The sequence below is a fragment of the Mustela putorius genome, unplaced genomic scaffold (genome assembly GCF_011764305.1).
Source record: "Mustela putorius furo isolate JIRA1106 unplaced genomic scaffold, ASM1176430v1.1 tig00003983_pilon_pilon_pilon, whole genome shotgun sequence".
Classification (NCBI taxonomy): Eukaryota; Metazoa; Chordata; class Mammalia; order Carnivora; family Mustelidae; genus Mustela; species Mustela putorius.
In genome coordinates, this window is record NW_025422123.1 from 16,913,526 (window position 1) to 17,052,546 (window position 139,021).

Consider the following 139,021-nt stretch of genomic DNA (forward strand, 5'->3'; position numbering starts at 1 on the left):
TGGGGAAACTGAAACTCAGGTAGATTGTCATTGTTAAGTACACACAATGGCAGAGAAAAATGAGGCTTTTTTGAACTCAGGTCTCATCACTACTGCCATAAAGATTTTCCTATTTTACTGGTGTACCAGGAAGCTAATTGGGTGAGATTCTAATTAACTGAGATATAGCACATCTTATTAATTTTAAAACACTAGCAATTGGAATTCATTTTATGGTAGATCTTATAATTTATCTTACAATTCCTGTTGCAAAGTTAGTGATCATGATGCAGCTATGGTTGCTTTTGCTGGTACAATGTCTTTCTAAAAGATAAAAAGAGCACTGCTGTCAAAATTTGAAGAATGGGTATCTCTACCTTGAAAGAAAATCCTAACAATAATAGTAGGATATAATTTTAAGAAATACTAAATCACCAAAACTCTTAATGACACAGAACACAATGTTATGTAGAAAAGCAGAAACATTGACAATGCTAAGTTTAAAAGCAATTCCAAGTAGGAAAGACTCAGTGTGAAAAAAGTTTGAGTATCTTGAACAATTTTACATTTATTGTTGTGTGTGTTCTTTTTTTTTTTTTAAGATTTTACTTATTTATTTGACAGAGAGATAGAGAGAGCCAGAGAGTACAAGTTGGGTGAATGGCAGAAAGAAAGGGAGGAGCAGGCTTTCCGCTGAGCAGGGAACCCAATGTGGGGCTCAACCCTGGAACCTTGGCATCATGACCTGAGCTGAAGGCAGATGCTTAATGGACTGAGCCACCCAGGTGCCCCCTTTCTGTTCTTTTAAAGAAATCTTTGGATATGTAGAGGTTAAGGATATATTCTCTTACATTTTCTTCTAGAAGTTTATATTTTTAACTTTCACATTTAGGTTTATGAGCCTTTTCAAACTAAGTTTTGTGTATGATATGAATTAGAGATAAGAATTCACTCTTTTCCCATATAGATTCCTTCATCCCAGAGTCATATATTGAATGGTCATCCTGTCCCTTACAGAACTGAAACAATCTTCAACTGGTCTTCTTGTCTCCAGTTTTGCCTTCTAAAGAGTCTTTTCCTCCTGTAGCAACGAGATGAATTTTTAAAAATTGTGCATTGTATGATATTTTTCATGCTTAAACCTTTTAATTAGCTTCTCATCACACTATAAATAAAAGTAAAGAATCCCATGACACACAAGAACCCACATTACCTGGTTTATATGTAACCTGCCTCCATATTTGACCTCATGTTCTGTCACTCTTTCCATCACTTCTACTGCTGTAGACACACACACACACACACACACACACACACACACACAGGTCCCTGGCCCGTGAACTCTCTATGACCTTTAAACTAGTGTTTCCTGTTACTCAAAATGCTCATTTCCAGGTATAAGCATGACCTACTAGACCCTAGTTCCTCCAATGCCATTTCCCCAGAAAGACCCCCTGTGACAATTGTCCTAAATGATCTGTATTAGGACTGAATCTCTATTCCTCTGCTACTTTATTTTTTTTTCATGGCACATTTCACTACCTACGCTATACTTGTTTGTTTATTGTTTGACTCTCACAATAGAATGTAAGTGCCATAAAAGCAAGGACCATGCCTCCCCAAAACAGAACAGTAGTGATATATAGTAGGAACTCAACTGGTATTTGTTAAATGAATTATTGAATGCATGGAAAAATGAAAGTCGATGCCAGTGATGTAGAAAGACATAAAAGGATGCAGAGAGAAGAGGAGAACTGAAAATGTGCTTCTCTCTCTCTCTCTCCTTTGAACGCTTCATTATTTTGTGTTGTGATACTGTGCTTCTGACATGTAGCTTTGCTGTTGTTTATACAACAAAATGCATATATATATGTATATATACATATATTTAATATGTATATATATATATTAATATCATTAAGATTTGAACCCATATATATATATGTATATGTACCAGTCCTGTGATCTTTGAGACTCTCTGAGCTGCAATTTCCTGTGAAATAGGAATTAAAATACCTGCCTCACTGTGTTATTATTGTCGGTATTATAAACTACCCATGTAAAATGCCTACCCAGGCATGCCTGAGTCGCTCAGTGGGTTAAGCTGCTGCCTCTGGCTCAAGTCATGATTTCAGAATCCTGGGATCGAGCCCCACATCGGGCTCTCTGCTCAGCGGGGAGCCTGCTTCCTCCTCTCTCTCTGTCTGCCTCTCTGCCTACTTGTGATCTCTGTCTGTCAAATAAATAAATAAAATCTTAAAAAAAATAAATAAAAATAAATAAAATAAAATGCCTACCCAAAGGTACATATGTAGGATTCCAAAAATGGTAACTTTTTATTATTATATAATTTCCTATTTATAAATTAAATGAAGGTACTACAAATTTTAAAAAATCTCTTGGTATACTTCAGTCACAAGTAGAATTTTTTGTGTATGTGAAGAGCACAATAAATATTTTTAGAATAAATGAATAGATACAGACAGGCTATCTTAACTAAAATTCCAACAAGAGTCTGTTTTCTTCTTTCTGTCTGTATTTCCCATTGATTTATTGATTAATAGTGGAATTAAACTGTCCTTGGACTATTTTGTTAGAAAGATCTCTGGAGGGAAAAAAAAAAACAGTTTACATAGTCTCTTAGTCTCTATAAAATATTTTTGACTTTTTATTTCTTCTCTAACTTTAGAGTGAGACCTTTTTGATTCCTCGATATGCACAATTGTATATTTCAATGATTTTTTTCAATAGGCGAAATACTTCTCCCCCTTCCCTTTTCACTTCTAAAACCTCACAAGCTGTTAAAATGTCCATCCCTTCTGCTCCATTTCCTCACCAAAATCCTATCACATACCATATGAATTTTTAACCCTAACACCTGTCTACCCACATGGTTCCAGAGGGGTAAGTTAAAAACAACAACAACAACAACAATAAAGCTCACACATATCTTTATGCAACTAACCCACAAAATATATGAAACATAGTTTGTCTACACTGATTACCTACTGTGTGCAAAACTCCAGGGACCAAAAGAATGTAAATTGTGTGTATTAATATCACCGCTTTTCCACTCTCCTTGGTTCCTGACCAATGATTGTGTTACTCTTCAGTTTGTACGGCTTCCAAACCCTTGAATTTAAAGCTTTTGTCTCATCATCCAGGTGCCAAGCCATCTTCCAGGCTGCAGAAAAAGCTGTTCTGTGAGATCTGCTTCCGCCTTAGGGTGTGGTGTATGACAGGAAAGAACAAGAAGAAAGTGTGTTAGTGCCAATTTTAATTTAATTCATTAATTACACAAATGCTTGGTATTAATTATTATTCTTGTATTGGGTGTGGATAGAGAAACCTTTAAAGAAAGCTTCTGCATGAAACTGTAGCTCTGTGAATATTTGAATTTCTATATACCGGAAATCAGTTAATGCTTTTGTAGGGTACCTGGGATGATTGACAAGCTTCTCCCCTAAGCATCCTCTTTTATCCCATACTTCATCATGTTAACATTTATGTATGTACGTATTTATGTATTTATTTATTTGTTTATTTATTTATCTGATGATCCAGTTTGGGGAACCAAGGGGAAATGATGTGTAAAAGTAGTTTTCCTAGGGCAGGAAGCAGTATTACTCACATTGTTCAGAAATGCTGGTACATGGTGATAAAGAAAAGGAGACTCCAACTTTGAGTTGGTTTTTCATTGTTTTGTTTTAGGTAAAAAACCTAACCATTGAAGAAAAGATTAAAAATTGGACTTCTTTAAAATTAAAAACACCCATTCACTAAAAAGAATAAAATTAAGAGAATAAGAAGTGTATGTAGGTATAATCCAGAAAATACAAAGAATCCCAACATAATAAAAATATGGCAAAGAAAAATAAAATAACTATAGAAATGAGAAGCCATCATCCTTGTCATATTCTTGTTGCAAACAAGTCATGGTTCCCACCAACATTCAAGACACGAGGACACGAGAACCAGGAGGCAAGGATGACTGAGGGTCATAGTAGAGCTGTGCATCCCATATCCCACCTTTTTCTGACACAAGAGGAAGCCTTCTATATACACTATTGTCACCTGGCATTTTTTTTTATGACACTCTATATTCTGTCACTCACTCCATAACAGGATATAGAAATCTTTCCCATTCCTTTTTAAAGTTTCAGAGTATTCTTTTGTGTGAATGTGCCATTTTTTTTTAATCAGTCTCTTATTAATGGATATTTTGGCTGTTCCTAGTCTTTTGCTATACAAATACTGTGGCAATGAATAGCCTTGCACGTATATGATTTGTTTTTCCTTTTTTGTTTTGTTTTGTTTGTTTGTTTTGTTTTGCCAGTTTAATCTATCAGATATATTTTTAGAAATAATTTCTTGGTCACCAGGTTAATTCGTATATAATTTTGTAATCCCTTCAGTAATATATGAAAGTGCCCATTTCCTCACATGTTTGCCAACAGAGTGTGTTTTCAAACTTTTGGATATCATACCTCATTGTAGTTTTCTTTTTTTATTAAAAGATTTTTATTTATTTGTCAGAGAGAGCACAAGCAGGAGGAGTGACAGGCAGAGGGAGAAGCAGGCTCCCCACTGAGCAAAGAGCTCGATGGGGAGCTCCATCCCAGGACCCTGAGATCAAGACCCAAGGGAAGACCAGCATGCCTTCACTGTACTTTTCATTTGCATTCTCTTGTGAGCAACATTAAGCATCTTTTCATACATTTTTTAAAGATTTATTTATTTATTTAAGAGATAGAGCAGGAGAGAGAAAGCGAGATACTTATCTTGAAAAATAATTATGTTCATATGTAGAAAAAAAAAGTTTAATTTCTTCCTTTCACATTTTAATGCTTCTATTTGTTCTCTCTTATCTAAGTTTATTGAGTAACATTGTATCAAATAGTACATAATGGGCATCCTTGTCTTTTTTCTAACTTCAGCCAAGAAGAAAAGCCTCTGGTGTTTTCCCATTACAAAAAATGTTGACTCTCTAGGGCTAACATCTGTGTGTGTATACAAGTGAATGTAAATGTAAGTATATAATCTGGGTAAAGTAGTAACTACCAATTGACGACTGTTTATTTTTAATATTAACAATTCTTGAATTTTGCCAAATGCTTTTTTTTTCTTGACAATTGATAAAATGTTTTTCTCCTTATCTCTATTAATAATTTGTTGAATTATATTAATGGCATTCTTATTATTGAACTGCCCTTATATTCCTGAAGTAAATGCCACTTGATCATTATGCATTTTTTAAGGTTTTTACTTTTTATGTCAGAGATTGAGAGTTAATGAGCATGAGGGAGGAGCAGAGGGAAGGGGACAAGAAGACTCCATGCTGAGCACAGAGTCCACTGTGGGGCTTGATCCCAAGACCCTGAGATCATGACTTGATCTAAGATCAAGAGTCAGACTCTTGACTGACTGAGCCAACCAGGTGCCCCAATCATTACGCATTTTTGAGTGCTCTTGAAATCTGTTTGTTAATTCCTGATTTGTAAATTTGCCATTGATAATTTGTAGTTTTCTTTTTGGTACAATTTTTGTTGGGCTTTTATATCTATTTATAGTTGTTTCATTAAAAGAATTAGGAAGTTTTCCTTCTTTTACTAAGCCCAGGAAAAATATGGTTAGCTTTGGGATAGTCTTATGTAAAGATGTATTTTATAATACTTTGTGTCTTGCACCTCATACTCATACCTAGAAGTTTGACCAATAGGTGGGAAAAAAGCATGAATTGTGCAGGCTACTTCAATAAGGTGTTGCTATGAAGAGAGATTCTTCAGACTGATACAGTATCCTTTGAAAAGAAAAAAAGTTAACAGCAAGAATATTTGTTACAAAAGATCTTTTTTTACCCAGACCAAGAAATTCAAGGCTACTATAGGTCATATTAATCATGCATTCTTTAGAATTTGCAAAAGCCTAATAGGCAATCTTAAGACAGGGTGAAAGAAAAAAATGAGGTGTAGAAGGGAAGGACATGAGGGAGACTAAGCTGTGATATGGGAAGGGTCAGAGCAATGTGGGAGAATGATCTGATTGGTCTCTCCAAAACCCTTCCTGAAATGTGCTCTAGACTAAGTACTATCTACATTATGAAAGTCATCTGTAAAAAAGAAGCTTAGGGGCAGGCACTATACCCTGTTCTTTCCTGTTGATCTAAGGATCAGACACAGACTAAAACCCAATGTTAGGAGGCTTAGGGAAATGGACAGAGTTCTCAAGCCAGTTGCTAAACAATAGAAGCTACAAAGGGAGGCCAAAGTGCAGATTATGATGATAGTCTGCATTCAAGGACCATGACTGGTTAAGAACACCAAGACTGATAAATAGCTAACTAGTGTGGAAAAGAAATTCCATAAAGTGGCAAGGCGATTAATTCTTTACCTGCTGCCCCCAACAAACCACGTCCCCAGAGGGTGAGAGGCTCAAGGGCTGCAGTTTCTAGAATAGAAATCCCTCTGTGTCTACTGCAATTGTGGCCATGGAAAACAATGAACAAGGCAGAGACTTCTCTTGGGCTCACCAAGAAACTATCTCCCCTGCCGCAGCAGAGAGATTCCTTGTTCTTCCTGCCCAGGAGAGGGTTAGAGACAGTGAAATTCGTAATCAATTCATTGTCAAATCCTGTGGAGCCAAATATGGACCCATCCTCAAGGAAAACCTATCATCTGGAATTGGGACTAGATGCAGTAGCAAGAAGTGACACGATGTGTCTCCCACTAGGAAGGAGTGAGATATTTCTAGTTGCAATCTGAGATGGCTCTTAAAATCATAAATGGCAAAAAGCACACAGATGCAACTGTATGTGTTGCAATATGTATGTCTTAGCTTGAGGGTGTAAGAAAGCAATAAGTCAAAGAGAGTAGACTGTTACTTTATCTGTCTAGCAGCTCTCACCTCCTGGAAAAGAATTTCTCCTTTCTAATGGAGAATATTTTTGCATCGTTTAGATAGGGCTGACCTCACCTTTTCCCTAACCTAAGTTCTGGGTAGTGGGGCTATAGTAGTGAATGAAATAGACCTTTTGGAGCTTTCACTCTAATCATTAGAGAAAAGCAGTAAACATAAAAATTAATACATTTCAAGTAGGTCTGAAAATGTTATGTATAAAGAGAAAGAGAGGAAGGAAGGAAGGAAGGAAGGAAGGAAGGAAGGAAGGAAGGAAAGGGAGATGGAATTGAATTATTTAATGACTAATAAGTCAGAACTGAAAGTAACATTTATTGGATTTTTATGCACAGTATACTCAATCTTGAAATGTAGGGAAACAGAAAACAAAAATCGCCATGAGTAACTTTTGGAAAATGTCTCCTCTAGTGGTGCCTCAGTGGCTCAGCCAGTTAAGTATCCAACTCTTGGTTTCAGCTCAGGTCATCCTCTCATGTGTCCTGGGATCAAGTCCCACACTGGGCTCCTCGCTCAGCAGGGAGTCTGCTTGAAGTTTCTCTCCTTTCTTTCTCAATGTCCTCCCTCTCCCAAAAAAATAATTAATAATTAATAAATTAAAAAAGTATCCTCCCCCATCAAAAAATATATTAAATATTAAATTTTTTTCCTTTCCTACATCTACAGCTTATTTGGTCAATACTGAAAATATTTTGAAGCTAATGTATTATTACCACCAAAATAGGTTTTTTATCTTATTTATGAGATGTTGGAGAGATCGGCAGATATTCCGAAACTTACTTTTCTTTTGTGTAGAACTGTCAAAGTAGGGTCTGTGACTTTAAAGTATCTTAAATTCATCTCTGCAGACTTTTTCTACTTTTTCAGAAATACACCATTCGTGCGTAATCATTTTGCTTCAACCCATGTGCAGAAGACACAATAGAAGGAAAGTTTTGCCATGTAATCATTTTTAAAGAATACGTTTTAAACCATATTCACAGAAATTCATGAAGCTTTAAGAAGAAAAAAAAGATTGTATGTCATCAGCTTAGCCATACCAAACAAGAAAACTCATGCATTAAACATCTCAAAAGGAAGTAATACAGCTTTAGTTCAATCTGTAATTTGTGACCTATCACAGAGATTCTGGCTTGGCACCACTCAAAAATGCTCACTGAATGTCACTGCAAAGGTTTGAGAGGACTCTCCAAGGACCAATTAAAGGAAGGGAGAACTAGGGAAGATTGTTCACTAGTAGGAAAAAGCAAGAATAATGGTGCAAGATGGATGTGGTTTTCCAATTTTCTTGTTTTGACTGTAACGATGGAAACCCAAGCCAAAAATAAATAATAATAATAAACATCTCATCCTGTTATGTTTATAATCATTAAAAAGGGATTTTTGTCCAGTCCATTCTGTTCTCATCCTCTCTAACTCCCAGTGGCCTTCACCTGCAAACACCAGACTAAGTTATCGACTACATTGTCACTGCTTCTTTACCATGCATCACACACACACACACACACACTTTGAGTTTATGTTCATTTTATTAGCAAGCAGTATATGATGCAAAAAAATAGAAACCAATATACCTATTTAAGTATATGGACAGAAAATTTTTTTTAAGAAATATGCACTATCAACTTAAACTCATGACTAACCACCAATTTTTTTATTTTATGTATTATATGCATGGGTCATTGATACATATATGTTAGCTTCTCAAACAATCCATGGCATATTATAGACACACAAATGTTGATTTAATAATTAGTCAACTAGTTGAATAACTAGACTGGTTGGACTATGATTTTTACTAAGTCATTTTAAAAAGAAAGTCTTTCCTCTTTTTTATATGTCTTGTTTACTCAAACTCAGTTGATATTTTCAGAAATTTAAGGAGAAATTTGCTGACTAGGTTCATGACAGAGAATGCCTTCTCTCACTTATAAGTTTTTGTAAGTCCGGAATACGAACACAGGAGACCACAAAAGGAAGACAGACAGAATGGACAGAAAAGCAGGTGCTCTTGGTCCAACGATATTAATTTTCTCAAAGGTATATAATTTTCTATATGCCTGGTAATAAATAATAGATCTTCACCAATTACATGTTATATTAAGGAAAGGCAGAAATTTAGAGAAAATTTAAATCCCCCAAAGTAATTCTTCCAAAGGTTTTTCGCTTTCATTTTTCTTTTGTCTCCTTTTTACTTTCAGGTTGCTTTAGTTCTTTTGGAGTTGAGCCTCTGAAATATACTAGAGCAATTTCTGTTCTCAAACCACAGAAGGGCGGAAAGTCTGACAAAGTGGGAAAGCCCAGTGCCACTTCCAATTAGAATAATAAGTAAGAATGACCACACAGCCTTGTGTTGAGCAAAGTCCGGGTCTGGACATAGCAAGTGGTGAAGTGGAAAGAGCCCTAGGCTGAGTAACCAGGCATGTCCTCTTATACCATTTACCTTCTCAGTCTGAGATCCAGTTTCTTCATTTCTAAAATTAAGGGATGAGTCATGTTTCATTCCAGCTCTAATTTTCTATAATTCTAACAATTTCCCTAAAGTGCATACTTATCAATCATTTACAAATACCACAGATACATCTTACACAGACATGTCAAATATCAAAGTGAATAAATATTCCCTAAAGATCTTTTTTATTAACTTTGCTATGGCCAACTGGTATGTAAAAGATGAGTTCCATTCAGTGTAAATTAAAGTGTGAACGTACTTGTACAACTAATACAGAAATTGTAACAATACTTTTTTATCATCAGTTTACAAATCCTTTAAACTCTGTAGACTATGAGCTCCTCTGGGACAGTACTATTTTTTTCATCATTTTTATATCCCCAGTACATGACTTTGGTATGAAAAAAATTAAATGTTTTTAATAATTAATCTGAACAACTAATCCAGGCTGGAGAGAAGCATGTGGAAGAAAAACATGCTGAGTGATCTCACTTCCAAGGCATGACCAAGAGCCTTGGTGGTCCTCAGCCCTGCATGGAAATCATACTGCATTTCCCTAGATCATCCATGCTACACTCATGGATGTCTGTTACAGACTTCATTTTCTATCCTCTAATCCTCCAACACTTCCCACCTCGTACTTGCTTCAAAAGAGACCATTCACGATCTCCCATATACATCCCTCTAGCATCTGTATCATATGGTAAGTCTTCCTGTTGCTATTAAGAATGAACTTTTTATGCTCTTGGGCAAGTCAATGACTTCACCTGTACAACAGAACCATCCTCTTACATCAATACAAGAATAATCATTCCTTCCTGAATTCTCCTCCCTCTCTATTGAATCACATGGATTCTCTCTCTCCACTGGATCTTTTTCCATCAGTGCACAAACATTTTATTTTTTCTCTCACCCTAAAAAAAAAAAAAAAAAAAATGAAAACAATAACAGAGACTCTCTCTTAACCCCACCTCTGCCTCTAACCACTGTCCTATTTAATTTTTAATTTATAATTAAAGTATAATTGACATATGATATTTTATCAGTTTCAAGTGCACAACACAGTGATTTGACAATTCTATATACTATGTTTACCACAGTAAGTGGAATTATCATTTCTCACCATATGACACTAGTACAGTATTATTGACTCTTCCCTCTGCTTTACTTTTCATCCCCACTACTTACTTATTTTATAGCCGGAAATTTGTACTTCTTTATCCCCTTCATTTATTTCATGTCTCCTTCCTACCCTCTTTCTTTCTGGCAATCACCAGTTTGTTCTCTATATCTACGAGTCTGTTTCTGTTTTATTGGTTTGTTACTTCACTTGTCTTGCTTTTTAGATTGTACATACAAATGAAATGACATGGTGTTTGTCTTTATCTGTCTGGCTTGTCGCATTTAGTATAATACCCACTAAGCTCATCCGTGTTGTTGCAAATGGTGACACTAAGTGTGCTTCTATATCCGTACCTACCTCACTATATTCATTCTCAACCTCCTTTATGGATCCTTCCTCTTCTTCCCAGACACTAAATAAACAATGATTAACATCAGAACTGAGGGTTTGGGTTTCTCTTTTTCCATTACTCTGTTATCTGAGCCAGATCCACGGATTTCTAATTCATAAAAATGCTCATAATTCAAAAATTTATACCCAATTTATAAGGCACAGGTCAACCAAACTCCCCATATCCAAACTTGTATATCCAGTTGCCTTCTTACCATCACCACTTTGAAGTCTGATAGACCTCTGAAACTCAGTACATCCTCAAGTCAAAGTCATAAATTTCTGCTTCAATCTGCTCTTCCCTTAAGCTTTTCCATCCTAAATAATTATAACTCAATAATTCCAATGGCTCAAGCCAAAAACTCTGGAGCCGTTCTTGAATTCATTCTTTCTCTCATATCTGTAATCACGTCCTATCAAGATAGAGCTGTAAGCTGTATCAAGAGTGCAAGTGTCTTTCACATCTTCACCTTCACCAGTCTGTCCTAAGCCACCATCATCTCGCATCTGAATTATTGCAATTGCTAATTCTTTTACCTGTGTTTGTCTCAAAAAAATTCTCAGCAGAGCAGCCAGGATGATCCCAGTAGGTCAAATTAGGTCAGAATTCTGTAATCTTGTCTCATCTCACTCAAAGTAAAAGCAAAAGAAAAAAATAAATAAAAGGTTTGTCGAAATTGTCGGGCCCTTTAGAACTCCCCTTTGTCCATCCTTCCCTGCTTTGTCCCACTCAGCCACAATGGTCCCTTTGCTGTCCTCTGAACACTCCTGGTACATTCCTATTCAGGCCTCAGCACCCGCTGTGTTGCACAGCCTATCACATTCCCCTCTCAGGTAGCTGGCTCCCTCCCTTCCCTCAGGTCTTTACTCAGATGTCAACTCAATAAGATCTTCCCTGTCCTACTTACCTAAATTTCAACCCTTCCCCACCAACCTCCAGCAGTCTATCCTCCCCTTTCCTGCTCTATTCTGAAACATAGCAGGATCTTACATAGTTAGTGAATGAACTGAAAGAAAGGAAGTCACCATGCCACACAGTCAATATTAGAGATAATTTTTGAGAAATGAAACTTACTTTCAAATGCTTCCAACATTCATGGAGAAGCCTCTGAAAACTTTCTACAATTAATAATTAAGAGTTGTTTGTAGTGAGTACATAAACGTTTTGGCAACAACTGGATGTTACTAACATACTTAAAATAGTTTGAAAAAAATCTCAAGAATAAGATATTGACAGATGATAATTTCACAGAATTAACGATCGTTTGTTTTTGCTAAAGACAAGCAGGAATTTATTCGTTTCTCTGTTGTAGAAAGACATAGGAAGAAGAAGCAGTTTAAATCTAATTTGAATTTTATTTTCATTATCAGTAAGAACATAAAATTCAATAACACACTGAACATAAAGCACTCACCTCATACATGCACAGTAGAGAATTAATAAATGAAATGTCCCTTCCTCTAGTATATTACATTTATTATTATTTAGTAAACTGTTTTTACAATTTACTCTCTAAACTATCTGTCATATCATAATCACAGTGCTTTCTTAAGCAATTGAAAATGTTTTTCCCATACATATAATTTTCTGGAAGAAAAAGATTTGGTCACTAAGTAGAATAAAACTGAAGACTTTCTTTTTTACTCATTCCAGTTTTTTTATGGAAGGGGATTCGCTTCATTGAACCTACCTTCCTGAATTATCTTATTTAATTACTACTGCAGATATTTAACATTTTAAATAATAAAGGATCCAAAAAACAAAAGTTATGAACACTTTAATATTTGAATTAAAATTTTAAACTGCACCTGGTATTAAGGATTGAGAAGGTGGTAACTTGGTTAGTAATGTCTCATCCTATCTTGTAATTAAATGTTCAATAAAAAGAAATGCAATCATTATTTTTTTGAAGGAAGAAGATGTTTGGCCACCTTCTGATGATTTCTTAGCCTGGAGGGAAGCTTCTGAATATAAACTGTTAGAATGACAGTGGAGAACAGAAGTTCAGCAAAGTCTGGAGAGATTTAGGAAAACAAAGAAAGATGATATTTAAAAAAAAAAAGAAGAAGAAGAAGAAGAAAGAGAACTCTGAAATTAGTTCTTAATCCAGAGGGCCAGACTCTCCTGGTTTCAAATGAGCTCTTGAACTGTAGCCAAGCTGTTCAAAATGGGGGTTGCTGATTGAAATTTTTAGGAAGAAGAAAGTGACTTGCTCCTTCTGTTCATTTTCGTGATTTACCCTTCCTCCGGACATTGTATTACCCCCTTTCAAAGATGTGGCTGAATCTATTGTTTAGTAGATGGGAGTTTTTCATTTACCCATCAAAGCACCCTCCCTCCCTCTTTTCACAGTATTGTCCAGGGGTGCGTCCAGGAAGATGAAAGGAAGGATATGAGGTCGATGGTCACCGGCAGAAATTAGCTACAGTTATAAAAATAAGTAGTAGATATCCAGTGGTTTTGACTTTCTGTTCTTTGAAGGTCTCCCTGGAGAGATGAGGAAGGGAGAAGAATGTCCCTTTAGTTCCTACAGAGTTTTCCTCTCTAGTTAGTCATAAACTTGAGTGACAGAGCAAAGATGATCCAAGGCCCCTGCTGCTCCTAGAAAAAGGAATCAGTATAAGAATGTTTTTACATACCCTTGCACGAAAACCATCATTATGTGTGTGTAGCCTCTTGCTGCACCCAAAACCAATCCCAATTAAAGTGAGAACAGGACTAAAAATCACCCAGAGAATCATTTCTCCAACCTCCACAGCACTTCTTTTTCTGAATAGAAGAAATAATTTCTCCTATCTTTTGGTAATATCCCTGTGCATTTCCACTGGTAGATGATGTAAAAACCTTGAACTATCATACTAGCCTCCATTCCATGACAAACTGCCACATAATGGATGTCACATCCCCTGTATTTTCATATGAGGCTCTGAGCCTTCCTTATGAATATAAAATATTAAATGTAGAAGTTACATTTACCATTAAGATGGATGAAAATGGATTTTTCAAGACTTCTTAGTCTCTCTGTTTGCACTTGTGATCAGCCCAGAAAAGGGAAGAAAGTAAAATCTATCTAGAGTCATGATACTATCACATGATTGGTCTTGAGCCCTTGGACCCCACCCAGATCACAAATTTGTGAAAAATTAGTTCTGAGAAATCAATATCTATATCAGTTTTCCAGTTGATAGGGAACACAGGCCAAGTATGTATGGGTACCTGTGAGTGTGTGCACGTGTGAGTGTGTGTGTATCTTGTTACTTTCTGCACTGACACTTTGGAAGGCCTACTTCATCGCTGTGGGAACCATGCAACACGTTCCTACTGAAACAATGAGAAGTCAGATAAATCATAATGAACAGATCCTATCCTGAACCATCCCAGCCCCCAACCCAAACAACAAGGTTAAATGTTGTTCTGCTTTAGATTGTATATAATTGCTTTTGATTGGCCTGAGGAAACATGTATCACCTTGATATTTATGTGTCCTCTCTTGTGTCTGTCATGGCTAAAAGAAAATCATAGCTAAGCACACTGTTCACTTTTACTCCACACCTCGCCACCCATCATCACACCTACACTTTGTCAAGGACATGCTTACAATCCTCCTATCACATGATATTTGTCAGGAATGTTTCAAAAGTAGCTATAACAAACATGGATAATTCTTTAGTATTTGCATTATCAAGCAAACAAAAATCTTGTAATCTAAGCATCCTTACCACAGAAAGAACTGCAGAATTGACTCACCGTAATTTGATGGAGAGCTTATTTTAAGAAAAGTAAAGTACCATTAGTGAAATGTGAGCTAAGTGCGGCTGAATAATTCAGAAGGTGAGTCAAAGTCCCTCTAAAGAGGGTGCATCCCTAAAAATGATAAGGCCAAGGTCTGCAGGTTCAGAATAATCCTGGAGATTTCCAGAAGGGCAACTAGAAACAAAATTGAAAGTATTACTTAAATCTGATGCAAAATAAGAACTTCTCCCTGAAAAAAAAAAAAAAAGCGGGGGGAGAACTTAGGGAAAATTGGGTAGAAGATCGTTAACTAGAGAGATGGAGGAATCTTAAGAAAATGCAATTTCAAAGGGCAATGTTTGTACCTTGTGCTAAAACTATGAGTAAAGTCAATTAAACTTTCACCAAATTTGAAATCTTCACAACCAAGACCCACACCATGAAATTTGAAGGAGATATTTTTAGGATAAACAAATCACCTTTGTGAATAGGAATTTATCATACAGATTACCTCAAATAGTTGCATCAAGAAGAAGTATAGTCATATACATGGAAAGAGATCAAAATAATAAATGTATTAACTAGATAAGGGAAATCCAGTTTCATATCTCAGAGTTTTTTAGGTAAAAGTAAGTAAAGACAGTGATGCTTTCACACAAAATACTATTTTGCCTTCCTGTCAATGTGTCAGGATTGGACACAATGGGCTGTTTGTCTCACCCAAGGAAGTGTTTCTTTGTCATGTCAATGTCAAGAGTGTGGGCTTTGAGTCTACTTGCCTCTTCTATGTTTGAATCCTGGATCCATCACAAGCCATAAAATAACTGCCATTGTTTCCTTAGCTCTAAAGCAGTAATAACACAACTACTTTAGAGCTAAAGAAACAATGGCAGTGTTAGGGTGAAAATTAAATGAGCTACTCTGTGTAAAGCATTTAGCACAATTTAGGATACATAGTAGGGGCTCAATTAGTTTTAAATATCATCCACAGTATTGTAAAATAAGCATTTACTCTCAAAAAAAATAAAGCGATAGCTCCAAGGCCTTCTTAATAATTCAGTTATACCCTGGGAATTCTTTTTCCTTGTCTTGGTCAATGACTTCACCCTCTGTATCATCAGCTAGTGCCACAATAATGCTGCATAACAAATAACCTCCTATTCTAGATAGATTACATCAACAAGTACTTGTTTTTCTTGTTCACAGGAGCTGAAGTTTGGCTGAGCTCAGCCAGGCTCAACCAGACTTGGCTCTAGGACAAGGGCTAGGTCAAGCCTGTTCCGTGAGTCTGATTCCAGGGTCAGGTTGAGGGACAGCAGCTACCAGGACATATCCCTGTGGAAATGGCAGAAGTCCAGGAGTCAAGCAAAACTATGAAAGCTGTTTTAGACTTTTATAACATTCCATGGGCCAAAGCAAGTCACACGGCCAAAGATGACATTAAAGGGGGCAATAAAGTGTACTCTACCCTCAGTAAGAAGGGAAGAGAGCAAATATGTGTTGAACAATAATCTTAACTATCACACCAACTGATACTGAAAGTGAGAAGAATTTTTGTAAAAAGAGTAGAGAGGCCGGGTGGGGGGGGGGGGGGGTGGAATCCAGCTATTAGCAATAACATGGGTGGACCTTGAGGGCATTATGCAAAGTAAAATAAACCAGACAAAAGCACGTACTATATATCACTTAAGGTAGAATCTAAGAACTTGTAAAAACAGACTCAAATCGTGGTTACCAAGGAGTATGGGTGGCAGAACTGGGGAGATGTAGTTTGATGGTACCAACTTTCTAGTAGATAAATAACTTCTGAAGATCTAATGCCCAGCACAGTGATTGCTATCAAGGATACTACATCATGTGCTTCAAAGTTGCTAAGAGGCTGGATCTGAACTTTTCTCACCACAAAGAAGGAATGATAATCATGGGACATTATAGAAGTATTAGATAATGCTAGCATGGCAATCATATTGCAATAGATAAATGTATCAAACCATGACGTCCTATACCTTCAATCAAGACAATGTTAGATCTCAATTAAAAAAAAAAAAAAATAGTGTGGGAAAAGATTCTCATTGTCTCTCACAGCCCAGGAAGCATACTCGAAATCTGCTTTTCACAGAGTCAAATTTGATAAATACAGAAGGAAGATATAATGGGAACATCAGGCTATTCCCAAAGAGATCCCATAAACCCCAGTATCTAGAGTTTCCAAAGGGAGAGTGGCATGATCTCAAAAGGGCATTTCACACTGATATCACCAAAATGGTCATACTGTTACTCACTTAAGGAATATGCTCTGTTCAACATTGTGTTTATGTCTTTAAGTTAATACTCATTATAGGAAGTATATATACTATTCAAGTAAATGTAGTGGAGCCTGAGGAACCATGCCATGGCCTATTTTGTCGTGACTATAAAATACTATTCTAAAGTTTGTACATCAATAATAGCAGCAACACAAAACAATAACACATTACCCCCGGTTATTAAAAAATATTGGAGAGAAGAAAAGTCTTGAAAGATAAAAGGTAGAGGGATCATATGTCCAGAAGCAACTGCATGGGGCCAAGCCCTCTGGTCAATGACATCAGTTACTTTGTAAATGAATTGGAAGTCCTAATTCTGCTTTAGCTTAGAAATCTGATTATCCTAGAGCTTGTAAGAAATCAGCTTTAATCCTCTTTTAAATGTCATTCAACAGGTTCTCTGCTGTACGTGGGATGCAAATGAATTTCCCTTATCAGATCCTTTCTAATTCACTTTTCTTCCACAGGACATCCTCAGAAATAATTTAAGACTGGACTCTGAAAATTGTTCCAATCTTGAATAACATATGTTTGAAGCATATTGTCTCTCCAATCAGCAAATCACTCCTGAATCGTTATTCAAAAACAGAAACCCTTGTTACTCTAAATGAAAATTAAACAAGAAATTTTTCTGACATATTATGTCCACAACTAAGCTGTTCTCTGTGTACTTCTGAGTCAGCTCAAAATGAAATTTAAAAATCCCAGCATTGTCTACTCCCATTCAAAATACATGACGTTTTCTTATTACCACTATGATTATAGCCAAGATTGCAAGGAAATGAGGGATGTAACTCAAGTTTACTTACTCCTCAAACAAATTACAAGGAAAATGAACACTGAAATGGAGTCCAAGTCCTGGTTTCAGTCCCAGTCTGTAAGATAACATGGGAAAAGCTCCATCTTTATAAATTATTTTGAGTTGGAAAAAAAATGAAATTTTGAAGTTGTAGTGATAATTAAGTCCTTTTCAGAGGCATAGCTGCTGAAATGTACCATTAAACAGTGAATTTTATAATGTGTTTGGTCTAAAACTAAATCCATACCGTTGTTGAATCCAATTGGGAGATTTAAAACGAAATTTATAAAGTGTTGTTAACCATGTGTGGACCTTCTAAGAAAGCCTTCGAATGCATGATTTGTGTTTCTCTCTTTGCTTAGATGTAGGCATTCATAAGTGTTAAATGATTTCATTTACTCTACACCAGTGTTACCTTTTTGATCTTTTAAATAAGTTATCTTATCATTGAAGATCAATATTACACTTAGAGTTGGGAGAACATCAGTCAATAATTGTCAGTGTCTTTCCCCCCTAAGACAGAGTTTTGGGTTTTTTTTTTTTTTTTTGTATCATCCAGTCTTTTTATCTCTATATATGTACACATATAATATGTATATAATAAATTTTATTATGCATAAGATATAGATCCAAAATGGATATCCAGGTGAAATTAACATGTACCACTCCCAGTATTTTAATCCTATTTCTAGATTTTAAGAATTCCTTATTTTGTAGGACCTGGTAGGGGAAAGAATCTGTCCTCTGGTGGGAAGTGGAGAACTTCTGTTACAGCTAGGCAGGACTCATGAATTAGGACTGGCCAATCAGACATAGTTCTTCCAGGTCTGATTCCCAGAGCTTCTAGTAGAACAAAACTCCAGAGTGGTGGTGGATGCATGTTGGAGGTGGTAACAATGGTTCAGTGTTCAATAAGCAGAGATAGTCTTTCCCTCAGCAGAATGGTTCTAAGCCATGATTTATGCCTGAGGTTCACACTTCTTGGCTCCTTTACCTTGCCTGTTCTCCAAGTCAATTTATCCAATCTTCTGGCAATTCAGTGAGCCACTCAAAATCTTTTCAATAACTTCCTTTCTACATAATCAGCTAAAATCAGTTTGGGTTGCTTGTTATAAAGAATCTTGACAAGTTGCACCATTCTGTGAATAATGGAAAACTTGGGCTTTGCAGGAAAGATATCAGGGTGTGAAATATGCTAGCTGTGGCGTCTGGCAATCTTTGAGGGAACCGTGGCATACAATCTCCTAGTTGTAACTACCTTAATAAAATCATAATAGTTGGTCATCTAACATTAAACTAGTAAGTAGTGGATAGTTCTCCTTTGACATGCTTCTTCCACCATGACTTACTGAGTTCAATAGGCCACTGGAAACCTGCATATCTGTTCTATTCAGTAAGGAGGGTAGATTTTAGGTGAAGTTAAAGACTTAAAATACATTTCTAGGGATGCCTGGGTGGCTCAGTTGGTTAAGCAGCTGCCTTCGGCTCAGGTCATGATCCCAGCATCCTGGGATCGAGTCCCGCATCGGGCTCCTTGCTCAGCAGGGAGCCTGCTTCTCCCTCTGCTTCTGCCTGCCATTCTGTCTGCCTGTGCTCGCTCTCTCCCCATCTCTCTCTCTGATAAATAAATTAAAAAATCTTAAAAAAAAATACATTTCTAAAATTACATTCTGTCTATCAGCACAGAGGGTCACTGCCCCACTCCCACTTCTTAAAATAGGCTATAAAAACCCTGTGCTAGTTTTTCTCAATTGGCTTCCTCTAGGAAACCTCTTATGGAACCCCACCCTTCTATGTCCTTCTCTGAATCCCAGTAGGCTCACCCTGTAATTTGGACTCTGTGGACATTTATTTTTCCCTTTGGATTGGCCTGTGGGTGGCAACAATGTCTTCAGCAGAAGAAGCTGTGGGTCAGCTCCTGTTGCGAGCCCCTTTCTATCTGATTCAGCTCTCATCAGTCTCTAATACTACTAGTTTTTCTCCTCAGTCTTAGCAGTCTCCTACTATTACATCTACTGATTTATTTTTCTTGGGTAACTCAACATTCTTCGTTCCTTTAACCCCAGCCATATCTCTACAAATGACTATTTGTAGTCATTTCATTTAAGTCTCATTATTTGCATCACCGTAGTTGAATTCCCCTTCCCGCCATAACCTCTACTCACATGACAGTCTAAAGACAGAGGCTGGATCTTACTCACTTTTTAATCCCAATGGTCAGCAAAATGCCTTTCACACACAAAGTTCTTAGAATATGTCGATGCGCCTCAACCAATTATACAAGGAAAGCTCCCAGACAGCCTCCACAATTAGACTATACAAGTCTGATTTTCAGTGAGCTCCCCAAATCTACTCCACTGGAGCTCCTAGGACCCCTCCCCTTGTGTCTGGAACTGATATGCTGGAGTAAAACGAGCATGGAATTTAAAGATAGGTAGCTAGGTCTGTGTGACCTTAGAATAATCATTTAATTTATCTCAATCATTTAATTTCTTAGTAATAAAACTTAAATTAAAATACTGAATTGATTATTTTATAGGCTAAATTGTGGTGTCAAATAAATATAAAAAATGGAACGGCATTGACGGAAGTAGTTTATTTCTCCATACATGAAGAGTGGCTTGCACTAGAGGAGCAGGTTTATTCAGTGTGGTCCTTCAGACCAAGGTTTTTGCTATCTCATTATTCTTTTACACTTGGGACAGTGTTTTTCTCTGCTTAGTAGAGGCTGAGGGATGACTATCATATGAGTACCTAAGCAAGAACATGGAAAATGGACAATTTATTTTTTAAATGTTTTCCTTTTTTCCATTTCTTTTATTCTAAAATACACATTATTAACCATTTTCAAGTTTACAGTTCAGTAATATTAAATGTATTCACATTGTTGTGCTATCATCATCTATCTCCGAAATACTTTTCATCTTGCAACACTAAAACTCTAGACCCATTAAATCATAACTCCCCATGACCTTCTCCTTCATTCTATTCTCTGAAACTATGAGTTCTTCTCCTCCTCCTCCTCCACTTCCTCCTCCTTCTTCTTTTTCTTTTTCTGTTTGTTTTTTTTTTTTGTCAGATTTCATATATAAGTGAGATTATGCAGTATCTGTCTTTTTTTAAAACATACAATGTATTATTTGTTTCAGGGGTATGAAGTCTGTGATTCATCAGTCTTACATAACACAAAGCGGCCCAGTGTCTTACATAACACAAAGCGGCCCCAGTGTCCCCCCCCCATGTCCATCATCCAACCATCCCATTCCGTTCAGCTCCTTCTGCTCCAGCAATCCTCAGTTTGCTTCCTGAGATTAAGTGTCTTATGATTTTTTCTCCCTCTCTGATTTCTTCTTTCATTTTTCCCCTCTTACCCTTTGATCCTCTGACTTGTTTCTCAAATTCCACATATCAGTGAGATTGCATGATAACTGTCTTTCTCTGACTGACTTATTTCACTTAGCATGATACCCTCTAATTCGATCCACATCATTGCAAATGGAAAGATTTCATTTTGATGACTGCATAATATTCCATTGTGAATATATACAACACCTTCTTTATTCATTCATCTGTCAGTGGACATCTAGGTTCTTTCCATAGTTTGGCTATTGTGGACATTACATGCAGTATCTCTCTTTCTATCTCTGGTTTATTTACTTAGCATAATGTCCTCCAGTTTTATCATATTGTCACAAATGTAAGGTTTTCTTCATTTTTTAAGACTGAATAATACTGGGGCACCTGAGTGGCTCAGTGAGTTAAGCCTCTGCCCTTGGCTCAGGTCATGATCTCAGGGTCCTGGGATCAAACCACGTGTTGGGCTCTCTGCTCAGCAGGAAGGCTACTTCCCCCTCTCTCTCCGCCTATCTCTCTGCCTACTTGTAATCTCTCTTTCTCAGTCAAATAAAAAAGTAAAATCTTAAAAAAAAAAAAGACTGACTAATACTCTACTATATACATATAATATTAATATAATAATTATAATCCATACAGTGAAATATATACAATAAAATTCCATATATGTGCATACACTTTATACACACACACCCCATTTCCCACTGACAGACATTTCAATTGTTTCTATATCTTGCTATTGTTAATAATGCTACAGTAAACATGGAGCTACATATATCTCCTTGAGGTAGTATTTTATTTCCTTTGGGTATATACTTAGAAATGGTATTGCTAGATCATATGGTAGTTCTATTTTTACTCTTTTGAGGACCCTCCTATTTTTCATAGTGGCTATACCAATGGTCCTGTGTGTGTGTGTGTGTGTTTTGCTTGAAGATTCTAAGAAAATGAAATAATTCCAGACTCTAGAGTAAGATAGTTAGTTTAAATCCTGGCTCCTATTCTTACTAGACAGGTCACTTTAGGCAAGTGACTTAATGCCTTTAATCCAATTTCCTCATCTATGAATTATGGAAAAAAATAATGAATACTTCATAGAATTTTAGTGATAAATAAAAAGACAATATATATAGCTAGCACAGCTTCTAGAACATATTATGTGCCAAACCAATCATTATTAAGAACTGCATTTCTGTGGAAACTGAGGAAGGCAAAGATAGGTCTGTTTATTTCCCAAGAAAGATGGATTGGAGTGGAACACTGTGGCATTGCCATCTCAGTCAGCTGTTAGACCAAATAGTTTAAATTAGTATTAAACCTCATAAAGATAGTCATATTGTTATGTTCACCTTCACCTAGGCTGAGGATTATATAAGGACTTTAATTTATCTAGTTGAGGACATCAAAGGAAAGACAGATGTACAAACATGGCAAAACAGAAAAAAAACAAAAAATTGACCACCTTGAACTATAATATTTTTTGGAGAATACTGTAAAACTCTAGCATCACTTATTGCTTCTTTCCCACTTTGAGATATAGATCTCTATATAGATCTATATAGATCGATATAGATCTATATACAGGTATATATATTAGAATAATAAAGGTATTCTTAGGCTGAACAAGAAAATAAGAAGCTCTAGTTCGGTGGCTCAGTCAGTTGGCTAGGTGGCTCAGTTGGTTAAGCTGGATGACTCTTGATTTCAGCTCAAGTTATGATCTCAGGGTTGTGAGATTGAGCCCTGCATCAGCTCTGCACTGGGCATGGAGCCTGCTTAAGATTCTCTTTTTCTCTCCCTGTCAAGCCACCCCTCATTTTCTAAAACAAAACAAAAAAAACAAAAACAAAAACGAACAAACAAAAACACCTCCAAAACAAGAATCCCAGCCCACAGACAGGGTGGAAGCTTTTCCAGTTTTGTAAGTCATGCAGTAGTATCTCCTCTACAACATTCTATTAGCTGAAAAGAATAACTAATCAGCTTAGACTCAAGGATAAGCAGCACAAACACATTTCTTGATGGAAAGAGTGTAAAAAATTTTGCAGACATGTTTTAAAACTTCCATAAGGAATAACACGGAGGACATAGGGAAATGGAGGGGGAAATGAACCATGAGAGACTGTGGACTCTGAGGACCTAACTGAGGGTTTTGGAGGGAAGGGGGTTGGGAGGTTGGGTGATCCTGGTGGTAGGTATTGTGGAGGGCATGTATTGCATGGAGCACTGGGCGTGGTACATAAACAATGAATTCTGGAACACTGAAAAGAAATTTAAAAAACAAATAAAATTTTTTTAAAAAAGAAAAAAAAATACTTCCATATAATGTATTATTATATTTTTGGACTCGGGTCCTAAGTTTTTATATACGTATTCTGGGTCTGTACTGAACATACCACGTGTTTTGAAACGTAAAACTACAACTCAAACATTATTTAGACAAAGCCACTATATTGCCCATAATATATATTTTTTTAATTATTATGGCATCCGTTACCTTAAATTCTCTTTCCAGAGTTTGTAAATATGTATCAAATGTAACAGACAGAATATATTAGCAAAAAAGTGTTTGTCATAGCAAGAATTTTCTCAAAATGATTGTTAAAAATACAAATTAGATGTAAATGCTATGTATTTTTGTAGACAACAGATGACATTAAATAGTCTTGTAGATGTTTCCCCAAAACTTCCCTCCCTAGAATTACCAGTGCATTAAAAATGATGCACTTGCTTAAAAGGCAGTATCCTTAACTTAAGAGCTCATACAATCAGCTTTATGGTTCATATATTTTAATTGTCATTATTTTAATTAGAAGTTATTCATTCCAGATCACATCTGGAATTCCCGAGTTGGTGGTACTCTGTTTCCTAGATTATAGCTTTAGAAAAATACAATTTATTGTTCAGTGACAAGAATATCATCCTTATTTAAGGAAGGTTAAATAGTAGAACTGGCCTGGAAAGAATTCGACACAAGGAAAACTCACTAAACTTGACTCTAGCCTCCCGCTTTTGGTTTGATATGATATGACCCACACTTCTACCCTAATGTAATTCTCTTATCCAGTTATCATCTAAGCAGTCCCATAGGAAGTTGGGGTTTATGCTTTGAATGTAAGTATCATTTTCCTCCTAAGAGCAAAGAAAACATGAGATTTTTCCTGCAAAGAGAAAGGTTTAATGTAAAGAACAAAATAGAAGTGATACCCTCATTCTAGCATAAAAGGAGAAAAAATTATCTGCCAAACAAGTGTTAGAGTTAGAAAATGTGAACTAATTATTATGATTCTGTAACTTTGATTTTTAATGCCATATATCAATGCTTAGGCTATGACCATGTTTTTTTTAGAACTCCTCTCCCCACCAAGTCCCAGGAAACTAACTTAAACCATTCTGCCCCATGTTTTATGTCACATTTGTTACATTTTGCCATTTATGTAATTGACTGCCATTCATATAATTGATTTTACATGTGACTATTATTTCCTCAACTGGATTGTAAGTTCCTCAAATTCTGAAAATTATGCTTTATTCACTTCTTAAAGCCTTCCTTACTATCTAATGAGATATTAGGTATAAATAAAATAGGTGTTTACTTATTTTTTAGAATTTAATTGAATTATTGAGAATTAATATGTTAAACTTACATCTAACGGAGGGCAAAATACTAAGTTAACTAAGTCAACTTTAACAGTTGATACTCAGTTTAATTTTGTATATTCAGTTTCTTCAATAAAAACAAAACTTTGATATAAATAAATCATCATAACCCTGATTAACAATTAAGAGAGCAATAATAATCATTTATGTTTCAACAAAGAATTCATTATTCAATAATACTACAAGATAAAGTAGATGGGAGTAAAAATAACAGATAAACCATAAATTGTCAGAGAAAATAAGTAAAAGGTGAAATAATCTGATGATTTCAACTCTAATTGTTGACCAAAATTTCGATATTATTTATCTGTATTTGAAACAAACTAAAAAGAGTGACTCAAATAAGACATGCCTTTTTTAAGATTTTAGATTTAAGTAATCTCTACACCCAATGTGGGGCTTGAACTCACAACCTGTAGATCAAGAGTCGCATGTTCCTCCAACTGAGCCAGACAGACACAACAAAGGTGATACATTTTAACTCAAAAAAGAATGTCATGGGTGCCTCAGTGGCTCAGCTGGTTAAGCCACTGCCTTCAGCTCAGGTCCCGGAGACCTGGGATAAAGTAACGCATCGGGCTCCTGGATCCACAGGGAGTCTGCTTCTCCCTCTGACCTTCTCCCCTCTCATGTTGTCTCCCACTCTCTCTCTCTCTCTCTCAAATAAATAAATAAAATCTTAAAAAAAAAAAAGAATGTCATGATAGGACATGGAATGAAAACTTCAGAAGTTCAAAGTGTTCAGTTACACTCATAGAAGGTCAGAACATGAAGAAATCTTAAAGGTCTCTGATATACCTGCTTAACATAAGAGATAAGGATCAGAGACCAAGAGATTTACTACAGGTGTGAAAATTAGTGACTGAACCAAGAATAGAAAAAACATCTAAGTCTATAAGTGTATTTTTTTATCACAATGTGCCCTTTATACCACAATAGACAGACATTCGCTTATCTATCATGTATAATAATACACACAGGCTCAATTATAAATACCCTAAAAAACTTCTTCTATTCCAAGGAATGCCTCAAATTGTGCATTTATCTTTTTTTTTCACCACCTACACAATGTATCAATAGAGTCTTTACGGCTCTATTGTCTATGTCATACAGTATGTCATGGACAAAGAAAAAACCTAAATTGAAATGGCCTCTTGTCTAAGGCTACTTTTTACGAGTAGATAAAGTTTGGGCACTCAAACATTGACTTCCTATTCAAATATCTTGTTGAATTCTTAAAAATGAATTCTACTAAAATAGGTGCAAACCTTGATTTTTTTAAAAAAATGCATTTAATAAGTACAATAAGCTTGTATTCTATGAGCATTCTGGCAAAAGAAAGCAAGAATCAACCCAAATTAAGGGCTTCTTTCATCAATTTGGGATGTGTCTCCAATATGTAAACAAAAAATAATTTCAGAAAATACACTATGAGTAAAAACCAGCAGAGTGCTTCCACAGAGTAGTTAATCAATAAACGTGTATTTAAGGAATACAGTTATTTTTCTAGATAGTGTTAGGGTTTTGATCCCCTTTGCCTGGGGACTTAGTGTCCAGTAAAATTTTAAGAACTGTGTACAAAAATAAGTAGGAGCACCAAAAGGTAAATTATCAGTGCCAGATGTAGATGCCTAAAACAGACAACAGTGCATGCTCCAGTAGCTCAGTGAAAGAAGAAATGTTTGGCAGGGGGTGGGGAAAGGGACGGCTCATATAACCGGACTGGTAGTTGTTGCTACAACAGAAATGTCTCAGAAGAAAATAAGAATGATTCTGCAATTAAATCCTTTGAAGAGTTGTGCCACTGTTTCCATATAGACAGCTTTTGAATGCAATATGTAGGACAGCCTACCCAACTGAAGTGCAAAAATCCTTTTCAAAAAACGCATTTTCCTTATTACCTGAGGATCAAATAATAAATAATAATAATAAATGCAGCTTGAGGAGGAAAAGCCACACTCCCATTTATTCTTTTCTGTGTTTTACCTTAAAAGAAGCTTTGATATTTTTATACATCAGTCAGCATCCAGCTCATTTCCGTGCTCGTGTGTTAACCTTCTCCCTCTGGACACTTGGGATATTAATATTATCCTCTGTAACAATCAGCAGAAGAAATAAAGCATTTACGCAAATACTGCAAATTAGATTAAACTGCAGTTCTGATGTAACCCTGTGACATACAGTTTTTTGCGAATTAAGCCAAATGTACAAGCATTTAATGACTAATCCTTTTAGGTATTTTAATGCCCACATGAAGATTTATTGAGGAGAAAGGGAAAGCATATGCGGTTTTCCGTTAGAGCCTGCCTGCGGGCGGAGGATTGAGCAGATTGGCTTTTTTTAATTAATATTTCAGTTCTTTGTGTTTTGGCGGGCAGGTTGCACGTGGTCCTGGTACTGAACGGACAGCTCCTTTCTCTTAGGCTGTGCGCTAGGGGCTAGCAGTCTAAGAGGGCAGTGGCAGACCCTGAAGACAGGAGAGAAAAGAGGCCAGGAGAGTGAAATCAAGTGCTGACTCCCCCTTTTTCCTTATACCCCACACAGCCATAGGCTTGCCTCCTCCAGAAATTAACCTACTGATCTATATTGGTAAAATTAGTTATACTAGAAGCTTTCTCAGTTCAGCCACAAAAGGGGAGGAGAAAGCTTGTCAGACCCTCCTCCCTCCCCTGGGCTTACTACAAACAACTTTTCTGATGCTAGGAGGAAACCTTTGAAGATAAAGGCAAGTTCGCCTGCATTTTAGGAATCCCTCCTGCAGATGGGAGGATTCTAACTAATGAAATCTCAAGGATCACATTCGTTTTTAATGTTATAAAACCATGTTAAAGAAAGTAATACATGTCTGCGTGTACGTATGCATATATACATATATGTGAGTGTATATATATGAGTGTGCATGTACATACGAGTATGTATATAAGAGAGATGGAAATAGATGCATAGATTTGGATGGACATAGAGCCTGATCAACCAGCTTAAAAATATCAATGATCTTGAAAAGTTTCTTCTATTTATTCCACTGGCACACTGCTTTCAAACAAGATTTTAACTTTGTTTTAAAGTTCATCTGGGGGCACCTGGGTGGCTCAGTGGGTTAAAGCCTCTGCCTTCGGCTCAGGTCATGATCCCAGGGTCCTGGGATCGAGCCCCATATCAGGCTCTCTGCTCAGTGGGGAGCCTGCTTCCCCTCCTTCTCTCTCTGCCTGCCTCTCTGCCTGCTTGTGATCTCCGTCAAATAAATAAATAAAAATCTAAAAAAAATTTTAAAAAAATAAAGTTCATCGGGGGGGCATCTGGGGGGCTCAGTGGGTTAAGCCTCTGCCTTCAGCTCTGGTCACAATCTCAGGGTCCTAGGATCGAGCCTGAGTCTGGCTCTCTGCTCAGCAGGGAACCTGCTTCCCCCCACCCATCTCTGCCTACTTCTCTGCCTACTTGTGATCTCTGTCTGTCAAATAAATAAATACAATCTTTAAAAAAAAAAAGTGCATCTGGGTAAAAGAAAAAGATGTAAGGAATTAAGAGCTATCGGTAATCACACATTGCATTCATTTAAGTGCCTTGAAACATTAAGATGTTTTCACAGAAATATGAGTTGGAAAATTTAGGAATCTTTTGATGGTATGTTCAATATCAGTGCTGATATCATCTGAGTCAAAGTCTCCAAAATAAAATATATTTGGCATATATCATATATATCACACGGTTTTGTTAAACTAGGACCTAGAACATGCGTTCCATTTACATATGGGAAATGTAACTATCGTTTCTCCGTTGTAGTTCTCCCCACCTTCTCAGTATGTGGGAAGATTACATTCTCTCCTTGCCCTGTAGTTAACCACAGTCTCATGACTGGCTCTGGCTTGCAACAAAGAACTTATTTACTTGTGCCAGAATCTCCAGACCCCTCCCTAACATAACCTTGTGATAATGCAGAGATAAAGATCTCACTAGATCTCTGAACCTCCATATGGAGAATAATAGCCTTGGTGAGGTGTCCAGATCCATGATGAACTATATGTGTGAGAGAAATAAATTTTGTTGTGTTAATACACAGAGATTTGGGAGTTATTTGTTACCACAGTGCAACAGGTCCTAATCTGACTAATAAACTCCTTTAAAGAAAAAAAAAAAAAATAGCAAACTTCCCGTGGTCAGAATTGCCAACGACTGACCTTTCTTGGGACATTATAAACCAGTGCTGCTCGACAGAAATAAAATGCAGGTCGCATAAGTCATTTTAAAAATTCTAGTACTAATGCTTTTAAAAGAAAAAAAAAGAACAAGTAAATTTCCTTTTAATAACGTATTTGTTAATATATCAAAATATTATCATTATGGTCAATACAAAAGTTTTGATATGATTAAAATTTTCTTTTTCAAATAAGTATATGAAAATCAGTTGTGTATTTTATACTCACAGCACAGCTCAATTTAGACTAACTTTATTTCACATTGCCAATGTCTTCTAGCTAAAATCACCAAACACACACCTGTAGTTGAAGAAATTGGGTTTATGACTTGTATGCACCTCATAGGGAATCTTGGAACATAATCATAACATCTTAATAAAGGGGGTTAGGAGGGATCATATAGGATTTGAACTTCGGTTGAGTTTTTCCAGGAATGGTCCAAGGAAGTAGAGGTTCACATTGGATTGAGTGTTCTCAGAAAGAGGGGGAAATTTTGTGATTAGGTATCCCAATAAACGTTTTACACTGAGGGAAGACTAAAGCAAAAGCTATAATTAGTAAAGAAGCAGCAGTCCCTTCCATTAGCCATTAGCCAGGAAAGGAGTATGTTGAGTATTTCCAGGAGTGAACAATGTTCGTGTCTTGCCTGTGTTCAGACATGATTGCAGAGTAGTCTTGTGTTCCTCTAAATCTGTCATGGTCACAGAGAGGCCCTGTGTAACGTTGATGTTCTGCGAGATGGTTTGTATTCAGCAGAACACCAACACCTGAGCATGAGTTAAGCCAGCCTGTAGCAACACCGTGGCCTAGCTGATAATACTCGTTCAACTCCTGGATGTCAGAAGCCATTTGTGGGGCTATGCGGAGCTGGAGGGTAGAGTAGTTTAGTTTTCTATCAAAGTGATTGTATTTGTCTGCTAGGGCTGCCCTAACAAAATATCACAGACTGGAGGCTTAAATAACTGAAACTTATTTTCTTGTAGCTCTGGAGGCTGGAGTCCAAGATCAGGGCGTCAGCAGAAGCCTTTCTCCTTGGCTTGGCTGCCTTCTTGCTGTGTCCTCACATGGTCTTTCCCCTATGGGTACACATTCCTGGTTCTTGTTCTTCTTCTTAGAAAGACATGAGTCATATTGGCTTAGGGCCCCCACTCTTTTTTTAAATTTATTTAAATTCAATTAGTCAACATATAATACATCATTCGTTTCAGAGGTAATGTTCAATAATTTATCGGTTGCATATAAGACCCAGTGTTCATCATATCACGTGCCCTCCCTAATGCCCATCACCCAATTACTCCGTCCCCCAGCCACCTTATGGCCCTGCTGTTATGACCTCATACAACCTTGATTACCTCCTTAAAAGCCCCATATCCAAATATAGTCACATTGGGGGTTAGGGATTTAATATATGAATTTTGGAGGGAACAATTCGGTCCATAATGGCACTCCATAACTACATACAGCTAGGCATAAAACAGTACGATTATAGACAATTTGAAATTAATTGTGTCCATTTGCTAGAGACTCACATTGACTGGGGACATTAATCAGTAGAATAAAAAGTTTGTGCAAGTTTCACTGCTAAAAGGAACTCTGGATATTTTTGGTCCCTCTTTTTATTATATCCTTTCCCTATAATGTAATGTACTGACTTCATGGTAAAGAGTTCTGTAATTAGGTGTCAAGATGACCCAATTTTTCACATTAAGGTGTAGTTTCATGAGCAGTTAAATAAAGTGGGTGAAACACCTCCCTATCCTTTTACATTTCCTGATTTCCAGTCAATGAATCACTTCTTGAGAATAGATTTTACAGTGTCATAGGAACCCTAACTCTTGTCATTCTAAGCCACCAAGGGGCATTCTTCCCAACCTAGCAAGAATCATTAAAGAGCCTCTGTCTCATGCTAGATATAACACCTTAGGAAGGGACAGGATGAACTTTCTATACTTATTTCTTAAGAGGCCAGTAGTCTTACTTTTCTGTGGAAATGGGAGTAGGTTCCAGTTCTACAGAAAATCACAGATTTTGGAGTGATCTTTGGTTTCTTGATTGTGAAAAGGGAGAGAAATATGTTAGCATAAACAATCTGAAATCCTGGACCTTTGAAAATAAAACCCTTTTGGGTTATTCTGGCCACCATAATCTACATAATGATGGTAAATAAGCATATTGTCAAAGTATACAATTCCTACATCTCAAGGATTTTGAATTTTGTCGTCAACTGTACCTGAGACACACTTGACCTTGTAAATGAAAAATGCATGAAAATGATGTCTCTCTAACATTCTGCATCACTCCTCCTCCTCCCCTGCCAGAGTCCAGATAATTAATGGAAGAGCTTCCTCCTCTAAGTCAAAACTGGCTGTGCCAGCACAGAGCATCTACAGGTGTTTAGTTTGTCACCATCTAAATCTTAGCATTCAGATTGGAACACACTCCTCAAAGACTAATGCTGTTTCAATGTATTTAACTAGGGAAAGAAACCTGTTCTCCTTAACTGCTGGCACATAAATATATGAGAAGTAGATAGTGTTCAATCATACAAAGAACCTTACACTGTATTATTTATCAGAATGTCTGCATTCATTACTGATATTTCTAATATGTGGTACATATTTAATACATCACAGTCTATACGTGTTCCCAGTGTCTTATACTAGAGAGAAGTCTCAATGCTAGATTTAGTCTCTAATTTTCCAAAAGGAGGGCCTGAGAGATGTTATTTTTACCTCTGAGGATTTACATTAACCCGTACCATCCCCGTTTCACTGAACTTCTTAAAATGTCATGGAATCATGACATGCTCTTGTCCCAGACAGATGGACACGATACTCCCAAGGGGAAAAGACTCCAAGAATCATTAGAGTGGGTTATCTTCTTTTCTGCAGTAATTTTTTCATTAAAGATGCTTTATCTGAGGACAAAGAGAGAGAAAGGGAGTGATTGAGAGCAGAAAATATACCAATCGTGAGAGGATGACCAGAAGGCAGCAAGGGTGATAGGTTGTTTCTGGGATTGCTACCTCCATCCCTGGCAGAGAACACTGAGAGACAGAGAGGATTTAGGAGTATGCCTGTAAGTTCCCTCAAGGCTTTTCACAGCACCAGAATGAAGAAGAAGCCTGAGCAAAGTTGTCCCCTCTGAATCTAGACGGCAAAAAGACAGTACTCTGACATGGAAATCAGTAGAAATGTTAACAACGAAGACAAACCAGAATTTAGTATTGGAAAGGATGGGTCATGGAAGAGATGCAATACTCTTCATCATTTTAGGATTGATACAAACCCATGAGAAGCATTGGCTTACCAGCAGGAAGGTAATTTGCAGAAATAAATCTTACCTAATCATTTTAAAGTTCATTACCAATTACAAAGTTGATTTGTATATATTTCACGATATATATTTAGCCATATATTTTTTTCATATATATTTACTATAAACCATCCATGAAAGGGAGCAGAGAGTGGTTAAGTGACTTGCCTGATGTCACAGAGCCCATCAGTGGCAGAATCTATACATCTTTCGCCATCCTCTACTTGCTTGAAAGTGGAGGGAAATCAAAAGAGATAAATTCATCCTAGCAAATGTCTAATGCCCATATGATGCTGGAAGTGACTTAGGAGGAACATCACCTCAGGTGACCAAAAATGTCAGGGCCAAGGCAGGAAAAAAATATTTAACGGTATGTCCTGTTAGGTAAGATACGTAATAAGGCAGAACAGGTACACATTTCTGGACAATGTCCCTGAACATTCCAGGCAGCAGACAGATAGCAGGTAACAAAGGAATAAGGTAAATATGGATGGACCAGGAGTTTCAAAACAAAACTATTCAAGGGTAAGTAAAAGACAGACGTGAGGTCTAAACAGCATGCACAGAGCGTGGAGATTCGGCAAGATTACATAATGAAGTCAAGAAAGTGTAAAGGCAAACACTAGCACAGCCAAGTTGAAGAATAAAGGGCGATTGCACCAGAGATTAAGATAAATAAAATAATAAGGCATTGTTCCAGTACATAAGGAAGAAAAGGTCAATGGAAAAATAAACGGGACCTCTGAGAGGCGTGCTGGGGTAATTGACAGAAGAGGAAGACAAAGCTGTTTCAGGGAAGAAAAAAAAAGGTAACTGGAGGCCTTGATTGCCTCAAAGCTCCTCAAGGCTACTAAGAGGGAGAAGAGGCAGGGGCTTAGGGTCAGCCACCAGACACATCAACAGGGGTCAGTTAGAAGGTAGACAATGAGATATGTACTAGAGTAACCAGAACTTGAAGTATTACAAATGGAGAAACACACACAATCTCTCAGCCCTCATGTTACTGAGAAAATGCCCACGAGAGGCAGAAACCTATGGATACTGGAAGGGAGGGAACTAAACCAGAGCAGAATCCCAGAAGGGCATGTGTATGAGGGCCCTAGGGCAAAAGTGGGGGGGGGGGCAGGGGAGAAGGAGGAAAAGAAAGAAGTAGAGAGAAAAAGGAGAGGGGGAAGGAGAGAGAGGAAGGGAAGGGAAGAGAGAGAAGAAAAGAGGAAGAAATGAAACTCAAAGTTTTAAAAGACCAAAATATTCATTAATCCAGGAGCAAACACAGGAAATAATTAGCTATAAAGGACAAGGAATGCGTGGGGTGTGTGGAAGGAGGACTAAGCTGTCCATTCCCTGGATATTGAGTGAGAGAGACTTTGGACCAAGTGATGCAAGCTTCTGAGTTCTAGCCCCAGCCTGGCCTTGTCACTTGCTTAGCTGTGTGACTTGAGCAAAAAGGCTAAGACCTGATGACCTCCTACATCTCCCCCAGCTGGATTTTCTTTGCTGCCATCTGTCCAAGGGCTGCAAAGACCAACTCTAACGAAGCTAGTTTGCCCTAATAACGCCTCTCTTCTGTTACCTCCTTCCAAATAATAACACCCAACATTTCTTAAGAGATTCCCTCAGCCCCGGCTGATCAAAGAGATATATATATTCACTTAAGCTTCACAGTGTTCTGATAAGCTAAGTGTTCATAGTCTTTTTCTCGTTTTACAGGCGAGAAAATTAAGTAACTGGCTGAGGTAGGATCGGGGTTGAAGCCCCAGGCCCTGTGGTTGCACGGGTGAGGCAGGGGTCCCAGTGTCTAGCGCTGGATCCACAGAGAGGCACCCTCCACCTTGCCCCGGAGCAGGTGCTGAGGGAGATCGGCAGGACCCTGTGCTTGTCCCAGGCGTCTTTCTCTTCCGCACTCCCCGCAGGCCAGAGCCACTGACTCCCAGGACTAGGGCCCCAGGCCGGCGCTCCAGGGCAGGGGACAGGCTCCGGGAGCCCGGCACGCAGTCACCACCAGAGAAGAGAGAGGTGAGATCAGGGAGGCCAGATTTGAGGCCTCGGGAGTCTGAAAGGCTTCCCCCAGAAGGTGTCAATGTGGCGCATCTCTTATTACAGAGGAAATCTAGACACGGCCTCCAGGTGGGTGGTTTCCGTCCGTCAGGAATCTGGAACTGAGGGACACAAAGGAAGAAATGAAAACTCTGGAATAGTTTCCATTCAATAGCACGGGGCAGAAGATGTAGCAGTAGGACACCTGGGCGATCAATCCTACCGTTTTAAGCCTCACTTTCTGGAGGCTTGCCTAACCTGCGGGGGGGGGGGGGGGAGATCTTGAGCAACTGCCAAGTGCCTCAGTTTCCCCTGAGAGGGGCACTTACCCTGCCGCACCTCCAACTAATATCAGCACAACCTCTACATACCTCCTAGGACTGTTGTCTGGATTAACCGACCTAATGCTAGTAAGGAGTCTGAAAACAGCAAGTGCTCCCTAAATGCTGGCTCCTGCTATTACTTTGTTGCTAGTCTTTGCTCTATAAAAACAAAGTAGTAACTATGCAAATCCTCCCTCCTTGCGTTGTGGGGACCAGAGTGTTCTCGGGATCAAATGAGTCAATACTTGCAAAGTGTTTGGTGAAGGAAGGCGCCATGGACGACCCGAATGCCCCCGAACACCCCTAGCGCCCCGGAAGGTGAAACACTGAAATACTGGGGGCGGGGAGGAGGACAGAGCGCAGCCCTTTGTGAACTCACGCAGTTCTTCGCGGAAGGGAGCAAGTTTACCCCGAGAGAGCAAGACCTTAGCTGAAGAGCCAGGAGGCCTCCGGGGCGCCGTGCGCTCCCGGGCTCAAGCGGCTGCCAGGGGTGAGTGCCCTCCAGGACGCCGCCGGGCTGTGGAGACCGGCTCCCCCGGCGCCCGGACCGCGCGGAGAGGGTGCGCGAGCCTGTGCCCGTGCCCTGCCTGGGTCCCACTCGCAGCCGAGGCTGAAGGGCCAGGAGACTGCCCTCTCGCGTGAGGGCCTTGGCTCCAACTTGCACTGTTATCAAAGAGAAGACTTCAGACGCAAGTTCCTCTATTTAATTTTCGACTAATACATTCGCAAGACTTTTTAATTGCTTGCAAATGCATCTTCTCTGTACGATTATGGAATCCGTGTTGCCTGTCGGCTGCAAGGCTGAAGCGGAATACAGATCCGCGTTAGGCTTTTGACAAACAGCGCGGAGGGCGGGGTAGGGTCGTGCGGGAGGAGGTTTAAAAAAAAAAAAAAAAAAAAAAAAAAAAAAAAAAGAAGTAAGAAAAAGGAATTTAGAAAAATCAATGACAACCCTTAAACTGAAATGACTGGAGAGTCTGTCAGAAATGTTAATTTCCCTTAAATACTCCAAAGCTCTTTTTTAAAATGGTCTGCCTTTTCTCGTTTGGAATTAGGTAACATTTTACGCAAAAGGGTCCTTCTGTTGTTGAAAGTGGAGGTGGTGGGGGAGATACCAAGAGAAGGCAGAAGAGTTACCACATCCTGACTGGAAAAAGACATTCAGGGTCAGCATCAGCTTAGGCTAACAGAAGTAGGAAAGGCAAGCAATTCGTTCTTAGCTGGGGTGGGGGGTGGGGTGTTTCACCTGGAGTGCCTACGCATGAATGCCCGTCCTGCGCAAGCCTTTCTTTTCTCTTCAAATATCCTGGCCCTTGTAACTGGGCCAAGTTTTAGCTTCTTGGCTTCTGACCAGAATTTTCCTGGTATTTGGAACACTCTTCTCTCTCCATCTTGCATTCATTACTAATGAGGAAAAAAATGAATGATCCAGGGTTCTGAATACTGTGTCCTGGACCCAACCCCTTTGCTTTTCAAAGACTTGAAGGATTGTCCCCCCCTGCCTACCCGTAATTGGGAGAGATAAGAGGAACCAAACCTGAGGAAGTCCTTGGATAAGACCTTTCCATTGTCATTAAAATCCTGAGAGATTGTGAAACTTGGACTCCCTGCCCCAGAGGGCCCTGAGACCTCCCTGTTTGGCACTAGGAACCCCAGGCTGATCTCAGAAGCTTATCCAGCCTGGATGGAGGCACGGGGGGGGGGGGGGGGGGGACAGGGACTCAAGAACAAGTGGAAGGGTGCCTGAGAGAGAATGGACCCAGACACACTAAGATAGGACAGAGCAGGGGTGCCTGGCTGGCTCAGACCATAGAGCAGGCACCTCTCGGTCCTGAATTCAAGCCTCACATTGGGTTCAGAACTTACTTTAAAAGAAAAAAAGATAGGACACAGCGGTCATTGGCTTTCTTTAGGCTCTCTAAAGGCCCCTCTGCTCTGTATGTGCATCCAAAACAAAAAGTGGAAGGAAAGGATTGGAAGGATTAGGAGAGGTACTGATATTCAGATCTACACCTCTTGTTTTGCTTGTGGAAAGAAGGTCTGCCTACTATGTTCCATCTTCAGTGCTCTGCTCTTTCCCCCATACTAGTATTCTTCCAAAGCCGGGTTTTGTAAAATTATCTCCTCAACTCATGTCTGGGTTATGGAACTGCATGCCCCACTGGAGCAGAAGACACTAAACTTCATTGTTAGATAATGTACACACATGCCCTGATATGGCATAAGTTTAATGGATTCAGTCTCATTTCTACCTTTCTCTAAAGAGGGAGGGAGGGAGGAAGGGTAAGGAAGAAAGGAGGGAAGGAAGAAAGAAGGAAGGAAGAAGAGAGAAAGAAGATACTCTGGTTGATTCAGATGAATGAATATATCGAAGGAAATAATTTGGGTTAAAAGTGTCCAAATAATTGCATCAATTACAATCTCTACTCCATTTCATTTAGCATTATACAGGCAATTTTGTGAGGAAAATCTATTTAGACAACGGGAAAACACACAAAATCTGTTTGGAGGAGCAAGGAAAATCCCAAGTAGGAAAAAGAAAGAAGAGGAGGGTGGGGGAGAAGGGGGTGGGAGAGGAGGAGGAAAAGGAGAAATGCGTTTAGTAAAGTTAGGGTAGACACTTGTTTGCTGGTGATTGTTCACCAACTTCAAAAACGCGATGGGTGGAGGACTCTTTCAGTAGAGATGTTTGGGATTGGATGATGACTGAGGCGAGTTGTATGATACCAGCATCTGAACTGTAAGAAACAGTTCAAAACCTCCCTTTTCTACCTCTGGACCCTCACTAAGACAGTAATGATAGATTTAATATATATAAAATATAATAATAGATAATAATAATAGATATAATATAGATATATTGAAGATTCCTAAAGCGACTGCAGTAGAACAATCCCTCCTGGGGTGTGGAACATGGAATCAGAAGGCAGAACAGAAGCTCTGGGTGCTAGGGGAGACCCTTCTTCAGCTTCTAGGGCCTGAGGCTGGCGGGGGGGGGGGGGGGGGGGGGGGGGGGGGGAGGGGGGAGGTGTTCTCTTGTGCTTTTATGAGCTCTCTCGAGTGGGCGGGAGCTGGCCGGGCCTTAGGCTTAGGCTAGGATGCTCACTACCGGTTTCTCCAGGGAGGGAGCCCCAGGCGATTGTCACCAAGTCTCCAACGCGCCATGGCCAGTTAATTCAATTAAGCGCCCGCTGGAGAATGTGTAGCCAATCGCTCTCCCGCAAAAGGGCAAAGCAGAGAAAGAGGAATTAGCTTTGCTGAAAAGCCCAGTCTTTGGGTCAAGCAGGATGGCACTTATTAATTGCTCAAGACTATTAATTGGATGGGAAGGGGAGATGGTGGGGGGCGGGGAGAATGACAGAAACAAATCTCGTGCGCGCGCGTGCGCGCGCAACACACACACACACACACACACACACACACACAACAAGCGAAGCCATACACCTGCCTCGATGAGTTTCTTTAGAAAAGGGGCGCGCCGAGCAACCCCATAGCAGATGGAAGGGAGCGCTGACCAGTATGTGCATATGGCGCGGATGATTTCCCCAACTTTTCTTTCAGGGACAGACAGCTTTTTTTTTTTTTTTTTTTTCTTTTTCTTTTTGTTGGGATGAGGTGAGAGGGAGCAGTTGGCCAAATGGAGTTTCCCTACCGTTCAGATGCTGGTGTGGGAAGCTGGGACACTGGAGTGGGGGGACAGCTTTTCAAGGCAGATGTGGACCCTGGCAAAGTAGACCCTTAAGCTAAGAAACGCACGTTACCCTCCCAGTTTCGTTTCCTTTAAATACAAATACAAGTTTGTTTTTTTCTCATTCTGCCAGATCTTTAGTTTCTTCTAACTCCACAAAGGTTCGAGAAAGAGTAAATGAACCCTGGACACCTTTTGTCTTGGTATCTAGAAGTCACTCGGGAAAACGAAATGGGGATAAGGAGTGGAATGGAGAGGAGTTCAGATTGCCTGTTCCTCCGCGATGTCCAGAAGGACTTAGAGGGACGAGACAGCTAGAGGTCATTCTGTGGATGTACCCAGCTCCAGGCCAGAGCTCATTACCAAGAGTGTCAGCAGTGCGGGGGCTGCGTGTGGATCTTCTCCCGGACGGGGACAAACACATGGGCCAAACGCGCTGGCACACCAGGCAGAGCAGGCGGCCACCGCGTCCTGAGCCTCCTGGTCATTCCCAGGGGAGAGGGTTTTGCGCCTGCTGCCTGGACCTAAGCCGGGGAAAGAAGGTCCCTTCGCCTTCAATGAAGACGTATCTGACAGTAGAGCAGTTGGGGGAGGGGTTTACAGCTTGTCTGAGAAGGGGCCATCCTTTTCCATTTGAGCTCAGACCAACATCATCTACTTAGAAAAGCGCGTCTGGCGATTCCCAAGATAACCTGCGGGTTCTACCCCCTCCCAGGATGGGGGCTGGTGGTGGTGAGAGAGGTTACACCTTCGCAGAGGCGGGGTATCCTGGGGTAAGGTCGAGGGGGCCGGTCGAGCTCCCACAGACGGTTATTTATTTCCTCTGTGGGTGGAATATAGAGGCCTCACTCAGTCCTGACAAACAAAAGATTCCGCTGCAAGCATTTTGGGATTCAGCCCCTCGGTGCCAAGGGCACTCATCTTACCCCCTCCTGCTTAAAGATTAAGTTGGGCATTCTTTCTTTTCATCTTCACTGGGCTTTCATTCTCCTGACTTCATTAGACCAAAATATAGAATTTCAAGGCGGGGTGGGGTGAGGGCGGGGGCGCTTGCGCACCTTGAAAAAGGGTGCAAGTGTTGGGGGCTGACCCTTGTGCAGGACTGAAGTATCACGGATCTCCATTTCAGACAGTGCATTTCAATTCTTGTCGTGTGCCTTTGTCCATTTATATAAAGCAAAGAGCGCTGAGTGACAGCCCCAGTTAGCCTGCATGAGCAGATCCTAATAAACCCTCCCAAACCCCGACCTAAAAAAAAAAAAAAAGCCACATGCCTGTTTGCCTGCGGCTTATTATTAAGACACCTTCCCAGCTTAAACACTTAAAAGCTAACCAAATGAAATGGCAATTAAGACTAAATTACTCCTTCTATCTCTGAGATGAGTCTGTGGGGCCAGCCAGTTCTGACGGGATAGGGTTGGAGAGCGGACCTTGCAAAGCCTCAGTATTCCCGGCATGTAGCCACCGCTACCCCCACCAGGTGCTGGAACACTTGGTGCAGGAAGCTGAATTTTGAACGAAGTAAAGCTCAAATACTGTTTGAAAGTCAAGAAATCCATCAAAGAGGCAGAGATAGGTGTACACTGCCTCCTTTCTGCCCTCTCTTTGTAAAATATAACTTTCAAACATTAAAGGTTATTTTGGGGTAGTAGTGTTCAAATACCTGGTGTCACTGCTAAATGGTCTTCACCCTCCTCCCCAATCCAGCTCTGTTTCAGAAAGGGATAAAGGAAAACACAAAAGAGGGGGAAAATGGGCTGGGTTGGGGAGTGGAAGACAACGTTTTACCTAAATGTAGAATCTTGCCACACGTCTTTATTCTCTTGTATTTTTCTTAAATATATTGCTAGTTACACCATTTCTTTATGATGAAAAGTTGGGGCTGTCCACCGTGGCTATTTATTTTAAAAGCTGCTGAAAGTGTAAGCTACCACGGGGTGTTGCCTTTCAAAAAAGGGAAAAGAACCCAAATTCGATGTAAATATGGAAAGAGCATTATTGTTTCCACTTGGGTAAAGGCAGACACCCCAATCTGGGTGAAATTGATTTGGGTGCTTGTTGGAAAAAGCAGTCTTCAGCATCTAGGGAGTGGAACCAATAGGAATGAACACTTACTCATGTAAAAGGAAGCTTTAATTACTATATATTTCTATCTCTAATATACACATATCGGGGCTGGATCTTTATCTTCACAATAAAATGTGTGCAAATGCTCTCTTTAGAGATGAGTCCCCACCTCAGTCGGTATAGAAAAGCATGATAAAGGTTGGAAAAAATGGATAAAAATGTTGAAAGAACCTCCAGTTCCTTATTAGGCGAAGATACAATATTTATTCCTTGTCTCCTGGGATAAATCTCTTCTGCCTATTGTCCTCCCAGTTCTCAGTGCTGATGCTTAATTTTCAAAACTTCTATATTACCAAGGGACCTACGACATCAGCCAAAGAAATACTCAGCAAGTACAAAATCTGTTCCAGGGAGCTGCTTTTGTGCAGAGGGAAAATTTTGTTCCTACAGGTTTTTAAGTGGGTACGAGGCAAGGAGCTATCTGATCCGGGCAAAGCCATTACAATTTAGATCTCTATCTATAGAACATTTTTTTTTCCTTAAAAAAAAATTGGAAAATACAAGAAGTTTGGATTTTTTTCCCGATTCTTTTTTTGGAGAGGGAAATTGCATCGTAAGCTTTCGGAGAAACCCAACATGTCAACTACCTTTCCGGGACTAGTCCACGATGCCGAGGTATTATTACTTTTTTTTTTTTTTTTTTTTTTTTTGAGCGCGCGTGTGTGTGGCGGCGGCGGCGGCGGTGGCTGCGGTGGTGGCAGCTTTCCCTGTCTCTAATCTATATTGGACCGTTACGTTTAATTATAATCTGGCTTTCGGGAGAAGTTAAGGAAGGAAAGGGGAGAAAGTTCGTTATGACATCTGTCGCCAGGAAGGGCAACTCTCTGCCATGTTAAGAAACATTTGCCATAATGAGGGGGAAAACATAATCCTAATAATAAAGAAAGGAAGGAGGGGGTGAGGAGAAAGAGATAAAGATGGAAAAAAAGATACTCAGAAAGGCAAAGTAAAGAGATTGATGGGGGGCGGTAGGTGGACAAGGGGGTGGGGAACAACGCACCCCTTTGGAATGGGCTTATTCTAGGAAAGTGAAGCAGAAAGAGGGGAGTAGGATTCCTTGCCCCAAATGGTTAAGGAAATGAACAAGTTGAACGATTTGCACAGACTGGATTTTGTAAATATATGGATAATGATTTTGAGCAGCTCTGGCGGAACAACTCAGCAAGGACAGCCGCGGAATCCCGGTGTTGGGATCTGGTTGCAGCGGCGAGGTGCCCGCCTGCGTTCTGTGCGTGTGGACTCGGGTTCTGCTCCCCGCCGCCCCGGAGTCAGGCGTAAACCTGGCTCCCAGCGCCCAGCTCCCTGTGCAAGTTAGGCTGTGTGGTGTGTGTGTGTGTGTGTGTGTGTGTGCGCGCGCGTGTGTGTGTATGTGTGTGTGGTGTGTCACCCGCACCTATATAGGGTGGGGGATTTTTTTCCGCCCTCTCGACTGTGAGGACGAGGCCGCCCACCCCCAGTTCGCCTGCTCGCAAAGGCTCTCTGGCAAAGGCGCTGAGCCGGGGCTGTGGCTCGGCCCCAGCCCTGCGTGCTCGCTCCCCTTGGAGAGCCAGAGAAAGCTTCTGGCTCCGGGAGAGCGGCGTCTCGGTTGCAAAATGACAAACCTCAAGTTTTTCTGCTCTCCCTTTTCCCCCTCTTCCTTCCAGATACGTCACGACGGATCAAACAGCTACCGTTTGATGCAGCTTGGCTGTCTGGAGTCCGTAGCCAATTCCACTGTCGCCTATTCCTCCTCCTCTCCTTTAACTTACTCCACCACCGGCACCGAGTTCGCGTCCCCCTACTTCTCCACTAACCACCAGTACACCCCGCTCCACCACCAGTCCTTCCATTACGAGTTTCAGCACAGCCACCCGGCCGTCACCCCCGACGCCTACTCTCTGAACTCGCTCCACCACTCGCAACAGTACTACCAGCAGATCCACCACGGGGAGCCCACCGACTTTATTAACCTGCACAATGCGCGGGCGCTCAAGTCGTCCTGCCTGGACGAGCAGAGGCGGGAGCTGGGCTGCCTCGATGCCTACCGCCGGCACGACCTGTCCCTCATGAGCCATGGCTCTCAGTATGGAATGCACCCAGATCAAAGACTCCTGCCAGGGCCCAGCCTGGGGCTGGCCGCCGCGGGAGCGGACGACTTGCAGGTAAATAAGCATGCAGCGAATTTGTCTGCGCCCTCCCCTCTTTGCCCTCCCCCTCCCGAACCGTTAAAGCTCTAACTGTAAGCCGCCTCTCCTCTCTCCTCTCCTCTCCTCTACCCTCCTCTCCTCTCTCTGTCTCTGTCTCTGTCTCTCTCTCTCTCTCTCTCTCTCTCACACACACACACACACACACACACCATTTATTATGGAAAGTTATCAAAACAATTAGAGGAGGCGTGCGCCATTCTGTCACTCTCATTGGATCAAGGCATTTCACCTGGACGCCCGGGAGTCTGGCTAGCTGCGGGCCCCCACTTTCAGTTGGTCTGCACAGAAATCGGTTGTGAATCCTCATTTCTGTCCCTGAGGGGATGGGGCGGAGGAGATCGGGGAGGCTGGGTTGAGCCGACTGGACTCCGAGTAAGACTCGATAAGATGATGACCAATCGCACCTTCAGTCTCTGCGTTTTGCTGGGTCTACCCGCCGGCGTCTTAGGTGTCTGTCCCAGGCGGAGCTTGTGGAAACTTACTATGACCTGGGCGGGGAGGGGGGGCTGGTTTGTACTGCGACTTTGTTGGGCTCTAGCAAAAGTTTCCCCGAATATACTAGATTGCTGTGGATAGTAAAGAATTGCAAATGAAAGTCTCAAAATTCACACCAATCAAAGAATCTGCACAATGCAGTTCACCAGGCTGTGGAGTTGAACCCAAGTCTGTCTAAGGAGACCCAATCCCACCACTCAGTTGGGTAATTCACAACTTTATTTTTCTCACCGGGTTATTAACTTTTACACAAGATGCAACTTCTTAAAAAGAAGGAAATTAGGAAATAAATGAAGGGAGAGGGGAAAGAAATAAGGAAGGAAGAAGTGAGAAAAAGAAAGGAGGGATGAGAGAGAGAGCAAAAGAGAGGAAGGAAGGAAGGGGGGAGGGGGGAGGGATCTAGTACTGTGGAAGCCATCAATCAGATGATCTCTCTCTTACATTTTTCTTAATGTATTTTTGCACATTTTTTGCCAACAATAGAATTTATAATTTTTCAGACATACTGCCACAACCACATTGCAAACAAATAAACCCACAAATATCCCAAAAAAGAACTGAAAAGACATGAATTTGTAGCTTCTTCTAGCTGAAAGGACAGCTGTAGCTGAGTGTCTACTTTTTCAGTCCGCACAAAGCTGGCCACCCTCTCCACAGCCTCCATAACGAAAGGAGAGATACTCCAAGAGCACAAGTTGGAGACGTAAGAGATCCCTTTTTGCGCACGGAAAATCTTTGTCTCTCATTTACCTCCAAGCAAGGGATCATTTTAAAATTAAAGTGAAAGCCCTTACAGTCCCAACAGAGAGCCGTGGGCACAAGATCGGCACACAAGAAAAAAGATTTGGCTCCATAAACCTTGACTTTCTACATTTATATTCACAAAATAATTTTATACGCTCAGAACATTTTTACATTTTTCACAAGGATCCCCTTATGTCTCAAGGGGGGAAAAATCTGCCATTCAATGCTTAGCTCAACTAAAACCTATTTACTCCTTTTAATAGCCGCGTCTGCTGCTGATTTTTTTGTATCTGTACAAATTTTTTTTCTGTGCTAGGCACAAAGCCGGGCATTTTTCAAAAGAGGGGATTAGAACATTTGCAAGCACCAAACAAAGGGCGAATCCCGTGCAAAAGAACACCGTAGTTTATCCAATTTTCGACTTAGTGCCATTCAACTGGTCATTTATGCAATGTCATCCGACCAAACAACATGTTTTACTTATGAGGGGGAAAAGTTTGTTAAGTGTAGAGACCAAGATTCGTTTCTTCTGAGAAAATAAACATCTTAACAGTGCGCCAGAGAACGGGAGGGAGAGTGGTTCGCTCCCTTGGAGAGCTTCGAGGCTCTTTACCTTCTACATTTCAGATATTTTAAGACCTTTTCTTCAGTTTATGTCTTTTTTATATTTATAGTCTTTTTTTAGTTTTTTAGTTTATTGCTCATACTGAGGGAATATTCATACTGAGAAACACTCCAACATTTTAGAAGAAGTTGAAGAGTTTGATATGTGATGTATTTATGTATCTATGTCTATAGACATATCTATATATGTACATATCATTGTGTATGTGTGTATATATATGCTATATATGTGTGTGTGTGTATATATATATATTATATATATATGAAACAAGTTGTAAATCTAGTAAGTTATTTTCTTGCACTCCTCTTGGACTTAGTTGGCAGAATGAAAAGGAAAGAGAAAAAAAGTAATAGCTACTTTTAAAAAGAGAAATAGGGAGGGGATGTGTGGGAGAAACCCGTCTCTCTCCTTTTATTTCTTCCTTTTTAAAACATTCATCAGCATATGCCTCATTTCAAATGCAACAAATGTAAATATACTTTTCCCTGCACAGAATTTTAAGTGAAAGTCCAATGGTTTGCAGGGCGGTCTAAGTCTGCCTAACAGATGCAAACAGTCTTGTGGCTTCAGTTCCATCTTTGAGTCCCCTAAAAAGATTTGCTATGGCCAACAAAGGAAACTGTCACACCTTTTCCCATCACCGCTTTAATTTATGCTCAGTCTCCAAGTTTTTTTTTTTTCATATTGATTTGATAATCACTTTAAGGCAGAACATTTAAAATAAGAAAGAGCTCGTGAGTAGGTTGAAAAGGGGGGTCTTACAGGCCTGCCTCAATATGGTGAAAATGGGGAAGCAAAAGGGAGCCAGGGCTGTAAAGGTTGTTTTGTAAAGTGGGTTTTTATTATGCACCGACTCTCTCCGCATTTACTTAACTCTTCACGGGCTGTTGGGTAGGTTAACACCCTTCAAGGCCTCTTTCATGTCCAATACCTCGTTTGTTTGTAAAGGAAAATGAGCCTTTAACACATTTCAACTCAGGGTAAAAAAGACAGAGAGAAATTTTTATTTTTCTTTATCAAAAATCAGCAAACCCTTTCCTTCTTCCCAGCTCAAATGATCCCTCAATCCATTAGGAGCCTGAAGATCTACAGTGAGTGAACCTGAAGGTGTTTCCTCTCTAAGGCATATTTTGGGTAGGATACTACTACTTCTGTGGTAAAGCAGAACCAACATCAGATATCTTGAAGGCTGCACTTGAAATGGCTCCTCTGAGCTCCCCAGAAACCCACAGTGCCAGACTTGACACTTTTAGTATAATTTGCTCCACGCAGAAAGTGCCGTGGAAACTGTCTGTATATATGCTATCTGCCTTGATGGGGACTCAAAGGGCTTCTCATTCCCTTATGCCAAGATGAAAGACTCTCAGGTACTTTGAAGTGTAATAGTGTATGGTGCTGCAAAATGCATACCTTAAGATTTATACAACTTTTAGATTGTGGTTTTTCTGGCACTTTTTTCCCCCTTAAAATCATGTGTGCTGCCAAACTTGTTCCAGCTCAGTGGTTGCTTTTAACTGTCTACTACAGGGATATGGGGTTCAGGAATGGGGCAGATTGAAAGACTTAACTCATGTGGTCATACCTATTAGTACCTATTTGAGTGCTTTTATTTATTTTTCTTTTGTTAAGGGCTCCGTGGAAGCCCAGTGTGGACTTGTTCTCAATGGTCAAGGTGGAGTGATAAGAAGAGGTAAGTGACATGTTAAAATGAAACGTTCTTCTCTCATCTGATACTTTGAAGATCTGGTGGTGTTTTTGAGCATTGGATCCCTTGCCTGATGATTAAGAAAACAATTACTCTTGGTCGATTACTTTGGTCCCACATAGGCATACTCCCCTCCTTCACTGAGGCTTGAACCCAGACCGTGCCCCCAAAGAGCTATGATAGAAGAGATTTGCTATTCTCCATGGAACAGTGACACAATCAAAGTTAGAGGGGGAGAAAAAGAAAAAAAGAAGAAAGCGAGAAAAGAAAGGGGAAAAAATCCTTGTCACACCTCCTTTCCCCATCACCACATCCTCAAGCAGAATTTCTGGTCTCTTTTAGTCCTGAATGTGCCAGCCACAGCCTGGGTGATTGAGGTGATGGTGTTAGCTTGAGGCTTTGAAGGATTCTATGAAAGGCTAGATTCATTGAGGCTTCGGGGAAGGCTAATGAAACACCAATATTGTAGCTGCCCTTATTTTTCTAAGTGTCCAGAACATTTCTTTCTTTAAGGGAGGTGGGAGGAGGAGGTGGTGTTAACTGTACCGGATAAAGCTTTCTTGTTCCCATCTGTTGAGGAAAACATCTGAATCCAGAGTTACCCATGGAATTGGAAGGTGGGGGAAGGCAAGAGTTGAGAGCTGTTGATTTTGGCTCAGACACTGAAGGGGGCTGCATCTCAGATGTTCCATTTTGACAAAAGGTTTTGAACTATGACATTTCAAGGGCCTCAAGGCGGTGCAGATTTTGCTGGCTTCCCCACTTAACTGTACCCAGAGCCTCTGAAGCTTATTTTCCCAGCAAAGCTGAGTAACCCGAGGAGCACACAGGCAAGGGGACCAGCTGTTATCCCAACTTCATACGAATTAATAAGATGTGGCCTATTCACCAGGACTAATTCCAGCTCCAGGGCCGCAGTTGTCTTTAGTAACAGAACTACTAAAGACTGAGTCACTTCTGATGGTACCAAATAAATGTCCTTCAGTCCCTGTCCATCCTCTTCAAAGCTTATTGAAAGAGTCCAGTGCTTTTCCAAAGAAAGCAATGGATTCTTTCATGTTTAAAGTACAGGTTTTACAACCCAGTGTCCAATGTGAAATTCCATTTAAATTTAGGAGGAACAAAAACAAAGACTGCTTTTCTTTTGGAACTTAAAGATTGTCATAGTGGACACTTGGAACTTCCACTAAATGTAAAATAGCTATTAGACTCCGTTGTTTTACTCCAGGGAGATTTGAAACTATTTTTCAAAAAACCACTAGTGTGGTTCAGTAAGGATTTTTTTTTTTTTTTTTAATGAGTAATAGTAAGCTTGTCAGGCTAATATTCAGCCATGTTAAAGTGAGATGAAATAAGCCCAAGACTAGTAAAAATGAAATAAAATTCACATGCTATTGGAGGGAGGGATTAATATGCCTGGTGAAAGAAGGGTCAGGTGAGGTGTGCAGACCTGGGTCTGTAGCGGCGGTCACGCTGAAGGTGAGGCTGAGCAGTCAGGGCGCACGGAGATGTCGGTGGTGCTGAAGGACAGCGCCACTAATTAGCGCCCGAAGCCGGCTCCTCCCAGAGCCCGGCTGGCGCGACTGCGGTAGACGCATTCAGTTGCGCATTTAGTCCAAGATCACCTTCTCAAACCCTTGGAAATCGCATCAGACCTTACAATAGCTGGCAGAGGGTGGGAATTATTTGAGACCGAGGGCGAGAGCTGGCAGGGAAGTGGCTGTGTAATCAGTTGAAGTTTTTGGAGAGAGATTTAGGGGACACATGCTCAGCATTCCCCCAAGAAAGGCCTACGATCCTGGATAGCTACAAAATGGGAACTGTGGTCCTGTCCTATTAAAGCCACAGAAATGGTCTTCCTTGGGTAATGTTTTATTTACAGAATTCCGTGTCACCTCGTTTCACCTGAAAATCAGCATGGAGCCTGTGATTTTAAACCAAACATTGATCTTTTAGGAGAACAGCATAGCTCCAAAGAGAAAGGGGTGGTAACTTGGGGCGTCTATCTGTATTGTTTGACTAAATCCCAGGCCTCACCCCCCCCCCCAGCCCCGCTTCCTGCAAAGGAATTCAGAATTTAGCTGCTGAATTTATTGCATTTCCACATGTCTTAGAGAAAGGCCAATTAACTTGGTTGAGCTCTGGAGACCAAGTGTGTGTCTGTTACTCTGAAACAATCAATGTTCATGACAGTTTACAAATGGAGAGCAAGGAATTCTTGCTTAAAAGGTTTTGTACATCCTACTGGAACCTGCCCAGCCCCTCATCTCAGGACTCCTCGTTTTTGAAGAAAAGCTGAGGAAGGCCCTTCTCTGTCTTGTCATGGTAGTGCACCAGAATCTTAAACTAAATAGCTCGAGTCACCTTCGTTCATCAAAAACCAGGAGGGTATTACGTTAAGCACTCTGCCGTATTGCCATATTGTGTAATGGTTTTGTTTAGGTAGGAATGTCTGTTTCTCTTCTAATCCATGTTTACAGGTAACTCTCCACAGGAAACATGATTTCTTGAAAACCACAACTTTTTGCCAATTTTCCCTCCCTTGCTATGTTCTCTGATAAACTTACATTTCTAATGATTTCTAGGATTTATTGTGGGAAGAACAAAACAGATTTCACTTCCAAAATCTCCTGAGTATTCTTCTAGAAGAAAGATCCCTAAGTGCCTCCTATGAGTTCACCAGGGAGAGGCTGTCCTGGTTTGCAGGGTGTGTGTTGGGAGGGGGGGGCACTCAGTTCTTTAAATTTAGCCATCTCTATTTGCAAAGAACAAAATACCATTTCTCTGACTCACTTCAGTAAGTGGCAGTTACATTGTCTTTGCCTATAATGAAGGCCAAGGAGCCAAAGGAAGCGTGGAACAGGGGCAGCGGCAAGGTAATTACCACCTAGATAAAATATTTGCCACCGCCTCTGAGATGCAGCTCCCGCACGCTCACTCTCACTTAATGGTGTGCGTGATTTTGCCCGCAGCTCCGCCACTCCAACCATCAGAACCAATAATCTTTACTTTACCCTGTGCTCTCGTATCGATAGCTTCTCTCGCCTCCGGCTTCGGCTTTGATATGTTAATATTTTTGAGTAGCAAATTCTGCAGAGATCATATTAATGTTGTACGTACAGAGTGGAGCTTTGCCTTCGTTGAATATTCAGATACTAGGTTTCAAAAGGCGTCTCTTGAAGAAATGAGGCTTCTATTTACAGGAGTCGTCTGTGTTTTTAATCATTAAAAAAAGAAAGGAAAACCCACTCTTCTTTTCCCCACGAATCTTCTGAGGCTCCCTCATGGCCCCCTCCTCTTTGTCAGGCACTGGTCCCTTTCATTTCTCACTCTGAGAATTTAATAGTAGGAGAACAATGTTGATGACGATGACGATGATGATGATGTTGCTAAGAATGAATGGATCCAGGTTGGAATGGCAGGGGTAGGGTTTCGAGTGGGTAGGGGGCTACGGCCTGCAGACGCAGATGGAGATGAGATGAGAAGACCCAGCTTTTCCATATTTGGGTGGGAAGTGACATTTTGGCCCTGGTCTTTTTTGAGAAATCGGAATGGCAACTCTGAAAAAAAAAAAAAAAAAAGGAAGAATGAAAAAAGTGAAGAGGGGAAGCGCCCTTGTTTTGCTTTGTGATCACTCTGCCTTGCAGCCCCAGGCTAATTTCAGACGCTTAAATACCGCCATAGCCTCTGGGCCACGCAGAGAGGGAGCGGACCCGGCTACGGGCAGGCAGGAGCACTTTCCGGATTGCCCGTGGCTACACAAAATACAAACTACTTTGAATCAAACATTTTGGGGGAATTAATATGATCTGAACTCTGCACGTTTTAAGGGAGCTGGAATTTGTCAGATCGCTTAGAGGTGACTGGCACGCTGAGGAGGAGGCATTTACGCTGAGGTACAAACATTGTCAGATCTGATTTAATTTTTTAAAAATGCTTCTGTGAAACGGAGTTTAGCAGCACTCGCCCAGTCTGCCAATAAGAGGGTGGATGGACCTGACCGCTCTCCCCTTCTACAGTCCCCACAGCTGGCTGCCCACAAGCTGCTTGGGCAGGAAGATGAGCTGCTTCTGCTCTTTCAGTTTTGCCGGGGCTCTGAGTTTTGGAACTCGAGTTAGAAAGAGCCTCTGGCTCTTTCAGCGACTTCCAGGAGGAGTACAATTGGAGTGGGGTGGGAAGCCTTCCTCTTCTTCTTTTGTCAGGGCCCCCAGAACCTCTCTTCACTAGAATTGCCCCAAATCATCTGTATAGCTCATCCATTTTGAAAATAGAACCAGAAACACACCTCTCCTGCCTTGTTAGTCCCCAAATACAGATGCTGCAGATTCGGAATTCAATCTCCTTTATATGAAGATGAAAATTCATATACCAAAGGATCTATAGGCATGGTTTTGGGGGGGAAAATTCTGTGGGGGAGGGGAGCTCCTTTCGTAGCCCACTGCCATCTCTCCATTTTCTTTATCGCTGTGAAAATCACCAAAACCAAAGCAATCCCTGCATTGAGAAATGGGGATTAATACACACACACACACACACAATTACACACCCACCGGCACATTAAACCAATGTCTCTCTGTGCAGACCTCCCTTTCTTTTGTTCTGCCTGGAATCTGCTCAGGGAGGAGCGTGTCCAAACCTCGTAATCCAGTTATACCTGGAAGGATACATTCTCCCCCTCAAACAGCGCAGTAAGCGGCTGATGCATCATTTGAGGCCCATTTGATTGCAGTTAAACCGCTATCCCTTTGCTGTTTGATTACAATGAGTATCTGCGGCCGGCGAAGGGGTGGGGAGAAGCGGGGAGGGGATTACCCGAGGGGTTTGGGATTGAGCAGGGCGAGGGGCTAGAACGGAAGCAGCCGAGAATGATCCTACCCCACCCAGTTTACACGCGCACCTCACAGAAATGCACCCGCAGAACAAACAGGGACAGGAAACTCCTATAATCGCTTACACATTTTTAATGTGTCAGAAAAAACGAGCGATCACTGGAGATGAAGAAGGGGAGAAAAAAATCCCTGCCGTTTGTATTTCTTTCATTTGAATTGTAAACATCTGTTTGGCTGTAAGGCGAACAGAACATTTATTTTGCTCTCAAGATTTGGTCTAATTATGTCAACACCGAAGCGACGGGGAGTGGGGCGGCGCTGCGGCTTTGGAGAGGCTGCGCGCGTCAGGCCCGCGCCCGGAAGCCAGCCAGGAAGTATTGATTGCACCTGGAGAGCGCGCAGGGCCTCTAGCCATCTAGCTCTGTTCTTTGAGAGGAAGGCACCCAGAGGGGCTGCGTGGCTTACAGGCAGCCTTAGGGGCGCCAGGAGAGCCACAGCTCCTTGGAGACGGTCGCGGCTGTTTCCTCTGCCCTAATTGCCTGGATAAGAAAAGGAAAAGCGCACTCAGGCGTGGGCGCTTGTCTTTCTATCCCATAGCCGCGCAAAAGGTGGATGGGGATCTTGTTGCGCTCCAAAGCTCGCGCCCCTGAGCGGTGGTAGTTGCTCAACACGATGGTGGAGTTCGGTGGGCTCTATTCAGGATGCTGAGCACGTGTGCGTCCTTTTCCCGTTGCACCTCCCACGAGCTGGGGAATTAAGTTGAGCAGGCGTGAGCATCCCCATTTTTCAGATGGACAGACCAGGGCCCAGAGTTATTCATCAGAGGTCCCATGGGTCGCTAGTTGGCCAACCTCTTACTTGCAGCCCAGTCTTTTTCCCACTCCCTAGGCTGTGCCTGCCAACACAGGGCCAGATATCTCCAGCCACTCCAGGAAGGGCACAGCCCCACTCCGTTTTTCTTTGGCCTCATGGGTTCTAACAAGGTCTGGCAGCTGAAGGATCTGCTTCTGTGTGTTTTGTGCCCAGTTTTGTCCCCTGCACAGTTTCTTTGCCTGATATTTCCCTATAGCTATGGCAGAGTTATCCGTTTTATGATAGTCATGTTCTAGACAAATGACCTTAAGTAGATAGTCCCTGACTTCTTATGCTGTTTCTATCGCTACAGATCTGAGTTTGAGCATCACTGGAAATAGGAAGCCCCATGACCAAATTTCAGTTTTGAAAATAGTGTCCTCCATAGGAGTATTGCTTCTGTGCACTATGATGGAAAAGGGATGTACTCGAGAAAAGCTCTGTATGAGTGCCCTGGTTCTGGCGCCATAGGCATCTCTAATTGGAGTGCTGGATCTAGAATGAACGTTATGTAATTTCAATAAGAGCCCACCTGCAACACAGGTACCATGAAGAACTGGTAACCCTGGGGATGAATACTGCACATGCCTTGGCATGGATGACTCTCATGGCTATCTCTAGTCTGGGTCCCCTCCTCAGACCTTCATTCTAAACACAAAAATCTGGTTATGTTGACCTATTAATCTCTTCTTCTTCCCCCCAAAATAAACCACTGGGAAGAAAGATATCAGGTTCCCCAAGCTGCTGTAAACTCTACAAGTTGCCAAATCTTTAGCCAGGACGAGAGAGTTCCCCAAGGCTGCAGCAATGCCAACTATCAAAGCAACAGAAATTCCCTTTAAAGATGCTGTGACATAAAAAATAAAAGACTCTAGAGTTGATGGCTAATCCTGAATACAAAATAAATCTTCCAGGCAGTTTTTGTGTGCATAAAGCATACTCTTAATATACAGCTGGTGTAACTTACTTAATAAATGCTTATTTGAGCGAAAGCCAGAAGCCTAACCTGGATGCAGGAAAGACCCAGAGCCCAGGGTGGTAGCACTTGGCTAGATAGCAGATCCAATGACTTCCCTGGAAGCAGCTAGCTTTCACCACACAGGGTTCACTTTGCCAAAAGGGGGCAATTTTTCAGTTGGAGAAAATCTTATTTGACTCTCTTTTTTTTTTTTCAACAAAGATCTTTTATAATCTTCTTCTGTATCTCCCTAAATTAGGTTTCTGACCCACTGTAGATTGGTGAATATAGGAAAGGTCTAAAGCTGTGTCCTTCTTTTCCCTTGACTTACCGGGAAAGTAGCACATGCACAAATATTCTTCTCTCATAATTTACTTGAGACCCATTAGGTGAGACTGCTTGTGTCCTCAGTTGCGTATTGGCTATTTTACCGAGAGGAGGGTTTATGTAAAGTGTAAATTTGTTTATGATTCCATAACAATAGATGGAAGCCCATTTTCAGAAGAGGGCTCTGTGAATTCTGAATATAGATATTATGATTCTTTAACATGTTTTACTTCAGATGGCCCCACAGTGACCAAAGTCCTAAAGTTACCAGGCTCCTGATTCTGACAATAGGATGCTAAAGGCCAGCTTCACTGATAGCCTGTTCATCATAATTTTTGAGAAGTCACGATTTTTCTGTAAAATACATTTTGTATCTATAGGTATAAAGGGAGAGCATCAATGAATGAGGATAATGGTAGTTCCCGGCCCCCAAATCTGGGAAAACTATGATGATGAGGAAGAGGAGGGACAAGGGAGGAGGATCAGCTTTAAAATTCTCTGTGACAAGGTTAAGTGGGATAGTGCAGATGAATTCCTGTTTGGGGCTCCCAAGACAGGCATTTGCATGGTTTTCCATTATGTTGACCACAAGTTTAATGCCAGGAAAAGGATTTCAAATTGACAGATGAAATTGTGACCTCTCAGATTTCAGACAGAGGGTCAGTTTCCTGGTACCAGCACTAACATTGGGAATGTGGCCAAGCATGCAGGACTCATCTTCCAGTCTGGAGAGGGCTGGTTACTCTAAGGTTCTCAGTATCCTCTCTTCTGTTTTGGGGAGTCATTCAGGGTGATTGCCAGCCTTAGAATGCTTAAGGAGAAAGAGTTGCAGCACTTTCAGGGGAAACTTGGATGACTCTAAGACAGCCTGGAAGAATTCCAGGTAGTACAGGGGTAGAAACATTTTAAGAGAGGGGTAAAACTAACCTGTTCTTTCCACCCAGGTCCAGGACCCCTTCACCATTTTAAACATCCTCCCTGGTTCCTTAACCACTGTGCTCAGAGAACATACGCAAATCTGAATGCCAGAGACTCCAGCAACACAACATCCTCCCTAAGCAGCTTAGTAAAGGAGGGGAGGAGCTTTGTAGGAGGCAAGTGGTGAGCCCTAGACTAGGACTTCTCAAACTTTAATGTGCCCATGAACCCCATGGGGATCTTGTTAAAATGCAGATTCTGACTCAGAAGGTCTGGAGTTAGGCTTGGGATTCCACATGTCTATCAAGCTCTCAGGAGATGCCAATGCTGTCAGTTGAGAACCACCCTTTGAGTAAAAGGATTTGGGGCAACACTCTCCTGCTTGTTTTTCTTCTTCCAGCTACTTTTCTCTCTTTTCTCTCATAGAACTTGACCTTTTGTAGAGATGAGTCTTAAGATCTCCCATAGTTGAAGAAATCAAATGCATGCTTAGGAAAGCAAGCCTTGAATTGGAACTTGCCAGTGAACCTCATTAGCTCTGCCCTCAGATGGCTCAGTACATGAAGAGGCAGCCTTGAATGCCAGGGCTGTGTAGCCACCATGTTGGTAGTATGGACACTGGATCAGGATTTTTGCAGTATGAGAAGACTGGGCAGCAGGAAACTCTAAGGGATTATCACCTTGGGTTCTCAAGTCTCCTTCAGGTGCCTGAGGCTAGGGAATGTACTCTTTTGTCTTGGAGGAGAGTAAAGCTCTAGGGGCTTTCTGGAGCTCAGAGGTCAAAGGCAAGATTGCTTTGGTGATTTTGCTATTACCAGGTATATTGCTTTGTTCCCTAATAGTAATAATGAAAACTACAACCAAAACAATAATATTATTGGCCACTAACACTTAACGTGGCTCTTATTATGTTCTCCTCTTGTGCTGTATTTGACTGTGTGTGCCAGTCCTGAGGGCTGACATGTGATAGAGAGATGTGACCTACCATCTACCCACATGGGTTGAAAGTTTATGACAATGGGCAGATTATTTTTGGTGGTGCCTGAGAAGTGAGTGATTCTAGTCCCTATAGTTGGTAGGTGGAGGAGGGAAAAGAGATGGCAGTTTTCAAGCAATTTGAAAAAGAGATTCCAAAACTTTGGTCTGTATAATAAATCATGGATAAAATATAACCATCCATTGTGTCTATTGCACAGACAAGCACACACATATACAGAGCCATGGAAAAGTAATACAGACCCTCTGTGGGTTCAACTGGCAGAGTTTGGGGTTTTCAATTAATTGAAGTGGTTTTTTTGTGTGTATGATGTCAAAATTAGCACTGATGGGCCAGCCAGCAATATGTAGGATAATTTTTGCTTAAATTAAAAAACTGTACCCCCACAAGCATGTTCTATATGATATTTGAAAGGTAAAACTTTTATTGTTATCTGAAAGGACATCTTCAGAGCAGCTTTCTGAGATGATCCCGATGATGTATATATGAGAACAATTGTTGTTGTGTATTCCCAAATCCCAAGTGGTGCCTTGATGTTAACTGTCTTTCATGCAATTATCTTCTCTCACTGTGACTAATATGTAATATACTTCCCCTCCCCCCAACAAGGTGGCACCTGTGTGGTGAACCCCACAGACTTGTTTTGCTCTGTCCCTGGCCGTTTGTCCCTTCTCAGTTCAACTTCCAAATACAAGGTGACGATTGCCGAGGTGAAGAGACGCCTCTCACCACCGGAATGCCTCAATGCTTCACTCTTGGGAGGCATTTTGAGAAGGTAAGATAACTGTTTTCTGGCACATCGTGTCTTCTAATTGTACTGACACCGTACTCCTCAACCCTCAGTCCTTCGGCCTTCTGTCTCACGTTGAATTGGTGGCCAAATCTTCTCATCATTTCCCTCAGAATATGAACTTCCAAAACTTAGTTTTTATTTTGTTTTTGGACAGAGCAAAATCCAAGAATGGGGGCCGCTGCCTGAGAGAGAAACTGGATAGGCTTGGCCTGAATTTGCCAGCAGGAAGACGGAAAGCAGCCAACGTTACCCTCCTCACTTCCTTAGTTGAAGGTATGATTTTTCAGCTCAGCAAAGTAATGGTACAAAGTTAACAATTCTTGGAACTCAGGCTTGTTAGAATATGCTGTTTTATTTTTGACTATAGTATTAAGTAGGACAGGTAACAAATTGGGTGAATTTCCCAATCAATCATGATAAAGATGACTACATTAGACAGCATAAGGCTCAGATAATTCATAAAATGTCATTTAATATGCTAATCTTGACAATAATATGGAAGATAATACAAGATTTAAGTACTTCAACCAGTATTTCCTAAATAACAGTAACCAAAAAGCTGGCTGGGTTTTGTCATTTTTATTAGTGTTTATTTTAGGGTTCAGATAAATCCAGCTTAACTTACTATTCAGTGCACCCTGATCTATAGGAGAATTAATCACCCTTTATATAGGGATCACAGGAGTCTAGGCATGATACGAAGCCTGAGAGCATATTGGGTTAATCCTAGTAGGCATCTCTTAAAGTACAGTGGCATTCCATGGCTTTCTAGGTGCATGAGCTGAGTCCCAGAAGGTTAAGGTTAATCAGTGATATAGAGACGGAGGTAACAATATCTTCCCAGAAGTTATTTTTTTTCCCAACTCCCCCTTTCCCTTTTGTTTCTTCTGTAAGGACTAAACTACAAAATCTTATTCCAACTAATTTTAAGAAGAGGTATTATCAGAGACTTATTTTTGACTTTATGGGAGAACTTTGGAATGCCAGATTAGAGTTCTCCCATAACCCAGAATGCTGTTATTTTCATTCTCACCTGAACTCACCTGAACACACCTGTGACACTTTTCTTGCACTGGGTACTCTCTTGTCTACAAGGCACTATGGGAAGTGAAGAGTAAGGAAAACACACACACAAACATCTTGACTTTATCCAGATTATCAATTCATACCTTTTACTGTACCACTTTCTGAAGTAGTATGTTCTAGACATTAGTCTGGGCAAAATTGGTTGGTAATTTTGCAATCCATTATTATCTTCACTTTGTTCCCTAATTATAATAGTGATAACAACAGTAATATTACTGACCACCCACATTTAACAAGTTAGTTACTGTTACTGCATTTTATGTCTTATGATGTGTTTGCTTGTCGATGCTGATACTAAGAACTAACAGACACCAGAGGAAGTGGATGTGTCATCCACTCATATGGGTTGAAGGTACTGGGGAAGGACGTGGTAGAAAAAATGACACATGGGTTGATTCTAAAGGGAGACAGATTCCTGCTCAATTTAAGGAAGAAGATAATTATAATTATAGCTATTTAACAATAGAATAAAACACTTCTTCAGAATATATATGAGGTGGATTCAAGAATCATATGGATATGGGCCTGGGTGGCTCAGCCATTAAGCATCTGCCTTTGGCTCAGGTCATGATCCCAGGATCCTGGGATCGAGCCCCACATCAGGCATCCTGTTCAATGGGAAGTCTGCTTCTCCCTCTCCCATTCCTCCTGCTTGTTCCCTCTCTTGCTGTCTCTCTCCTTTCTCTCTCTCTCTCTCTCTCTCTGTCAAATAAATAAATCTTTAAAAACAAACAAAAAAAGAATCATATGGTTAGTAAGAGTTGACTAGCTCTTAAACCCAACTCTGTAGGAGAATCAGCTCTGGAGGTTTATTAAAAAATACCTGGGACCCTTCCCTAAACCAATTGAAACTCAGTCTGTAGGGGGGTATGACCCAGGCATCTACACTTCTTTTTCAACATCCCCAGTGAATCTAATGTATATGAAGTTTAAGGATCATTGGTCTAAATGTTTCTTGAGATCCTTTCCACTTCCTAGGACGCACTGACTGAATTCTTGTGAGATTTGTAACTGGTGTGAAAATTAAAGGCCCTAAGAAAGACCATTTTCTGGGGTGTCCTTGAATATCCTGGCTAATAGAAGCTGAAGAGCCAAACATGAAAGGGTATATTCACAAACCTTCTTACTGATTTTTTATGGAGGCCAAGCACTAAAGTATTCTGAGTGGGAATTCTCAATCTGTGGTAACAGAGGAGGTTAAAGTTAAATATGTGAACTCCTAGGGTGATCTTTAAGGTACCACAGAAATATCTAACTGTGTTCTCTGTTCTTCTGGCTTGTGTTCATGGAGGAGTCACAATTAGCCTTGGTGGACGAAACCCAAGATTTAATTCTTTCCAGATACTTTAATTGGATCCTTTTGAAATCCCCCAAATATTCATGATATAAAGAAATACATATTTTTTGTTTAATTCCAGACTGTGATGGAACTGAGGAAAAGAACTTTAGAGGCAAAGGACCTCTTGCATCCCTTAACTCCCCACATATTATAACCCACAAATACACATGCACACTTTCTCTCTATCTCTCTCTCTCTCTCACACACACACTTAAAAGTTTTATTACAGTGTGTTATATTCTCTGATTTCTATTCTGGTCCATATTTTTGTGTTCTTTCTAATATTGATGATAAACCTACTGAATTTATTTCAAGACTCACCCTGAGTCATGACACACAGTTTAAAAAACTACAAGTTGTCTGAGGACATGGAGAGAACTTAATACTCGAAGAACAGGGACATTCCATCTAAATTAAAATAGGCTTTTTTTTAATAAAGAGGAAGAGCAGTTTTAGAGTTGAGGACTCTCCTGTATCTTTTTATTCCCACATTTTGGTTGGGTTGATGATGACAGCCGATGACCTTCTCCAGCCACCAAGATGTCATTTTCTTTCTGCATTAGGCTCATAGTCATTGGAACCATGTAGATGATGCTGGATGGATACAAAATAACAGTGACTCAGTTTGGATTTGTCAAACCCCTGAAGATTGACATAGCTAATGCTTCTCTTCAGTACTTTTTTGAACTAACATGGGTCTGATTTAGTTCTTTTGGATTTGTTTTGCTTGTGTAGTTTTAAGTGGTAAATTAAAACTTTCCCATATTTACCAGTTGGTGTCCCTAAGACTTTGAGTTGAGCCTGTCTTTGAGTGATCCTTTTTTTCTCTTTCTATCAAACATATTCTGTAAGAGCCAGCAACATTTCAGGTTGATTTTTTCAGAAATTCCAAAACTAGATTCCTAGTCATCAAGAAATGGTCCATCAACTCTCTTATGAATCTGTGGTCTTATGGGAAGGAATAGTATTTTTCTTACCATTTGTATTGATATCTCCTTTTTACCTCCTAGATTTTCTGCAATAACCCACATATATATTTGAATACCCAAACCTAGTAATTTAGCTTCTCTTAAATGGCTTTTTTAAAAGTTTGTCTTTTAATTTATTAGTTAAGTTACAGTATAATATTAAGTTCAGATGTGCAATATAGTAATTCAACAAATTCATACGTCACCTGGTGCTCATCATAGTAAGTGTCCTGCTTCATCCCCATCGCCAAATTACCCCATCTCTCCCCTGACCCCTGTAACCCTTGGTTTGTTCTCTATAGTAAAGAATCTGTTTCTTGGTTTGTCCCCCCTCTCTCTTTTTCTCCTCCCCCTTACTCATTTATTTTGTTTCCTGAATTCCGCATATGAGTGAAATGATATGGTATTTGTCTTTCTCTGACCGACTTATTAACCCTAGCTTCCTCCATGTCATTGCAAATGGCAAGATATCATTCTTGTCTTTGACTGAATAATATTCCATTATATATACCACAGCTTCTTTATCCATTGATCAATCGATGGACACTTGGACTGTTTCCCTATCTTGGCTATTGTAAATAAGGCTGCTATAAACATTAGGGTGCATGTATCCCTTTGAATTAGTGTAAATACCCAGCAGTGTGATTGCTGGATGGTAGGGCAGTTTTATTTTTAATTTTTTAAGGATCCTCCATACTGTTTTCCACAGTGGTTCCACCAGTTTGCGTTCCCACCAACAGTGTACCAGTGCTCTTTTCCTCTACGTTCTCTCCAACACCTGTTGTTTCTTGGGTTGTTGATTTTAGCCATTCTGAAAGATGTGAGGTGATATCTTACCATGGTTTTGATTTGTATTTCCCTGACGGTAAGTGATGATGGACATCTTTTCATGTGTCTGTTAGTCATCTGGATGTCTTCTTTGGGAAAATGTCTATTCAGGTCCTCTGCCCATTTTTAAATTGGATTATTTGTCTTTTGGAGTTTGAGTTTTCTAAGCTCTTTATATCTTTTGGGTACTAACAATTTATCAGATATATCATTTGAAAATATCTTTTCCCATTCTGTAGGTTGCCTTTTAGTTTTGTTGATTATTTCTTTTGCTGTACAACTTTTTATTTTGATGCACCTTAAGTGTCTCTTAAGGCCCTTGATTAAGACTCTTATAGTTATTTCTCAAACATCCTGATGGTCCAATATATTATTAGCATTAAATCACACACCCCACGCCATCCCCATTTTGCTACAGGACTTGAGCATAAGTGAGATAATATCTAACTGGCTTCATTTCTCATACACCAGACTTTGAAATAAAGTTCATGAAAGTCCGCTTTCCATGATGTTACCATACTTGTCAGGCCTTTTCTGGGGAGGATTTGAATATAGCCTTGCCATTGTTTCTATTTTGATAGAAATTTTTTTTTAAACAAAGGGTAGTTCATGGAAACTCTGGTAGACATCCCATGCAGAAATTATATAACTGGGGCGCCTGGGTGGCTCAGCGGGTTAAAGCCTCTGCCTCTGGCTCAGGTCATGATCCCAGAGTCCTGGGATTGAGCTCCGCATTGGGCTCTCTGCTCACTGGGGAGCCTGCTTCCTTCTCACTCTCTGCCTACTTGTGATCTCTCTCTCTGTCAAATAAATAAATAAAATATTTAAAAATAAATAAGTAAATAAATAAGTAAATGTTTGAAAAAAAAAGAAATTATATAACCTTTGTAAAGATCCAATTGGTGAACAGCAGGGTGCATTTTATAATGGATATTGAAATTAGCAAATAAAAACACCCAAACATTGGTTTTTCAAGAACTATCCCTCTCACTGACATAAATAACATTACTTTCATTATGATAGTCCAAATTTCCATGCTTGCCTTGGGCTTTACCATCATTCTGTTTTTAATTGTTTTAAAATAAATCTCCTGTGTTTCTTTTAAATGGAGTCACTCAATTGATAGGACCACCCTAGCATTGTTCCCAAATCAACATATTGAAGTAATTATTTGGGGATTATTTTAGGAATTTAAGGGAGAGGACTATTTAATGCAAATTTATACTTAAATCACAACATTTGTTACAAATATCGTTGTACCTAGTGAGCACCGAATGAAGAACTTAAAACTGACTTCTTTTCCTCTCATAGAGTTGTTTGAAAAGTGAACATTCTGGTAAGGCAGTTATTGGGAGGGGGGGGGTCCATGTAACAGACATAACTGAGCTAGAATATGATATGAATATTTGAATCCAGAGTCCTCAGAATGTAGTAGTAGATCATTTCCCCTTTTTATCCATCTTCACCGAATGGGTTTTAGATATATAACTAATGGTTGGAACATCTTCTTCCCCACTTTATCATAAACTTGATGTCCGTTTTCTTTCCCCTTGTTTTAGTTATATTCCTGTGACTTCTCTTTTGTCTCTTTCTGGTTATCTATGACATCAGAGAGATGCTACTCTCCAGAAAATGTGGTGGGTTAGAGCTGCTTAACCCAATGCATGATTCTTCCTGAGGAGATCGTGGGGTAATCCCTACCTCTTGTATAGTGGTAATAATTCTATCTTTGGAAAACATTCAAAGAATATGGCCAATATTATTGCTCTGATTCTAGTACTCTTACTATATATTTATTATTTATGAATCAGCAGTTTCTGTTAACTGCCTCCTCTGTATTTTATTCCAGAATAATCTTTGTGGAGTTGGTGGTTGTTAAAATAAACATGAGGAGTCACTGATGTAGTTATTCGTACCCATTGCTTCCCCCTCACTTGACGTTTTCCAGGATGGCCAAAGCTGCAGGGTGTTGCACAAAACCAGAGTGTTGCTGGTTTTGTGCTCCGGAGTGGGGTGTTTTCCTGGGACAGTTCTGCTGAATTTGGAAAAGCTCATGTAACATTCTCGGGCAACACCAGGAGTTCTGAAAGCACCATTTAAGTCCCTAAACATAAATACCTTGACGTGTAGTTTGTTGTGACAGGGGGTCCAATCCTCTGTGTGTGTGTGTGTGTGTGTGTATTTCAAAACCATGGGGCAGAGAAGGATGTGAATATACACCAGCAACAGGAAAGGGATCATTTACAAATATTGTAAAATAATCTCCATTCAGGAGTCAAAGGATTTTGAGTTTAAATCCTTCTTTGTAGTTGTTTCATTCTTTAGTTTCAAAAAATGTAACCTTCCAGACCCTGCCCTGCACATCTTCACATGAACTAGTTGTCCCTCATGAGCTAGATGTATTTTCCCTTGGGCAAGTATGCCTCCCGAGTCCCCAATAAAGTCACTGTTGAAATTTTGTCAGACTTTGAGGTGGTTACTTAACCTGACTCAGCTTTATTTTCTTAGTTTATAAATAAAGATAATAACTATAATGGTTAGGATAATGTTAGTTATTATAACAGTTAATTCCCAAATTATCAGTGGCTTACCATGATAGAAGCCGATTTCTCATCATAGTCTGATGTGGGTGTACCTCACCAAGGGCCTTTTCTCACAGTTTCAGTCAAGGACCCAGAGTCCTTCCCTCTGTAACTATTCCCTTCTCTAGGTCCTCGGAACCCCATTCATTAAGCTCACAAGAAAGAGAGACATGGTGGCAGAAGTACACAGCTTCTTACCCACTTGGCTGAGTCCTGCCTGCCCTTGCCCACTTTGGTCCTTTTCACTTCTCAGTCTTGCAGGCTGTGCTACTCAAAAATACACCACTGGGTTACTTCCCTCATGATTTTATTTTCTTCTTTCCATTATTCTCTCTTTCAACACATATGCCTTGACTAAAGTACTTTTCAAACACTCGGTTTCTTCTTTATTTCCATGATTTAGATTTATCAAAATTCATAGACATTTTAATAAAAGTATAGAGCGTAGTTCTTCCTACTGATGTCCATATCCTGCTGAATAGCAATAGCAGTTTTAGAATTGTTTGTATTTTAATTTACGACAAATATTTGAGTTTAGAATGAAATCTCTCTAAGAATGTAGTCAAAGAGTAATTTTACTTTTGAATTAATATAATTTAAGTAGATAATTTATTCAGATATTAGAAGAAAATTTAAAAGTTACAAAAGAGCATACAGTAAAATATTTGTTTTTCACTCTATTCCCTAGTTGGCTAGTTCCCCTCCTGGCAGAAAACAAATGTTCTATTAAAGAAACGGTTTCTCTATTTCCTTCCAATGATGTGTGTGTGTGTATGTGTGGAATATTTTCATTTTTTAAAGAAATTCTAGTATTCTGTACACACTATTCTACTGTTGGGTTCTTTTTTCACACCTTATAATAGTGTTTTTTCTCAGGGCTTACAACTTGCCCATTCCTTTAAACACTCATGATATTCCTTATTTGAGTGTTTCATAATTTATTTAACCAGTTCCCTACTGAATATTATATAGATGTTTTCAATCTTCAGCTATCACAAATCGTGCTACAATGAGTAACCTCACACTTACATAAATAATTCTGCAGATAGGCAACTTTCGGATCTTTGCTAATCTGATGGGTTAAAAAAAGGGGGGGATACCTTGGTTATGAAAGAGGTTGAATTGAGTATTCCTAGAAGAATTTAGAGAGCTTCGCTGCCTATTCATTTGCTTTGTCCTTATGGGATATTTTTAAATATTTTCTTATTGATTCGTAAGTGCTCATTATGTAACAGGAAGCTGGCTGTGTGTCTCTGATCTGCATTGCAAGGACTCCCAACCACGAGCTTTGGTTTGTCTGTTTGCCGTTATGAGTTTTCTGTTGGTTTGCTTATTTGTTTAGGTCTGTGTCTTACAGAATTTTTGATATGAGTATAATCATATGTCTCATATATTTTATATCATAGTTTTTAGTTTGACTTGTAATATTTTAAAAGACTTTTTTATCCCCAGACTGTGAAAGAATTCTGTCATGTTCTAATTACTTTGTGGTTCTACCTTTTATGTTTAAATTGTTGATCCATCTGGACCTTGTTGTTAGATACATGGTATAGATCCAATTTTATTTGCTTATTTCCAGATGGCCACCCAGTTGTCCCAACACCTTTTCTTGAAAACCTATCTTTTCCCTACTAGTAAAAGAAAAGCAAGCTTCATTTCACACTACATCTCTCCATACACATAGACTTTTTCAGTAGACTTATTTCATTTCCTTAACAGTGCTATCTGTTTCTCCTTCTACCATTACATTTCAGTTTTTTTGTTTTTATTTTTTAAAACATTTATTTATTTATTTAAAGTGGGCTCTACTCCCAGTGTGGGGCTTGAACTCATGACCCTGAGATCAAAATTTGAATGCTCTATCAACTGAGCCAGTCGGGTGCCTCTCCTTTTTTTTTTTTTAATTTTTGTTTTGTTTTTAGAGTTTATATTATGTCAGCCAAGTAAGGCAGAACCCTTTATGCAAAAGCCCTGATAGACAGAGATCTTTATAGTTTAAAATTGACTGTATAGTGACTGCTTTCCTTTTGTATAAGCCACAGTATTTCATGACAGTGTACAATTCATCCCTAAGTAACACTTTCCCTTCACCTTGGGACAGTAGGTCTTAATGTTGACCTGAGATTATTTCAGGAGCCTCAAAATAGGCAAATACCCTGAGACTGATATGGAGTGACACCCGGACATTAAAAACAAAAACACAAACCCCAGGTTATGGGAGTAGCGAGTGTTAAAAAGTATAGGTATAGTCTATTTTATAAAATGGTTCCACTGATAGAAGATCTTCTAGAATGAACTATATGTTCATTCTTTCTACCAATTCTTTGTTCTAGTTTTTCACCATTTTCATTAGAAGTCTTCACAAGACTATTGTTGTAATTAACCAATAAGATATTTCAAAGCTTTTTCACATGACAGATGTTTACTGAGTACCTATTTTGAATCAGGGCTGTGCTAATGGCATGTGATGGGGAATAAAACTATTGCTTTGAAAAACAAAGCGTTGTTTAAATAAAATCATCATTAAACTAGGGAATTACTAAATTATAAGACAATTACTTATAACATAGGTTATATTATATGTAGTGATATAGAGTACATCCTTTTCTGAATAGTTTGGGAAACCTATAATATATTAATTTTGTCCTTCAGCTCTAAAGGACTATGGCTTGGTATTACAGTTTATTTAATCGAGTACCTTATCCAGGTTTAAAAATATTCTCAAATTTGTTTTGTTGTTGTTGTTGTTTTGTTTTGTTTGTTAAGATTTTGTTTTTAAGTAATCTCTACACCCAGTGTGGAGCTCGAACTCACAATCTTGAGATCAAGAGTCACATGCTCTACCGACTGAGGAAGTCAGGTGTCTCTCAGATTTGCTTTCTAATAGGTACTTCTTAGAATAATCCCACAGATAGATTTCAGCGTGCTAGTTTCCCATACATATAAGTAAAATTGAAATCATAGACATGTGACTAGAGGTTAACAAATATGAATCATTGCTTTTATCTAATAACATCGGGTATTGCAATACTAAGTTAAACAAATTGTTGTTAAGGCAATACTGTTACAGTGGCAGTATCTGGTAATCACAATATAGAGGTATTCTTTAGTGCAAATTAGTGTACTAGGTGTTGATTTTTCATTATCTGAAGTACATTTTTCTCTAAAATACGACAATTCAAAAGGAAGGGAAAAGTCCTTAGTGACATAGAAGGTTGACATGCTGGTTATTTATTTCTATTTAAAAATACATTTAAGGGAGCCTGGGTGGCTCAGTGTGTTAAAGCCTCTGCCTTTGGCTCGGGTGATGATCTCAGAGTTCTGGGATCGAGCCCCACCTTGGGCTCTCTGCTCAGCGGGGAGCTTGCTTCCCACTGCCCCACCACCACCTGCCTCTCTGCCTACTTGTCATCTCTGTCAAATGAATAAATAAAATCTTTAAAAATAAATAAATAAATGTACATTTAGATCTTCTTGTAAAATAATGTAGGAGCCCAGAAACTTGGTAAAACAGGTAATCCAGAAAACATTTTCCCATTAACTTTCTACTTCTAGGCTGCATCAGTGAAGTTCATTTAAACTTTTCTTAATAATTTCCCCTAGTTGTTCACTTTTTGCTTTTGAGTGAAAAATGAGTGCCCTGACATCAGGGAGCAAATTCTTTTTTAAAAAGAAAGCATGTGTATAAGATTCTAGGGGATCTGACTGATTTGTGAAGGTAAAGATCAATGAGCTTCTGTGTCTCTTTGGTAGGGCAAAAGCAGGTATAGCAACCTGTGGTAGAAGAATGATTCAGGAAGGGCTGAGAACATTTTTCCTTCTGTTTCCGTATGGCAAATACTGCCGTGTCACCTCATAGCTTTGTAAGATGAGGTAGGATGCCCTAGTTTTTGTTTGCAAAACAAGTTTAAGTCATTTTGAAATCTTAATGCACTGTGCCACTTGACCAACCAGGACCTTCCACCCTTTTTCACACGACCAGGCAATACACTGACTCCAGCATGGATGACCACCTTATACTGTATTATTTCAAGGATATTTTAGATGTAGGATGGATGTTTGGGGTTAGGGTTATTGTTTGTATAAGAGTATGTTAAGTGCCAGTCTTTAGGGTCTATAATCTAAGTAGTCCTTATCTCCCTTTCCAAAATGAAATAGAAACCCCTAAGAAGTATTCATTTTTTTCAATGCTAACATCAGCAGTAGGTGACACACTGCGTAACTCTCTCAAAAAGTTAACAGAAGTAAAATTACAGAATATGATATGAGCATCAAACAGACTCCCCACTGAGCATGGACACCCCCCCAACATTGTGGGGTTTGATCTCATAACCCACAAGATCATGACCTGAGTGGAAACTAAAGAGTCTGATGCTTAACTTACTGAACCACCCAGGCTCCCCTTCAAATGCTTTTTATGATCCTAAGATTTCTATTTTTCTTAAACTTGTTCATTCTAAGGTACCTGCTGTACAGAATTTAAATACAGATTTGTCCCCCTTGCTGGATATCATGTGTATTTTAATTCACGATTCATTTACTCATTCATTCTTGGGTCCTTACACACAAAGCTTTTGTGGCGTGATACACATATTTTAACTACGTATCAGAGTGCCTTCACTTGCCATTTCTTTTAATGTAACATAGCTATACATCCAGTAACAATGTTACATTGCAAGCCAGAGAAAGCAGTAAACAGAACTAAGGAAAAGAAGGATCTGGCTGTCAGTGTAAATGTAAATAGCAGCTGCTCCATTCAAACTGCTTTAAAAACTGCACACGGTGAGAGCTTTGCATATAATGGACCAGAGTCAGGTTTTAACATCAAATTTAAGGGACATGCGGCCACCCTCCCATTTGCACTGTTTCATTTCTCTCACTACTGCAAAAGCAGTAGAGGGCAAATGAGTGTGTGTGTGTGAGTGTCTGTGAAAATGCTTTCCAAATATCTTTCTGTGACAATATTGCAATATGCAGATATATCAATATCCATAACTCAACACAATGTATAAAGATGACACTGCAAATAGGTTATTGTGTTAGTGGCAAGATACTTGTAAATCCCAAGATCACATGAGCTTATCTTCTGTCATGTGTTAGGGTCACTGCTTTAGACTATATGCCTCAAATTTGAAATGTCTTGAATTATCTCCCTTCTGTCATTTTTCTAGCAAAAGTGACCATCCTATATGGCATTACAATGTCTTTTTTTTTTTTTAAGATTTTGTTTATTGGTTTACCAGAGAGAAAGCGAGCATAAGCAGGGGGAATGGCAGGCAAGGCGAGAAGCAGGCTCCCCACTGAGCAGGGAGCCTGATACGGAACTTGGTCCCAGAACCCTGGAATCATGCCTGAGCCAAAGGCCGACACTTAACCGACTGAGCCACCCAAGCATCCCACAATGCCTTTATTTATTTTTTTCCAAAAAAACCTTTGTGCCATTTTTCTGTCAAATATGCATAAATTTTCTTTCTCAATTGGTTAGGGGGATAAACTGCTAGTAATAAGCCCTTTAAAAATATTTCTTGTACATTGCAGCTTTATCTAAAACCGTGACCCTTCAATAACCAGCACTATACAGACTCCTCAACATAGGGACCCTCTGCATGAAGTTATGCCCTCTTCCTGTTTAGAGTGGATGACTAAGAAGGATATTTCCTACCATGTGAATATGTGAATCTTAACTAAAAACTGGCCCCTGCTTTGAAATTGGGGGGGGTGTGTGGAAATCATGATCCCTAATTCACAAAGCATTATCTGACCTAATTCCCCCATGTTGACCACCTTTTCCCCCTTTGAACATCAATAAAACGTTTTCTCTCTAACACTCACATGATGCTTGTAGTACAATAGCTTGTGTTATAAATAATAACAACATGATGTCAGTAAACATGAGCAGATGATAGTGCTCATAAAGGTTGCTGCGTGAATTAGAAAGTGCTACTAAGGTGTTTTTGCTACTGTTATGGGAGTGGTTGTCGATGCCCTTTTAGATCCCTCGTTACTCCTACATATGCACTGCACCTTGAGCAAAGCAGGAGCTCAGTATATGTGCAGTGAAAGCTTGTTTTTGTTTTTGTTTTGTTTTTTTTGAGTTTTCGTGCTCAAGTGAAATTTGGCTTGAGCTTTAAAACTACTATTGTTTTCAAGGTTGAACTTTATCCCCAAATCTTACTTGGCAGATAAGCCATTTTTACCTCATTTCTTACCAATTTATTCAGGTTTAAGATTTTTGTGGAAGACTAAAAGTTACTTATGATTTTACTATACTTAAAAAGCACTATGTTTTTATTAGTGTGCATAAGAAGCATTGCACACTGTGCTAAAAGGTACTGAAGACTGCCATGAAGCCTGATATGCTGGTACTATGATCACAGAATATTGCATCCTTGCAAACAGAGTGGTGTGAAATCGATAAAATTCATTGTTCTCCCCTTTCCAATGTGTTCCAGGTTCTTTGGAAAGTTACTTGGACCCTTTGTCAATATTATGATAGATCTCCTAGGAAAGATATCTGAATGTTTCAAATACACTAAGGTTAGGTTTTAGGTTGATCAACAACAGAATGGCAAACCCATTGAGTTTTTCCCTCTGGCATTAACCTGTAGGATCTGAGAAGCTAAACTGGTCTCTAGGAAAATCAAAACTCCTAGATTGTTTTTCTTGTTTTCCCCGCAGTTTTTCACACGCCCCTGCCTGGTAAGTAGCTTCTCTGTTCCTCAGTTTCTCCTCCTCCTAATCTACCCCCACCCCAAAAGTCTTCTCCTTAGTATTATTTAGAACAAATAGGAAAAAAAATGATCTATCTGACCACAAAGAAGGAGGAGGCTTGAGGAAAATATAAAGTGTTACTCTTACTGAGTTTAGACATTTGTGGAAAACTGACTTTTATTGTCTGCCAACAGGGGAAGCTTTACACTTGGCTCGGGATTTTGGCTACACTTGTGAAACAGAGTTTCCAGCCAAAGCTGTAGGAGAACATCTTGCCAGACAACATATGGAACAGAAAGAACAGACAGCACGAAAAAAGATGATCCTAGCGACCAAGTAAGCAGAATGGGAAGCTCTGTATGCCTTCTCTCAGTTTTTCCATTTTCTTTGAGTGAGGGAAAGAGTCTAGAAAGTACCAGCTCTCTAAAGCAGGGGGTCTCACGTTTCAGCAGATATATTACACAAGGACACACCCTTAGCCCCGGCCTTGTGCCATAGCAAGATTTACAAACTGCCTTTGTTTAGTGATGATGAGTTTTTAGAAAACCTCTTCAGAATATGCAGGCATTCTTAGGAGAAAAGTATTAGGAAATGTAGATTCCAGGCAAATATGTCATTAACTTCTATGTGATTTGGTCTAAACCACTCACTGCACCTTGGTACATGAGGATGAAGATCTCTAAACACTGTGAATGTCTGGAGAATATGAAAAAAGAGGACCCAGGTATGTGAGAGGTAACACAGAGTCCTCTAGGACCAAGGGATCACCATCACTGCCCCCATCTTTTCTAGTGTATAATGAAGCAAACAATCCCTATCCTGCCCCACCTGAAGTGTTGATACTGTCAAAAAGAAAAGATGGCATGTATGAGAAAGCTTCTGAAAATTGTAAAAAGTCCAACAAAAATGTGAATTAAAATAATGACAGAGATGATGTAAGAAAGGGGAAGCTTGCATAAGATGAGTTCACACTCCCTCAAACTTGACAGTTCTTTGATAAGGAATGGAAGAACTACCATAGATGCTGTGAAAAGCCAACAAAATAGTCAAACTGTGCTGCAAGTCATGTTCAAACTTTTAGAGAAAAATCTTTCAGACAGTAGCTAATTCTTACTCTCTTCTCTTTATTAAAATAAGTTATGCTACATAATAGACTTAATAATCTTGCTAATTTCCTAACTGTATATTCAAATTTTAGAACTAATAGTCTCAAGTGGGTTAAGCTATCATCTCTAAATTAGTTTCTTATTTGGGGAAAACTTTCAAAGAGAGAGTATAAGGTAGATCGCATTAAAGACGCTGCTTCTTAGAAACTGATGGAAAAAGACTTCACAACAGGTTAGCTAAAATCTAAATGGCCTCAAAATGCATAAAATCAAAACTAAATATTTCTTCTACCAACTTCTAATGTCACATAGGTCTTTTTGTGTGTTTTTACAAGTTTAAGGGCTTAAATGGGATACCTACCATCCAACAGTCTTGCTCACGATATTGAGTCCCTTATTTGGGATTGGTGCTGCTTGTGGCTGCACTGTTTGGGTTTGGGATATACCTTTGTATTACTCTTCTGAGAATAACTTAGATGGTTCGTCTTGCCCCAGAGAGAAGGAAAACAAAAGGTGGAGGCAAAAGGAGAAAAAAAGTAAAACAAGAAAACAAAAGGGAAAGGAACAGCTGAGAAAGAAAATGAAGACCAAGAGTTAGAAAAGAAACTTATAAGGCAGGTATAAAATGTGGATTTAAGATTTTGGAATAGATCTTATTGTGTGCAAGCTCCTGAAAACTTGCTATTAGAAAGAGCTGAACCTGGATTTTTTGTGTGGCTTATCTCCTGGGGGATCTTTTCTTCGGTTTTGCTTCTGCTCTTACCCCTTACACGGAAGGACCCAGAGGGGTCTTCATCAGTAATATTTCAGTTTCTCCAGGAGGAGCAGAAAGTACACATAGTCAGTACGAATTCTCAATATCATAAAGACATGTTCAGATCAAGAGAATAATACACTGCTAGAAGTTAGCTAGTGTCCTGCAGGTGTTTCCAAAGCTTGGTCTCTTTCTAGCCAGCAGGATTATACAGATTTTTCCAATATGTATACCCATAAGACACTTATGAATGACTCGGTTATCCCCAGATATGCATTATCCAAGAGAAGTCACCTTTATATTTTCTACCTCAAAATTAGTTTGTTATAGTCTCATCAGGCTTATTCTAAGACTTTCTCTCCCTACTCTAGAGCAGTCCTTCCTTTTGTGCCCCTGACCCCACAAGGGTTCCATAGCTGCTCACCTCTACCGCCCACAGCAATGCCGCCATGAACATTCAAGTACCCATTTTCTTGAGAGTTCCCATAACTCTGTTTAAATGTCTGTACATTCAAACCAATGCAGAGATTTTGTTTTCATAGAAGTCCAATGTTAGAACTTGAGGAGATTAAGAGAAGTATTTTCATATTTGCCCAAGTTGTGCTGAGACATCTATTTTACAGTAGTGGAGTCAACTTGGGAGTAGTATTTTCCTTTTGCCTAGGATCTCAAAAATGTCTATTTTTAGATGATATTTTGAATTTTGGTTTCATAAAATATTGTGAGAACAGAAAACATGTACTTTTCTTCAATCTTTCTGCCCATAGCTGGACATTTGTAAACCATTAAATAATCAAGAATTGGGCTCACTGATTCCAGTAACCTTAAGTTTTATATGAGTAAATAGGTCATAAACATTTAGAAATTAGGAGAGAGCCTGTATAATTTTTCTTTGTCTTTTTGGTTGTGTATATCTGCCCCATCTTCTTATTGGACAATGTGAAACAAGAATGAGAGACTGTGTAGTCATTACAAATATATACAAGACAAGGAGTTATCAACCTAAGTGGATTAGTTAAGGGATGTGTAGGAATAACAAGCTTTTCCTACAATATATGAATGGATCCAATATGTGTTCTGAGCAGTTTCTAATTTTCTAATAGTGAAGTTTTGGATATTTTCAATTAAAATCTTCAACATTGAAATTAAGTAGCCTACATGGATACCCATGCATTCTAGTTAGCTCGTCTTTGTTCACAAGACTGTGACAATGGCATCAAAAATACATATGAATTTCAAAATCTTTGGATAAGAGATCCAATAACTGATCTGCATTGTTGGATTGGCTTACATGTTTCTCTTTTACCTCTATGAATAATGGATTCAGTTGTATGTAATTGTGTTGCCAACTGTATAATTAAATGAAAGGCCTATTGACGAAGGGTAGAGCCTCCTAATTCCCCTTAATTTCTTGTGTTTTGTTGATTAACCAAATATCTTGGTGTAATTAGACAATTAATTATATAGGAAAGACAGACACTGAAATAGACCATTTTTGAATTCTAAAAATGTACTGGACAAAACATTTGATTCATAGAAAACACATTAAACTTCTTCATTGAATTTAGAACTAAATATGCTTAACATTTGATCTGCATTAAGGTAAAGCAGAATCATTAACACGTTTTAATTGTTACCATAACAATAATTGTCAAAAAGGGAAACACAAAACTTGAAATTCAGACATCGGCTTAAAAATTATGTCCTTAAGGACAGTGACGTAAGTGATAAAGTTAGAATTTATGATTCACCGAAGATCATCTTGTGTTACATAATTCATAATGTGTCATTTTGTTTTGAGAAACGAGTATTTCTTATTGTAGTTTTATAAATAAAATTTAAAATAAGGACGAAACTAGTCATAAAAATAATAACTCCGTAACTGTCATAATGAGATGATGATCATAATTGCCCAAGGGGAGTCTACAAAATTGTCATCTGTTTTTAAGTCAAGAAGCTGTCCTAAATCAGTGAGTTAAGAGCAGCAGAATCAAATACCAGAGGTCGAGAATTCTGGAACTGCTCCTGGTACAGCTTCCTTTATAGTGTAGCTGAATTGCTTAGCATAAGTTCAATTTTTCCACACTTGGCCTTTTTCTCATTTCTTCAGCAACTTTAAGTTTATTATAACTTGCTGTATTATTTATACAGTATAAGGAAGTTGATTTACCAGCTTATAAGCTAATTTATTCAATCATCCAAATAATTCCAATATCATACCACAAGAACTAAAGCAATGTTTTGACATTCAAATTTTTAAATATATTTTAATCTGATATAAAATTTAAAAACTCATCTTAAACAACTCCAATATTTTTTATAATAATGGTTCCTACTGATGACCTACCAAATAGTAATTCATATTGCCAGTCTGAAAAATGATAGCATGAATCTGGATTTTAAATTTTATTTAGAAATTGCCTAAAAAATAAAGATAACAGTATATCTAACTCTATTCAGTAACACAAAGTAACAGATAATGATGCCCTACCAAATTACATCATTTGAGGCTACCGACTGGCATCAAAAACTTAGTTTAAATTGTAGTAAATCTGAAAGTCAATCAACTAAGTCTAACTCAGAACAGAAAAAGTGATAAATTCAGATCAAATATTCTTAATGAACATATACACATGCAGTTGTTAAAAGCATGCATTAAGATGCTATATCTCAGAGACTAAAATATTAGCTGGAGGATATGGAGGATCCTGTTTGATTTAGAGCAGATCAGGGCTCTTTCTGGTTTTTTGTTTTTCCTCTCCTTATGATCCGCTTTTACTTTCAATTAGGTTCATAATGAAAAGGGCAATTTCTGTGAACTCACACTATCTGAAAATCACACTTAAGGGTACCTTTTGCAAGAAACAGTATTACATGGGATATAACAATCATTTTTGTGAAGCTAGTGGGCTGAATTGTAGTAAATGACTTTGTACTTTAAATAGTAAAATATGAATTCAGTTCACAGCAGTCTAAATTCTAATGAAATGCTGGGAAACAGGATTTTCCAAAGTTTGCTTGAATCATGGCCTTGAAAGGAAACTGTAACTTGATTTAAACTTTTTACAAATGTGATATCCCCTCCAAAACTCATATTTTAATTTCTTAAAAAAACAATGGTTCAGTGCGATTCTTTTATATAGATATTTTTATGCTGAGGTTGATCTGTGAATATTCACCTTAAAAATGAACACAGTTTTGTCAGTGTCATGGGCTGTTGATCACTTCCAAAATTTTTACAGTTTTCCTATAGTTTGGGAGCAAAGTCACCATTGTGAACCTCATCTGTTTGTTGTAGATGGAACTTTGGAGGTTGCTTTATGAACATTAACCTAGTCCTCTTTAAATTAATTAATTAGCTAATTAATTAATTATAATTTTTAATCTCATCCTCCTTTAAGTGAGAAAGCAGACTTTTGGTAAATATCGTGGGATGAAATTAAAGCCCCATATTAAGAGTTCAACTTCAATGATGAATCTTTTATTTTAGACAAATTTGTAAAGAATTCCAAGATCTCTTGAGCCAAGACAGATCACCACTGGGATCCTCCAGACCCACTCCAATTCTAGACCTTGACATCCAGAGACACCTAACACATTTCAGGTAAGACTGGTTTTCCAATCTCCGCAGACTCTCTTTTAAATTCTTAAGTCATCTTTATGAACCCAGATACTTTCGTATTCCTATCACAGTTCTATTTAAAGACAGCACTTATATATTCATATAGTGACTGACTGGATCTTTTGAAATTGTAAGCATATAAGATCAAATTATAAAAATAACTAACGCATGAAACATTTTAGATCAGAAAATTTAGCGTCTTTTTGCAATTTTGAGGAAATTGTGACTTTGCAAGTGAACAATATTATTTCAAGTAAAGACACTTTTGTTTTTTTTGTGTTTTTTTTAAAGATTTTATTTATTTATGTGACAGACAGAGATTACAAGTAGGCAGAGAGGCAGGCAGAGAGAGAGGAAGGGAAGCAGGCTCCCTGCCGAGCAGAGAGCCTGACGCGGGGCTCAATCCCAGGACCCTGAGATCATGACCTGAGCCGAAGGCAGAGGCTTTAACCCACTGACCCACCCAGGCGCCCCAAGTAAAAACACTTTTGAATCAGGATTCTGAAACCATTTAAATAACTTCTTTATCTTGGTGAGGTACATTGTTGAATGGACAGGTGATATGACACAAACTAATGGGACATCATACACTGATTTTACAAGTGTATATTAATAATTTCTGCCCAATTAGAAGCTGCAAATGACTCAAATTAGACCACACGTATATTTTAAAGCTCCTGGAATGTGTTATTGAAAGCGCATTTAATATTTTATTTTCTGATTTGCTTTGGAGAAGAATAGAATTTTTTTTCTGGTTAATTTATACCCTACATGCAATATGGAAAGGAAGAAGATAATTACTCAGGTAACTTCCAGTTTCAAAGCCCTAAAATTCTAAGCCTTACATGATATTTCTCATCAATGTAAAAAATATTTTATCTTCTTTTAACTATCACTATTTGGTTTAAAAAACAATGTTAAGCAGGGGGTCCTGGGTGGTTCAGTTGGCTCACCATGTTGATCTCAGCTCAGGTCTTGAGTTCAAGTCCCACGTTGGGCTCTGCACTGGCTTGGAGCCTACTTAAAACAAAACAAAGCAAGCAAACAAATAAAAACAATGTTAAATAAAGACAATTGTACATTAAATTTTAAAATGTTTTCAGTACCTCTCACTAATGATAATGCTGTCAGGGAGGACACTGCATTATATAAAATAGTAGATATTTTGATGAGTTGGAATTTTATCTGCAACACCAGAGACTTTTAAATAGAGTATTTTATCTGGCATCATGCCACAAGTCTCCTTAAGATATGGTAGATACATCTTTGAAGACTATATTTTGGGTTTACTTTCTAAAAATGCACCAGATAGACCAAAAATCTATCTCACAGGACTTTTCTCCCAGCACTCAGTTGGGTTAATGAAATTGAGTATAATAACATTGGTAGAAATTGCAATGCCCAGAAGTTAAGGGGAAGAGGCTTCAAAGTCCATAGAACCATCTTCAAATCCAGACCCTCATTCTGGTGAGCTGGGTAGTTTTGGGGTGGCATGTATTCTTTCCAACCCTCAATCTCCCTAGCTTTAAATCAAATAAGAACCCTTCCATTATATGACAGTAGTAAGCTAACATGACAGAACGCATATAGGGGAGCCGGCCTGGCTTGTAATTCTGGATCTTGAGGCTGTGAGTTCAAGTCCCACCTGGGGCATAGAGCTTACTTTAAATAAATTAATATGTGAAAAATAAAGTGAGATAATGAATATAAAGTAAGCATTTAGTGAATGATGGGTTGTTTACTTTGCTGCCAATCAAGGTTTAGAAGGTATGGTTTGCTCCACTGTCCTATCTGTACAAATATTTTTCATATTTTTTATCCACACTAAAGATATTTGTAATTTTTACAGAAGTTCAGTTCTGAACTTAATTTTTATGCAAAATCAAGTCTCGATTTAAGGAAGTTTGTGAAGTGACAAATACACTCTATAGAAGAATTTACTGTTAAAACACAGGGAATTCAGATTTTATATCATAGCTACGAGGTTATTTCTAGTTACAGGTGCCACAGCCAGACAGTGAGCTGTCTTTTGTCAGACTCAAAACAAAATACAGCATCAATGTGTAAATTGAATACTAGCGACAGTGTAAAATAAATAGGCAAGCCATGTATTTGCTCAGCATAGGCACAATCTGCTAATTTATTGATACTGTAGTTAGTTGCCAAATCAATGTCATAGAACTCCTTAAAGAGAAAACTTTGACTTCTAAACTTGAGCTGAGTGTTTCCTTCCTAGGCTTTATTTGCTTGTATTTACCTCCCCCCTATGCAGAATATGGTAATAAGCTAGTCTGGTGCTGTCCAGAAAAAAGCTACATATACTGAAAATTGCCCCCCCTCCTCCCATCCTCAGTTAAAAAAGAGATTATATTTTGGGTTAAAACTCTTAAGGTTACGTATGGCTGCAGATTCTTAGTCACAGCAACTCCAAATATACAGCCATATGTTAAAAGAATTTAACACTACATGGTCTATCTACTTATAAAAGTATCATCAATACAGTTTTGGTATTATTATTTATATATTAATATATATGGGCACAAATATAATATATTATTATTATGAATATTGTTATATATTAAGTATTTTGTTATTTTAAGTATTATTTAAGTATTATAAATATTGTTATATATTAAGTATACTTAAGTATATATTAAGTATCAGAAAGTTATGATTTCCTATTTATTATCCCTTTTTAAGATTCTCCAGATTTTTTATTTGCTTTGTTTTCACTACATTCCAGATTATTTATTTTGATGAGATGTTCCGATTTCATAATGGAAGGTCGTAGGAGGATAGAAATCACTTAACTAAAATTCACTTTATAACAAACTTCCTAAATTATATCTTTTTTAATTGTGATAATAAGCACTTACATAAAATTTACCATCTTAACCACTTTTGAATGAACAATTTAGCAGTGTTAAGTACAGGCACATTGTTGTGCCAACAGCTCTCCAGGACTTTTTCATTTGGCAACTCTGAAACTCTATAACCATTAAACAACTCCCCATTTCCTCTCCCCCTAGCCCATGGCAGCTCTCATTCTACTTTCTGTCTCTGCGATTTTAATTTTAACTCTGTGTCTCTAGATGACTTATGTAAGTAGAATCCTACAGTATGTCTTTTTGTGCCTAGTTTATTTCACTTAGTATAATGTTCTCAAGGTTCATCCATATTGTAGCGGAAATTAATTTAAAATTAATTAATTTAAATTAATTTAAAAAGGAAGGAAATTCTTAAAAAGGAATTTCCTTCCTTTTTAAAACTGAGTAATAGTCATTGTCTGTATATGCTACATTTGCTTATCTACTGGTTCCTTAATGGGTACTTGGGTTGCTTCTACCTCTTGGCTGTTGTGAATAGTACTGCTATCAAAATGGATATGCAAATACCTCTTTGAGATCTTGCTTCAATTCTTTTGGATATATACCCAGAAAAGAATTCGTATATTCTATAGTAATTCTTTTTAATTTTTTGAGAAATTATCATAGACCTATAATACATGAAAGAGATTTTATAATAGAAGATTAAGCAGAGTACAGTAACTACCTGGGGTAGTTAGATAATGCATTCATCTTTCTATCCACAGTACTTGACACATGGTATGTACCCAATTAAATATGTTAGTTGTTTTTCTTAGCGTCTGCACCGTTTTACATTCCCACCGACAGGACACAAGGGTTCTAATTCCCCCACATCCATACCAACACTTACTATTTACTGTTTCTATTTTTTTAGAAGATTTTATTTATTTATTGACAAATACAGATCACAAGTAGGCAGAGAGGCAGGCAGAGAGAGAGAGGAGGAAGCAGGCTCCCTGCTGAGCAGAGAGCCCGATGTGGTACTCCATCCCAGGACTCTGGAATCATGACCTGAGCCGGAGGCAGAGGCTTTAACCCACTGAGCCACAGAGGTGCCACTCTATTTTTATTTTTAATAGCAGCTATCCTAATGTGTATGAAGTGAATCTCATTGTGGTTTTGATTTGTATGTCCCTAGGGATGAATGATGTGAGGCATCTTTACATAAGCCTTTGACTGTTTCTATGCCATTTTTTGAAGAAAGGTGTATTCACGTCCTTTACCCATTTTTAATCTGGTTATTCCCTTTTTGCTATTGAATTGTAAGCTCTTTATATAGTCTGGATATTAGCCTCTTTTAGATATAGGATTTGAAAATATTTTCTTTCATTCTGTAGGTTGCCTTTTTATTCTGTTGATTATGTCCTTCGATGTACCAAAATTTTTATGCTGTTCATCTTGCCTTTTTTTTTTATTTAACTTTTGTTGCCTGTGTCATATCCATGAAATCCTTGGCAAATTCAAAGTCATGAAGCTTTCCCCCATTTTCTTCTAAGAGTTTTATAGTTGTAGGTCTTGTGTTTAGGTCTTTGATGGATTTTGAGTTAATTTTTATATATAAGATAAGGTAGATGTCCACTTTCATTTTTCTACATGTCTTAAACTATATGTCCTTTTAAACAAAAGATACATGGTTAACATTTCCAGTTAAAACCCAAATCAAAGTCTCCTGATGTATATCAAGTCTAAATGTATGTCTTTTTTTTTTTTTACTCTGCATTTATCTAAAAAATCCTCAAAAGAATAGCTTAATAGGACAATAAAGGTCAGTTTGTAGCCTGACATTGAAAAAGACTTCATTCACACTTTTTAAGTGTAGCCCTTAAACCTGGTTTCACAGCAAAATCTCTCTTGGAGCTTCTTAATAAAAAAAAAAAAAAAAAAAAAAAAAAAAACTCAAAGACAGGAATACAATTTAAAAGTTCTAATTTAACAGGTCAAGTCTAGCAATTAGACTTGAGCATCTGGGTTGTTTGCCGAATTCTGAAGTTGGTTCTAATAGTTAGACAGCTTTAGGAACTGCAGCCCTAGGATGTTTCTAGACTATTAGCTTTTTTTTTTTTTTTTAACTTTGGAAGAAAAACAATTCTAATTCATTTTTAAAGTGACACTGAGAATTATATAAAGTTCTGTCTTGTATACCAATGTATTGAAAGGATTCTACATTTATTATTCTGCTAATAATCTGGGTAAAAACATGTCAGCATGGAATGTGTCTCTTTCACAATTTCCTACTGACAGTGGTAACTTTAATTTTGATAGAAGGATAAGGTCAAGAGAAAAATGAGTTAGAGAAGAAGCATAACACATTCGATTTTGAGAATAGCCCATTGGTGGAATCTGATTTTTCTACTGTATTTGCTGAGTTCTGGCTAGGAAAGAAGTAAGGAGAGAGTGTAATCAGATAAGCATAGAGAATGCTCTGATTAGTAACATTGACTTTTGCTATTATTTTATTTGGTCAAAAATACTTCCTAATGTGGACCACTTGAATTACACCTTACAGGGTGGTTGATTTGGTACCTCAAGGGCTGTGTCTTCCTTTCAGTCCATTGAATATGTCCAGATAAAGCTAGGGAATGATCTGACCTCATAAAGCACAGATAACTACTTCCAGTCTTCTGTGGTAGTTGACATACCTGTGTGCTCTGGGAAACTGTACAGCAGTGACCTTTCTCACAACCTATAGCCTGGAAACCTGCTTGTTTCCATCAAAATGACAGCAGTCAGGCTCATTCATTATTTATAATGTACCGAGTACCACCCAAAGTGTAGAGCACACCGCAGACACTCTAACACTCCTAGAAAGGGGAAGAGAATTGATTGAAATCTGCACAAGACCCCACAGATACAATTCCCAGGAACAGCAGTGGCAATTAGACAAAGGTGGTATGGGGCCTCATGGACAGAACAGATTCAGCTCAGACAGAAGCCCAGGGCCCTCATTTTCTACAATGTTAAGAACTTCCCTGTTTGCAATCTCAAGGAGGTCTTAGCAACTTTTCCCTTCTTTATCTCTTACGTTCTCATAATCACCTTGAATCTGAAGTCAAGCAAAAACATGTCTGACAATATAAGGAAGGGGAGGGAGTCAGACTATCTTTAATGCTCTGTTCAGAAAAAAACAGCCAATCAGAAAAAGGAGGAAGCTTTCTTTCTCAGCACCCACCTTAGGAGCCTGAAATGTTATTGTTTCTTGTATTTTACAGTGGTAATGGCCAGTGGTGCAAAGATTGGGACTCAAGGATTGTCCCATTCTTAGGAACTTGCAATGTGGAGGAAAATTACTTTCAAAAACTTATAATATATGAGAGATTTTGTAAGAAAGGATTAAGCACAATACAGGTAATGACCTGGGGTAATTAGGAAATGCTTTCCTCTATCTATCCATAGTACTTAGCGTGTAGTATATACCCAATAAATATGTTCATTGATGTGGATTATGATAATATCTCTATTAGGTCCTGGATGTATTCTCCACTGGGTTATTCCCAGGGCCGTGATGTTTTAAATGAAGCATGGGTTAGGGAAGTGAAATAATCAATAGGCTTAATTCTTCCCTTTTAGTCAAAAAGTGAATTGACATCACACCTTCTTAGAAATAAACCCTCCTACTCTTCCCATAATTCCTGAAAGCAAGAAATAGATAGGTACTTCCCAGATATCTGTATATTTGCTGGTGACAACATCTTCTTCATTGATTCTCAATGTTAGGAGGTCCCTTACAATTTCTGGATCTTCTCTCCAGGGTACTTGTTAGGTTGTCCATTCCAGATTTAAAAACTTTCAATGATAGGCTGTTCTTTCATTGCTTACATGTCCTTTCTACCTCTGACAATCTATCTGAAATGCCTTTCTTCCACTGAGGCAACATCTGTCTCCTTAATGTCCCACTTCTTGGGGGCCTTCCATAGTCATTTTAATTCCATTTCCCTCTCAACTTCTGAGACAGCTCTGGTGTCTGAGTTTTCTCTTGCTGGGCCGTTCATCCCCCTTTTCTTTTCTTTTCTATTTTTTTTAAATTTTTTATTTTTTATAAACATATATTTTTATCCCCAGGGGTACAGGTCTGTGAATCATCAGGTTTACACACTTCACAGCACTCACCAAAGCACATACCCTCCCCAATGTCCATAACCCCACCTCTCCTTCTCCCAAACCCCCTCCCCCCAGCAACCCTCAGTTTGTTTTGTGAGATTAAGAGTCACTTATGGTTTGTCTCCCTCCCAATCCCATCTTGTTTCATTGATTCTTCTTCTACCCACTTAAGCCCTCATGTTGCTTCACCACTTCCTCATATCAGGGAGATCATATGATAGTTGTCTTTCTCTGCTTGACTTATTTCGCTAAGCATGATATGCTCTAATTCCATCCATGTTGTCGCAAATGGCAAGATTTCATTTATTTTGATTTTTTTTTAATTTTATTTACTTATTTGAGAGAGAGAATGAGAGAGAGAGAGCACGAGAGGGGGAGGGTCAGAGGGAGAAGCAGACTCCCTGCTGAGCAGGTAGCGCATTGCGTAACTCCATCCAGGGACTCCAGGATCACGACCTGAGCCGAAGGCAGTCACCCAACCAACTGAGCCACCCAGATGCGCCATCCCTGTTTTCTTTTTGTTCCACATATGACATGAATTCCAGTCAGCTACTCTCTTCTAAAAGCTATACTCTCGGCAGCTGACGCAGGAGAGTGCACATGTCTCTACTTGAACGCGACGTGTTTGGTTGCCTCTAAGGAGCCTAAAGTGTATATAGATTTTTTTTTTCTCCTTTTAGTTGAATGAGAAAGTGGTAGGGAAGGTAATCAGCAATGGGTGATTCTATTAATCCTATGAAATCACTCAGCGTCAGAAGAGAAATGAAGAAATTTCCATTTAATCTCTAATCTCAAAAGAAAACAACATGAATTGAATTATACAATGAGGCTTCTTAGCATGTAAGAAATAAAATTAGTAAGCCTCCTTCTGGATGTTCTGCGCATTCAAGAGGACTTCCAGGACCATTTTGTTTAAGAATATTCAAAATAACAGGACTGAACTATGAAGGAAAAAAAGTCCTGTATTTCCACTTAACCTTTTCTATGTAAGATTGAAATTCAACTTTAAAACTCAAACTTCAAAAACTGTGTGGCATTCCCAGGTGCAAAGAAAAACATACCTGTAAATGTTCAGGTCTTATTCACTAGTTAAATATGGATAATTTCTATTTACATAAGAGTAAAAATAGTCTCCCTTGAAGTAAAATTTTCACTAGTAAAAATGTCGGCTAAAAATAAAACAGGCAACAGTTTCCACACCCTTAGCAGACAGGTGGAACTATGATGAACTTCTTGTATGAATCTACATTAAGTTACTTACGTTTATTTAACATTAAGCAGGAAATTGAATAAATCAGTTGCCAATATTTATTGTATTTCACAAGTTGCATGGCACCAAACCAAAGCCTGCTGGAGATCTATGTATAAAAGCATCCCTCGAAGATCACTTGATGACATGTTAAATGATTTTTAGGTATAGCACATGGGAGACTAGTAATTCAAACGACAGAAATGAGAAGCAACTGTTTCTAACAAGTTCCAAACATGGCACTGTAGAAACAACATGTGTGAATAATTGGGGAATGCATAGTTGGTGAAGATATTTGGGAATTTAAATAATTTCTGTCTTTGTTGAACTGTGGATTGGAGGACAGTCTGGAGAGAGAGCATAGGACTGCAGGAAGCACTCAGGATGGGTTTCAGGAACCTACCTCGGTGTCCTCTTGTTACCAGTTGATAGTGTGGATTTAGAGGAGAACTTTTACCAGTCTGGCCTCTGTACATTCATCCACATATTGATACAGTTAAGCTAGATGATCTCTAAGGCTTCTTCTAGACCAATGATATTTTACCCCATTCTCCATTTACCGGTCTGCGTTAGTTAAATCATTATTTATGCTGTGTTTCTGTATGATCTCATCTTTTCCTCTTTATGTTTTAAAAATTTGTTCATTTTAAAAAGTCAATAATTGGGGCACTTAAGTGGCTCAGTCAGTTAAGAACCTGCCTGCAGCTCGGGTCAGGACCCCAGGGTCCTGGGATCAAGCCCCACATTGGGCTCCCGGCTCAGCTGGGAGCCTGCTTCTCTCTCAGACCCTCTGCCTTGTTTGTGGTCATGCATGCTCTCTCTCTCTCTTTCTGCATGAAATAAATAAATAAAATCTAAACCAAAAAGAGAGAGAGAGAGAGAGAGAAGTAAAAAAGTCAATAACTGAATAGAATTCATCTAAAAAAGCACAAGAGCCCTAAACTCAGCCTTTCCATTCCCTTATTCTATATAGAAAATATGAATTGTCTGATAGGGAGAAATGTAAGGAGATAGTCCATTTATTCCTAATCTGTATTCTTATATGCAAAAGTAGGGTGCAAGTGTTAAAAATGTCTTTACCTTCAGAAAGTTGACTTGAATGTGATTGACTTTGGTGTTTCAAATGCGTGTGCATTGATTATATCCGTAGCCTCCTTTGCTAATGAGCTGGACTGAAGTAAAATGGAATCACAAGGACTCAATCCCCTTTGGGACCTGAGTAAGTAGCTGAGAAGAGCAGGAGGAACATGACCTTAGGGCAGTAGATGGGCAGCACATATCCCAATCTGGCAGAGATTAAGGCAATCATAAATAAACTTCTCCAAAGAGAGGTTTTGAATTTTGTAGAACTCTAGCCCCATGAGGTACTCCTTGAAAGTGTCTCATGGTCAACTGTTATATGGCTCAGGAAACCCTGCCTATTATAATCTGCTTGACATATGCCAGTTACAAATTAGCATTTCAAAAACTCCCAGTACCCTTTTTGAATAGAAGAAATGCTCAGCTCCATGTTTCCAAAACGTGATCACAGGAACTCTTTTTATCTCAGAGTCACTATTAACAGCCCATGGAACTAAGGTTCTACAGACGTTCTAGGGGAAAACGCTGACGTTCTTCATTCTGTTTTTCCTGGGAAGGATAGCAGCCTATCCTTCCTAAGAAGGGTTTACTTCTTGGCCCTATGGGAACATACCCAGCTTCCTGGCTGCATTTAAATTGAATAGGTATTATTTTAACAATGCTGATGTTTTGGACCTATGCCAAGTAAATTAAATCAGGATCTCTGGAAGGGAACCTACACATTGATATTTTTTTTTAATAAGCTCTCTGGGTGACTTTTCTATGTATCTGTGGTTCAGAAGCACTAGCTGAAGGAAGCACAGAAAGTTTGTGAGTGCTGTCAAGGTCTTGCTAGTGAGTAGATTTCAATAATTTCTCACCACCAGAGAACTGTATACCTTCATTATGCACTTTAATTAAACCCCACTGGAACCATTTAATGGAGTTTAATTAAACTCCACTGGGGCCATGGGACAATATAATCTATGTAGAAAATCAGCACAATCAGACAGTCCCTCTCTTCCTCTGTGTCCATGGCCAAGACATAGGCTACACAGGGTAGATATTATCAACTTTTAAGAGGATAAGCCCCAGCTACTTTCCTCTACTCTCTGTCCACGACTTATATTCAGGATTTGCGCTGCTTCCAAGAGATGAAGTGCCTTACCCTCCTAGCTCTGAAAAGAAGTAAGGTTCTGCAGAGAAGCCCCGTAATCCTTTGCTGGTATTCTCCAGGGGTGTTCCCCAGCCTGCTGCACTCACCACTGTTCTCATGAGTGGAAGAAGGCATTTTTCTGACTGCCCCCTAAAACCATAGTGGGGAGTACAGACTGAGCCTCAGGCTACATTTGGACCTAAACTTGTAGTAGCTGAATAATCCAGGAGGGAAAGAGACAGAGGCTTATCTTCCCTTTAAATCTTGCTGCCTGCCTGCCTCCCAGCGGCCAAAACAGAGCTGAGGTTGGTGACAGTTGCATCTGTATGTAATTCGGGGAATTAAAGATACATGATAGCAAATACCCATTGGAATGATGCAACATAACAAAGTAATGAGAATAATAACGCAACTTTTTCAACTTTTATACGCACTGAAAGAAGAAGAGATGGTTGCTTGTCAGACATTTTCCAGGTAGAAAGTTGAAATTTGACAAAATAAAGTCAGCTTTTACTCAGATACCTAAATGATGACAATGGGCTATTTTCTACTCATGTTCTGTCTCCTAGTTTGTAGTATAAAAAATATCTAAATACATTCAGCTTTTTTGTATCCCAAAAGAAAGCTAGAAAAATCCATCCGCTGTTGTCATACACACCTGAAAATGCTAACGAGACTGGCATTTCCTTTTCGGTATGTTTTATTTATTTATTTGCTATTCTTTACTTTTTTTTTTTTTTTTTAATTATTAAGTAGACTCCACCCCTGATGTGGGGCTTGAACTGACAACCCCAAGATCAAGAGTCACATGGTCTACTGACTGAGCCAGCCAGGTGCCCCACCTTTTCAATACATTTTAAACTAGTGTTTCCTTATTAGTATTTAGAAAGGATGTGCTGGACCCTAGGCCCAACTCTTTAGGTAGAAAGAATTCAGGGGGAGTTTCCATAGGCATTTGCTCTAGGCTATGTTTTAGAAAATAGCTTTAGTGTTTTAATTTAAATCAGTTTAGACAGATCAATTAAAGCATTTCTGAAGGACAGCTAGAGCAATATGGAAACAGTTTTGTAACATTTCTCTAGCATACAACAAAGCTACTGAAGTATAAACCATATTTACTTAGATTACGGGAAGTAAAATAGCTCTTATTCCTTAGGCAGTTGTCTTTTCAGAATCCTCTATTAATTTATATTCCAAGTAAGGGCTGAAGCTTTGGAGATTGTCTCCTTCTTTTTTTCTAATATTTTATTTATTTATTTGGCAGAGAGAGAGAGAGGGAGAAGCAGGCTCCCTGCTGAGCAGGGAGACCCATGTGGGAGTTAATCCCAGAACTCTGGGATCATGACCCAAGCTGAAAGCAGACGCTTAACCAACTGAGCCACTCAGGTGTCCCTCCTTTTTTTTTTTTTTTTTAATAAAAGATTTTATTTAGCTATTTGACACAGAGAGCGCATGCACAAAAGCTGTGGGAGCAGCAGGCAGAGGGAGAAGGAAAAGCAGCGCCCCTATGGAGCAAGGAGTCTGATGCAGGGCTCCATGTGAGCTTACTGCCTGGCTTAATCCCAGGACCCCAGGATCAGGACTTGAGCTATAGGCAAATGCTTAACTGACTGAGCTGCCCAGCCATGCCTGAAGATTTTCAAGAAAAACTTACTTATAAGGCCTTAGCCACAAATAAAAAATGCACTTAATGAGATACCACAAGGTGTGATGAGAAGTTTGTGAAATTTCAATTATACAGAAGTTTCCTGATAGATTCTCCTCATTCATGGCAAGTAGTTTATAAGCATAAACCCTGAGTTAAAGCTGGATTTTTCCTAATGTCTTATTGGCAAAACCACACAGGGAAAAAGAAGAGGATTATAATTTATTCTCTCTCAAATAGCAATTTCTTCTTTTCCATCTTCTATTATTACCTCTGTCATTTCTGTCTCCATTTCTTCATTTTTAACCTTATTGGTAGAGGATACAGTTTGAACTATGATAATATATTTTCCCTTAAAAAGTTGAAGTCTAGGGGCACCTGGGTGGCTCAGTGGGTTAAGGCCTCTGCCTTCGGCTCAGGTCATGATCCCAGGGTCCTGGGATCGAACCCCACATCATGCTTTCTGCTCAGTGGGGAGCCTGCTTCCTCCTCTCTCTGCCTGCCTCTCTGCCTACTTGTGATCTCTGTCTGTTAAATGAATAAATTAAAAAAATCTTAAAAAAAAAAAGTTGAAGTCTATAATCAGTAGAATTTATTCAGGTCAAACCCATTGGTCAAGAGGAAACCAGAATGCCACCTTATATTTTAATTATTTTATTTTACTTTAATTTTATTCATTCATTCATTCACTTATTCATTCATTCATTTATGTATTTATCTTAAGGAGTCTCCCTGCCCAGCATGATGCCCAATGCAGGGAGCTTGAACTCACAACCCTTAGATCATAACCTGAGCTGAGATCAAAGAGTCTGATGCTTAATGGGCTGAGCCATCTGGGTGACCCCGGAATGCCACCTTATAAAAGACAAAGAACAGTATAACTCGGCAGGTACATGTGTACAAACAGTCATACTCTCTCCCTAAAAAGGGTGGTTCTGCTCTGAGCCATCCCTCCAATTGCTGTAATCTGAACATATCCTAACACTTAGGGGGAAAGTCAGAAGTAGAATTTCATCTTTTAGATCCAGCCATAGTTACTGTCTCTGAGCTCAGCCAATTTGAAAAGATGGTTTATGTTGCAGAAAGATGCTCTCGAGAATGTTTATTGGGGGATCTAGCAGAATAGGAGTTTTTAAAACCATGAATAAAATTAAGACCATGACAATTAAATAGAAGTTGCATTTTCTCTGACATCAGGTGCCATAAACTTAGCAGTCTGGATTTTCTCAATGGGTAATTGTGTTGCTCACAGTGAGTTGTCAGAACCTTCCTGTTCCTCGGTATGAAACTGTAATAGGAAAATGAAATCAATGAGCTGGAATCTAGTTAGGGAGAGAGAGAGAATAGTTCAAGGTAAATACAGCTTGTAAGCCTGACTAGTTGTGATCCAAACCTAAAATTTGACTCTTGCTTTTTTTTGTTTTTTGTTTTTTGGGTTTTTGTTTTTGTTTTTGTTTTTGTTTTTGTTTTAGCTTAGATTTACTGATTTGCTGAGCCTTTCCCAAAGAATTGCTCTTGGGTCAGATCTCTCTGTCAGGATACTGCAAATGGATATGTTTTTAATCTCCCCTAAATTTCACACCTTTGATTTTGGCCCACCACAATGCTTTTTTTAACCACATTAAGATATTTTAAAATGTTGGTTCCATTATCCAAGGCAGGAATTTTCCTCTCTATTTTAATGCCAGCACTTAAATCTAGGATGCCTTCAATCTTACTGTCAGTTAACATGGCAGGCAGAGGAGGATGCATGGGAGAGTCTTGGGTGCACTCATCCAGAAACGTCCTTCAAGGCTGACAAGTGCCCTAGGTCTACACTTTGGGTCTCATTGTCCAACCAGCTGTGAGTCTCCCTAAGTTGGCCTTCATCTATTCACGTGTCCTCTCGACTTATCACATGGTATTTGGGGAGATTTTTATAAGATGCTTTGTAAAAAGCCTATAGTAACATGCATTTTTTAGTCCTTGATAATACTTTGTTAAAAAATACTACTACTGGGGTTTGGCTGCCTCAATCAGTGGAACATGCAACTGTGGATCTCGGGGTTATAAGTTGAAGCCCCATGTTGGTGTAGAGATTACTTAAAAGTAAAAAAATCTTTTTAAAAAATGCAGTTACTTTATTGGGCTCCTTACTGAACCCTTCCATGGTCTCTTACAATATTAACATTTCAGAATTGTAAGGGCCCATTATATGAACAAATGGTAATTAAATCCATTCAATGGAATACTTAACCAGCAATAAAAAATGATCTATTGATAAGCACCGCAACATGGATGAATCTCAAAATTATTATGCCAAGTTATAACAGTCTACAGACTTTATTATTCAGTTTATATGACAGTTGGGAAAAAGTAATAACTACACGGATAGAAATTAAAGCACTGATTCCCAGGAGCTGGGAGAGAAGGCATTGATGGGCAAGGAACATGAGAAAACATTTTGGGTAATTGTAGTGGTAACACAACTGCATGCGTTTGTCAAAATTCAACAGCCTGTGTTCCTTAAAAGGGTCAATCTTACCCTATGTAAACTAACATTCAATGCTCCTGATTTTAAAAATGTTCCATTACCGGGGCGCCTGGGTGGCACAGTGAGGTCAGCATTCCACTCTTGGTTTCGGCTTGGGGTTGTAACGTCAGGATCCTGATCTCAGGGTGATGAGGTCCAGCCCAGCCCCAAGCTTAGCTCATCAGTATCTGCTGGAGATTCTTTCCCTCGCTCTCCCTTCTCCTCTGTTCCTCCCTACTCTCTGTCTCTAAAATAAATAAATCTTCATTTTTTTAAATGTCCCATTGCAAGAAACTTGTTAAGGGATGAATTAAATGTAATTTAATAAACTAGAGTTCCCAAAGTCTGTCTCCTTCCACCCCGCCCCTTGATTATTAAGGAAGATTGCTCTGTTCTCTTTCACACCTTCTCTCCCATCTTCTAGATTTTTTAAAGATTACTTAGCAACTCCAGTCTCTCAAAAGCACATGCCTATTTTCTTTATCCTGAAATAAGAGTTTCCTATACTTAAAAAAAAAAAAAAGTCTCAACTCCATTCATTATATCATTGCCAGTTTTAACATTAAACTGTTTGAAAAGAAGGCTGAGTATCTTAATTACCATTTAATCTTTCTTCTGCTAACATAGCACCATCTCCCCTCCCCTCCTGCCCTTCTCTGCAGCATTCCTCTTTCCCATTCTTGGAACCTAACCTTACACTGAATCTTACTACCATGGGCTTCAGAGACTCCCAAATGAAGCCTGGGAAACGTTAGCCTTTCACCAAGTCAGTCATTCCAGACACTGAGGTACCCCGCCCCCTCTCACCACTCTCGCCTGAGGCTCCTGCCTCTGGAGGTCAGCAGTGCTGGCCGTTGATAGAGTACAGGTTGATGATAGTGTCCTAACACAGCCCTGTTTATTTTTGTTGCTGTTGTTCATTCGTGGTTTATTTTTATTTTAACAACTTTGTATTTTTTAAAGAGTTTTTAATTTTCTTTCTTTTGAAGATTTTTTTTATTTATTTGACAGAGAGACACAGTGAGAGAGGGAACAGGAGCAGGGGGAGTGGGAGAGGGAGAAGCAGACTTCCTGCTAAGCAGGGAGCCTGATGCGGGGCTCGATCCTAGGACGCTAGGATCATGAACTGAGCTGAAGGCAGACACAACAACCTAGCCTCCCAGGTGCCCCTGTATTTTTTTTTTTTTTTAAGATGAGACTATAACTTTAGATTACTGATTTAGATTTATATTACCACAGAATTTTAGAGACACATATAGCATATTATTCATCATTCTACTAAGATCTAGCATACTTGGATTATCAGTGGACTATGAGTCCACGAATATGGCTCCCAGGGCTTTTCATCCCTTTGTGACTGAGATCTAACCCTGTCCTCCTGTGATCCTTCCAGGCTCTGGTTTTACAGTTTGGGTAGCAGAGATGTTATTCCTTTCTCCTAAAAATTCTATTTAAGTTCTTTTATCACTTTGGCAAGTTTCTATCCTTCGGCAGGAGCACATCTTTTTCAATGTCTTAATCAAGGGACCTGGAAACTAACTCGCCCCCCCCCCATATCATCCAAGGAGCTTTAGTGGGTCAGTGGACTTCAAGTTCGGCTGAGAAAAAAAGGGAGGTCAAACGAAGGTGCCCAAGTAGGAATGACCAGGTTTGGGTATAGAGAAGTGAGGAACCTGAGATCAGCCTTTCAAAAATAAAGACCTAAAACACATGATTGCAAAGAGGGGAGGAAGGAGGCCTGAGAAATGCAAATATGACAGGAAATCTGATACAGCATTTATCTTAGCTGCCACCTTCAACAGTTTTGAAAATGTGGCATGATGAGGACACGTGGAGCACAATGCTACCTGGCTCTTTCACTTGTTCTGTTCCTGAGGATACACTTTTAGATGAATTTGAATTTAGAAGAACTTCTAAATTTTGCCTACCTACTTCAAAGCGTTCATGGCTACCATTTAACCCAGGTAATACTTGCCTGTGAAATGCCCTCTCCTGTTGATGTGATGAAAATATGTGCACATGCCAAGTATAACATCAATATTAAGTCTGTGCTGAAAAATATACTTCTAAAGGCAAAATTGATCTCTGTTACCAAAGATTTTAGAGATCATAAACAGATGACCTCAGTTTATTTTCTAAGACTGAAAGTCAGCCTTAATATTTCTCTTTTTTCTTTTATTTTTTTTCTGTGGACTCTACATTATTCCTTTCCACCTTTTTGTCTGCCACTATGAATGAGATATACACCTATTTTCAGCACTATTCTTTTTTTAAAAATATTTTATTTATTTATTTGACAGAGAGAGATCACAAGCAGGCAGAGAGGCAGGCAGAGAGAGAGAGGAGGAGGAAGCAGGCTCCCTGCTGAGCAGAGAGCCCGATATGGGACTCGATCCCAGGACCCTAAGATCATGACCTGAGCCGAAGGCAGAGGCTTTAACCCACTGAGCCACCCAGGTGCCCCTTTTCAGCACTATTCTAACACAATATTAAATTGCTTTAATTATTGGATTAGTAAACCTCACTGAAAACTGCTAGAACAGAAGCTATATTTTGTACTTATTATCCTACATGGTGTGCCATGTATGTTTTTTGATATGCAGGTAGTGTTAAATGAAAGAAACTAACAATTTACGTGGTGTTTCCCATGTTGAAAGATAACATTCCAAACAATTACCTTTCTTTTTTTTTTAAGTTTTGTTTATTTTTATTGAAGTACACTATTATATTAAGTTTCAGGCATACAACATAAACAGTTACTTTCCTGGTGTTGAAGATTCCACAATCCATTTTAGACTTCTCAGTTGAGCTCAGTGGTCTTCCAGTTTTCATAACCTTCTTTCCATGTCCTGGCTTTAAAGAAGAGCATTAGCACCTGTGGGTTGAAGGTCAGGGTTGGAAAGAATTTGCAGATGTCCTAGTCAGACTATTGTCATCTTACCAAACTAAATAACTTCTTCCAGATCACAAAGTGCCTACAGCCAGAGCCCGTGTGAAGACGGCATGGTGGGTTCTGAGTGCAGGGCACAGATGAAAGTGTATCCTACTAATGATATTGCATCGTGTAAAAGCAAGCAGGACCATCAGCAAGGAAGGAGACCATCTTAAGTATCTTTCATTATGGGGACACTACTTCTTCACATGGAGAATTAAAGCATTTCTATAGACCTACCCACTTTGTACTTGATTTTTAAAAACCTCAGTCTTAAAAGAGTAAGAAGTATTCTCATTTTCCAGGCCTACAAGTCTGCCTACAGAACCAACTTTGAAAAACAAAGCTAAAACTGCCAACAGAATGTGATTTCTAAAACAATAAAATAAAATAAAACACACCCACATCCTGAGAACATAGGCACAGAGGCAATGCAGAATATCAGATTTCCCAGAGAAATTACTTAACTCTGCACATTATTTTCATATGATTATATGGAAATAATCATACCTAATTCTTAGCATTGTTCCCAGGATTGTAGAAGGTGATACAGAAGGAAGCATGTAGAGCAGGGCCTGGCATATGTTCCGAACTCAAATATTGGCTTATTAATTTTAATATTTAACCTAGTGAAACTGAATTCTGCATACTCTGCCGTAGATAAAGAGGGCAGTCTTCACCAAGAGGACATGGCACTAGAAAGAACAATAAAATTCATCCTGTGGTACAAGGAGCTCAATCAAAGGAATTAAGCGTGAGCAGAGAGGCCGATTGTAACCAGAGCCAAGTATTTCAACACTAATGAACGGGTTCACTCAGTTGTTTTTGTGGCAGCCACCACGATTAATTCTTCCACCACTCCAATCAATTCCATGTGTTGTCCAGATTCCCTGATAGATCTTAAAGCATATGGGTTCCCTTCTAGTTATCTCACTGAGAAACAGAGCTGAGATCAGTTTTCCAGCTCAGCAATGCAAGATACTGTAACAAAGATATGCAGATGCTTGAATTATGATAATGTCTTATACTACAAATATTGGCGTGCATAGTTGTCTAAGCACTACCGGTTCTTATTCTCTAAATAATCGAAGACTGAAGACTTTCCTTTTTAATGTATATTGATTATGACCCAAGCACAGATTAGGACATTTGTAAAATGTTCAGTTGAAATGTGCTGGCAACCTGTGCAGTATAGTGTGAGACATGCAGAAAATTTTACTCTTACCATGAGTATCCCATAGCCAACGATACCTACCATTTATTGTCCACTTACTATAGGTCTGGCAACATCCTGAGCCCTTTTTATGGACTAATAGAAGCAATTTCATGTGATAGATCCTGTTATTATCACCATTCAGGCATATCCACAGGCTACCTTGGACTGTAAATCCTTCATTTGCATTGTTTTAAAATCTCCTTATTTTTGCTCCTAATGATTACATAACTTACGAGGGATAGCAAGCAAGTTAACACATTTTGGAGGATGATACTGTCTGATTTAAAAACTGTTAATGTCATAACAATGATACTAGGACTTGTGAGCAGTTACTAGCTCTACCTATTGAATGTATAATACATATTATGTTGTATCTAACATATGCATTATATATGCCAAACATATATTTCCATATTATTACAAGATATTAATTATGGGGAGCAGCCAGGCAGAGTCTCACTTCAGAAACAATTGACAAAATGAACAAGCTAGGGGTGTTCTGTTCACAACAGTGAATCTACAATTACATATTTGTTCAGCTAGAGGTGGTCATGACTGGAAGGGTTACGTGTGCTGCAGTTACCAACAACACTCTCTACATTTACTCACTACTTATGATTATTAGTTAATTGGTTAGCCACTAAAACCCAAACATGAAGTGGCTTACATAAGAGAGAATTTTGTTTTTCTCTCACTGAGGACACTGAAGGTGAGTGAGTTTCTTCAGTCGTGTTCTACCTGTACCACCAAGATGATTATCTTCGTCTGCAGAGCTGCATAACTATTTTGAGAGAAAAATAAAGAGCACTCAATTTCCTTGTAAACAGGTGGGAATCACATACAACTCTTCCCTTCATGTTCTAGTGTAGGAAGGTTGGTCCCATGTCCAAACATAACTACAAGGAAAGCTTAAAAATGTCATTTCCAGCTAGATGACTGTGTACCCAGATAAACCTTTGTTACTATGAAGGAGAGAAGAATGAAGTCAAAGGAACAGCTAACCATCAAGAATACTCAGCCAATCTTTAGTTCTTCTTGTGTGAACTATACTCATACAAATATAAATGTTATTCTTAGAAATGAGATGCTTCCCACGTACAGAAAGTTGTAATTCTGCCTTTTTTTTTTTTTAATTTTGGCTTTCTTAATGAGATAGAGAATCAGAGCCAAATCCTGTGTTAAATATTTAGGTTTGCTGATCATTAGTGTTTTTCCAGTCTCTCCATGACAAGTCTACATGCATCCTGAATTTGTTATGGACAAAAAATATACATTGACTTGTGTTCTATCTTTCCTACTGCTTGACACCCCTTAGGAACACAATAAATGTCTGTTTGATTGAATGTTCTGGATCAGATGCTTGTTCTGTATCATACTGCAAGTTGTTCATTTCTTTTTCCTTACCACTTCTCATTTCCAGTTTGATCACTCATGGCTTTGGGACTCCAGCAATATGTGCAGCCCTAAGCACTTTCCAAACAGTCCTCAGTGAAATGCTGAACTACTTGGAAAAACACACTACCCACAAAAATGGCGGAGCAGCGGATTCTGGCCAAGGACATGCCAACTCGGAGAAAGCCCCCCTGCGGAAAACTTCAGAGGCTGCCGTGAAAGAGGGCAAAACAGAAAAGACAGACTAGCTACATCAAACAGAATCTATTTCTAGAGAGTCTTGCTGCTGATATTTTTTCTAATATATATATCATTGAGGGTGATTAATCTTCAGTGGACCAAATCTCTACCCTCCCCCAACCCTCCATAAAAAACAAAAATGGAAATGAAAAATGAAACAAAAAGGACAAACCCCCCCAAAAAAAGAAAAAAAAAAGGAAAACAGCAGTGTAACTGTGTGATGAAATTGTCACTTTTTAATTTTATGTTATGATAAACTCTTTTTGTGCACGTAATTTATTATTCCAGATGATATAAATCACAGTTTTTAAGAACTTCTGGACTCTGGAGAGACAGCACATGTTTTTTCACATCTAACTGATGCACTTTCTTATCCAACCATGTAGTTAGGGATTAGAAAGCATGACCAACTGGAATCCACCACCAGTGCTTACCGCTCCAGTCTTTCTTCACTTAATTCCCTGGGAACAGAAGAGTGCCTCTTCCCATTAAATAGACCAGTCTGGCAATCAATCCATCAATAAATGCTTTGGGAACTGAAAAGGGCAGTCACGAATCTTTGTCTTGTGGATTGACAGAAATCCTGAAATTTTGGTCACCCCTACCCTACTTAACTACCAGTGCCTTGGTGGTATTTAAAAATTCCAGAAAAATCTGCCCTGTTTATGTATGACGATTCCCAACCCACCCTAGGACCTCCCTCCACCCATAACTAAGAAGAGACAGCATAATATGGAAGAGCTAAGAGATGAATTCTTCTATTCATTTTCTTCACATCCCCAACCTCACAGTTCAAAGAAATAGACTTGCACTTAGTGGCTCGGGGCAGGATGGATACAGGAAAGGGTAGCTTTGCCACTCTTGGGCTCCTGAAGGAAAGCAGTGCTATTTTGCTGCCTGGAAAAGCACAGGAATAGGAACAGTGATATTTCCAGGGATCCTTGCCCCTCAGAGATAGGAGACAAGTCCAGGGGACCGGTGGAGGCGCCTTGAAGCGCTGGTGGCCAATGATTATCTGGTTACAATAAGAGCCATTCTTTTTCTGCCTTCTTCTTCTAAATGCCTGATGGCTGTGTTCTAAACCTTTAGAGGCACAGAAACATCCGGGTCTGTGTTCGACAAAGAAAACAAAACTAGGATGATCAGAGAAGACTTTTGCTTTTAAGATCCTTCCTTTTTTTAATAGCTTGTTCTTATACCTTCATTGTCCTTTAGTTAAGACACTGAAAATAAGAGCTTCCTGGCTGCAAAAGCCAGGTGCTAATTGAATGAAAGTTTGGTCCATTTAAACTTGAATGTGTCAAGAAACCTGACTGGTATCACATTGTACTGACCTTTCTATTGTTAACAATTTTCAGACTTCTAGGCAAATAAAGATATAGGTCATCATCTATGAAAAGAATTATTTTAATAATATATGGACTCCTGATACACGTTTAGCATGAAAATATGTCCTCTTACTAACTCATTTTAATTACTTTCAAAAAGTGTTTGCCGTATTATAAGCCCACGGGAATATTAGTATTATTTTTAATTGAGAGGAAACTGCTTGAGATTTTTCATGGGGAAAGCACACAAAATATTTTTACCTAACATTAATTCTTAAAATTATTTGATCTTTATCTTCAATCTTGTACAGAAAAGAACCATAATCAATGAAACTCTAAATTTTCTAAACTAAATTCAGTTAAGAGAAGACACTACTGAGGAATTCTATGATAAAGGTGTTTTATAGTTATACCATAGAAGAGCTTAAAATAAATGTAAAAGTAATGAATTGTGATTTCATGTGTTTATCTAGTTCCATTTTTTAAATTTTGCCATTGTTCATGGATTAAAGTTTTTGAAATAAAATAGAATAAAGCAGGGATTCTGCTGCCATTCCAAATTTCATCACAAAGTGAATAATTCCATTTTACATGAAATTTCCCATATTGTAAAATATACACATGAAACAAAAATGATGAATATTTCAGCTTGTTAAGTAATAGGAAGGCTCTATACAGATAATACGGGCTACTAATATTTCCTTAATGAGTTTTCCATATTCACTTTCTTTTATTCCTTTTATTATTACCAATTACATATGTATTTAATATGGCATTTTGATATGCATATCTGCTAGATATTTAATGTAGTTATATACCATGTCAAATGTTCACCCATAATCAGATAAAAAAATTAGATCTTACTTATAGTTCCACCTTCTCCACCCATAGTTGTGACTAGCTGGGGTTCTTAACACCTCAGTGGGGTGTTATTATCTATTAGCCTTGGAAACAAAAGCATAACTATAAATAACTACAGTGCATATTATTTACCAGGATTCTGGGTGTCTTAAGAGCCTTAAAAGGACAGCACCCATTGTTTAACTTAACCAGCCATTAGGCCATAAATGAATTGATGGACTGGTCATGTTTAGAGTCATTTATTATCATATTCTAATAGACATTGTTAACATACCAACTTTTGCCTTGTATATAATAGGTACTCAACACTTTTTAAATAAATGAGTAAATGAATGTGTGTGTGTTCTTTGTCCAAGATGGGCCAAAGGACCAATTACTTTTTTTCCTCCCCAAAACTCAGTGTTTCAATCTGGATTGCTTCTTCCATAGTAATTTATAAATAGCTCTTTTTATTTCAATAAGTTAACATTTTCACTATATCATATTAGTTTCAAGTAGATATACTCAGTATAGGACAATAAAGAGAACTATGTAGATACTCGAACTTTAACAAAAGTGAAGTTATAATCAGTATCACAATTTATAGTAAAGGAAGGTTACCTGAGGAGAAACTGATTTCTAGATATTAAAAATAGTTTGTCCAAACTAAGTATTAGATACAATAGCTAACATTCACATAGCACTAACCATGCCCCTGTTTGCTCTTAGCCGATGGGATAATTAACTATGGTTCTGACAGTAATTATGAGCGTAGGTATCTGTTAGTGTCCTCACTTAACAGATGAGGAAATGGGTGTACAGAGAGGTTCCAATAAAAATCTATTTTATTTTCAGTGTTAAAAGAAATAATAGAGCAATGGAAAATTTTTCAGATTAACTATTAGTTGCCTAGAAAAACTGTCCAAATTTCATACTCACCCACAATTAATAAGTGTACAATTTTTATATTTAAACTTGTGAAAGATTAGGCCAAATTCCTATGAAAATAAATGTCTAAGGCTGTTTTAATAACCAATTTACAAATGCCACCTCCATGGCTATTTCATTAGAGTTACCATTTGACTTAAGTTTAGTGGTTCTAGAAAAGTAAATGAAACTGAATTACACTATATTTTTCTCCTCTGGAAAGATCAGAGCACTTGGTAAGATTCCTAGTCTATTCTCCTACTCCCCTCTTTTCAGATGCTTTAAAAACAGGGATAATTCTTCATGGCTTTGCAGTTCCTTTTTCTTTCGCCTTTTTTGAGGGTATATTCTCTTTAATGTCTGGGACAGAACATCACCCTTTAGCACACCTACGAGAACCCTGATCCTGTGGTGACAGTGATAAGAATTTGACCTTCTGTCACCTGGTGCTTTTCAGGTAAATGTATGAGTAAATTGCCCTTGTTAATGATAAGTAAAATAATATTATTCCATTTTCCTGTATGTTCTTCCTTTTATTCCTCTTTGGGGGCATTTTAGAGACTCCTTTACACAAGGAGCATACAGTGTCCTTATAAAAGCCAAGTCACTTGCACAGGCCCAGAAAAAGTCACTATGCACAAGGTGGCCTGGCCTCGTGACTAAGAGCATAGACTCTGAAGCTCAAACCATGGCTTTTTCCACTTGCTACAGCATGACCTTGGGCAAAGTGCCAAATGTCTCTGTATGCCCACTTCCCCATCTGTAAAGTGAGGACACTAATAGATACCTACTTCCATAATTACTGTCAGAACCAAAGAGTTAATGTATCCCATAGGCTAAGAGCAAACAGGAGCATAGCTAGTGCTATGTGACTTAGCTATGGCCTCTAATACTTAGTTTGGACAAACTATTTTTAACCTAGATATCGGTTTCACCTCAGTTTACTGAACCTTTTCTATATGCCAGGCTCTGTCCTAGAGGCTGTAAATACAGAGTAGAATAGAACATTGTTTTGCAATCTTATCACAGTCTCCTGTGAAGACCCCAGCCCTTAGAACATGGTAAGTGTTATAGTGAAAATATGCAGCAGTTGCCCCAACACAAACCAGAGCACTGTCCAGGAAACTGGAGAGGAGGGGTGGGGATTATGTCTGGGGACAGGGAAAGATTAGGAAAAGAGACATTATGGTTTTGGGTGAATTGAAAATAGTTGGAGCAGGATGCTATTTTGAAAACTAATGGATGCACCTTTTATTTCTGGTTATTCCTACCTTCCTCCCCCATCTTTGGGCAGCTAACATTTTGTCTGTACTGCCTCAAGGCAGGAAGGTGACCCGATGGAATGCAGGTAATAAAAGAGTTGAACTTTTGTAAAAGTTTACAGTTTTAAAATCTTGGGCCCTAAGGAGGAATGGAGGTTTAAAAGCATCTCAGTCAGATTTTTCTTACACACACACACACACACAGGCCCAGAATATAGTCCCTGTTTTGGGAAAAGAAGAAAACAAAAATGTAGGGAAGTTCAGCTGTGATCGATCTCTCAGAGAAGGGGCCATGTCCCGGGGGTGAGGTTGGGGGCAGAAGGAAATATGTCCCCATCCCCAGAGGAAAGGCCAGGGAGGAAGAACTTCCAGCAGAGCGCAGAAACAGTTAGCAGAGCTGTGTATGTGGTAGGGTGTGTGTGTGTGTGTGTGTGTGTGTGTGTAGGCAGATAGGTCTCAGCCACATGGGCTTTCTCTCAAAGAGTTTCTCTTCAACATGGTGCAAAGGTACCAGGATGATGTGGGTGGAAGCAGACAACAGAACAGCAGGAATTCCCCCACCCCAGGGAGGGTGCAGCACAGAGAGGGTATTTTAGGTGCCCCCAGATGCATACAGAGTCCTCACAGGCTGGACACAACCTGAGACCTGTGTCAAAGACCAGATGGGAATTCAAGCACATCAATTAGAGCCCATTTAGGAGAACAGAAACCTGCTAGGGTTTTCAAGGAGAAAGGATTTATTGAAGAAAATAGGTTGGTCAGGGGTTAAAAGTTAAAAGAGTGAAAAATGAGACACAGACTCACCCAAATATTAATAATTGAAAAAAGCAGCCATCACTCTTACAGATAGAAGGACATAAGGAAAAAGGTGAGGTTACCTGCATGTGGGAGCTCCTGAGACATCCCTCCCCCCACAACTGTTGAACCTCAGAAATAGATGCTGGTGGTACCTCTGAGGGCTAGAGCATGGCTAACTCCAGGAATACAAAAGGAGTTGGGGGCAAGAACCAGAATGTTCTGCTTCTGCTCAAAGGAAGCTGACAGAAACGAGAAATACATGGAGCATTCTTTTCACCTCCTCCTTCCTTTGAATTCCTACCAGTGTCTCCATTGTCAGAGTCCAGTGAGAAGCCAGTTGGCAAAGGGTTGTGAGAAAGATGGCTTTCAGACTTCTACCCCAGCCTCCCACAATATAGAAGAGGGTCTCTAGAGGTGCCAGTAGACAAAGAATCAGTAGACAAAGATCCAGACCATATACTCCTCCTCACAGCATGGTTCTATGTAAGCCCTCCTCCCCCAAATGTGGGACGTTGATGCAACCCAAGAAGACCCTAAATGGACTAATAATAAATTTCTGCCACATTGAAAAGAAGACTAACATATAAAAATTGCATCATGTCACAGAAAAAAGTGAAATTTCTTATATCCAAATTGGCAGACACACATTCATATCCACTAGACTTAAAAACTAAACTTCAGCTACTTTCCATCTGCATCACAGAAAATTCAAAAAGAATGAGACACAGGAAAATCTGAAATAATAATTCCCATAAGAGGCAGAAAAAAATAAAAATAAGTAAACCTGTACATGTGAGTTATTGCCAGTCTGATGTAAGTTTCAAAGCTATTCTTCCTTTAACATTGTATTTCCTCAATTACTTCATTTATGTCAAGAGGTATTTGGAGCAAGGACCTTACAGTGATATTTCTTTTTAGTGTTCCAAGTCCAATCAGGATGTTCCTGGAGTCAATAAAAGTTAATAAGGTGCATAAATAGTGGGATCTTTTATCTTCACACCCCACACATTCTCCCTGGGCAATATCACCTTGTATTATGACTTACTTGTGACAAAGACCAATAGCCATCTAAGAAAGCCCATTTTACCTTTATCCAGGATATATGTCTATCCGGACATTGGTAAACTTAATCTGTTAAGGGCCAGGTAGCAAATATTCTAGGGAATGCAGGCCATATGGTTTCTGCTGCAAGTAATTATAGCATGAAAGTAGCTATAGACAATCTGTAAACAAATGTGCATGACTGTTCCAAGAAATCTTTCTTTACAAAAATAGGTATTGGGCCTTCTTGAGTCTGAGGACTGTTGTTTGCTACCCCTGGCCCAGATTACATTTCTCAACATTTCTTGCTGTTTGTGGCTATGTGCTTGAGTTCACTCCAGTGGGGGAGTGAAAGTGATATTTGGTACTTCCAGATCGTACAAATGAAAACCAGCCATGTACTTGCCTCCATGATAATGAGTCTGGAGGGCAAAGATTCTCAACCTTGGCATTACTGACATTTTGGACCAGATAATTCCTGATTACGAGGGGCTATGCTGTGTGTTGTAGGATGTTTAGCAGATCCTTGGCTTCCATGCACTGGATGCCAGTAGCATCTCTCCTAATTGTGACAATCAAAATTATCTTCAGACATTGCTAAACGTCTCCTGAGGGACAAAATTACTCCTAGTTAAGAATCACTGTCTTAGAGATGTCAGAAACAGAAGATAGAAAGTACCTGGATCCCTGAATGACCATGTGGAAGAGAAGTACCTGTTACTCCAACCTAAACTTCTAGTATGTTAAGCCACTGAAATTGTGGAGTGGGCAGCAGTGTCTGTCTGCTGCTATTCATTAGCCTAGCTTAACACAATCCTGATGAATTACAAATCCATATCTTCATCCCAGACTCCTGCTGTGCTCCAGATCTGTGTGATCAATTTTCTAAGGGTATTGCCCTATGAAAAACAGTATCTTTAAATATAGATATAGACATACTGACATATATTAACATATATCAAAAAAAAGATATATTCTTTGGATAGTACTCCCTGGTCTACAATGAAGGAAAATAAATCCTTTTTTATGGTTCCTTCTAAAAAAATAAAAACAAAAAACAAAAAAAATATTAAAATAGGGATTTCTATTCAATCCCCTCCCTCAATCTCAATCAAACTTCCTTCTCCTGAGTTTTCCTTTTCTGTTAGTGGTGCCCTTATTCAATTGCCTAAGATGTAAATCTGTGAGTTATCTTAAATTTTTAAATTTAAATAAATCTTAAATCTATCTTAAATTTTTCCCCATCTCTACCACTTCCTAGAGTTAATAAATAAATACATAAATAATGATAATAAATAATAATATATAATAAAATATATAAATATGTATAAATATATGTCATATAATATATAAATATATTATAATGAAATATATAATAATAAATAAATACAATAATATTATAATAAGTTAATTTTTCAAGGCCTATTGGTCAACTGTATGAAGCAGCCATTCTCCTAGTTCAAGACAACATCAACTCTTGATTGCGTTATTACAATAGTCTTCTAACTGGTTCTCCTGCCTACAGTGCTGCTCTTCCTTAGAAAAATCATTCTAAAAAGTAACCAATTTTCACATCCTAAATAAAACTCTCTAAGGCTTTCTGTTCCCTTTAAGTTAAGTCAAACTCTTCCAGAAGATTCATAATATCCTTCCTACCTGGTTTTTGACCTCTCCTCCAACCTCCTCCAGCTTTAATTTATATCAGGGCTTCCCTCATCATATCCCCTCCTATGGCCCACCACATACACACTCCATGGTCCAGTTACATCAAGCTTCTTTGAATTCCTGAAACTATCCACAAGCTAAGACTGACTCTATAGTTGTCTAAGCTTGGAACATTAGGTTCCACCTAACCTCCTTAACCAAGCCAGCTTCTACTAATGTTTTAGGTATCACCTTAAAAGTCACTAATTCAGTGCAACTATATAGATTTTCTATTGTTACATAACATAGTACCACAAACTTAATGAGTTAAATTAGCATCCATTCATTAGTGCCATTTCTATAGGTCACAAGTCCAGCCAGGCTCAACTGGGTCGCTGCCTAGTCTCTCATTAGACTGAACTCAAGATAACAGCCAGCCCAGACTCTTATCTACAGCTTCTAGGGGGAGTATCCACTTCCAAACTCCTTCAGGTGGTTGGCAAAATTCATTTCCTTGTGGTTATCGAATGAAGGCCCTCTTTCCTTGCTGGTTTTCAGCCAGGAGTCACTCAGAGCTCCTGGACTCCACTCTCATTTCGTTATTACATGGACCCCTCCTTGCTCAAGGCCAGCAACAGTGCATTGAATCAAGAGTGAATTTGACTTTCCCTTCAGCTGTCAGGTGGAGAAAACTTCTGCTTTTAAGGGGCTCACATGATTAGATTGTGTATCTCTCTTTTGATTTCCTTAAAGTCAACTGATCAGTAGCATTAATTATATCCGCAAAGCTCCTTTATCACCTAAGATGTAATGTAATTATGAATGTGATACTACATTATATTCAGAGTCCTGGAGAGTAGGTGGGAAATCTTGGAAGTTCATCTTTAGAACACTTCCTACTAAAGAGGCCTTCTCTCATTCTCTAAACCAAGTTGCTTTTCCCTCCTTTGTACTCCTCTACTACCATTTCTCCCAGCATGTCACTTACTAAAATTTTTTAAATAATTATTTACTTAATTATCTTTCCTATTAGATAATCCCCAGTTGCCTTAACTGCTAAATGAGGACAATCATAATATTTACATCATTGATGTAAATACTCTATTTATATTACATATATTATTTATATATGTATATTTATATATAATATATTATATTTAGTATTATATATATTAATATTACATTTAGTATTTACATCAGTGTAAATACCATATTAAATATGATTATATTATTTATATCATTTACACACATTACATTATTATAAGAATTAAATTAAATTTTCCACGTAAAACAAGAATAACAGTGCCTGAGACATAGTAAGGGCCCAAATGAGTTAGCATTAGTATATTACTGCAAATAGTGGAATTGTGTTGCTTTTTTTTTTTAAGTTCTATCTATTTAAGTAATCTCTGCACCTCATGTGGGGCTCAAACTCACAATCCCGAGATGAATAGTCCCATGCCCTTCTGACTGGGCCAGCCAAGTGTCTCCATGGAATTGTTAATACTATCATTAGGTTTTGAGGAGGGAATCCATGTATCTTGCCTATCTTTGTAATTCCAGCAACTAGCCCAGTACCTACCTAGCAAACTCCTGCCTGGCAGGAATGACTGATAGACAAATGAATGAAGATGAAATTCAATACCAATCCAAGTTCTATATAGAGAAAATACATCATATGCTTTTGGAAGAAATGGTGAAAAACTATAAATTACTAGAAGCCCTAGGAGTGCTTTCAGATTCACAGTGTCAGAGTAGAAAGTGATGGGCACAAAACATCTCATGCATTAACACAGAAAGTCATTATCACACTCATGTCTCCAGAGTATAAATCCTGGAAGCGCATTGTTAAAGCTACAATTTTAAATAAAAGAGTAATGGAAAATAAAACTGACAACTTATTGTCTCATCTACAGCAAAGCATTCTTTGTACAAATTATATCCTCAAACAGCACTGAAATCAGTATAAATGCTTATTGTTCCCAATTATCCTAATTATCTATTTGAAGCCTATTTACTAACACAGTAGAGATTTTTTTTTTTTTTTCTGAGGGTAGTTGAGGGGGTATGAAAAGGCTGCATTTCCTTTCTGGCTTCATAAATGTTTTCTCTAATTAGTTAACTTCATTTTAGAGTGGATAAGTTTTTGTTTTCTTAATGAATGACAGAATTCCACTGGAAATTATAGTCTTTTATCCTAGAGGTTATAAAGCTATTACAATGACTTTGAGACAGAAGACTGTTGTAATGGTTTTATGGAAAAGGATTTGGAGATTGTCTATAACTTCTTTAGAACGTGAAAGAAAAAGCACCCCTGTGTTCGAGGCACATTGTGTATGTTTTCCCCCTGCTGTCTGGCTAGACGCACATTATACTAACATATATGTAGATGTATTTTATTAACATATGGACATGTAACTCCTGGAGCACATAAAGATAACTTAGGAAATTCCTGATTTTTTTTGCAAATTAGGCTAAAATTCTAATCATCAGCAATAAATCATATTTAATCAATGAGACTTTCTTGAACCCAGAAATGCTTAAAATAAAATTCTTTCACAGCCTGTATCATAATGGAGACTAATTAAACTCATTCATTCATTAATTCAACAAATATTTCTTGAGAAGTCAGTATATGCTGGTCACTATGCTAATCATATACCAGAAGATGTCCCATATGTTGGGCACAAGAACTTTAAATCTTTTTCAGTCCTTTGTTTTCATTGGTCTTGTTTCTTCAAGATTCGTATTACTTTCAAGTCCTGGATCTGAGAGCTCATGCTCATTTCCAGTGGCTATAAGTAGCAATTATCATTATGTATTTATTGTTAAGTAAGTCTTGGTCACAGACTAGAAGTACTTTATTTTATTTTATGCATTTATTCATTTATGTTTCTAGATTCTTCAAAACTAAGATTTAATATAACTTTCAGGAACTTATGCAAATAATAAATTACTATAAATTAGAAATAGCTGAGAAATAAAAAGGCAAATAAATGGTAAAGGAATAAAAGTAGAATCAGAAATGAGGCTAATAAAAATAGAATTATGAGTATTTGCTACATACAGGTGTATAACAAATTTAACTCTGAGCTTCCTTTTTTGCTTTGTTTGTTTGTTTGTTTGTTTTGTTTTGTTTTGGGGGGGAGAAGGAGGAGAGGGAGAGAGAGAGAATCTTAAGCAGGCTCCATGCTAAGCATGACCCTGAGGTCATGACCTGAGCCAAGATAAAGAGTCAGATACTTAACTCACTAAGCCACCCAATAGACATGGAAAAATGGAAAAGTTGATGACCGATTCAATTTTGTGTTGTATTTGTATTTGTGTTGAAGATTAAGCCAAAAAAATTGCTCTGCAAAAATGCAACTATTTCTGACACTTAGAGGGCAAAAAGAATTTTCAAAGAATCCTTGGAAAAAGGTCCAAGAATAACACTCTTTCAGCAGATTGAAATTCCTCAACCTTAGCACCCTTAACATACCGGCTGGATAATTCTTTGTTGTGCAGTTATGTCCCATGCATAATGGGTTTTTTAGCAGAAATTCCTGGACTCTTCATTTAATGACAGTAGCACTGCTCCCCAGCTGCAACAGCCACAAATGTCTCCAGACACTGCTAACTGTCCCTGGAGGCCACGCCCCCTGGCATGCTTTGTCCATTAAGAACCACTTTAATAGGTCCAACAAAAGAAAGACTGTTTCGTAGACAAATGGCATTATATCAAGACATGGTTTAGCGAAAACAAGACCGTTTGGGCCCAGAACAATAACCCAGTTACTCAGCCCTCTATTGGCCTGACTTAATTCTAGGTTATATTTAGAGTAACTAACTGATATCCATCAGTCAGAACTTAAAGAAAACTATTCCTCAGAGCTGAACTTCTAATGGATGCTGGGTTGCAGTGACTACCTTCTAGGTAAATATTATTTGACCTTTTGCTTATTGGTACTGATGGTTCTAATTTTCCCACATTCCAGTACTCTTACACCCTTTGGAGGTGCCCTCCCACACCAGCTCAGGGCTTAGCCATGTAACCTTCTTTAGTTCATGAGAAAGTAACAAACTCAATGCAAGCAGAGCCTTGAGAAAGCCCTTGTTTGTTCTCTTTCTCCCTTTCTCCCTCTCTCCCTCTGCCACCCTTTGAACTCTTGCCTCTGTCTAGAGGACAAATCTAGACTCGCTAACTGGAAAAGAAGGGACTTGTGGAAAAGAGATGAGCCACCAAGCAACCTACCACATGATCACCTGCTCATGCAAATCTGCTCAAGCCAGATACATGACAACAAGACCCACCAAGCACAATGGAGCTAACTCAGGTCAGCAGGATGGCCCATCCTGATGGCCCAGCAACCATCAGACTTACAAGAAATAATAGTTGCTGCAAACATCCACTAAGTTTTGGGTGGTATGTTACCCAGCAATATGCAACTGACAGTTGCCAATTAAAAACTGTCAAGAGGTTGACATCCTTTTTGAAAAACAGAGAGACAAAGGAAGGGTGCGTCACCTTTGCTCTGAGTGAGACAGTTTTAATTTGTCTGTTGGAAATGCTCCACAGAGTTGTCAAAAGCACTGGACCCATGGTCAAAGGGAGGAAACTGTTTCAACAGCTTACTATAACAAATGTATTTGTAAGTTTCTGGAGAATAATTTCTGATGATAATATACATGTTGATTTAAGCAAACAAAATTTCCAGCCATGATTGAAAAAAAGAACACTGTCTTTTCATTCATAGGACAGCTTCACCTTGATTTACTCTTCTGACCTTGGCATTGTGCTGGGTATATGGTGCTAAACGAAACTGACACCCATAGCACCAGAGTTGGAGAGCATCCCTGGGGGGCATATATAGACTGGTTTAAAGCAGAAACTGGAATCAAGCTGTCTGGATGGTGATCCTGGCTTAGCCATGTTCCCATGAGGTCTTTTGCTTGTGCAAATAGACACTTTCAAATTGGATATAACCTAAGGCTAATTAGTCTCGATGCTTTATTTTTCTTATCTGTGATATGAGGATGTTTATACTAACAGTACTACCTTCCAGGATTGTGGTGAGGTTTGACTGAACAAGTACATGCAAGTTGTTTACCAGAGAGCCTCACACAGAGAGAGTTATTTTGGAGTCAGTTTTGCAAAGGGTTAAGAGTGATGGGGGTGCTGGAGTCAGACTGTTTCAGTTGGAATATGGACCTAACCCCTTGGAGCTGTGTGCCCTGGGGAGTTCCAAAGCCTCTCTAAATCTTGTAAGGTGGGATAAATAATACAAGGAGAATTAAAAGAGATAAATGATGGATAGTACTTAACATATACCTGACTCACAGTAAATATTCATTGATCTATAATTTTATAAAAATTAGTTAATAAATAAACAAAATGGCAGAGAATTAATTCAGATGAAGAGAGAGAGGGAAAAACTCTCCAATGGGTGGGAGAATGACCTGAAGGATAAGTCGTAGTTAAACAGTCCGAGGGGGAAAGAAAGAGCATACCTGGTGGAGGAACACTATCTGCGGAGCCCCTGAGTGGGGCGAGAGCTTGGAGTTTATAGGAGCAGTCAGAGGTAGTACATCAAAGAGAGGTCATACAGCAGCGGTCAGAGGTGGCCATACAGCAAACCAGTGCCAGGTGAGCCAGGAGTAAGGATGAAGATGAGGCTGAAGAAATGTTCTGGGCTGTGTGGCCCTATGGAAGATCCCATATTCCATCACAAGTACAATAGGGAACCAGCGAGAATTTTAAAACCAGAAAGTGGGCAAACCAGTTGAGGTTTTCGGTCCTAGAAGTCTCTTAACATCTACCCTTTAGACCTCTTATCCCACTCGTTCTTTTTTCCTCCAACTTGTTTTCTAGTTTGAAAGCAGATGGGTGATATGGAGAGCTTGGAGGTAAGTGTTTTTAAATCATTGTTCAGCAATAACACAAATATAATTGTTTTTTCTGAGACTATCATCATACTAAAAATAATTTTAGTGCCAAATTAAAAAAAAAAAAATCTATGGAGTAGAAATGGATTTTGAATTGGTTGTGTTACAAGTGTAATTCACATTGGGTCCAAACAAATTGAAATATTCTAAAAATCAAAATAGAATTTGTATGCGCCTGAAACTAATATTAAAAAATTAAATAAAATCTTATTAAGAAAGCAGGTGTGTGCCCGTGAGACTAGGTAGACAAAGAGCATTAGAGAGATCCCAAGGGCAGAATCTAGTATTTGCCCTGCCCTCAGCACCCATCCTAGCCCTGAGACACAGAGACACACATTCACGTGAGCAAGATGATGCTCATCTTCAAAACCCAGGGTTGCTGATGTCCTCAGTGCAGACACGCAACCAAAGATCATCATGGAGCCACTCCTTTCGGCGTCCAAGATTTCCAGTTCCTGGGAGGATGCTTGTTGATAGTGGCTCTGACAATCAATTGATTTGCAGACTTAAGCAACATCTTCTTTTACCTTCAGTGTTGATTCCTTAGAAAGTGAACTTGACATTTTAGACATATTCCAAGTATTTCTGGAAACAATACTCCGTGTTTTTTGTGGATTTGTTTGTTTTTGTTTTGTTTTTATTTGAGATATAATTGACATATAACATTATATTAGTTTCAGGTCTACAGCATAATGATTCCATATTTGGATATATTATGAGATGATCAACATGGTAAGTGTAGTTACCATCCATCACCATACATACTCAAATGTTTTAACTCAACTTAATTTTCCATACAGACAAGGTCAGAGGTGCCTGGGTGGCTCGGTTGAGCAACCCACTGTTGAGTTCAACTCAGGTAATGATCTCAGGAATTGGAGACCAAGTCCCAGGTCTGGGGCAGCTCCACACTCAATGTAGGGTCTGCCTGGCTGCTTGGAATTCTTTCTCTCTTTCCCTCTCCCCCTCTCCCTGTGTGCATGTGCAAGCATGCTCTCTCTCTCTTTCAAATAAATAAATAAGATCTTTTAAAAGAATTCCAACCTTATCATCTTTGAGAGAAAAAATGGAAAAGCTATACTGGTTTAAATATTTCAGGTAAAATTCTTCTGGATTTACCATGCAATTGTTTTTCAAAAAAAGAGAGTATTCAAAGTTGAATATTGCTTTGGATTGAACAACCATTTTAAACAAAATGAATCTTTCAAGAGTGAATTTTTCCCATGCCTACCTAAGTAAGTCATTCGTCTTGTCTCCTATAGTACTTTGAAAATACATTTATCCAGGCAACCCCAAAAGTTGGATGTTTCTGTATGTTTCACAAGTGTAGTATTTCTCTTTTTAAAAAATCATAATAATGGGGCACCTGGCTTGGTCAGTTGGGCATCTGACTTTGGCTCAGGTCATGATCCCAGGGCTTGGAACCCAGTGTCCATCTCCCTACTCCCTGGGGAGACCGCTTCTCCATCTGCCTCTCTCCCTGCTCATGTTTTCTCTCTCTTTCTCTCTCTCAAATAAATACAATCTTTAAAAAGAATAAAAAAATAAAAAGCCATAATAATTATTGCATAAATAATTAAATATGTTCCATGAAAATACTGTAATATTGAATTTCAAATTAACTAGACTTCTAGAGTTAAAAGTAATTAGCCATAATTAAAATACTCTGTATAAGATTGACAATCATTTAAAGGCACTGGCAAGTAGCCATCAAAAGGACCCCTAATCTTAAAAATCTGTTAAAAGTTTGACCAGGGACTTGTAATATGATGGGCACTGGGTGTTACATTCAACTAATGAATCATTGAACATTATATCAAAAACTAATGATGTACTATACTTTGGCTAATTGGATTTACATTTTAAAAAGTGTTTGGCAGGAAAATTCTTCATAACCATTTCTTTATTTTATTTTATTTTATTTTATTTTTTCAGTGTTCCAAGATTCATTGTGTATGCACCTCACCCAGTGCTCCATGCCATATGTGCCCTCCTTAATACCCACCACCAGGCTCACCTAACCCCCTGCCCCCTCCCCTCCAAAACCCTCAGTTTGTTTCTCAGAGTCCACAGTCTCTCATGCTTCATCTCCCCCCAACCCCAATTTCTCCCAATTCACTTCTCCTTTCCTTCTCCTAATGTCCTCTGTGTTACTCCTTATGCTCCACAAGTAAGTGAAACCATATGATAATTGACTCTCTTTGCTCGACTTATTTCACTCAGCATAATCTCCTCCGGTCCCGTCCATGTTGATACAAAAGTTGGGTATTCATCCTTTCTAATGGAGGCATAATACTCCATTGTATATATAGACCATATCTTCTTTATCCATTCGTCTGTTGAAGGGCATCTTGGTTCTTTCCACAGTTTAGCAATTGTGGATATTGCTGCTATGAACATCGGGGTACAGATGGCCCTTAATTTCTTAAGGAATCTCCACACTGTTTTCCAAAGTGGCTGCACCAACTTGCATTCCCACCAACAGGGTAAGAGGGTTCCCCTTTCTCCACATCCTCTCCAACAGTTGTTGTTTACTGTCTTGTAATTTGGGCCATTTTAACTTGTGTAAGGGTGGTATCTCAATGTGGTTTTGATTTGAAACTCTCTGATGGTTAATGATGATGAACATTTTTTCATGCATCTGTTAGCCATTTGTTTGTCTTCTTTGGAGAAGCGTCTGTTCATATCTTCTGCCGATTTTTTGATGTTTTTGAGTATTGAATTTGAGGAGTTCTTTATAGATCTTGGATGTCAGCCCTTTGTCTGTACTGTCATTTGTGAATATCTTCTCCCATTCCATGGGTTGCCTCTTTGTTTTGTTGACTGTTTCCTTTGCTGTGCAGAAGCTTTTGACCTTGATGAATTCCCAAAAGTTCATTTTCGCTTTTGTTTCTTTGTCTTCGGAGACGTGTTTTGAAAGAAGTTGTTGTGGCCAATGTCAAAGAGGTTACTGCTTACATTCTCCTCTAGGATTTTGATTCAGCTCAGGTCTTGATCTTAGAGTTGTAGCTCCAAAAGAGCTATGACCTTGACCATTTTACTAATTAATTTTTTAAAGATTTATTTATTTATTTGTCAGAGAGAGAGGGAGAGATAGCAAGTGAGTATAGGCAGACAGAGTGGCAGGCAGAGGCAGAGCGAGAAGCAGGCTCCCCGCCGAGCAAGGAACCCGACGTGGGACTCCATCCCAGGACGCTGGGATCATAACCTGAGCCGAAGGCAACCGCTTAACCAGCTGAGCCACCTAGGCTTCACCTAATTAATTTTTAAGAAGAAACCCATTTTTGAGCACATTTTATGATACCTAGTTCTTTTCATTTTACATAAACACACAAATTCAACATAAATAGAAAAGGCAGTCTTGAAGCATGCTAAAAGGTATAGGTTTTCCTACACCTTAACAATGTACAGAGACATGCACTGTTTTTGCCCTGCCAGCCTCCCCAACCCTATCATCCCCAGAGATCCTGGGAAGATTCTGCAGATTTTCAGCAACCTGGGAAAGCAAGTAGCACCACCTAGATCTTGCACATGCTGGAATGCTCTCTACCTACCACCTTCCCTTTCCCTCTCCCACTTATGAATCTTTGGGCTTCAATTTATATATCACATCCTTTGGTAAGCTTTCTGTGATATCCCTCACTACCACCAAAACTATCATATAAACCAAATTAGGTCCAATCAGAATACATTCTTCTCCCATTCAACCCATGCTATGTGACTATATTTACTTTTGTCATAGCACTTGCCATATCTGAAGTTACCCCGTTTATTTGTTGGATGATTTATTTCCTGTCTCCATGGAGGTGGGGTACCTGACACAGAGTAGGTCATCAATAAATGTTAGTCAAATAAATAAGCAAAAGCTAAATGGAGGGGCAACATTATAATTCTTTTTTTTTTTTCATCAAAAGTTATTTGCATTTTCTTTTATTTTTTAAGTATACTTGATATACTGCATTATATTACTTTCAGGTGTACAAATAGTGACTTGACATATATATATATATATATATATATATATGTTATGAAATGATCATCACAATAAGTTTAAGTTACCATCTGTTATCTATATAAATCTGTATTTACTATTCTCTGTATTCATTCATGATCTCTACTGGACTGTAAAGTTTACAAGAGAACAGAAACCTCATCTAGGTTATTCCTACAGTGCCTGGAATGGCAGAAAAAGTTGTTACGTCAGATCGCTCAGATAAACACTAAGGTAAGAGGAGTTACTTAGAGAATTTGAAGTTGGAAGGAACCATAGATGGACTATGATCCAGTCATAGATGGACTATGATCCAGTCCCTTAGTTCTATAAAAAAATAAGAATGAATATAATATTTAAGGTGATAATGCCTTTAAATCTTATCGAGGACACAAGCTGCTGTGAAGACGATTTTGCTCAGCAAACCCTTCTTTCTCTCTGTTGTGGCCCCTCTTTCTCCATTCGTTTGTTTCTCCAAATTCCAATTTCACCTTCCTGGTGGCTGAGGGACAGCTAAATGTCTCCAACACCAGGATATTTCAAGGGGTTGTGATCTGCAGGAATGTTTGGGTCTTCTTTTATTTATTTAACTTCTTATCTTCCTCATTGAAAATTGGCACGCACAGTGATAACCAGAGGGAAAGGAAGGACAAGGGAAGTCTGGATATTTGTGGACAATAAAGATATGTACACGTAAATGAAAGAATATGCAAACATGATCTAGTAGGTAGTGAGATCAAAGGGCGAGGACTGAGAAGGCTTTCTGCATATCCTTTCCCATTGACAGGTTTGGCATGACCAAACAATGTTTGGGGGAAAAAATTATCTATGGGGGGGGGGCTCTGGAATATTATCTCTGTCCTAAAAATATTTTAAAGGTATTTTTAAATGTTATCTGAATAACTATTAAATAAACTAATAAAAAACAAATAAATAAATGAACTTATCCACTAAATATTTTAGTAGTTACAAGGCACAGTTTTACCTTATTAAATAAACTAGTAACCCTAAGGGCAGATATATATTCCCTGTACCCTATTTCACAGGGAAATACAATACAGATAAAATATTATCTAAATGTAGAAGATAATTAATAAAGATACTTAAAAAGTACAGGATTGTGTGGTGATGAATGTTTTTGAATGACGCACCAATTACCAATTCCCTAAAGAAGAAAGTTACAATGAGAAATAATTTTTTCTTTTGATTCATAACCACTACTTTTCTCTAAATTTATTTTCAGCAAAATCTCTTACATTACTCTTTCTTCAAAATGTATCTGAACACGGTAGTTGCTTTCAAAATATCAGCAGTAGCTCCGAAGGTCTTGATAAGCTAGAAAGCGTATTCTACTGCCCTCTGCTGGAAGATGGGGCGCGTTATCGCTCATCAACTAGATTGCCAGAGCCAGTGGCAGAAATGGCTGCTCTCCCTTTATTTCATTTATCAACTTGTTATTTAGCACCTGCTAGCCATTGAATCATTTGATATAGATTATAGATAGGTAGATTATTTAGGGGCGATACTGAGTATCTATATTCTGCAACTATTTATGATGTATTTACAGAACTAGGCTAAACTTCTACAAACCTGCAGAATAAAACTGGGATAACACTTGAAATGATAAGGGTGTGATGAGTAGGAATCCTACACAATGTCCAGATAACTGAAAAACTGAAGTGCTCCACAGAGGGAAAAGGTCTAGGGTAGAACATGGGAAAATTGTCAAACAATAAATAAATAATAAATGTGTGGGTAAAGACCTTATCACAACAATTCTTTAATACATTTCTTAATTTACTTCTGAGCCCTACTGGACTGTCGAGTCCAAGAGAATACTTAATATTCAGTGAATAATTACATGGTTTTATGCTTCAGTTCACCGACCTTTAAAGTTTTTACTCTAACATAACAAGGCGACTGAGGATGACAAACTGTGTATTTATGTGTATGTGTGAATTTTCTTAAAATATGGTTTTTAGATTTAATCACATAATTTTAATCAGAACCATGAATTTTATTCAAAGTTTCTGGAAGGTTTATAGGAAATATAATGGTTTAAAATTTTAATCAGACCTACTCTGGGGACAGATTGAATGCTCCTTTGCCAGCTACTGTTGACCTTCACTTTTGGGTGACGCATCTTAAAACACTGGGTTAGTAGAATACGTGTTTGGGTTTGGACACTGGCTCGGCAATGTTATTCCAGTCACTGGACAAGGAACTAGCATGGGTTTCAGATTCAAACAAACTTGGCTTTGAATCTCAGCGCTAACAAAACATTTAATAACCGTTAAAGCAGACACCTGCATAATATGTATCATGGACAAGAGCCCCCTGAGGGAAACGCCATTGTAATCCTCATTCACCAAAGAGGAAACTAAAGCACGGAGAGTGTTAAATAACTTTTCTGGACTTAAAGTCCCTGAGTCAGTAGGTGGTGGAGTCAGGATTCAAACCCACGGCTCGAGGTTTTAGAATCCTTGCTCTCAAGTCCTACATTATGCCACCTCTCCTCCCTCACTCATACTTTCCTCACTTACAAAATGATAGTAAAGAAACCCAGCTTACTGGATTTGAGACATAATGGGGAAAATACACATCACAGTGAAGTGCTGATCCTGATACCAGATAGAGGCTGAGTAAAATTGTTGCTGGTATTTTGTATTTTAACAACTTAGTGCCTGTGGGCTGACCTGACATCCAGTTTTTAAAAACAGTGGATCACCCAAAAAGGCCACTATACAGTCCTCCTGCAGAATTCATCTCTAGAAGAGAACCAAAAGACCATCTTTCCCAGACTTTTTATTTTAGAGGTAAGAGTAATGATGCTAAAGAACAAAAAATTTGCCCCCAATAGCAGCAAAGCTGAACCCAGAACTCCATGCTGTCAGTTTGGTATATTATTTCTATCACTCTGTTTTCTCCCAATATAGCTTGTCTGAATGGTCCCACTGACTGAAAGTTTTGTGAGGAAGCCTAGACTGCCGCTTTGGGGAGCACAGATCTTAAATCTCATCACGTCACATATGTCAGTTGAAAAAGTACAAAAGAAAAATAATTACAGTACATCTCCCCTGTTTGGTAAAATTTTCCCATTCCTTCTTTGATTTGGATATCCTTCCTTTTTTGTCAAAATAACTTAGCCCTGAATTTCCAGTATGGTCACATTTATTTCAAATAAGGTCTCTCTCTTTCTCTCTCTCTCTCTCTCTCACACACACACACACACACACACACACACGCACACACACACATTACCACCTACAAACTTTTTTAGGACCACCTGAATCTGAATTATCTGAAGTCTTTGTTAAAAGGAAACTCCTAGACCCTACTCCTGACTCACAGAATCATGATATTTAGGGGTGAGCCTGAGAATTCATATTACCTGTGCAGTCCCCATTAAAGCACCTTCAAGTTTGGAAATTACTACCTTAGAACAGAGAACTAAGGTTAGAACAGAGAGGGCAGGAAAGCACACCTCTGATACCTGCATCATCAGGACTGAGTCTGTTTTGATTCCCTAATTTTCTTCTCTTCTCCCACCATCCCTCTACCCCATCCACCATAATCTCTCTCGCCTTCCCTCTCTTTCTCTTGCTGTTTCTTTTTTGCCTTTTGTTTTCTTGGTAAAAAATGGGAACTGTGTAGACTAGAAGACACCTGTATGATTTTTCAGAGCAGTGTTTATGGATGTGTATGGGTGTGTGCTAAGGATTTTTGGTTTTAATCTCATTTCTGAACTTATTGTGGTTATTGAGGTTCAGTATCATAATACCTTTTCAACCCTGGCAAAATCTCTATGGAAATCCCTAGGTAGTTTGGGGAGTTAATCGCGTAGAATGAGGTCATCTCAGGACTTTGTAGGGTCAGTGGGTTTCAAGAACTCCTCTCTGGCCAGTCTGCTGAGAAAATGAAGCAGAGGACAGAAGGAAGCACAGAAAAGCCCACTTGTCTCCCTCAAGTAGCTCAAGCCTGCCAGAGAGTCCAGAAAAAGGAGGGATGGGGGGCCAGGAGATGGTAGGGCTAACTGAAAGTGTTGTGGAGGTCCATGAGAAGGTGATAAGCTGAGAGAAAATGGAGTCCCCATGGGGCATTGGAAAGGGAGAGAATAATACCCTTCACTTCACATGTGCCATGACATCCCTGGCTCTTCTTTTCCCCCTCACCTCTCTATGACCAAGATGGTAGACACAGCCCTAGGATTGTTTCCCCTTCCCCTACTTGAATTTATTTAGTTAGTTAGTTATTTGACAGAGAGAGAGATGATAAGTAGGCAGAGGTGGGGGGGAAGCAGGCTACCCGCCGAGCAGAGAGCCTGATGTGGGGCCTGACCCCAGGACCTGAGATCACAACCCAAGCCGAATGCAGAGGCTTAACCTACTGAGCCACCCAGATGCCCCTCCCTACTTGAAATTTTATATACAACCACAGTGGCTGGAAGGGTGACATTTTTCCACCTCTAGCGCTCACATCTTCACTGATGGAGCAATCCCATTATTCACTTAGATCGGGGCTATTTCATTCTAATTGAACTAATTGCTTATGTTCTAAGAATCTACATGTCCCAAATGCATAGAAAAAGTGAGAATCCATTTATTCTTATTTAGAATAATTATTATTATTATTATTATTATTATTATTTAGAAGCAACGTTAAGATCTGGAGCCCACAGTGGAGATGTATTAGTTGCCATTCCTGATGCATAGAGAACTCTAGGGCAATGTGGGTGTCCTCCCCAAAGTTTCTGTAGTATTAGGAGAGATGTCTGTTGTTTCCTGGCAGCAAGTCTTCGGCCCTGGTTCCTCCAGTAACCCTTCCATAATGTCTCCTCCTGGGGAGAATGTTTACACTCCTTGGTTGCCTCCACCATTTGATGTGGTTCCTCCAGAGGATCCAAACGTTAATCTTTAGATCTTTCCTCATGTGTCTGCTGCTTCAACCTGTAGAAGTAAATACCAAATGAGAAGACATCATTACTGTACCTTACTTGTGAGACACAAAATTATATGGTTCATTTATAAACCCTCCGGGGAAATACGCCTTTACGACTCCAGGTTGGACAGTTTGAGGGGCTTTCCATTTAACTTGAGGTTGGTTTCTATGGTACTAATCAGGGCATCCCAGCAACATGTAATAGTTCTACTTTTAAAAATGCTCTCAATTCCTACTCCTGTAAATATTTCCATCTAGGAGTCCGACCATCTATCAATAAGGATAATTCTTAACGTGGATGTGATGTTTGTGGAAGGTTGATGGGTAAAGGAACCTGGTCTTCATTCCTTCGTCATCAGTTGGCCACACTTCAGGCAAACCTGTCACATGAGAATACAAATTTATATAGTGATAAATTCACATTTGTAGAGAATTCTTCGCTTCTTAAAATAAATTAGTTTCTATTTTTATAAAATGACTTATCTTCATGTTTCAAAAATATGCTTTGTTTCATAAACACAAAAAAATAGCCTCATTTAATCAGCTAAGAACATGAAAGAAATAGGTGCTTCATATATATTTGTGTGTATTTTTCTTTATTATAAATGACACCTTCTATTTTTTTTTATTTGCTTCTTGCAGTCAAATAGACTAAACTTATTTGGCACCTTTTTGGAGATATGTCCATAATCCTTTTTAATAATGAGCCTAATTCTTTTCTAGGTTCAAAAGGCCACATTAAGTTAATCAATGAATGTTTATTGAGGACCTACTATGCTCCATACACTCTTATAAGCACCAGGGATCTATCAGCAAATAAAATAAACTACTGTGCCTGCCCTCATGGAGTTTACATTCTAACATGTGTTACCTAACAAAAGAGGATAATCTAGGAAACAAGCTTTAATTCTTATTTTTTCAATTTATTTTCTATCATTATTTCACTTCCATTAGCCTCACAGCTTTCATTCTTGTTAAGTGATTGTTTTTTTAAATACCTTTTACTTGCTTCATTCAGATGTTTTTAAATCTAAATCTAATTAAGCAGCATGGATACAGAAAGCCATGTACACAAGAGAATATATCCCGTAGGTCTATGGAATATATTGAGGGATAGAGCCATGTTGTCCACCCTCAAGGAAGTGTTAATCTTGTCCAAGGAGATGGTCACACCATGACAGATAAAACAATGATTCATTACTAAACTGTGTGTGCTGACCCCACTGCAACTGGAGAAAACAGTGAGCACTCGAATAACTGGGGGCCAATTCAAGAAGGTGAAACTGGGACTGGTTCCCAAATAATATTAAAATTAGGAAGATCAAAAAATAAAACCTGAAGTAAAATTAGGCAGAGAGTAAGAAAAGTCTAGTAATGGGAACTGGAATTACGTAGCTGATTTTACAAAGATCATAATTTCTTGATAAGATTGAGAGAAATAATCGGTGAAATAAAGGGCATGGAAAAACATTTAGGAGGCCTTCCAGTCCAGGCAGAGGGTTTGATGTGTTAGAGAGCCAGTGGAATTCTCCAACATGAAGGAGGTATTGACAAGTCTGTCTTAGAAGGGTCTGTGCTGGAGACTGATTCTACTGTAAGTTTCTCTTAACAGTAGGCATGTCCTAACATTGTAGGCCTCTCCCAATGAGTGGAAGCCTTCCCTTCTCAGACCTCGTGAATTTCTAAAGCCTTGGAATAAGAGAAGAAACCTATTTACCACCTGTGTACCAGAAAACCATCATCACTACGCCTCTGGGTCCTCTACCTGTACCTGTATGGGAAGATCCAAAAGGGGAAGCAGAAGTTTTGACTCAATCTTCCTCCACTAAGCTGAAGAACAATAACTTAGTCTTCAGCATAGACTCATTCCATAATGTGTTCCAAACTTGAAAAGCCGGGGAAAATATCATTAACATAGGTTTGATATCTTAATACAGTAAGTGCCTGGAGAAACTGTCTTCTTGAGAAACTCAGAGTCATGCAGCCAATCAGTTGGGAAAGGATTCAACAGAAAATCCAAAATACCAAAGGCTTAAGTGAGATAAAAGTTTATTTCTCTTGTGTGAAAGAAATTCAGAGAAGGACAGTTTGTTAGTAGGGCAGTAACTCTAATCATCAATGGCCAGCTTCCTTTCATCCTTCCCTTCCACTGTCTGAGCCCTAGCTTCCAACTTTAAGATTCTATTTATGGTCCACGATGCCTGCTATCATACCCATGCAGTCAAGAGGAGTGAGCGAGAGAGAAAAGGTCAAATGTGCCTTCCTTGGCTGAAAGTCAGCTACATTGGAGCACCCTTCCTGAAATGTCACACCACACTGCACTGAGAGTTCACTAATCATTTTGACTCCATGATCAGCTGAGCCTGAGAGACAGCCTTTCAGCAAGGTTTATTCCTAGTAAAACTGAGCTCACCAAGACTATAAAGTAACTGCATTTGAAAGTCTGAGAAAGTCTTTACAGATCTTTACATTTAACTTCTATTTTTCAAATATTAACGTCGTACCTCATATGCTTTATGTATATATCCTTTCAAGAATAAATTGCAGACATAATGCTTTATGCTTAAATACCTCATTGTCTATTTCCTACATTCAAAGACGTTCTTTTCTATTGCCACAGCCCAATTCTCAAAATCAGGAACTTAGTATTGATAGAATACTATTTAAAATCTACACCTGATTTAGATTTTGGCAATTTTACCAACAACATCTTTTATACTAAAAGGAAGTATGGGATCTCACATTGCATTCTGTTGTCATATCTCTTTAGTCCATTTGAATATGGAGCAGGTCTTTGGGTTTCTTTTATTATATTAACAATTATTTTGTAGTATGGTTCTAAATTTTGTCCAGCATTCCCTCCTCATAAGGGAAAAAGAGTGACTATAGCAGAGACACCCAGCAGACAATGTTAGAGCCAAATGATCACATTGATATCCCCAGCTGTAGCACAGATTGACATCATTTGCTTTCTTTAAAAAAAAAAAAAAAAGATTTTATTTATTTATTTGGCAGAGACAGTGAGATAGGGGAGAGGGAGCACAAGCAGGGAGAGTGGGAGAGGGAGAAGGAGGCTTCCCGTGGAGCAGGGTGACCCAGGCAGGGCTCGATCCCAGGACCCCGGGACCATGACCTGAGCTAAAGGCAGACACTCAAGGACTAAGCCATCCAGGCGCCCCTGCTTTCTGATATGATGCAATAAGAGCACATAATTTCTGTGCTATTCCTGCCAAAAATGCATAAAACTGAATCTAATGTCATTCTTTTAGTTTTTGTAACATGCCAAAACCATTCAAGCAAAATGACTTCTTTTTCATGCTTCCCTTGTCTCTCTGTTGTCATTGCATGATGAACCATTGAAATCACACCACGAGTACTGAGTTCAACTACCTTATTTGCTTTAAGATCTAGATCATTTACAGGAGAGGGTGAATGCTACAAAAAGAATGCCAAGTATGTTTTCTTGCTCATGTTCACCTTCGGGTTTCTGAGTTTCCACGATGTGCTCCACCCTTTGTGTCCAACGACTTATGTTCTCACTATTCCCTTGTATATAAATATGTAGACCCAGAATCCAGGAAGTTGAAGGGAAGATTTAATTCCCATCCAATGTTTCAGAATTAGAAAGACACTATTGTTCATTGTATTATTTTTGAACCAATTCCTGAAATCGGTTTAGGCTTCTCATTCAGATCAAAATATTTTAAGGAAAACTTGAAGTATTTGTTAAAATGAACTTTCTGTCTCTTTTCCCCATGAATGCCCAAGTATAATATTGCTATTATTTGCATAGAGAATGAAAGCTATATTTTCTCCCATTTTCGAATGTCAAAGTATGCCAAAATTCAAATTTTCAGAGTCATGTGAAGTTTCATTCCTCATGAAACTCAAGCTACATGGAAATGAAAAGAAACATGTTTTCTTTATCAGCATTTGTTATTTATCTTCCTTTGTCATATTTCATTCATTTTATTCCTTTCATTTTGTATCAGGGATTAATCTGGAATGTCTGATTTTAATTATAAATCCCCTTTATACAGAACTTTTTAAATACGATTTTTCACATAATTTATTCCTGACTTCAAATCCTGTGGACAAGGAATGTCAACAGCTTCTAATAACTTCCTTTTAAGGATTACATGAGTAATGATCCAGGGAATGGACCAAATGAGAACCACTGGAAAAAAAAAAAAAAAAGCCAAAGAAGGTAAAAGCAAACATAAATCAGTAAGTAAAAACAGAGCCAGATTTGCTTTCAAAACAGAATGGTCTCCTCCCTAATGACCCAAGTGATGCTTCTCACTTACTACACGAGCCCAGGATTGTCTCTTAACCTTGTCATTCTTCCTGTTTTCTCTAGAGAACAAGATGATAACCAGACCTTTCTTGTATTAGGCCAACTTTTGTATTAGGTCACCCTCCCCCCCAATTATTATGGTAAATTAGTAGAATGTGTTTTTTAAACATATTTTTAATGAACCACATAATGAAATTTCATACCTAGGCTTTAGTATTTTGTTACAATTTCTCTAGAATATTGTTTTAAACTAATTAAGTAGTGTTTTTTTTAAAAAAGATGGTGTTATTGCTGCTCTTTTTTTTTTTTTTATCAGTTCACTGTATGTAATATTTGAGTGAGTTACTCTGCAGAACAAAAATATTTGACTACATCAGTGAACCAATTATGCCTTTATCCTATGCACATTTCTGGTCACTGAGAAAATTGAATTGTGTTTTTTTCTTTTTTACTCCCACTGAGGGAGATTGCTGGCTAGATGAAGAAACAAATTATTAGATGTGTTTTGTAGGTGTGGACTGTCTGGATGGCACAATCTTGTTAAGAAAATTCCACTTATTTCCACATCCCTGAAGATCTCAGTCTCTCTGCTCAGAACCCCTCCTCACTCTGGCCAGCTTCCCTCTGACTTTGCACACAAAGGCTTCAGGTCCCAAGTTCAAGGGGGCGGGGGTGGTCAAGTTGAATCCAGTTCACCTTGAGTCACTTTATTAGCCTTAGAACACCACCTTAAATAGGACCATAAAAAATATCAGTTTATGAAATGCACATTCCAGTATCATTAGCGTGGTTTCTCACTTTTGGAAGGATTTTGTTTTTGTTTTTGTTTTTTCACAATACCTGGCACGCGTTCCTCCTGTGTCTCTTTTTTTGTGTTTGTTTCTGCTCCCCTGCTTACCTTAGGTTTTAGCTGTACATCCACCTTTTCCCAGCAATTCTCTCTGATTCAAATCATGTTCTGACTAGTACTGGCTTTCCCTCCTTTTAGACTGGGTCAAGCATTTCCATACATAAGTGGGTTCCACCCTCATATGTATTGTTTCCCTAATAAAATACATTCTCAAGGACCGAAGAATCCTACTGCAAAGCTTTTCATCTCCGTGTACACCAGCCAGTGCCGCATGTGGGATAATGTATACAGCACATACACTTAGACCCTGGCCTGGCACAGAGAAGCCCCAACAAGCATTAGCCATCTTGGTCACTGCCTCTGTGAGCTGGAGGTAAGCAACAGACAACTAACAAAGGTTAGTTCATTCATGTATTCGATTTTAATTTTTGAGCTCCATTCTCCCATGGTTGTTACACTCATGAGGAAGTTACACGCATTTGAAAACTTCATTAAAATAAAGGGCAACAATTTGCAACAACGTGGATGGAACTAGAGCGTATTATGCTTAGCGAAATAAGTCAAGCAGAGAAAGACAACTTTCATATGATCTCCCTGATATGAGGAAGTGGTGATGCAACATGGGGGTTTAAGGGGGTAGGAGAAGAATAAATGAAACAAGATGGGATTGGGAGGGAGACAAACCATAAGTGACTCTTAATCTCACAAAACAAACTGAGGGTTGCTGGGGGGAGGGGGGTTGGGAGAAGTGGGTGGGATTATGGACATTGGGGAGGGTATGTGCTATGGTGAGTGCTGTGAAGCGTGTACACCTGGCGATTCACAGACCTGTACCCCTGAGGATAAAAATATATGTTTATAAAAAATTAAAAATTTAAAAAAAATAATAAAATAAAGGGCAGCAGTGAATTTCTAGTGTTTTCATCAGTTACTCACAAACTCTTGGGACCCCTGTGGGTCTCAGTTGGTTAAGCATCCAACTTCCGGCTCAGGGCATGATCTCAGGGTGGAGAGATTGAGGCCCCAGTCAAATGGAATCGGCTCCCCACTCAGCAGGGAGTCTGGTTCCCCTGTCCTTCGCCCCCACCCCCAGCCACCACTCATGCACTCTCTCTCTCTTTCTCTGAAATAAATAAATAAATCTTTCCCAAGAAAGTTCACAAACAACCATCGTTGCAAAACTATAATCTGGTTCGGGGTGCCTGGGTGGCTCAGTCAGTTAAAGCCTCTGCCTTCGGCTCAGGTCATGGTCTCAGAGACCTGGAATGAGACCCTCATCCAGCTCTCTGCTCTGCAGGGAGCCGGCTTCCCCTTCTCTTTCTGCCTGCCTCTCTGCCTACTTGTGATCTCTGTCTGACTTGTGATCGCTGTCTGTGAAATAAATAAATAAAATATATATTTTTTAAAAAACCTATAATCTGGTTCAATCAAAAACAGTCCAGTACTTCATCATTATTACATTTCTCAGAGGAAAGAGCTAATATTTTATCAATCATCACAAAACTTTCAAGAGAGTCTGTAAATGTTCATGTGTGTTAGAGATGTGCTTGTGTCCTTGTCTGTTTTTAACTAACAGACCTGAGCAGTCATAAGGGCAGGTGCTTAAGTGTTTCCATGATGTGTGTTAGTTGTGAGCAAATTTGGTGGAGGGGGAGAACTAAGAGGTAGAAGAACTGGGGTTTCATCCCAGCCTAGCCACTTACCACCTTAGGCAAGTGATTCACCTGTCTGAGCCCTAACTTCCTCCTCTGTAAAATGATGGGCCTGGTGTAATGGTTCCTTCTGTTCCTCCCAGTTCTAACACCAGGTTTCAAATTCCCCACACAGAACAGTTAGAACATTGTTCAGTCTGGTTCTGCTTCCTTCGAGTTGACTACATTTAGTTGAATTGTAATTTATATTAAAAAACATTACCTAGATCCAATTTATATTAAGGATATAAAATGTACCACTCTAAAACTACATTGTAGATTTTTTTTTCTCTCAGACCTTCAGGGAAAGAAAGAGATTAACAGTACTAAGTCTTCTCTCATGCTTTGTATACCCCAGACTTGTTTGAAGATTATGATGTAAGATTTCTTTGAGAATTAGAGTTATTCTAAAATGTCCCATCTTAATGATTGGACAATCAAACCCTAGACCAGCATTTCTCAACCTCAGCATTGTTGACATTTTGTTAATTCTTTGTTCTGGAAGCTCTCCTATGCGTTGTGGGTTTTTGTTTTGTTTTGTTTTCCCAATATTTTTATTTATTTATTTATTTATTTATTTATTTATTTATTTATTTTAGAATGAGAGAGAGAGAGCATGCCAGCAAGCTCAGGGAGGGCCAGAGGCAAGAAAAGAAAGGACTGCACACTGAGCACTGAGTGCTAGGTGCATAGTCAAATTCTGGGCTCCATCTCACGACCCCGAGATGGTGTCCTGACCTGAAACCAAGAATTCAACAATTCAGACTTAAGCGACTGAGCCCCCCAGGTGCCTGTCGTATATGTTGTTTAATGTTTAACATCATTCCTGGTCTCTACCCACTAGAGTAGCAGCACCCCACACCCCTAATGAGGACAATCAGAAAATGTCTCCAGATGGGGCACCTGGGTGGCTCAGTTGGTTAAGTGTTCGACTCTTGGTTTTAGCTGAGGTCCTGATGTTGAGGTCCTGGGATCAAGCCCCAACTTGGGCTCCTCACTCAGCGGGGAGTCTGCTTGGGATTCTCTCTCCCTCTCCCTCTGCTCCACCCACTTGTGCTGTCTCTCTCTCTCTCTCTCTCTCAAATAAATAATAAATAAAATATTTAAAAGAAGAAAATGTCTCTAGATGTTTCCAAGTGTTTCCTGGGGGTGAAGTTTACCCCCACATTAGTTTCACTGCCTGGATAGAAAGCCAACAGCCTACCACACACTGTATCCATTTTCTTTCCTTTATGTTCATTTTTTCTCTTTCTTCATTCATCTTTCTTTCCTTTCCTCCATTTGATTCCTTTTTACTCCTCATTTTCTTGTTCTCCTTTTCTCTTTTTTTGTCTCTAATATGTAAGACCTGGTTTTGTCATCATGCACACCACTGGCCCTTGGAAGCCAGAGAAAATCTGACTCTGAACCTCAATGAACAGCAATAGATTAGCAGTCAGGCTAAAGGGATAGTTCTGAAGTCAAAGTAGGGCTCAATCCTGCTTCTGTAATTGACCCATTTTATGACAATCTGGGAAGGTTGCTAAACCTCTTTGGACTTTGGTTTCATCATCTGAAAACTGCAATTAATAATGCCTTTTTCATAGGGCTTGCAAAGAATAAATAAAGTTAGCTCAAGTGCTTAGTATGCTTAGCTTAAAGCATGGGACACAGTGAGATTTCAACCAGTGGTAGTTATTATTGAGTCATACTAGGCTACTAGAAAGAGGGAGGCTGTGCTTTGATCACAGTGTAGAAATTTAAGAGTGGAAGAGCTCGTAATAGAAAATGAAGCATTATTATTGTCAGTCGTCAAATCTGTAGAAGCTAATCAATCTAAAGAAAATAAATGTTAAGGGCAAAGTTAATGATGGTTATGCTTTGAGTCTTTCTACCCAGTTAAATCCACAAATTGCTAATTTAATTGAAGTGTCTGTAATGTGACCAATTCGCAGAGGAAAAGCTGCATTTATCCTCAAATGTAAGCTGGTGGTACTAGAATTTATTCATAATAATCCTTCCAAAAGCTATGGCTCCCTTCTTCTTTTTATAAACATATATTTTTATCCCCTGGGGTACAGGTCTGTGAATCACCAGGCTTACACACTTCACAGCACTCACCAAATCACATACCCTCCCCAATGTCCATAATCCCACCCCCTTCTCCCAAACCCCCTCCCCCCGGCAACCTCAGTTTGTTTTGTGAGATCAAGAGTCACTTATGGTTTGTCTCCCTCCCAATCCCATCTTGTTTCATTTATTCTTCTTCTACCCACTTAAGCCTCCATGTTGCATCACCACTTCCTCATATCAGGGAGATCATATGATAGTTGTCTTTCTCTGCTTGACTTATTTCGCTAAGCATGATACGCTCTAGTTCCATCCATGTTGTTGCAAATGGCAAGATTTCATTTCTTTTGATGGCTGCATAGTATTCCATTGTGTATATATACCACATCTTCTTGATCCATTCATCTGTTGATGGACATCTAGGTTCTTTCCATAGTTTGGCTATTGTGGACATTGCTGCTATAAACATTCGGGTGCATGTGTCCCTTTGGACCACTACATTTGTATCTTTAGGGTAAATACCCAATAGTGCAATTGCTGGGTCATAGGGCAGTTCTATTTTCAACATTTTGAGGAACCTCCATGCTGTTTTCCAGAGTGGCTGCACCAGCTTGCATTCCCACCAACAGTGTAGGAGGGTTCCCCTTTCTCCGCATCCTCATCCTCCAGCATCTGTCATTTCCTGACTTGTTGATTTTAGCCATTCTGACTGGTGTGAGGTGATATCTCATTGTGGTTTTGATTTGTATTTCCCTGATGCCGAGTGATATGGAGCACTTTTTCATGTGTCTGTTGGCCATCTGGATGTCTTCTTTGCAGAAATGACTGTTCATGTCTTCTGCCCATTTCTTGATTGGATTATTTGTTCTTTGGGTGTTGAGTTTGCTAAGTTCTTTATAGATTCTGGACACTAGTCCTTTATCTGATATGTCGTTTGCAAATATCTTCTCCCATTCTGTCAGTTGTCTTTTGATTTTGTTAACTGTTTCCTTTGCTGTGCAAAAGCTTTTGATCTTGATGAAATCCCAGTAGTTCATTTTTTCCCTTGCTTCCCTTGCCTTTTGCGTTGTTCCTAGGAAGATGTTGCTGCGGCAGAGGTCGAAGAGGTTGCTGCCCGTGTTCTCCTCAAGGATTTTGATGGATTCCTTTCGTACATTGAGGTCCTTCATCCATTTTGAGTCTATCTTTGTGTGTGGTGTAAGGAAATGGTCCAATTTCACTTTTCTGCATGTGGCTGTCCAATTTTCCCAGCACCATTTATTGAAGAGGCTGTCTTTTTTCCATTGGACATTCTTTCCTGCTTTGTCGAAGATTAGTTGACCATAGATTTGAGGGTCTATTTCTGGGCTCTCTATTCTGTTCCATTGATCTATGGGTCTGTTTTTGTGCCAGTACCATGCTGTCTTGATGATGACAGCTTTGTAATAGAGCTTGAAGTCCGGAATTGTGATGCCACCAACGTTGGCTTTCTTTTTCAATATCCCTTTGGCTATTCGAGGTCTTTTCTGGTTCCATATAAATTTTAGAATTATTTGTTCCATTTCTTTGAAAAAGATGGATGGTACTTTGATAGGAATTGCATTAAATGTGTAGATTGCTTTAGGTAGCATAGACATTTTCACAATATTTATTCTTCCAATCCAGGAGCATGGAACATTTTTCCATTTCTTTGTGTCTTCCTCCAATTTTCTTTCATGAGTACTTTATAGTTTTCTGAGTATAGATTCTGTGTCTCTTTGGTTAGGTTTATTCCTAGGTATCTTATGGTTTTGGATGCAATTGTAAATGGGATTGACTCCTTAATATCTCTTTCTTCTGTCTTGCTGTTGGTGTAGAGAAATGCAACTGATTTCTGTGCATTGATTTTATATCCTGACACTTTACTGAATTCCTGTATAAGTTCTAGCAGTTTTGGAGTGGAGTCTTTTGGGTTTTTCCACATATAGTATCATATCATCTGCGAAGAGTGATAATTTGACTTCTTCTTTGCCGATTTGGATGCCTTTAATTTCCTTTTGTTGTCTGATTGCTGAGGCTAGGACCTCTAGTACTATGTTGAATAGCAGTGGTGATAACGGACATCCCTGCCGTGTTCCTGACCTTAGCAGAAAAGCTTTCAGTTTTTCTCCATTGAGAATGATATTTGCGGTGGGTTTTTCATAGATGGCTTTGATGATATTGAGGTATGTGCCCTCTATCCCTACACTTTGAAGAGTTTTGATCAGGAAGGGATGCTGTACTTTGTCAAATGCTTTTTCAGCATCTATTGAGAGTATCATATGGTTCTTGTTCTTTCTTTTATTGATGTGTTGTATCACATTGACTGATTTGCGGATGTTGAACCAACCTTGCAGCCCTGGAATAAATCCCACTTGGTCGTGGTGAATAATCTTTTTAATGTACTGTTGAATCCTATTGGCTAGTATTTTGTTGAGTATTTTCGCATCTGTGTTCATCAAAGATATCGGTCTATAGCTCTCTTTTTTGGTGGGATCCTTGTCTGGTTTTGGGATCAAGGTGATGCTGGCCTCATAAAATGAGTTTGGAAGTTTTCCTTCCATTTCTATTTTTTGGAACAGTTTCAGGAGAATAGGAATTAGTTCTTCTTTAAATGTTTGGTAGAATTCCCCCGGGAAGCCGTCTGGCCCTGGGCTTTTGTTTGTTTGGAGATTTTTAATGACTGTTTCAATCTCCTTACTGGTTATGGGTCTGTTTAGGCTTTCTATTTCTTCCTGGTTCAGTTGTGGTAGTTTATATGTTTCTAGGAATGCATCCATTTCTTCCAGATTGTCAAATTTATTGCCGTAGAGTTGCTCATAGTATGTTCTTATAATAGTTTGTATTTCTTTGGTGTTAGTTGTGATCTCTCCTCTTTCATTCATGATTTTATTTATTTGGGTCCTTTCTCTTTTCTTTTTGATAAGTCGGGCCAGGGGTTTATCAATTTTATTAATTCTTTCAAAGAACCAGCTCCTAGTTTCGTTGATTTGTTCTATTGTTTTTTTGGTTTCTATTTCATTGATTTCTGCTCTGATCTTTATGATTTCTCTTCTCCTGCTGGGCTTAGGGTTTCTTTCTTGTTCTTTCTCCAGCTCCTTTAGGTGTAGGGTTAGGTTGTGTACCTGAGACCTTTCTTGTTTCTTGAGAAAGGCTTGTACCGCTATATATTTTCCTCTCAGGACTGCCTTTGTTGTGTCCCACAGATTTTGAACCGTTGTATTTTCATTATCATTTGTTTCCATGATTTTTTTCAATTCTTCTTTAATTTCCCGGTTGACCCATTCATTCTTTAGAAGGATACTGTTTAGTCTCCATGTATTTGGGTTCTTTCCAAACTTCCTTTTGTGGTTGAGTTCTAGCTTTAGAGCATTGTGGTCTGAAAATATGCAGGGAATGATCCCAATCTTTTTGATACCGGTTGAGTCCTGATTTAGGACCGAGGATGTGATCTATTCTGGAGAATGTTCCATGTGCACTAGAGAAGAATGTGTATTCTGTTGCTTTGGGATGAAATATTCTGAATATATCTGTGATGTCCATCTGGTCCAGTGTGTCATTTAAGGCCTTTATTTCCTTGCTGATCTTTTGCTTGGATGACCTGTCCATTTCAGTGAGGGGAGTATTAAAGTCCCCTACTATTATTGTATTATTGTTTATGTGTTTCTTTGATTTTGTTATTAATTGGTTTATATAGTTGGCTGCTCCCACATTGGGGGCATAGATATTTAAAATTGTTAAATCTTCTTGTTGGACAGACCCTTTGAGTATGATATAGTGTCCTTCCTCATCTCTTATTATAGTCTTTGGCTTAAAATCTAATTGATCTGATATAAGGATTGCCACTCCTGCTTTCTTCTGATGTCCATTAGCATGGTAAATTCTTTTCCACCCCCTCACTTTAAATCTGGAGGTGTCTTCGGGCTTAAAATGTGTTTCTTGGAGGCAACATATAGATGGGTTTTGTTTTTTTATCCATTCTGATACCCTGTGTCTTTTGACAGGGGCATTTAGCCCATTCACATTCAGGGTAACTATTGAGAGATATGAATTTAGTGCCATTGTATTGCCTGTAAGGTGACTGTTACTGTATATGGTCTCTGTTCCTTTCTGATCTACCACTTGTAGGCTCTCTCTTTGCTTAGAGGACCCCTTTCAATATTTCCTGTAGAGCTGGTTTGGTATTTGCAAATTCTTTCAGTTGTTGTTTGTCCTGGAAGCTTTTAATCTCTCCTTCTATTTTCAATGATAGCCTAGCTGGATATAGTATTCTTGGCTGCATGTTTTTCTCGTTTAGTGCTCTGAAAATATCATGCCAGCTCTTTCTGGCCTGCCAGGTCTCTGTGGATAAGTCAGCTGCCAATCTAATATTTTTTACCATTGTATGTTACAGACTTCTTTTCCCGGGCTGCTTTCAGGATTTTCTCTTTGTCATTGAGACTTGTAAATTTTACTATTAGGTGACGGGGTGGTGGGCCTATTCTTATTTATTTTGAGGGGCATTCTCTGAACTTCCTGAATTTTGATGCTCGTTCCCTTTGCCATATGGGGGAAAATTCTCCCCAATAATTCTCTCCAGTATACCTTCTGCTCCCCTCTCACTTTCCTCTTCTTCTGGAATCCCAATTATTCTAATGTTGTTTCGTCTTATGGTGTCACTTATCTCTCGAATTCTCCCCTCATGGTCCAGTAGCTGTTTTGTCCCTCTTTTGCTCAGCTTCTTTATTCTCTGTCATTTGGTCTTCTATATCACTAATTCTTTCTTCTGCCTCATTTATCCTAGCAGTTAGAGCCTCCATTTTTGATTGCACCTCATTAATAGCTTTTTTGATTTCACCTTGGTTAGATTTTAGTTCTTTTATTTCTCCAGAAAGGGCTTTTATATCTCTCGAGAGGGTTTCTCTAATATCTTCCATGCCTTTTTCGAGCCCAGCTAGAACCTTGAGAATTGTCATTCTGAACTCTAGATCTGACATATTACCGATGTCTGTATTGATTAGGTCCCTAGCCTTTGGTACTGCCTCTTGTTCTTTTTTTTGTGTTGAATTTTTACGTCTTGTCATTTTGTCCAGATAAGAGTAAATGAAGTGGCAAGTAAAATACTAAAAGGGTGGCAACAACCCCAGGAAAATATGCTTTAACCAAATTAGAAGAGATCCAAAATCGTGAGTGGGGAGAAAGGGGATAAAAAGAGGTTCAAAAAGGAAGAAAGAAAAAAAAAAAAAAAAAAAAAAAAAGAAAAGAAAAAGAAAAGAAAAGAAAAGAATTTTTAAAAAAAGAAAACACCTAAGAAAAATGTAAAAATATATATATATATTAGATAAACTAGTAAAAAATCGTTAAAAAAGAAAAAGGTAACAGTTAAAAAAAATTTTACCCGAAGGCGAGAAAAAAAAAAAAAATGAAAAAGAAAAAATTAAATTAACTGCAAGACTAAAAAAAATCACAGGAAAAAAGCCATGAGTTCCGTGCTTGGCTTTCTCCTCCTCTGGAATTCTGCTGCTCTCCTTGGTATTGAAACCGCACTCCTTGGTAGGTGAACTTGGTCTCGGCTGGATTTCTTGTTGATCTTCTGGGGGAGGGGCCTGTTGTAGTGATTCTCAAGTGTCTTTGCCCCAGGCGGAATTACACCGCCCTTACCCGGGGCCGGGGTGAGTAATCCGCTCGGGTTTGCTTTCAGGAGCTTTTGTTCCCTGAGCGCTTTCCGTAGAGTTCCAGAGGACGGGAATACAAATGGCGGCCTCCTGGTCTCCGGCCCGGAGGAGCCGAGAGCCCGGGGCCCCACTCCTAAGTGCGCCCTCAGAGAACCGCGCCCAGTTACTCCCGTCTGCCTGACCTCCGGCCGCGCTCCGAGCTCACCGAGCCTGCGACCGGTTCAAGGTAACACCGAGCTGCGAGCTTACTGTCGGCTCTGTCTCTGTAGCCGGCTTTCCCGTTCCAATACCCGCAAGCTCTGCGACACTCAGACACCCCCGATCCTTCTGTGACCCTGCGGGACCTGAGGCCACGCTGACCCCGCGTGGGCTTCGCCCCGGTTTAGCCTCTAGAGCGATGTCCCTCAGCGGAACAGACTTTTAAAAGTCCTGATTTTGTGCGCGGTTGCTCCGCCGCTTGCCGGGAGCCGGCCCCTCCCCCCGGGGTCTATCTTCCCGTCGCTTTGGATTCACTTCTCCGCCGGTCCTACCTTTCAGAAAGTGGTTGTTTTTCTGTTTCCAGAATTGCTGTTCTTCTTCTCTTCGATCTGCCGATGGATTTTCAGGTGTTTGCAATCTTTAGATAAGCTATCTAGCTGATCTCCGGCTAGCTGAAGCAGTCTCAGCTTGCTACTTCTCCGCCATCTTGACTCCTCCTCCCTTCTTCTTTTGAAGAAAAAAATAACCATTGGCTGGAAACAATAATTCAACTCACCAAATTATGTTGAGAGAAAGTTTTGAAACACCCTGATTCTGAAAGGCTAGAGCTAGTATACTTCTACCCTTCAGATAGATCTAATGGGATTAGGAAAGCCTTAGACCTCTTGCCTCTGTAGCCAAAGTCACTTTGTTCTTTGGAGTCACTTGAGCAAAAGGCCACTTTGCATCATCATCACAGTCTCTAAAATTGTGTTTCTCATTTTCTGGTACTGTCCTCGTAACTAGATCTGAAATGATAGGTATTTGCAAAAAATAACATCAAGCTCACTGATTTAGAGAGAGAAGAGAGAGAGAGAGAGAGCCCTTGCCCCAAGATGCCAGGTTAAGAATAAACAATGGTCAGGCTTGCACTACAGATTCGTGAACATCAGAAGAATGCCTGCCAGGTAGAGCTAAGGTGTCTGTAAGTAAGTCCTGAAACAGATCCTTTTTAGCATCTCTAAGTATCTGACTAGTTGCTGCCTCATCCGGCTGTTTCCATGAGCTGTCATTCAACAGGCCAGAGCACTCACTCACACAATCTCATTCCTGGATGCTGAGACCCAAGGAGAGAAGGAAGACCAGCCAAAGCCACAGGCTACATTGGTGTCCAGACCAAGACTTGCCCCCTTATAGGTACATAATCCAATGCTTTTGTTGCCCAAGGGTCAAGGGCTAAAAGCTATGAAGTGATAGAGACGTGGCTTCCACTGGTGACTCATAAATCAAGACCTGGGGACACTCGGGGTGTATGGACAAAGTCAGGACTGGCAGAATTTAGAAGGTTCTCCTATTAAGAAATGGGAGAGAGGCACCTGGGTGGCTCAGTTGGTTAAGTGTCTGCCTCCGGCTTGGGTCATGATCCTGGGGTCCTGGGATGCAGCCCCACATCTGGCTTCCTGCTCTGCAGGAGACTGCTTCTCCCTCTCCCTGCCACTCCCTCGGCTTGTACTCTCTCTCTGTCAAATAAACAAAATCTTAAAAAAAAAAACAAAAAAGATTTATAAGTTACTTAGAAACTTAAACTTAGAAACAAAATACCCCTAAATGTATGTAGTTTCATAGTAAAGATCACAAGCTCCTCACTCCATAATATTTCATTTTCTTTACTAAGACAGCAAAACGTTCCAAACCATTTCCTTCTCCGATTTATCTTCATATGTACTTAACACATGGCAAAGAATATACGCCCTGGATACATATTTTTTGAAAGGATGAGCCCCAGAAAGTCATCAAATGGCTTCAGAAGCTACAAATATGACCTCACGCAAGTCCCCATTTCAATTCCCTGAAGTTTTTAGGTAGTTTTCACAATGAAAATGCGTATTTCACATATTGACCAAAATTCTGAAGGAAGTCAGAGAAAAAGGACTAAAAACTGCTCATTCTTGGCAGGCCTGAGCGGCCCAGTCAGTTAAGCATCTGCCTTCACTCAGGTCATGATCTCAGGGTCCTGGGATGGAGCCCTACATCGGGCTCATCAATCCACGGGGAGTCTGCTTCTCCCTTTCCTTCTGACCATCTCCCCCACCCCGTCGTGCTCTCTTTCTCTTCTCTCAAATAAATAAATAAAGGGGCACCTGGATGGCTCAGTGGGTTAAGGCCTCTGCCTTCAGCTCAGGTCATGATCTCAGGGTCCTGGGATCCAGCCCCACATCGGGCTCTCTGCTCGCCAGGGAGCCCGCTTCCCCCCTCTCTCTGCCTGCCTCTCTGCCTACTTGTGATCTCTGTTTGTCAAATAAATAAATTAAAATATTTTTTTAAAAATTGTATAAATAAATAAAAATTAATAAATAAAAGTAATAGGTTTAAATATTTTTTTTACTCTTTGTTTAGATCATAATGCTGGAGTTAATAAAAATATTTACAATACAACAGGAGAAGAACATGCTTCATGATTTCTTTATAAGTAACCATGGGAGTTTTATGAAGAATCTTCGCATTCTTCCGCAGTTGAAGAAAGTCTTGGAAACGATTGCTTTTCTATTTGTTGTGCACTTATTAAATCACCTAAAGATTTTTTTTTTGCTTTTATTGTCACTTTTTAAATTATTTACTCTTTTAATATACCTTTCTGTGAGGTAAGATGACACAGTGTTCCTATAATACGGAGAGCAGAAAGATTTGCTTATAGAAAAGAACCCAGAAATAAAAGTTACTGTACATTGTTTACAAAAGCAAACTTATAATAGCTTAAAGATTTTGGAAAATTGCTCAAAGGGAGTCTGGCTTGGAGTGTGATCATTGGATAAATCCTCTACCAAAGGATTTATTTCTTTTCGGAATGAAACAATTGTTTCTCAAAAATGATGGCAAACAAATGCCTAAAACGCCTTTCATCCATACTCCAAATAAATAAATCTCCTTTTTTCCGTTCTATAAAAGCACCCACAGAAATTCTATTACATATGGGGGGAGCGTGATAATTACAGAAGCAAAATAATCAGAGACTGACAGACCAATAAGGTTATTGAGTATAATTACTGTGATGTTATTTCTACTAATAGAAATCAGATAACATATGCAATATGTGGAAACCTGAGTTCAGTAAATGTGCACAATTCCCCAATCAGATAATACTTACACAGATGCAGAAATAATGGGATCTTCCACATAACACCTCTCAATGCCCGTCCTTCACAATTATTAATCTGCTAAACTCAAAATGCAGCATCCAGCTGAGCACGTGGGATAGAATCACAATATGGTATCTCTCGTAAAGGACCTCATGGCCAGGCTCACACCCGCAGACCTCCTGCCTAGCGCTACCACATCCCTGACAGAGGTCATCCAGGCTCTGTTCGAATCCTTGACGGACTGGCAGTTCACCACAATCAAAACTGCTTTGTCCGGTACATCCAATTTTTAGAAAAATGCTTTTTTTCTTACACTAAGTTAAATCAAGCTCCTGGGGAAGCATCCCTCTACTGATCTTTGTTCTGCATCTTTAGAGGAAGAGAATTATTTCACCTAAAATGCGTTTGGGGCTAGCCACTTCGCTGCCTATAGAGCAATGAACAAAACAAATACCAACTTTTTTCCTCCATCCATTCCTTCTTTCCCAAGACCAGCCCCAGATATTGGAAGATGGAGTTCACATCCTTACATTTCCTCTGGTCTACGATGACTAGCCCAGGTTTCTCAACTCTTTGTCCTTTGATGTGGCTCCTGATAATTTATAAAAAAAAAAAATCAAATTGCTTTCTTTTAGAAACCATTCAGTTTATCAAGGACAATCTCAAAGCAGGCTACTTGAGTGGAACACGGTGCCTAAAATGCCATTATATAGGACTATGGGCTTGCAAATTCTCCAGAACCGAACACAGGACCTTGATTAACGTCACCTGAGAGGTCACTCACTATCTGTGCTTACCAGTCTCAGTGCACTGTTGGAAAGAATGCCAATGTGATTATTGTGTTTCAGATACCATAAAGACCCTGAGCAGTGGAAAACTATAGGTGGTTTTTTTGTTTTGTTTTTGAGGTTGGGGAAGAGCAGGGAACAGGAAGAGAGAGAATATCAAGAAGTATCCTTGCCCAGCATCCAGCCTGGAGCCTGATGTAGGGCTCAATTTCACAACCCTGAGATCATGACCCGAATTGGGATCGAGAGTTGGGCACTTAACCTACTGAGCCACCCAGGTGTCCCAACTGTAGGTATTTTATTATCTTCCTCTGTCAGTCTCTGATTCTCCCCTTCACCCTTACATTTTTGTTACTTTTGTGTTTGTTAAAATTATAGTTTGGGGGATTTGTTCCAGAGTATCATCCCATTAAAATGTTTTGATTCCTTATGCTATAATCCAGTGTATTGACTGTTCTCCCCAGTGTTTAATACCTGAGCAATACAAAACTCTTCTCCTGTTTCATCTTCTGATTCATCAATTTTTCAAAAAATATTAGAATAAGGGGCACCGGGTGGCTCAGTCGGTTAAAGCCTCTGCCTTCGGCTCAGGTCATGATCCCAGGGTGCTGGGATCGAGCCCCACATTGGGCTCTCTGCTCAGCAGGGACCCTGCCTTCCCCCTCACTCTCTGCCTGCCTCTCTGCCTACTTGTGATCTCTCTCCTTCTGTCAAATAAATAAATAAAATCTTTTTAAAAAATATATTAGAATAAGACTAAAGACAACCTCCCATGGAAACTATCAAAAAAAAAAATGCCCTCAAATTGTTTTTCATTAATCAATCAATCACTTCAGGAGAGAATTATTCAAATAGCTATAAATCTATGATGGTAACAGTAGATAGAACATACCAAGTGGTTTTCTTAAGCTGGAGGCCAAGATACATATTTTATATGTATTATCTCATTTAATCATCATCACAACCCTCATCCAATCATTATTGCTCTGTGAAAGTTTTATATAATTAGTAAGTCTCCCACATGGAAATGTATTTCAAATATTCCATATCAGGAAATGGAGGCTGAGGGAGGTTAAGTAATTTTCCTACCATCCAGAGAGTAAGCGGCAGATCTGAACTTGACACACATCTGTCCCACTCCAAAAGCTCATGTCTGTAGTCAAAAAAGAAGCCGCTTCTATATACCATGGCATCACTGAACTCAGATGGGGGAGCCAATGAGAAATTCTTGACATCTCTGTGAGCTCCGGATTGATTACGTTCCTGCTATACAGTCTACTAAACCTATAGCAAAAGGGAATGGGAATGTATAGAACAATCTGTTCTTCCTGAATCTATGTTGGTTCCCAGGGGTTTCCTCTTCCCCTTCCAGAGTACATGGCTAACCACTCTGACAACCTAAGCTATCATTTTTTCTGGCTAGACAATAGCATGAGTCCCTACCTGTGCTTTTCCCTCTTTCTGAAAAATGGAGTGTTTTCCAACCTCTATTATTAGCCATTCCTTCCCTTTTGCATGTTTTATCAAAAGGTTATTGACCATAATTTCAAGATCACAACCACAAATTCTTTTAGTACATTAGGATATAATTCTTCTAGACGTAGACACTTGACCTCCTTCAAAGTGCCAATTAGGCACTGTTAAGATTACATCCTCTTCCTCGAGCTGTATTCTTATCCTTTCTTTCTTTGCTTTCTTCTCAGATGATACTCCTAAAAACTATGTGGATGTGTGTGTGTGAGATTAGTATTTATCAAAAGATCAGAGTCAATTCTCTTAAACTCTTCCCTAGAGAGTCCCAGAGAGTTGAGCTTTTGCTGTAATGTGTTCAAAAAGGAATACTTTCATTTTAAACTTTTCTTTAATTCCTATTTGCTGCTTTCATAAATCTCACAAAGTCCGTTTCTAAGGAAGAAAATTGGCTATCACCCAGTAAATTTGCTTCATTTTATAGATAAGAAAATTGAGATCTGCAAAGGTCAAAGGACATGCGCATGGTGACATACCTGACAAGTGGAATAAACATATTTTGTTAAGGGAATAAAAAGTCATAAAATGAATATCACTTTCTGTTTTTATCAAAATGCATAAATGTGAATTTTAGCAAGTAGTTCCATGGTAATGTTAATTTCTCCCAAATGTCCCTTGTACTTAAGAGACATTTCAGCCCTGATGTTATACATTGTATGTGTTTATTCATGCTTTAAAGGTTATATTTCTGCTCTACATCTTTCCACGTCTTTATTTGCAAATTTTTACTCACAGATATGTATTGGTCTATTGCTTGCATTTTGAAACCAAATTGTTTAGTGTTCTCACCCTTTGAGATTGCTCCTTCTTAAAGCAATAATATGGAAAAATGTCCACAATGATGGAAATACCTGTCTTCCCGCATTAGTCACGCCAGGGAAAGCGCGCACCTCTCACATTTTGTGTATGAAATATCCCTTGGTGTTGGGAACAACTGCGCTGTGGCTGTTTGCATCATTTACTCCAACCCCCCAT

At 39.0% G+C, this 139,021-nt stretch overlaps 1 protein-coding gene across 1 annotated transcript; it reads left to right on the plus strand.

Moving 5' to 3' along the window:
• The first annotated feature begins 40,684 nt into the window (after positions 1–40,684).
• On the plus strand, positions 40,685–97,750 carry TFAP2D (transcription factor AP-2 delta). The gene is made up of 8 exons (XM_004771890.2): positions 40,685–41,006; positions 42,035–42,532; positions 46,071–46,131; positions 55,637–55,802; positions 55,975–56,093; positions 69,529–69,670; positions 74,685–74,798; positions 94,971–97,750. The coding sequence occupies exons 1-8, from the start codon at positions 40,968–40,970 to the stop codon at positions 95,188–95,190; spliced, it is 1,359 nt and encodes a 452-aa protein (XP_004771947.1). The 5' UTR covers positions 40,685–40,967; the 3' UTR covers positions 95,191–97,750.
• Positions 97,751–139,021: the final 41,271 nt, after the last annotated feature.

Bases quoted from the DNA above. Each gene is read 5' to 3' on its own strand.
- TFAP2D (XM_004771890.2), top strand. From the start codon at position 40,968: ATGTCAACTACCTTTCCGGGACTAGTCCACGATGCCGAG. The intron at 41,007-42,034 runs GTATTATTACTT...TCTTCCTTCCAG, and splicing joins GACTAGTCCACGATGCCGAG to ATACGTCACGACGGATCAAA. The intron at 55,803-55,974 runs GTAAGATAACTG...GTTTTTGGACAG, and splicing joins TTGGGAGGCATTTTGAGAAG to AGCAAAATCCAAGAATGGGG.